At 32.8% G+C, this 128,664-nt stretch overlaps 1 protein-coding gene across 2 annotated transcripts; it reads right to left on the bottom strand.

The window, feature by feature from the left end:
• Positions 1-8,409: 8,409 nt before the first annotated feature.
• On the bottom strand, positions 8,410-123,394 carry LOC145277514 (uncharacterized). Of its 2 annotated transcripts, XM_080128938.1 has the most exons (4): positions 120,276-123,394; positions 67,356-67,427; positions 43,770-44,840; positions 8,410-15,705 (listed from the first exon to the last, which is right to left on the bottom strand). In XM_080128938.1, exons 1-4 carry the CDS (start codon positions 122,359-122,361, stop codon positions 14,183-14,185), a joined length of 4,752 nt encoding a protein of 1,583 aa, XP_079985064.1. In that variant the 5' UTR covers positions 122,362-123,394; the 3' UTR covers positions 8,410-14,182. The 2 variants fall into 2 exon arrangements, with proteins under 2 accessions (XP_079985064.1, XP_079985065.1); XM_080128939.1 differs by lacking the exon at positions 67,356-67,427.
• Positions 123,395-128,664: the final 5,270 nt, after the last annotated feature.

Below are 128,664 nucleotides of genomic sequence, written 5' to 3'. Positions count from 1 at the left end.
TCGGAAAATTCGTATTTTGTATTTATAGGCAGATATTAAGGTCACGCATAGAGCATAGCATCCACTCAGGAAGAATAGCTCTAGTATCACAGCTAAGATACCGCATATTTAGGTTACGAATAGTGAGAGTTAAAATTTTGCGGCACTTTTTTTTTTTTGCACCTTACCATGGCTGTTAATATTAAGTATTGTACTTAAATAAAGTTCTTCTGTCATCTAATTAATCTAAATAGGGATTCCCCCTCCCCATTACTACGTCGATGTGACATGGTAAAAAGAAAGATTTGTCAGGAAATTGTTTTAAAATAAGTGAATCAAGAATGGTCAAGATTTGCGAGAAATAAGATAAAATTACATAGAATGATATGAGCACAAACGAAAAAAAGAGGGTTAGATTTGTTTGGTTTTAAAAATAAAAATAAAATAAATAAGTAAAAATAGAATAAAATAAAATATTAAAACAAAATAAAGTGTGCAAAAAATAAATAAATAAATAAAATGTACTTAGCTAAAATTGAGCTGTGTGGCTCTCTTCGACCACCATGCAAATGACGCTAAGGAATTCTACCCCAGGTCATTGGAGTAGGGGGGGATACACTTTACATTTGGGGTCGTTTAGGATAGCTTTCTCTTTTTTTTTTAAGGAGAAGGAAAGGAAGAACCAATATTCTGCTTATATATTTTGAATAGATTCTGAACATCGTCACATTTAGATTTTACAGTTACTTGGCCAGGCAAGAATTAAATTAAGAAACTGGGTAATTAGACTGAAAAGAAATATAGAAGCGATACGCAATTTGAAATCAAGACAATTTCTTGCCGGAGATATTTACCAGTAAAGAAAGTCCATGCGTCTGTTCTTTTATCGCCCACGAAGCATTTTTAGACACTTGGTTTACGATTCGGGTGTTTATATGTCAAGCGGTCGACTTCATATTTAAATTAATCTATTTCAATGAGAGTAAATTATGCCTAAAAAAGTTCTGTCATCTAATTAATCTAAATAGGGATTCCCCCACCCAATTACTACGTCGATGTGACATGGTAAAAAGAAAGATTTGTCAGGAAATTGTTTTAAAATAAGTGAATCAAGAATGGTCAAGATTTGCGAGAAATAAGATAAAATTACATAGAATGATATGAGCACAAACGAAAAAAAAGAGGGTTAGATTTGTTTGGTTTTAAAAATAAAAATCTTGTGCTCATATCATTGTAAAATGTTCCTGTCATAAACTATTGCAAAACCAATCACTACACCTTAAACAGCCCATAAAATAACTAAATATATATTTTTTACTTTTGTATTGACGATCTGAATATTCTAAATTCAAATTCAGTTCATTCAACAAAAATCACTTTTGCCAACCTTCTTGTCCCTCCCATAAGTATTTGATGTCTTTCTAGAAATAAGTCTGATTACAAAAATATCAGAAAACCAATGTTAAATATAAAATCTTCGAATTCATACGATATGATGATGATGATGATGATGATCTGGTCCTATTGTTCCTCTTTACTGCCACATCGTGATTAAGAATACCATTTCAGTTCTCTTTTATGTACCTTGGTGAATGACTTCCTCTCTATTGTTCTGCTGATAAACCTATTTCCTCTTTTTTTATTTTTAATTACATCACAACTATCATCATTGTTGAAATGATTATGACATGATGTGATAGCTTAGGTGTTAGACTTTATTTAAAAACAAACCCCAATCGAATGTTTATTAGTTACTGAGATACACAGTTTACAAAGTCACAAAACTTTGAACCTGTTTTCTTATGATTTTTAAAAGTGGCGCTTAGTACTGTATTATTCTGGGTGCCTCGTATTTGAAGAAGTAGAAAGTTTACGATTAGCAGTGGTGTCCTACAAAAGCCAATCTAAGGATTCTTTCTCCATGGCTGAAAAAAGAATAAAGAAGATAATGAAAAGTTTGTATGAGTGTACAATACAACTATTGCCAAGGCTGCTGCAAAGAAGGTGGGATCCCTCTACCTACTAGAAAGCTACTCACACTCGAGTGCATCCAGTATTTCTATAAGACCAGCATTCGCCCATGGAATATAGTTACCACCTCTAGACTGGTGTATCTACCATTAGCCCTCATTCTTAGACAGGGTCAAAAAGAGAGTCTTCAACCTAATAGGTCTCACACTATCAACCAAACTCCAACCTCTGCCCCATCATCGTAATGTTGCATTCTCTGTACCTGTTTTTTTTTTTTTTTTTTTTTTTTTTTTACAAAGGCATCACCACATTATCAAGGCCCAGAGGCCACTCAAGGATAAGGGTTAAAGAGTGTACAGTAGAAATTGGTCAATATAGTAATCATTAGTAATGAAAATTTGGTAAATTTAATAACTTATATGGAACGGCTCATCAAGAACTTATTTACTTTAGACTTGAACACAACCATATTGTAGTCAGCCGGAAAGCAGGAAAACGGAAGACAATTCCACAGGCGTGCAGTTCTAAGAAAGAAGCTTTGTTCATGGAATCTACGTTTAGGTTTAGGCACAGATAAAGAGTGGGGGGAAATTATTGATAGTGTTTACAGCTAGACGAGTGTTTCTTGTGAAAGTTTGGCGAGGGGGGACCATAGATTGAAGCTCAGTTGAACACTTTCCATGAAAATAATGATACATCAGAGACAAACTCGCAACATCTCTTCTGTGAGATAGAGGTTGCAAGGAGGAGAAAAGGACATCTCCTACGAGGCTACGAAGTCTATTTTGAACTCTATCAAGGCAGGACAAGTCCTTTCTAGCAGCTCCTGCCCAGATGTGGCAACAGTATTCCATCCTTGGACGTACCTGGCTCTTATATAGGTAGAGAATAGCATCAGCAGTGAGATATCTACTGGATTGATAGAAAGATCCCACCATTTTTCCAGCGGCCTTGGCAACAGATTTGATATACATGTTCCATTTAAGATCAGGAGTAATGGTCAAGCCCAGAAGCTTGTCAAAACTTGAGGCCTCCTGAAGACGAGAGCCATTCATTTCAATTGATGACAGATGTGGATCAGAATGTTGATGATGTAAAGAGAGAAGCTTGGTTTTAGATGCATTAAAAGTAACCAGCCACTCCTTTCCCCATTGTACTACGTGCTCAAGATCAGAGGAGAGAGAATTGGAGAGAACTTGGTCGTTTACTGTCTTAGATGTGGTACCATAAATGGTAGTGTCGTCAGCATAAATGTCTACAAATGATGTAAGGATATGATTTGGAAGATCATTAATGTAGATCAGGAAAAGAGTTGGGCCCAGGATGGATCCCTGAGGGACACCGGCATTAATACTGTGAGCTTCTGATTTTTGCCCCTCAACTACTACTCTTATGAACCTATCAGAAAGAAATGATTTAATAATTGAGAAGACTTTTCCAGCTATACCATAGCTAGCGATCTTATGAAGTAAACCTTTATGCCATACCCTATCAAAGGCTTTAGATATGTCAAGAGCAATTGCCCTAGAAAGATTGCCACCGTCGAGAGATTTGCTAATCCTATGCGATATAACTGTAAGGACATCTGCTGTAGATCTAGCAGAACGGAAACCATATTGAGTGTCACTAAGAAGGTTATTTTTGTTGAGATGTTTGATTACTTCTGTATTTAACACAGATTCTAGCAACTTACTCATAACGCACAGGAGACTTATTGGCCTGTACTGAGAGGGGGATGAGCGATCACCTGAATTCTTAAATACAGGGCATACTGATGAGATTTTCCAGGGAGATGGGAAACTATTCTCCTTAAGACAACGTTTAAACAGTTTTGTAAGTATGGGCGCTAATTCAGGTTGAAGTTTTTTGAGTACTATAATTGGAATACCATCAGGGCCAGTTGCTTTACTCGAATCAAGGTTTTTGATTAGCTTCGCAACATCATGTACAGATATACGTATATCACATAGCGTGTTTTCTGATACAAATATTTTAATGGAATGTTCTCTGACAAACTCATACCACTTGTGCCCTCTCGACATAAATATATAAATAAATATACCACTTGCACCCTCTCGACATAAATATATAAATAAATATACCACTTGTGCCCTCTCGACATATATATATAAATAAATATACCACTTGTGCTCTCTCGACATATATATATAAATAAATATACCACTTGCACCCTCTCGACATAAATAAATAAATATACCACTTGTGCCCTCTCGACATAAATATATAAATAAATATACCACTTGCACCCTCTCGACATAAATAAATAAATATACCACTTGCACCCTCTCGACATAAATAAATAAATATACCACTTGTGCCCTCTCGACATAAATATATAAATAAATATACCACTTGCACCCTCTCGACATAAATATATAAATAAATATACCACTTGTGCCCTCTCGACATATATATATAAATAAATATACCACTTGTGCTCTCTCGACATATATATATAAATAAATATACCACTTGCACCCTCTCGACATAAATAAATAAATATACCACTTGTGCCCTCTCGACATAAATATATAAATAAATATACCACTTGCACCCTCTCGACATAAATAAATAAATATACCACTTGCACCCTCTCGACATAAATAAATAAATATACCGCTTGCACCCTCTCGACATAAATATATAAATAAATATACCACTTGTGCCCTCTCGACATATATATATAAATAAATATACCACTTGTGCTCTCTCGACATATATATATAAATAAATATACCACTTGCGCCCTCTCGACATAAATAAATAAATATACCACTTGTGCCCTCTGGACATAAATATATAAATAAATATACCACTTGCACCCTCTCGACATAAATAAATAAATATACCACTTGCGCCCTCTCGACATAAATATATAAATAAATATACCACTTGTGCCCTCTCGACATATATATATAAATAAATATACCACTTGTGCTCTCTCGACATATATATATAAATAAATATACCACTTGCGCCCTCTCGACATAAATAAATAAATATACCACTTGTGCCCTCTCGACATAAATATATAAATATACCACTTGCACCCTCTCGACATAAATAAATAAATATACCACTTGCACCCTCTCGACATAAATAAATAAATATACCACTTGCGCCCTCTCGACATAAATAAATAAATATACCACTTGTGCCCTCTCGACATAAATACCCTTCAAATAAACCAACAAGCAGCAAAATCCCACCTTTTCGCTGTAAAGATTCCTAGATGTTGGAAAACTTTCTACTCCAATAGTACTGTACTGAGATGCAGAAGTTCAAGTGTAATGTGAACAGACATCTTGCTGCTCAACTCCCTATGTAATGTCCTTGTAGATATGTCCAGTAACTTTAAGAATAAATGTCTTTGTACTGTGGTAGAATGATGTTCTGCTTCCTGTTTTGTTTTTAGTTTATTGGTGCTGAGTTGGCTGGTATAAAATGTTTTCTGTGAATCCACTTTTGTGGAGAACTTCGTTATAATATGGTGTTGCTTGTTCAAAAAATTCAGCATTTGAAAAGAAGCCTGAGATTTTTTTTATTAATGTTGGCGAATAGGAATGGGAATTCATAGGCATTACAACATACATCTAGCAAGTTTTAAATTATCCTGTTTTTTTTTTAGATCTCTTTTCAAAATGTCAGGTGAGACAGTCATTTATTTAAAAATAAAACGACTTGATCCATTTATGTGATTTTTGGAATATGATATTTTCGTTTCGTCACCGGTATATAATACAGATTTTTCTTTATTTTGTTTTTTAATATGGGGGGAATTCTGGATAAGAACCCAATATGCATATAAGATGTATTGAATTTCGTATCTTCTATTTATTGCTGATTTTACAATTATTATAAATTATAGATCCATGAGAAATCCATCCTTGTTAAAACTGATTACCTTCGTGGCTGAGTAGTAAAAACATTCTTGAAGTGATCCGTTTGGCAGTGTTGAATTGTTTACACAGAAAATAAAAATGCATATATAAATACTAAAAACTTGTTTTACAAACAATACAATGTACCTATCGTCAAAATGCATCATTAAAAAATGTGTGTGTTTATGGGAAAAATATGCTTATCCAATTATATTTCATCTTTTATTTATACGAATCCTTTAATTTATGAAGCTCGATATAACTACAGATCATATAAAAATAAATGACAAAAAATCTATATTCCAAATTCCAAGATGTTGTCCATCTTACCGTTTATTTCTTTCAGCATGTTAAAATGTTCAATTCTTGACAACATCTGTTTCGTAACGCAAAACTATTCATGTAATTAACAAGCAGCATTTGCTAACTGGCGTTGCCCGGTGGAAGTTTGCCCCCCCCCCTCTGAAAAAAATTACAGTACAGCTGTTGTTCTCATATTACAAACAGCTTTGAATTTGGAATATGAACTTTTTGTTATTTATTTATATATATGTGTGTGCTTGTATTGGATTTGTGATATATATATATATATATATATATATATATACACACAGAGTGTCCACAAAATCTGGCTGAATTATATAGCCAGACTTTGTGGACACCCTGTAGATTATACAGCCAGATTTTGTGGACACCTGTAGATTATACAGCCAGATTTTGTGGACACCTGTAGATTATACAGCCAGATTTTGTGGACACCTGTAGATTATGTAGCCAGACTTTGTGGACACCCTGTAGATTATACAGCCAGATTTTGTGGACACCTGCAGATTATACAGCCAGATTTTGTGGACACCTGTAGATTATGTAGCCAGACTTTGTGGACACCCTGTAGATTATACAGCCAGATTTTGTGGACACCTGTAGATTATACAGCCAGATTTTGTGGACACCTGTAGATTATGTAGCCAGACTTTGTGGACACCCTGTAGATTATACAGCCAGATTTTGTGGACACCCTGTAGATTATACAGCCAGATTTTGTGAACACCTGTAGATTATGTAGCCAGACTCTTTGGATACCCTGTAGATTATGTATCCAGACTTTGTGGGTACCCTGTATATAAATAATGGTTATATAGATTGGTTTCCTAGAAGTAAATCCAATGAAATCCATGTAATTATTAAAGAGTGCTCAATGGAGGACAGAGCTAGTATATAGTCTGTTTATGATACAAACATTATTAGTTGCATATGTGCTTACATGTTTCAGTGAAATCCTAATTTAAATAGAACACTTTATCAGACCAAAAAAAACTCTTTCTATATATATGTATCTGTGTGTGTGTGTGTGCGTTTTGGAAAATTATTTTCCAATTTTGCATTCAAATATAGATATCAATAACACACAGTTCATTTAAATAGCTCACTAGTGCAATACTAGAACTATAAACACTTTCATAAAATATCACTTCACTGTGAACAGGCACTCATTTTTATGTTCATCTTGAAATTTACTATACAAGCATACAAACTGATATTTTTATATAAAGTTTTCAGCATATAGGTATGTTTTTTTTATTAATCTTATACCAGTAGTCCAAAGAATATACACAAAAAAAAGCAAATAACAAAAAGTATCTCTAGGTTGATGTGACTTTTTGTTGTTTGGTTTTTATGTTTATTCTTAGCGCTGATGAGGGCCCCACCGATATAAGAATAAAAAAAACATACATGCAGAAAACTATATCTATAAATATCAGCATCAGTAAATAAACTGAACCTTTTTTTTAGATGAGCATATAAACGAGTGTCTATTCTCAGTGAAGTAGTACAATATAAAAGTTTATATATATATATATATATATATATATATATATATATATAAAATTTTATATATATATATATATATATATATATATATATATATATATAAAATTTTATATATATATATATATATATATATATATATATATATATATAAAATTTTATATATATATATATATATATATATATATATATATATATAAAATTTTATATATATATATATATATTAGTAGTAAATTAGAAAAATATATATAGCAACAAGTGGCTTACTACCTAGCTCTACCTATGTATTGAGCACTGTTGAAGTAAATACTTAGTTTACACATAAAATTATACTTTCGTATATTAATTTATGTGATTAAATGAAGTAGTCATATATATATATATATATATTAGTTAGCCAAAGAGGACCCATGCAAAGTGCTCGATTATTAAAAAATAAAAAAACAAGAGCATAATATTCGTGTTACAAAAGATTATCACAACATCAGTACCATCAGTTTCAAATCTAAACAAAAGGAACCAATATTTGATCGCCTTTATTGAACTCTCTTAAGCCTTTATTTAAATCTGTCTCCTTGGAAAATGGTGATGTCATTAGAAACCGATGATACCAATGTTATTCTGATCTTCTGTAAATAAATATATGTGCGTGTGTCTATGTATGTATCAAGAATGTATGTGTAGATATGAACATATTTACAACAATGAACAAATCTAAAACAATAAAATGGATACGAAACTGTTTTTTTTTTAAATTCAGGTGCCAAAAAAATTTACTTTTATAACATTATATAAATATTAGCATGAATTGGATGAACAATATTGATAAGAAAAGAAATTTCAGATCAAATTTTTTTTTTTCTTCAAGTTTGTTTTTACATTTTTTATCATAGGAAATAAATTCTAGAAGTTACCATTGATGACAATAAAATGATGTAAATGTTATAAGAGTCAGTCTGCTACAAGGCAATATAGGGATAAATGGAGCTTAGAAAGAAAGAGAGAGAAAATAGAAAATGATAGAGGGAAAGAAAAAGAGAGGGCAAAAGATGGAAAATATCAGAGGTTGATGAGAAACAGAGTTATTTCCCTTTGTAGTATTTTTTTTTCTTTGCCATTCACTTTTGCTTAGTCATTGTATTTGTTTTTTTGTTTAAATTTTTTTTATTTCTTTTTTCTTTTATTTTCTGCTTTTGTAGCAACACACTCGGAGGTAGCTTTGAAATGTTTTTTTTTTTTTTGCACTGGCTGGATCAAAAGTCAAGTAAAATTAATGGATAAAAAAAAATTCAGCTATATTTCTTTTGATTCATTTTTTAAAATTTTATTTTTTTTTAATTTTAATTACAGAAATTGATAATGATATTTTTGTACATGAGAATTCTTTGAATTCAAATGTGTATCGTATTGTCACACATATGCACACACATAAACATACACTCACACATGCAAGTTCGTTTTAGGTGTTGTTTTACAAAAGAACTGAATAGTTTTACATTTTATTTAATTTCTACAATGGAGTAATGTGTGTGTGTGTGTGTGTGTGTGTGTGTGTGTGTGTGTTTATTTATATACAATACATTTGTCCATTGAATAGTACCTCAATTTTTTGTTTCTGAATTCACTGGCAGTTTTTTTTGTTTTTTTAAAAGCATTAGTTAACGAATCAGACAACTACATCCGTTGAGTGGCTGATAATGACTTTGGTTTGTTAGCTGTTATATTTTTTTAAAACTGTCATCGATTTCAGAGATGAAAAACTCGAATATCATTAAACATAGTATCTAAATAAAAGCATATATTTTGCCCATTTTTATGATCGAGCACTTTGGTTGATTTTTTTCTGCTGTTTCAAAATAAGTAATATATTGCATGACATATTCAATAGTTTATAATTATTATTACAAATGACAAACCAAATATTTCAAATATTAAAACTTCTGGATCATGTTGCTTCTATGATATAATTGAGAAGTTTTAGAATCCATTTATTTATTTTGTTTTTTTGGCTTTATTGAATTTGGCAAACATTTTTGAGTAGGGCAGATTGTAAAACTTAAAAAAAAAAAAAAAAAACTAAAATAATAATTGGAGAATCCATTGGAAAGTCATATTTTTGTTTATTAAAGCTATTATTGAAAGTGACAAAAATATTTGATTGTGATAAGACAAAAAGACAGTTGAAATAAAAACAAAGATTTTTGTGTTTCTTGGTTCAATGGTTCCAGGATCCTCATCTGACAAAATAGGATTACCAACTTCTGAATTTGGACATCTGAAATGAAAGGTACGGAGCAGGAAGGACATATTAAAATCTCTGAAAATTTTAATATGTCATTGAAAGTTTCTACTTCTATATATGCACATGAAACATAGACTATAACTAACAGAGCATGAGAAGAATTTCAATATCTTTGGAACAGAATGTTAAATCATGATCCTTGGAATAACTTTGTGAGACAAAAATATGCAGATATCAGAAAAAGGCTTAATATTAACAGATCCATGAACGGTATTCAAAAAATGAGATAAATATAATTTGGATATGTTTACCAGTTATCAGCCTCCAGCTATGTAAAGAAATTATATAAAGAAGATGAGCCAGCCAGATAAAAGTTGAGACTGGCGTGGTGGAATTTTGTTTTTAAGCATGTGGTGAAGCTCTCTAAAGTATGTATGTAAGTCAAGATAAGACATGAATAGCATTTGTTTGTGGTTTGCACATGAGGCATTTTCATCATTATTTACAATTTGTAAATTAGTTTTTCCTCATTAATGTTACGTCCGTCTTGAATTAAAGTCGTCTTGAATTAAATTTCAAAACCATCATGCAATTTTTAACTTTAGCCTTCATTGAAGCCACAGAGAGTAGAAAATGAACTTTGGATTACACTTGACAGATTCGTAACTCTAATTTCTGCCCTTTAGTCTTTATATTCCAAAAGTGATGTTTCTGACAAAAAGGCTGACTGTTGAGCGGATGATATGTGGAGAGTTGTCAATCTTCTCATAGTATTCATCACCATAGAAACTGTCAATCTTCCATCTCATACATCCAACAAAACTGGTGACACGTAAGAACAAAAAGATTAGAAACCTGAAAACTGTAAATGGTAAGTCGTGGATAGAATCTAAGAATTTTTTTTTTGTTTTAATAATAACTGTTCTAAACCAAAAATGATACCTTCCAATGGATGCCCTAATCTTAGCTTGACACTTTACTGAAGTTTAAAATCAACCCTATTCCAATATATATATATATATATATATATATATATATATATACATACTGCTGATCAAAAATTTAAGACCACTTCAAAATCTTTAAAAAAAAACCTTTTTTAAGGATAGATTTTAAACTCTTCTGACCTACAATCTAAAAGGTTATGGAAACAAAAAGGTACATTCCAAAATTTTTATTTAAAAATTTGCATTTTTATTAAATTAGGCTTTTTACACATGATCAAAATTATAAGACCAAGTGTATAAATTGTAAGATTTATGGTAATTCTAATGTTTTTAGTTCAGTTAGAGATGAGCAATCACTGTGTAAAGGTATTACGATGCATAAGGCAAGAAAACTAACCGAAGTTGAGCGCTCTCAAATTCTAGGATTCTATAAGCAAGGTTTGTCACAGCGAGCGATAGCAGCTAAGGTAAATCGCAGTAAAACTTATTTGCAACTGAGAATTATGGAAAAGCAAAATCCTTTGGTAGCCCCCCACCTCCTTCAATTTCTTCTGCATGCCCCAAAGAACTTTTGAAGTCATCCAAAGCAGTGGAGGTAGAACTCATTATCAAGTTTGATTGTTTTCATACACTTTTCATACACTTTTTGTACAATTTAATAGAATTTATACCCTTGGTCTTATAATTTTGATCATGTGTAAAAAGCCTAATTTAATAAAAATGTAAATTTTCAAAATAAATCTTTAGAATGTAGCTTTTTGTTTCCATTACCTTTTAGATTGTAGTATTGGAAACCTTAAGTCGGAAGAGTTTAAAATCTATCCTTAAAAAAAAAGTTTTTTTAAAAAAGATTTTTAAGTGGTCTTAAATTTTTGATCAGAAGTATATATATATATATATATATATATATATATTTGTGTGTGAATATGTAAGCAGGATGTTTTGATTAAGATTGTATATCACAGAATGTTTTGCTTAGTCTTTTTTATCTTCTCAACTTTTCAGATAATCCATCTGTCAAATTGTCATACATACGATCCATAGGTATTTTTTGTTCTATTATTTTTATTTGCAAATACGTTTGCCTAATTCCGCATCATCACAAGGTGAGATATTGGTTTTGGCTTATTAATGTCTGCCGTGTTCAAACTGTTAGGTAATTTATAGCTTTTTAAAAGTATGTATGAGTGATGAATATAAATTGTTTCACAGTTTGAACACAGCGGACATGGATAAGCATAAAACCCATATCCCACCTAATGATGATGGGGAATTTATTTTTTTGATTGTGGAACGAAGAAAAATACAATCTATACATGACAATTTAACAAAAACACGAGATGGATGATCTGAAAGGTCAAAAAAAAAATAGAAAGACTAATTAACCAAAGCATTTTCTGGTATACAATGCTTGTATAAATATGTATGTACAAATGTGTGTGTGTGCATGCGTGTGTGTGTGTGTGTGTGTGTGTGTGTGTGTGTGTGTGTGTGTGTGTGTGTGTGTGTGATAATACTTGTATGTTTCTATTCGTGTATGTAATAATATTTACACACATGAGTCTATTCATCATTGGTTGCATGCACGCATACATAAACAAAGTTTTGCAGATTCCAACTTTCATATATGAAATATAATTTTGAAACGATTGTTTTTTGAACACATGAAACTTGGACTATTTGTAAATCATTCTCAGTCTTGATTGCCTTTTTCATAACAGTTTCCTGTTTTGCGCTGCTCTCTTTGGAAATCAAGCACTTTCTACTGGATATGTATAACTGGTTCTGTTTGAAAGTGCTTGCACTATAATTTATTTGAATTATTGATTGTATTTTCATCAGTTTTTTATTTTAAACATTTTTTGTACTTCTCAGGCAGCTGTTTCGTCCATATTAAATCACTTACATATGGTTAGTGGTTAGTAATTCGGAAGCTTAATTTATTGTTAAGGGAGGTAATTCTATTTTACTAAAGTAGAGGAAAAAATCATTTTTTTCTCACAATTACTTGAATGTTTTGTTTAAGAAAAATTACAGTCGCATTTTACTTTTTTTTTATTTTAATTATTGATGCTATAAAACTTTGTTACATTAAATGAAATCGTTGAAAAAAAAAAATCATTTTTTCTTACAATTCTTAGTGAAATAATGTTACTTCCCTTAGAACAATGAGTTAAGATTCCAAATTGCCAAGTCATTTAACATGAGAAGTACAGTAAAATGTTTTAAACAAATTGACTACATATGTGCATACATGTTTCTGAAGTATCTCTTTTCATATAACATACCATATGTAGGCAATAATGTTTGTATAAATAAACATACAATAAACAGCTTCCGTTTATTCATGAAGCACTTTTTGAAAAACAAAAACGTTTCAGTGGATGTACATCTAGTAAACAAAAAATATACAACCATTATATATATATATATATTGTGTGTGTGATGGGGTTTAATGTGTACGCTTTGATTTTTGTATGTATTAGCATTTACATATACGTGAGTCTCGAAAATAATTTTATTTATTATTAGTGATATATGTGTATATGTGTGTGTGTGTGTGTCTGTGTGTGTGCGTGCGTGCATGCATTAATGCATACATGTAAGTTTCTCATATGTATATAACATCTACACATGTCTAAGTGCAGAAAACATTTGTGAGTGCTTTATTGGCTAAACACATGCATACCCAATATATATAAATGTGTCTGTGTGTACATATGTATTTTTTTTATGTTAATGAGTCACCACTTATCAAGGCCAAAAGCCATTCAAGTATAACGATTAATGAGATTGTCATTGGATGATGAACAACGTATTATGTCAGTGTTTGTTGGGTTTTATTTGGGTCATTTGAACATTTGAATATGTCAGAGTCTCAAATGTATTTTTTTGTGATTTTGTTCATTTTTATTTTATATGCATGCATATACATTGTTTTATGTACATATATATGAGCAGGTGTGCATGTAACACATCCAAATGTGTCAAAACACATATTCAAATCTTGATGTATGTGAATGCATGAACAAATGTAGATATGGGATGATTCAGCGTGATAAAGTTGTTCATTTTATGAAACTGGATCAAAAGACTAAAAAATGGTGTTGCGTTCTTAACCAAAGATGAAACGGTGATAATTATTTATTTTCTTCTTGTTTTGTTTAGTTCATGCTTTTTTTTATTTTACAATATCAGTTTTGTTCAGACGTAAAAGTTACGATGGGTTCGTGAAGCATGATAACAATGACCAGCAGTGACCACTTTGCAAACTGGGATCATTTTAAAAAAACATTTTTTTGTTTCGCTGTTCAACTGACGGGATTCGGAAAGAGATGATAATTTCTTTTTAACTTTTCACAAGTCTTGCAGATCCACTGTTTATCGTCGCACATTTTGTCAGCCCCTGATCCACCCATCATCGATATTGGGAACGGGGTAAACCTGCTCAACTGATCCTTCGGCAAGGGTCGTTCACATGAAGCGCACATATAGCTATGCTCAGATTTTGTATATCCTGCCATCGTGTTATTTGTAGACCCGTCTGACTTATGGATCGAAGCGAATGCAGATCCCATCACCATCTCAGAACCTTTTTTCCGGTGTGCAGACTCTGCATATTTTTTCCGCATATCTGCTGTTTGTTTTATATAAGAGTAGCTGCTGTCTCGTTCTGTGATACCCAGACCGTGGCCCACGTTGGGATATGAAAAGCTTCCTACTCTGCTATTTTGATTGGATGTCAAGCTGCAAGAGAATCCACTCATCTCTCGATCTGGAACATTCCGATTATGCGAAGTACTTAAGAATGGAAACATCATCCCACTACTACTACCTGAATGAGTGGGGCCGCTGTGATTGCCGTTGTTGGCGGCAGTCGAGGGTGTGTTGCTTTGATTGTTGTTGCTATTATTGTTGTTGTTGTTGATGCTGTTGTTGTTGCTTCTGCCGATCACATCTTTGTTATGCGACTGCTGCATCATATACTGCTGAAACGTACTTCTGTGGGAAAGTGTTGAGTCCTTCGTTTGATTTGGATTCGAAGTGGGTGTTAGACTTTGATTTCGGTTCATGCTAGATACGGATCCAGGCCGATCCAATGTTCTCTGTTTCTGCTCTTGGTTCATACAAGAAAAGACCCCAGTTCCCTTATTGGAGATTTCTTTGTTTAAAGCTGGCGTCATGCAAGGGAAAACGGGTCCACCCGTCCTCCCTTTATCAATAATGTCCTTACTATTTACTTCCTCCATACAAGGGAAAACTCCGCCCCGCTCTGGAGAATTCTTGTTGTGCACATGATCCATGCAGGGAAACACGCTTCCTCTTTCTGGATTGTCCTTTGATTGGCTTTGAGAGATATCCGTTTTCATGAACGGATAATCCCCATCTCGATCCGAGATACTCTTATTATTGGTGTTCAGGTAAGGATAGTCATCCTGCTTGTCTTTATCCGCCTGGGTCATATACGGAAAACCTTCAGACTTTTCTTTATGATTCTGTTCCATGCATGACCAATTCGCTTCTCGTTCACGGTCGCTGAGGGGTGGATACCTCATCATACTATCTGCGTCCATCGGTGAAATTTTCTTTTGAGGAGGTTGATTCGGCCGCATCATCTGACGTTTTTTCTCCGAACGCAAACGTGCATTCTCCCGCATTCGTATCAGTCGATTCTGCCGTTCCTCTGGAGTCTCCGTTTCTAACCGGCGTCGTTGGTACTGCCGCATTTGCTCCAACCGTTTTTGGCGCTGGCTCTCCCGGCTAAGTGCAGAATTTGGGATGTAGTCTTTCGGGTCGCACAGCATTCCTTCCTTGCCAACTTGCTCACAGCAATCTAAGAGGCAAGAATGGTTTTGCATCAAGTTAGAACATTTTTGGGGTCAACATTTTATGGAATAACAAGTTATTACTAAATACATTGCTTTATCTTTAGCCTATTGTTCTCAGTAATTTAGATGTTTTCTGCTGATGAGCTCAGTATCTTTTTTGGGGTGAGGGTTCGGTATTTTTCAGGTGTATTACTCATTAATGCTGATTTTTTTTCATATTTAAATATGACTAAACGTATCGACTGTATCACAATATTTTTTCTATTTATTATTTGAAAATTCATAAACTGTGTCGTATCTGTTAACATATTCTTTTTTGCATAACTAAAATAATGACTCTTTTCTTTCTATATTATCATTATCATCATAAATAATTATTATATTATCCTTGTACATAAGCATTATATTAGTATTATCATTAGATATATTATATTCCTTAGTATATAAGTATTGCATCATTTTTATAAGTCGTGTATTTTTACACTATTATTATTATTATAAAAAGTATTTTATTATTATTATAAAATTATTTTATTATTATTATAGAAGTATTTTATTATTCTTTATTATTCTTAGAAGTAAACAGATTTATTATCTTGCCATCTATTTTGCATATGTGTTTGTGGCTTTTACAGACAAATACATATGTATATTAGTTTGCAATGCTGAAAAGAGAGCCACTCTTTCTCTAAAATGTTCAAAATAGATCAAGAAATATTAGAGAGTAGTTGAATCAACATATGGTGAAAAAAGGCGAGAGAAATACATTCATAGCTAAAAGAGAGATGAGGGACTTTTTCAGTTAATTATAAATTACACCTAATTTGAACAATTTAAACTTTTCAAACAAAAATCTCTTTCCAGAACTAAGGTGTATTTTAGCACATATTTTGTGTGACCAAAGTATATAGGAAAAAGCTTTAATGAAACAAACATTGATTAATTCACATTTAGTATTAATGATTGTTGATAATTTTGTACGTCAATGTTTATGTGCTTTAATTCAATGAACTAAGTTTTTACATTTATTTTTTTATTTAACATTCGTATATAGCACCACTTCATTAATAAAATATCACAGACAACTACTTAAAAATATATTAAATCATTACTATGTTAACACTGATCCAAGATGGCTGACCGCATCCTGAGTCAAAGGGGACATAATTCAGTATTACTAAACTACTAATCAATCTGGATATAAGGAACTTTCTAGAACTTGACATGAACGTTTTTATAAACGTATTTAGATATTGTTTAAAAAAATTTTTAATCAGCACTTTCCTTATTGAATTCATTTTCGGTGCTTGTTTACATTGGTGATCTTTTTAACCAACGCATTTCAGGTGAAAACATTATTATGTACTTATATATGGTGAAATTAGTATGAATTCCCAAAACTATGAAAAATGATACATTAGAAAAATAATTATAAGTAAAATTAGAATTTATCGAATTATCGAGTTTTTATTGTATATGGAAGAGTCGTGCTACCAATTCAGTATGACAAAAAAGGGAAATGACTTTTGATTGACTAAAATTGACTTAAATTAGTTCACCATCTTTAAATATGATATCTGGAAACATAATTGTGGCTGATGTATAGTCAAAATACTTCTAGTACATCTACTGGATCATTTTTCGTAACTTTTGTATACTAATTTCGTCATGACACATAAGTACATAATCTTATTTAGACCTGACATCAGTTGGCTCAAAAGATCATCAATGTAAACAAGTACCTCATTATCACTATTAGATTGACTAATAATGTTTGAACAACATTGCATATAGGCTGATTCTTTCAAATATCAAAATCTGAATTGAAAAAATACATAAGATCATAGTACTGATCCAAAACCGGCCTATAGTCGCATAGGTATCTTCTAGAAGTTTATGGTAAGCTGCCGGAAAAACAGCCGAAAAAATCAGTTGTAAGTTGATGACAAGTTCCAATTAAATCGATCGATTGCAACAAAAGAAAATTTTGTTTCAACTCCCCCCCCAAAAAAAAAAATTTTTTTTATCTGAAACTTTTTAGAAAAAAATCACTTTTCTTAAAAAAAGTCATCTCCATGAAAAAAGAATATTTTTTTTTTGTTACAAAAAAAACTATCTTATTGAAATTTTTTTTCCAAAAAGAAAAAACAAACTTTTTTAATACTTTCAATAAAAAATTTGATTTTCATTCAGTCATCCATGTTTTTGTCTTAAAAAAAATATTTCTTTGAAACATTTGTTGGAGACATAAATGAATAAAAAAATAATGTACTTTTTTTGAAAAAAATAATTTTTTTATATAATCAAACATACAGTAAGTGTTATTCTTTGTTAAAGTTTCGTTTTTCAGCATTTTCATTTTATCATCTGACAGTGCTTGTGTCAACTTTTTACAGCAACTTTTACAGCTGCTTACTGTAAACTACCAGAAGATGCAGAAGCGACCTTGGGTAAGGTTCTGGATCAGTAGCAAGATAGTAATTAGGTTTGATATAAAGAAATCAGGTGTGGTAACTCATGTGGCCATGTCACATCTTTCACTTGGTGTGGATTGCAAACCTACGTGACTTATTTTTTGCCATTCCTTCCAATACAGGGCAAGTTGGTTGATGGACACCCAACTGTTGAGAGATGTCCAATCAAAAACATTTTCTCTTCACCTTCTCCTTGGCTTTTCTCTGCCTCTTTTGCTTTCTAACATACCCTCAAAACTTAACTTTGACAGGGCAGTGGATGATCGTTTGACATGGCCAAAACGTTCAAGGGGCTTACTTTTGATTTTATCAAATAGAGGGTGTAAGGAAGTAGTTTGACGGAGAGTGTATAATTTGTTTTTTGTGATCAGGCGAAATCCCATGATGAAACACATTACGTGATTTTGAAACACCTCAATGCGATTGGCTAGTTGTTTAGTCCATGTGATACAATCAAGGCCATATAAAACTACTGGGAGGAAATAAATAAACTTTTACTTTAACAGTTATCGGCACCGTTTTGGATTTTAGAATGTGGAGTAAAATATGGATAATAAATAGAGAGTGATGGTGGAGAATAAAATATTTGAAAGAGTCTGTTGTCCATATGTTAAATTATTCAAACATTAGTCAATCTAGCACAGATATAATTCAATATGGCAACTGTTGATTAAAAACTAATATAAAAGGATTACAAGTGAAAATCTAAATGCAACGTGAATGTTCGTGTCGTGATATGCAAAAAATATTCATTGATTAAAAAATAATAATAACTGACAAATTTAATAGTTCATTGAATTTAAGTATGCCAGAAACATTGACGTGGGTAAAATAATCAAAAGTAATCAAATTTAAATACAAAGAACAATACACCTGAAGGCCACATGTACTTAAGGCTACATCGACTGAAACATTGTAAAAATAGAAATATCAATAAAGATGAGAACAATAGTCCAAAAACAAAACTAAAAACAATATAAATAATCAAATTTAGAACATGTAAAACTTCATTTTATTATAATTTTATTTTTTGTTATGAACCCTATAACTGTTATTCTGATTACTAAACAAAAGGTTAAAAAAACAAAGGTTAAAAAAAACAATTGTTGAAAAAACATAGGTAAAAAAAACAAAGATTAAAAAAACAAAGGTTTAAAAAAACAAAGAGTTATAAAAACAAAGGTTTAAAAAAACAGAGTTATAAAAACAAAGGGTTATAAAAACAAAGGGTTATAAAAACAAAGGGTAAACATGTAAAAATTCATTTTATTATAATTTTATTTTTTGTTATGAACCCTATGACTGTTATTCTAATTACTAAACAAAGGGTTAAAAAACAAAGGTAAAAAAAACAAAGGGTAAAAAACAAAGGTTAAAACCCATAGGTTAAAAAAAACAAAGGTCAAAAACCAAAGGTTAAAAAAACAAAAGGTTAAAAAAACAAAGGGTAAAAAAAAAGAAGCAAATGGTAAAAACATAGGGTAAAAATATAATGGCTTAAAAAACAAAGGATTAAAAACAGAAGGTAAAAAACAAAAGAAAGGATTAAAACACAAAGGGGTAAAAAAATAACAAACTAAAAAAACATTTTTCTCTTCAGGAGTAATATTCTTTATTTAGTATAAGACATTTTGGCGAATCAGAACAGGTGACTCGAAGTTGCAATAAACAAGGTCAGATGAAAAATTATTCTATTTGAAAAAAAAAAAAACAATTTAGTAAAGTAATATATTATTTATAAAACTAAAAACAAATTGCAAACAGTGTAACAATAACATTTAATTTATTTTTATGCCAAAAATAATTAAGTATAATGCAATTTTTTTACCTAATACTGTTTGCTGCCAACTTGGAGTCCCATGTTCTGATTCACTGAATTTTTGCCTAAATAATTTATGAAATTTTGTCCAAATTTATTTTTGTTACAATATAAATACTCAAATGGATCATGGATTTTCTGCTGTGCATGTCAACACAATTTCAAATTTGAAATGGATTTAGGAGTGCGACATTGGTCTAATAGATATTACCACAGACTATGGAATTGCCTATACCAAGTTCAAATCCTACTAGATCTATTTTAATCAGATTATGGTCTGACACCCTTACGAAAGGCATGAACACACACTTTCCTTCAAGTTATGCATAATGATTACAAGGCCTTATTTCTATTATTTCGTTGAAAAGGCCTTATTTCTATTATTTCGTTGAAAAATCCTTGAAAATAAGGAAAATGTTTTGAAAATTGTATTATTTATGTCCAGTAAAAATTTGTTTTGAAATATTAAAAGTAAAATTGAAATAAATCTCCTATTTTTACCTTCATTTATAATTTAATCTTTTTTGTGTGTGTGTGTGGGGGGGGGGGTATTGCAGCCACCATAAATAAAAATGACCCCCCCCCCCGTCTAAAAAAAAACAAACTTTTCTTCTGTGAACGGGACTGAGTTAGACACCAGGGTCATCGTTTAACGTGGAGAAAAGGAACAAAAATAAAAATTGTCTCAGTCATGAAGGATTTTTCCTCTACTGAGAGAGAACAAGAAATTGAAGTGCAGCATCTGAAGAACAGATACTACAATTTGATCTTGACCCAATGAAATGAAAAGCATTTAAAACTTCTTTACAAAACACCCCAAAATGATGCAAGGTAGATTGCAAATTAACTTTTATTGGCTACAATAACATTTACTTGTATATTTGATTTTTGATTACTTTTTCGAATCACTGTGGATTGTAAAACAAACCCAAAATTTTGTTTTCAAAACTCGAATTTTGTCTCTAGGCCTTGAAAAACTTTGAAAAGTCCTTGAAAATGGACATTGAAAAGCTGTACGAACCTTGGATAAGTTACAGGAGATATTGTGTTTCAGTATTCAGTAACTTGAAAAGAAATGGCTTTGTTTGGTTTATCTGTTTATGGCATATAAACTCTTCAAGAATTATCTAATGATGAGATATAGAGCTCAATGCAAACAATCCATTAAACACAAGTTGCTATTTAACCTAAGTCTTAAAGGAATTAGTAACATCATACCATTTTCAAGAATCTTAGTATGTGAGTGGAGTATATTTATTTGGATTTAAACAAATTTTATAATTTGTGAAATCAATTTTAAACTAAAAAAAACTTAATTAAAAGGTAATTAATGTTATGGTTGAATCGCAGCTTTGTCTGAGTTGGATGAAATAATCATTCAAATTTGCTGTTGCATAAAAACTGATACCTTTTTAACTGTTGGTCTATAGCAGAACATCCTATCTGCTTTGTAAGCTAAAAAAAAGATTGATTCTAATTTTTCTTCTCTTATTTTTCCATGCATGCTTGCTGATTGTGGTCATGTGACATTTAAATCTATTCATTATTTCGCATGTGTATTCTGTGACTCTATGTTCTTATTCTATTTTTAAAGATAGTCTCATATTGTTTTAGTTTTTGTTTACACTTGCACCAACAAGGTCACCAGTTTTGACGATCAATGCATTATATGTATTACATATTAGTCAGAAAGTTAGTGACCATTTCTGCATTGTACTTATATTGTAAACAGGATCCACATATGGGTTTCATGAAAAGCAAGAAGAAAATGTATGTGATTATTTTTTCAGTACTTATGCAGTATAAGGACCATATTATTATCGGGATCATCCAGGTGGTTTATAAAAAACAGCAAAAGACTGAGTTCCTTAACCTAATACAAAAAAAATCATAAAGAAATCATGTTTTCTGTCATTGATTTATTACAAAATAAAAATCTAAATATTTATCTTGATTTGAACAAAAAAAAAAAATTATAAAAAGAAAAAAACATAAATTTTTTTTTTTTTACAAACTTTTTTTGCTATCATTTGTTTGTTATTCAAAAAAAAAATATTTATTTGTGAAACTTACCTTACAATGAATGTTTTTTATCTTCATTTTAAATTTTAATTTCTAAAAGTTTCATAAAAATCGTCCAACAATTATTCAAGAATATTATTTTTATTTTTCAATTAATTTTTCATTAAATTAGCTTCATACTTTTTTTTTTTTACTTGGGAGTCACCACTTATCAAGGCGCAAAGACCATTCGAGGATAAGTGTTAATGAATGTAAGATGGTAGTGTAGTAATCATCAATGATGTAAATTGGGTAAAATTTGATTATTTATGGGGCCGCCTCAACAAGAACTTGTTTACATTGGATTTGAAGCTACCATGTTGTATTCAACTGGGAAGCAGGTCCACAGAACAGCGTTCCACAAGCAGGCAGTTCTGGGAAAGAAGCTTTGTTCATGGAGTCTGTGTTTAGATTTAGACACAGATAGTGGGGGAAATCGTTTATAGTGGTTGTAGCTAGTCGAGTGTTTTTTGTGAAAGTTTGGCAAGGGAGAAAACAGATTGGAGTTCAGCCGAGCACTTGCTATGAAAATAATGACAGAGCAGAGACAGGCTTGCAATATCTCTGCTGTGGGAAAGAGGTTGCAGAGAAAAAAAGAGGGCATTATCTACTAGGTTTTGAACTCTGTCAAGGCTGGATAGGACACACTAATATATATATTTTTCATTGAAAAAAATTGGACAGTGTATGCACAAAAATAAAATACTGAAACTATTGTTCAGCACTTTTCAGTGTTTTTTGTAAACCACCGTGGCGGTCCCAACGATAGCACGGTCCTTATATTGCATAAGTACCAATTTCTGTCAATCAGTATTCATATTATATTCGTCTACACATGCAATTTGTTAGAATGTAGATTTTTTTATTATGGTTTTAGACAAGGACAAGATTGAGAAGGTTTTAAAAACTTGTAAATTTGCTAGCATATTTCAATTTAACTCCTTTAAAAATACCAACAAGTTTTTACAAAAATTTCAGTTCTTTTTAATCACATGGGTACATCTGAATATTACTGCTCTTTTGTTTAGGAGCTTATATTTTTGGTCCCCCCAACAAAAGGAAGGACTGTGGTGTAAATGAAGAAAAAAGAAACAAGAACGACCGACCGCGTTTTTGTGTGGCTTACCTCGTGTTCATAATGAAGAAGAAAGAAACAAAAATGGCTGCCCTGTTTCTTTATATGCCTACAGGGTGACCACGAGGTATGCAAATGAGATGCTCCTGATTGGAGATAAAAGAGGAGTGATTTGGGGAAGGAAGGCATTCTGAAATTAGATTGCGAGCAGAGAAGTTGTATTTGTAGAAGAGAAAAGTCGGATTCGGGGAGAGAAAAGCTAAAGTTGCAGAAGTTCGTTTTGGAGTGGAGAGAAGACGCGTCAAGTGGTAACCAGAAAGTGAAAGTTCGGACAGCAGTGTCACGCAAACGACAAGCTATTTCGGCCCATTAAGCAAATTAACATGGCTGAGTGGAGACTGAGCACTCAGATGTTGAGACCCTTTACTGGGGAGGGTGACCTGAGTAAGTGGCTGGAGAAATTAAAAATGGTGGCGAAGCTGCAAAAGATAGAAGATGTGGTCACCCTGCTACCGCTATACTTAGAGGGGGAAGCCCTCACGATTTACCAGCAGATGCGAGATGAAGACAAGGAAGACCTTGCCTTAGTGGAGCAAAGGCTGAAATTGGCCTTCGCTGAGGGCCCATTTGAAGCACTTGGCAAGCTGTCAAGTTTGAGGTGGACCAGCGAGTCCGTTGACGTCTTTGCGGCAGAGATCAGGAGACTGGCAGGGTTGGCTGGTTACGTGGGGAGGAGCCTGGAGATGACGGTAAAGCTGTACCTAGTGAACGGCTTCCCAGAGGAAATCTCTGCGAACATGCAGAGAATCACGGGGATCCATTCTATGGAAGTGGACGATCTCTTGGTCCACGCCAGAGTCCTAGTGAAAAATGTTAAAAGCCCAATCATGGCTGCAGCTGTGAGTGGAAATATGTGCATGAGGCCTCACTTGAATGAGAGGCAGCCGGTGAGGCGACAGGAGGGGAGACCTGCCATCAAGTGTTTCCGGTGCCAGGGTCCTCATCTGATCAAGGACTGCAAAGAGCCGAGACCGGGGATCACGTGCTACCGATGTGGACAAGTGGGGCATATTAGCCGCTATTGTGTTGCTGCACGGGACCAGGGAACGAGTGAAGGGGAGCTATTGCGCCAGTGGTTACCCCTTCTGTGTGGAAATGGCGCATGATGGAACATTGCCTCGGTTACCGGTGGTAGTCAATGGGAAGAGAGCCATAGCCCTTGTCGACACAGGCTGCACTACGTTGTTAGCGAGGAATGTTGCGAGGTCATGGAGCGGAACCAGGATTATTAGGACCGTGGATGGCAGGGATGTGAAATGCCTAGGAGAGACGACAGCGGAAGTAATGGTGCAAGGGGTGCCCATTGGACTGCAAGCCCTAGTGTTGAATCATCTGGTCGGTGGTGTCGACGTGATTATAGGTATGAGTGCAATTAACCGACTGGGGGGGCGCTACGTTAAGAGGGGGCCAAGTGACGTTTGGACGTCTCGGCGCAGTGGGGATGGCAGGAGTGGAAGGTGATAGAACCGTCAGAACCCCAAAACCGGAGGTTTGCTGCATTGAGGACAAAGATTTCCTGGCGAAGTTTGATGGCGTGAGGTGGACGGTGGAATGGAAATGGATCTCCGGGCCCCCAGAACTACAGAATAAGGTGGGCTGCTACGAAAACACCCTGCGAGGAGAAATAAGAAAAGGATTCGAGGAAGAAGTGGAGAGGTGGATAAAAGAAGGAATTCTGAAACCGTGTACAGGGGAAGAAAAAGGAGTGTTGCCACTACTGGCGGTTGTTCAGCCTACCAAAAACAAGATTAGGCCCGTGCTGGATTTTAGGGAATTGAACAGACACGTAGCCTGCCACACTGGAACGAGGATCGACGTATGTGAGGAGGTCATGAGGAAATGGAGAAGAATAGGGCGGGCCACTAAGATTGTTGATCTGAAATCGGCATATCTGCAGATCCATATAGATGAAAAACTCTGGCAGTACCAACTGGTCCGGTACAAGGGGCGGGTGTATTGTCTGACGAGGTTAGGCTTTGGGCTGAGTTCAGCCCCCAAAATTATGACTGCCGTGCTGAAGACGGTGCTGAGCAAAGACTGTACAGTGGAGGAGGCCACTAGTTCGTACATTGACGACATCCTGGTGGAGGAGGCAGAGGTGACAGCAGAGAAAGTAAGAAGCCATGTCGAGAAGTATGGGTTAACTGCAAAACCGGCGGAGGCCCTAGATGGAGGAGCGGTGCTGGGGTTGAAACTAAGGCGAGATGGAAAAGAAAGCCTTGTCTTCGAACGAGGGAATGCAATACCCGAAGTCGGATCTGAGCTGACGAGGCAAGAACTCTTCTCAGTCTGCGGGAGGCTGGTCGGGCACTATCCTATCGCTAGCTGGCTCAGGATAGCATGCAGCTTTATTAAATGACAAACAGGCACTGATGGCTGGGAAGGCCGTGTGACGAAGGAGGTCATGAACATGCTGCAAGAAGTCATTGCGAGAGTGAGGAATGAGGACCCAGTGAAAGGGAAATGGTATGTCAGCGGCGAAGTCGCGGGTGTGGTTTGGTGCGATGCCAGTAACCTGGCGTTGGGCGTCATACTAGAGATAGGAGGTGTAACTGTGGAGGATGCAGCGTGGCTAAGAAAAAACGACTTCTCCCATATCAACGTAGCAGAACTAGATGCCGCTATAAAAGGAATCAATCTGGCCCTGAAATGGGGATTGAAAATAATTGAAGTCAAAACCGATTCGGCAACGGTAGCGTCGTGGATTCGGTCGGCAGTAACTGGCGATAAGAGAGTTAAGACCAGGGGTGCTGCGGAAATGCTGATCAAGCGCAGACTCGGAGCGCTCACCAACCTGATAGCGGAATTCCAGTTGAGAGTATCTGTTGTGTTGGTCCCGTCAGAAAAAAACAAGGCGGATTCGATGACACGCGTGAAGAAGGCCTGGCTGCAGGAGGGAAAGGAGGTCTCCTCGGTATGCTGTGCAGGGGAAGAAGTCAAAGAATCACACGAAATGCACCACTTTGGTTGAGAACGAACGTTATTCCTAGCCAGAGAGGTTTACCCGGAGACCACCGAGGAGGAGGTTAGGGAGGTGGTGGAGAACTGTCGAGAGTGCCAATCAATTGACCCTGGACCGTCCAGACACGAAGCAGGAGAGCCACACATTGCGGAGGACTGGAAGCGATTAACCATTGATGTGACACACTATCGCCACAAATTGTATCTGTCGATGGTTGACTGTGGACCGGGAAGGTTTGCCATCTGGAGAGAGATCAGGGCAGAAGCTGCATGAGCGATCGGAGGGGTCATCGAGGAGATATTTTTGGAGAGAGGGCCGGTTGAGGAACTCTCAATGGACAATGGCCCTGCTTTCCGATCAGAAGCCTTTAAAGGGGTGTGCGATAAGTGGGGAGTAAGGCAATATTTCAGAGCAGCGTATCGGCCGAGTGGCAACGGAATAGTGGAGAGGAATCATCGCACCATTAAAGCCGCTGCGGAAAAAAGCAACGTATCACCCATAGAGGCGGTGTTTTGGTATAACATCTCGCCGAAGACCAAACAAGATGAGACAACTGTGCCTCATAAGGCCATTTTCACATATAAGTGGCGGCATCCGTGCAACAAAACAGCAGGAATTAATAGTGAAGAAGCCACTATCAAAGTAGGTGAAGAGGTGTGGGTGAAACCCCCTAATGCACAGTGTACCACTCGTTGGAAAAGAGGGGTCGTAACAGGATTGCAGTCGAAGAACAATGTGATGGTGAATGGCGTTCCCCGGCATATCTTAGACCTGCGTCGTGTGACATTGCCGGTATGCAGTGAGGGCAGTGAAGAAGAGGAAATCGAGGGCCACCGAGAAGCAAATGATGCTGCTCAACCTGACTTAGGCCCGCGTTGTAGTGAACCTGAAAACGTTAACCCCCGAGAAGTTGTCCCCCAGAGGCCTCGATGTGAGAGGAGGCGGCCTGCTTGGATGGAGGATTACGAAGTATCCTATTGATCTCGAAGATCAGGGGGGGCGTGTGGTGTAAATGAAGAAAAAAGAAACAAGAACGACCGACCGCGTTTTTGTGTGGCTTACCTCGTGTTCATAATGAAGAAGAAAGAAACAAAAATGGCTGCCCTGTTTCTTTATATGCCTACAGGGTGACCACGAGGTATGCAAATGAGATGCTTCTGATTGGAGATAAAAGAGGAGTGATTTGGGGAAGGAAGGCATTCTGAAATTAGATTGCGAGCAGAGAAGTTGTATTTGTAGAAGAGAAAAGTCGGATTCGGGGAGAGAAAAGCTAAAGTTGCAGAAGTTCGTTTTGGAGTGGAGAGAAGACGCGTCAAGTGGTAACCAGAAAGTGAAAGTTCGGACAGCAGTGTCACGCAAACAACAAGGACCTGTAAATTTACCCTTATCCGTTCGTCTATCCGCACTTTTCTCAATAACTATGCCTTGGAATTTTTTTAAATTTTGTACAAACATTAAACATGATACGAGTAAAAAAGTAACAGAACGGATTTTTTGGGAAAATTCTGGTTGCCCCCATAGGGATGCCTTTCGGGTTAAAATAGCTAAAATTGACACCTTTGTGCTTATTAAAAAAAATTGATGCCTTGGATTTTTATAAAACTTTCTGAGAAGTTGTAACTAACTGATTTTTATATAATTTGGATTGTCTATACTTCATGATAACTCTTGGGTGTGCCTCAGGGGCTCTTTTAGGGCTAATAAAACATTCCATTTTTGGGACTATTTTACCATATTTGTCCAAAATTTTCTGTGTATGTCTATTTAGTAGTTTTGCATGAAGCTGAACTCAAATTTAAATATGTTAAGGCCTTGGAAACTTTTGGGGCTAAATTGGGTGGGGGGGGGCAATGATGGTCTTAGCCATTTCTTTTTTTATATGGTGCAGAACTCAAATTTACATATGTTAAAGCCTAAAACTGCACTGTTTGTTCATTTTCACCAGTCCCCAGGGGACTTTGGGGGCTAAAAGGGGGGGTGGCAATGCTGAACTTAGTTATTTTTTTATGCCTCGTTTACTGTGCACTCACGGGGGACCATGCATGCTTCACTTGTTAAAGTTTAATTCTAATCAGAAAGTATTTTCTAATTGGCAGTTTAGTTAGAAATAAATTGATTTTGGATAGTAATAGTCACAAAAGAAAAAAAACAGATCAGCCATCTTGAAGAAATTTCAGCATTTCATTTCTACAAGCCTCTGAAAGGCACGTTTAGCATTGCACTGCATCTGCCATCATCCAATCCTTCCATGCCCTCTCAACACATATTTTCTCAGAATAACATATTTTCTATGAAAAAGTCAACCCAAACAATTTTTACTTCTTACAAACTTTTACAGACTTTATATATCTTTATTTTCTTTTTATTCTCCAAATTGTTTTCATTCCATGTATTAAACTTTTTAGCAGTGTTTTAGATATATCTCTGAAGAGTTGTTTAGTGATCTTTTGCTACTCAAATGAAACACATATAATGAAACACATATAAGGCATAATATAATGAAAATCCAGGAGTTTGCCTCAGAAAAAAACTAATAAAAATTTATGAGCGTGAACTGATTCCATCATTTAGCTTTTAGAATGATAATATATATATATATATATATATATATATATATATGGCTTCCTTCAGTCTTGACAGACTATAAATACTCACTATAATGGTGTCTGCGTGTGAAATTTATGTGGCAAGAGTTGTGCAATCTCCAACCACACCTCTCCTGAGTCGACATTGTTGAATACTAGTAGCAAGTGGAGGTTCAGAACAACTGGAAACAAATGCCAAGATAAGCGGAAAGCACATATACCACCTACAATTCCTAAATAGTCACCCATCTGGTACTAGCTAGGCTTAATGTTGCTTAACTTTGGTGATCTGATGAAAACCGGTGTGTCAACGTGATTATGCCATATATATATATATATATATATATATATATATATATATATATATATATACACACACACACACACACACACAATTATTCCAGATAAGTATTTTCCAGGTGTGAAGAAACCAACGAAATTTTAACAGTGTTAATTCAAGAATGCTCAATACTGAAGTAGGGTAAGTTTTGTATTGCCTGAAAAGGTCTCTAGTTACTTGTAACTCGCTGACCGAAACATGCTCATGAATGTGTAGCGACATATTACTGCTTATGTCAAACAAATAAAAAGTATATATATAATTATTAAATAACAAAACTTTATACCTACAGACACTAGTGTAGATTGTTTTGCAATCGTCAGTGTAGAGGTAACAATTCATGTATATATATATATATATATATATATATATATATATATATATATACATATATATATATACATATATATATACATGTATATATATATATATATACATGTAATGCCAGATAGGTATGTATGTATAAGCTCATATATATATATATGCAGGATGCAGTGAAGTCATTTTTTAATTTTTATTTATTTGAACATTTTTAAACTTAAAGTAGAAAACTCATATTATATTTTTATTTTAAATGAATTATCTCCTTGCTGATTTTATTTTTAGCTAATTATTTAAAAAATATTTCATATTAGCAGTCATCCATAGGCTAAAAACGAGTTGTCTCCCTTAAAACTAAAATTTAATTTCTTTTTTCTGTAATTTGTTTTTTTTTAAAGAGCAAACAAATAAAATAATAATAAAATAACTTTGCTGTGATCAACAATGAGTTGGTACTAGTTTTATATAAAAATAATCATATTTTGAGTAAATTAAAATCAGCAAATAAATAAAAGTATAAAAATTGTTTGGAATTTCTTTCATTGAAACGTCTCTTCTATGGAAGAGAGGTTGCAGGGAACAGAAAAGGGCATCCCCCACCAAACCCCGAAGTCTATTTTGTACTCTGTCAAGGCAGGATAGCCTGTTTTTAGCAGCTCCTGCCCAGATGTGGCAGCAGTACTCCATCCTTGGACGTACTTGGCTTTTATACAGATAGAAAATTGCATCAGTAGTGAGATATCTTCTGGAGCGGTAGAAGGATCCCACCATTTTCCAAGAATCCTTGGCAACAGATTTGATGTACGTGTTCCATTTCAGATCAGGAGTAAAGATCAAACCCAGAAGCTTGTCAAAACATGGAGCCTCCCCAAGACGAGAGCCATCCATTTCAATTGATGACAGATGGGGATCAGAGCGTTGATGATGTAAAGATAGAAGCTTGGTTTTGGATGCATTAAAAGTGATCAGCCACCTCTTCCCCCATTGTACCATGCGCTCAAGATCAGAGGAGAGAGAATTAGAGAGAACTTTGTCATTTACGGCCTTTGATGTGTTGCCATAGATGGTCGTGTCATCAGCATAGATGTCAACGAATGATTTAAGTATGTGTTTAGGGAGATCATTGATGTAGATCACGAAGAGAGTTGGGCCCAGGAAGGACCCCTGGGGGACTCCAGCATTAATACTGTGCGCCTCTGATTTCTGCCCATCAACCACTACTCTTATGAACCTATTAGAGAGTAATGATTTAATGATTGAGAAAACATTTCCAGTAATACCTTAGCTGGAAATCTTGTGAAGTAGGCCCTTATGCCATACTTTATTGAAGGCCTTCGATATGTCAAGAGCAATTGCCCTGGAAAGGAAACCTTTGTCAAGAGATTCACTAATCCTATATGATATAACCGTTAGCACATCTGCTGTAGATCTTGCAGAGCGGAAACCATATTGCATGTCACTAAGAAGGTTGTTTCTGATGAGGTGGTTGACTACTTCTTTATTCAATATGGATTCCAACAACTTACTCATGACACACAGGAGACTTATTGGTCTGTACTGAGAGGGAGATGACTTTTCACCTGAATTCTTAAATATAGGGCATACTGATGAGGTTTTCCAGGGTGTTGGAAAGCACTTCTCCTTAAGGCAACGCTTAAACAGTTTTGTAAGTATGGGAGCAAGTTCTGGTTGAAGCTTTTTCAGCACTATAATGCCGTCAGGGAATGCCATAACATAAAAATATGTGTTTAGGTTTTCTTTATATTTGATTTGGTTTGAAAGACATAACAATTGAGTGGCATCAGATACAATGTCAGGTTAAATCCATTCCTTTCCAGATTAAGAAAATGGGTGTATGGAATTTATAGTTGGTCCAATGTTTCACCAAAATATAAAATGCATCACCTACTTAGCATAATGGTTAGAGTGTTTGCTAATGGGTCAGGAGACTAGGGTTCAATCCACAATCGAGTCATACCAAAAAAGAAAAGGTATTTGATGCCCCCTTATCGAACACTCAACATTATAAGGTGAAGATCAAGGGTAAGTGGAGCAATCAACCATAAGGAGTGGCACCCACTGTTACATCTTGGTATAGTGGCTAATGAACGCACAGTTGACTACAGTCGATCCATATATCATTTACTTATACATAATTACTAATAAACATTTGGTTCTTATCCCGAATTCCAAAAAAAATAAAGAAAAAACTATATGATGTACATAACCATAATAAAACAGAAATATCATATTCCAAAAATCATATAAATTGATAAAGTAGTTTTATTTTTAAATAAGAAAATCAAATTTTATGAATAATGGAAATGCAGCTGTCTTATCCGCCATTTTTAAAACAATAAAAAAATAATTTAATTCAAACTTGTGAGATTTATGTTGTAATGCCTATGAATTCCCATTAATCGCTTAAAAATGATTTTTTGTGTAAAAATAAAACTATTTGATCAATTTACGCCCATACAAGTCAAAGGCAGCATGCGTTCCTCAGATTTAACCGACATAAGTCCAGCTCAAATAAACAGAAGTATATAGAAGCTAGAAATAATTGTAAGAGAGTGATAGAGATAGCTAAGACAGATTACTCTGAAACCACCAGAAAACGCATCAAAGCAGAGAAATTAGGAACCCGGGATTTTTGGAAAATCTACAACAGCGTAGTAAATAATGGACAGTCAACTATTCCTCCACTATCAAACAATCATGAGGTTGCTTGCATGGCAACTGACAAGGCTAATCTGCTTGCTAGTCGGTTTGCCTCAAACTCCACACTGAACTCGGTACACCACTCACTCCCTGATTTTCCTCTGCGAACAGACGCCACACTAGACGATTTGAAAATCACCCCTTCTCAGGTACATGCTATTATAAAAAACCTAGACACCTCAAAAGCATGTAGACCAGATCTCATCCCAGCTGTGCTATTAAAAAAATGCTCTGCCGAGGTTGCTCCAGTTATGTCCAAACTTTACAATAAATACCTTAACGAATCTTGTTTTCCCGACTGCTGGAAAACCGCCTCTGTGGTACCAGTCTTCAAGAATTCTGGTGAAAGAACTGACCCACTAAATTATCTCCCCATTAGCCTCCTCCCGCTTTTCGTCAAAATATTTGAGTCCTTAGTTAATCAAGCCCTAGTCCAGCCCCTAACAGCTGCTAAACTTCTGACTGACAAACAATATGGATTCAGGCAAGCCCGTTCAACAGCAGATATCTTAACTGTAGTTTCTGAACGTATATACCGTTCATTGGATAAAACAGGGGAGGGTAGAGCGGTGACCCTTGATATATCTAAGGCTTTTGACAGGGTATGGCATAATGGTCTTCTAAGGAAAATTAGATCATATGGAATCACTGGAAGAATTCATAATGTAATTAAATCCTTCTTAAGTAATAGAAAAATCAAAGTTGTCCTCGATGGTCGTACATCCAAACAATATGACATAAATGCGGGAGTACCTCAGGGGTCTATCTTGGACCTCTATTATTCCTGATATTCATAAACGACCTCCCTGATAAAATTGTTTCGGAGATGGGTATATTTGCCGACGACACCACTCTCTATAACAGATATGAGGGGAAAACAAATGAACACATATCCAAGGAAATGGCAGAAACTCTAGAGGATGACCTCCAATCCATAGTGGAATGGGGACAAAAATGGTTGGTCACATTCAATGCTGCTAAGACTAAGCTTGTTTCCTTCAATAACTACAAGAAACCTTCTCTACCACCAATAGCAATGGCCAAGAACACATTGCCTGAAAGTACTTCTTTTAAACTCCTCGGCCTAACGTTTACAGGGAATATGAACTGGAATAGATACATTGAGAGCATTGCCAAGGCTGCTGCAAGAAAGGTTGGCTCTCTCTACTGTGCTAGAAAACTACTTACGCCTGACGGTATCCTATACCTCTATAAGGAAACCATTCGCCCATGTATGGAGTACTGTTGTCACATCTGGGCTGGTGCATCTACTGCTTGTCTCTCGCTCCTGGACAGGGTTCAAAAGAGAGTCGCCATCCTGATAGGTCCTGAACTGTCATCTAGGCTTCAGCCTCTGTCCCATCGACGAGATGTTGCATCCCTCTGCCTGTTCTACAAATACTTTAATGGTGAATGCTCTGATGAACTGCAAACACTTGTACCTCCCTGACGTAACTACCCCCGACAAACCCGACAAGCTACTAAGTCTCATCCCTTTACAGTAGAGGTCCCTAGGTGCAAGAAAGCCTTTTACTCCAATAGTTTCTTCCCCAGAACTGCGGGTCTTTGGAACTCCCTTCCGGGATTCTGCTTTCCCAACTGCAATGATATGCAGAAGTTCAAGTGTAATGTTAACAAACATCTTTCTACTCATCTCCCTTCATAATACCCCGCTAATTAAGTCTCTAATAGTAGCCCCCTGCTTCAAAGTGGCACTGTGCCTTGCTTGGGGTGAAAATTGAATAAAAAAAATAAATAAAAATAAAAAAAAACATCATACAGACTTTTCTTTATTTTTTTTCATAAGGGAGAATTCCAGACACAAACCGAACATTTTAGTAATAATCAAAGCACTAATAAAATGTGAATCTAATTAGAAAGTTGGATGAAAAATTTGATTTAATTAATTTTTATGAAAATCGTAAATAAGCCAGATATTTTGTACTGGTATTTATCTTTGAGAAAATTTATTTTATTCATTAAAACAACAAAGCAGATATGTCTGCACTAATTTTATTAAAAAAGCAGTTCAACCAATTTGCTCAACTTTCAAGGTCATACATACAGGGCAAAGTGAGATGAGGACTAGCCAATGAACATTTAAAAACAAAAATGAAATTTTTGTAAACTAATTGTTAGAGAACCAAAACCAGGGCTTTTTTCACGACAAATTATAGGATAAATTTTAGATATTAATATTTTTTTAAATAATATTTCACCTTAAATTTAAGAATTTCAGTATTGTTAGGGTTCATACAGCAACATTAAAATATACATAATAAAACAAAGAAATAAGCACAACAAAAGCAATTGATAAACAAACTTAAAAAATGCAAGAAAAATTGTTTTTTGAAATAATGCATGTATTAAAAATATCAAGAGAATAAAACAAAACATTAGTAAATTAATAAAGACTATGTGCATTTTTTTGTGAGTATTTTTAAATCAAGTCATTTTTTGAAAATATATGTATCAAGAATATTTATTTTCGCTTTTCATTTGTTATTCAATATAAACAAATATTTGCATCATTTTAAGCTTAATTTGCAGAAAGTTGAATTCATACATATATATTTACTAAAATATATATGTATGAATTCAACTTTCTTTCTGTAAAACTATCTGTCACCTTAGCTTTAAAAAATTTGAATTTATTTAAAAATACAATCATGGCTAACATTTTCTACAAATACAACTTTAAAAGGTAGAAATATTTGTATGGTCCATCCAATCTTCATTTTTTCTGTCTTCATCAGTGAAAGAGAAATCCTTTTAGACCGAGGCAAATTTAACATCCTGTCTTACACATGAGTGTCTCTTTTTGGGGAGCTGGATGTTCACTATATAAAAAACCAACTAAGTTCCAATCCTGTCCTCATGGGGAGGCAATTAAATAGATATTTATTTATTTATTTTTATTCAATTTTCACTTTAAACAAAGCACAGTGCCACTTTGAAGTAGGGGGCTACTTGCAGGGACATTATGAAGGGAGTTGAGCAGCAAGATATCTGTTCACATTACACTTGAACTTCTGCATGTCAGTACAGTTGAGAAAGCAGAATCCCGGAAGTCTAGCAGTTCTGGGGAAGAAATTATTGGAGTAGAAGGGTTTTGTACACCTAGGGATCTCTACTGTGAAAAGGTGGGATTTAGCTGCTTGTCAATTTTGTTGGAGGTATTTACGTCGAGGGGGTACAAGTGCTTGTAGTTCATCAGAGCATTCACCATTAAAATACTTGTAGAACAGGCAGAGGGATGCAACGTTTCGTTGATGGGATAGAGGCTGAAGCTTAAATGATAGTTCAGAACCTATCAGGTTGGTGACTCTCTTTTGAACTCTACCCAGGAGGGAGAGATTAGTGGTAGATGCACTGGCCCAAATGTGACAACAATGCGCCATACATGGGCAAATGGTGGCCTTGTAGAGGTACAGGATACGTTCAGGCGTAAGTAGATTTCTAGCACGGTAGAGAGAGCCCACCTTCTTCGCAGCGGCCTTAGCAATGCTCTCAATGTATCTGTTCCAGTTCATATTCCCTGTAAACGTTAGGCCGAGGAGTTTAAAAGAAGTACTTTCAGGCAATGTGTTGTTGTTTGCCTAATTTTTTTATTTTACTTTTATTCTATTTTTTTTGGTGGCTAATTATCAAAATAAACTAAAAAAAAAAAAAAACTAGTTTACAGCTAGTATATTATAAAACTGAACAAAAATTGATTATAAAACACAAGTCAAATCTTAAAACAAAAAAAAATTGATAAAACAACGAAGAGTAATAATACGAAACAATGCAAGATATAAGAAACAAAAAAGCTAGCAATATGCACACACACTCATAAACATTTAAAAATACAAATACAGGATAACAAAATATTAAAAAGAAATTCTAAAAACATTTTCACAAATATTCTGCTAATTTTCATCCATTCAATCATTTCGACATGGTTAGTGTAATTTTAGTCGTGTTTCTGTCATCGTCTTATTTACCTTAATAAAGAAAATTTTTTTAACAATTATTGTATTTTTTTTATCTATGAAGCAATGCTTTTGTTTTTTGTTTTTTGAAACCAAACATTAAGGTACATCTTATGACTTGAAATATAAAAAATTTATATAGGAATTCCCACAGTATTGTGAATTTTTATGGGAATTTAAAAATTATATTCCTATTACCAATTTTTATAGGAATGTATATATTATATTCCTATTACAAATTTTTATGGAAATCTGTACAATTTTATTCCTATAACCAATTTTTATAGGAATCTATATATTATATTCCTATTACAAATTTTTATGAAAATCTATACAATCATATTCCTATAATAAATTTTTATAGGAATGTATACATTATATTCTTATTATAATTTTTTATGGAAATCTCTACATTATATTACTACTACTAATTTCTATAGGAATCTATACATGATATTCCTATTACCAATTATTATGGGAATCTATACAATCACATTTTTATTAGCAATTTTTATAAGAATCTGTATATTTTATTCTTATTATCAATTTTTATCTATACAAATAATATAGAACAGTGAGTTTTTTAATATATTTATTTGTGTCCCATGCATCAACACTTTAACAAATTTCCCCCCTTTCTTTCCTTTGATAATCACATCTCGCATTTAAAAAAAATGTTTTAGTAAAAATGTGCATGATATTGACTGCAAAGTACAGTCATTTAAAATATAAGTATTATTCTCATATTTTGTAGAATGATTATTGATTAGACAATTGTTTTTTGTAATTTTTTTATAAACAATATATTTGCAAAGTTCTCACTCAAATCTCCCATGGGTGTGAGTGAATATGCCAAAAAGTTAACCTGTTCAAACATGAAAAGTGTTAATGATGATTACATTCTGGTTAGTAAATATTTTTTAAACAAGGACATCTTTTTGTGGCTCCCTATATCCGTGACTGGCATTGCATTTTTTTGTTTTTAAATCAAATTTTTTTTATATTTTAAACGTCCAAATAATTTTTGTCTATAACCTTCCCCCAAAAAAAGCTTTATCTTAATTGAATAAGTCAAAAGAAATCTCAGCTTTTTATTTGCTAATAAAGAGTGACGATTTTTACACTAAAAAACTTGATTGAAGTGGTATCCGCCTCTGTAATGTTTTTTTATTTTCGTCATTTTTTCATTTTTTTCAGTGAATTATTATCAAATGGTCACTAATCTGCTAGATTACTAAAAAAACTGAAAATTCCAATATTTTACATTTTTTTAAGGGGTGCTCTGTGTCTAATACAATGTTCTAATAAATCGATCCCGCATTTTGAAAGCATCAACTTTTTTTGGCCAAATTTTGTGAATCTAGCCTTTTGGGGCATGTTTTGAAGGCCAAATGGCTTTAAAAAAGCTAAATTCATGAAATTTAGCCAAAAAAAAGTTGATGCTTCTAAAATGGGGGGAGGGGTCGATTTATGAGAACGCTGTATTAGAAATAGAGCACTCCTTAAAAATGTTAAATATTGAATTTTTTTTGTAATTTTTTTGATAATCTGGTAGATTAGTGACCATTCAATAATCTGCTGAAAAAATGATGAAAATAAAAAAAATTATAGAGGGGGGTGTACAGCTTTCATATGTGTGCCAAAGACTTTTTTATAATTTTAAGGAAAATTTACATTTTAAATTTGTAATTAAGATTTAATAATTTGAGTTTTCATTCCAAGAAACTTATTGATACTGTTATCAAAGTCAATCATCTATACATAAATATAGGCCTGTATGTGCGTTCACCTACAAATCCAATACTAGATTAAGAAAATGAATATACATTAATTTATAGCTAGGTATTGATTAAAACAACTGTATTTGAAATTCTATATAAGCTAACGTCTTCATAAATTAACAAAAATGTTTCAAAATTTTTAAACGAGGATTGATAAATTGGATTATTTGGATTATTTAGACTAGTGTTATTATTATCTCAGCTGTTATTTTCCAAACATTTCAGTTGATGTAACTTCTGACCTTCTTCATGTACATGCGACTGGGGACCGCTTGTAAATTTAATATTCTCTTGAAATTTCCTCCTTTAGAAGAACCCTGTTCAACCTGCTTAGGATTAATACCACTGGTAGACTTCTTTAGGTTCATATTTTCAAATTCAGGAATCTTTATATCAAACTCAAGTATTTATAAATAATTTCAGACCACACTTATTTAATCTTTGAAGGTAGGTTCTTTTCGTTTTGTCAGTCATGACAAGGTAGAAGTCTTAAGTAATTTTTATTTTATTAATACTTCTATCTGATTATGGCTGATGGAACAAGAACAATCCCCACCTGTGGATTAACTTGGGGTTTGATTCAAAATTCCATATAGATTCTCAACTTTGACATATAGATTTGATCATGAGTTTGGCAAGATGCACTTGAAAAGGGTCAGTGTTTACATCAGCGGAAACATTATGAAAATATCAACCAAGATGAGTATAGTGGCCTGAATTATTCAAATAATATGTAAAAACATATTTAATAATAACATACAAATATCATTTTGGAATTTAAAAAGTTACAATAAAAAATTAATATTTTAGATTTCTTAATCCGAATTGTATAAATTGCCGATTTCATTTTTAATATAGGTACAATGTGAATTTTCTGGCAACTGATGGTCCAACATGGTTCTCTCTTTTATTCTGGACAAAATCACAAGAGGAAACTTGATAATAATGCCCCTACTAGTTTCCTGTTTAGCTCTACGTGTAGTGCATCATCAATTTGTTTACTCTCCTTTTTTTTTTATTATGGTTAAATGTAACACTAGTTTTGGCTTCACAAGCAAAGCCAAGTGGCAGCCATGGTTTTGAAAATAAACATTGGTTTATTTCCACCAAAGAAAAAGTTGAATGGCTGTTTAAATTTATTGCAATCTTTAGTGGTTAAGAGTTGTGATATGTGTATAATTAGGATGTTGGGGAGTGGGGGTTAATCTAGAATCAAGAGTACTAGAAAATCAGTGATGCACCTGCATGATCCATGTGACATATGTTTATTTAAATAACAAAGTAATTAAATTGTGGTTTGGATTGTTCGGATTACTGTTCTCATCTTAGTTATTATTCTCACATTTCGGACGATGTAACCTCTGACCTTCTTCAGGTGAATATTTTGAGAATAGGATTGATGATTTGGATTATTTGGATCATCTGAACTACTATTCTCATCTCGGATGTTATTCTCACATTTTTTTCTGCCAATGTAACCTCCATCCTTCTTCAGCCGCATCTTTTTGAAGTTATGAACATTGTAGTCAAACTTGAACATCTGTACAGATGCTACTAAGAATATAATAGAAAAAAGAAATACTCAACATTTCTACTCAGTCGTGCTGATGGAACAAGAACAACCTACCCCTATGGGTTAAATAAAGGATCAATTTCGAAATGTCATAAATATTCTCAAATTCGGCAAGATGCATCTGAAGAAGGTTGAAAGTAACATCAGCTGAAACATTGTGGGAATAACATCTAAGATGAGAATCAAAGTTTGGATAAATAAAACAAAAAATTAAATTGCACAAATTCATCGAAATTGTTTATATTTGTTTCTGTTATGCTTTCTAATGTTTATGAGTAAATTATTTTATATTCATAACTTATTACTTGTACATACTACATGGCCAATGATAGGTACTCCTGCTAGTGGATATACAAAGTATGGTTAGAAGAATATGGGAAAGCCATAATACGTGGGTATATATATATATATATATATATATATATATATATATGAGAGAGAGAGAGAAATAATAGTGATCTATAGGGATACATCATAAAATTGTCCATCTAAAAACAAGAATAAGTTTAAAGATCCCAAAATCCATATTAGAATTGTTATGCAGATTCCCAAGTTCAACAAAAAGATGCCCAAGTCTAACAGAAAGATTCCAAAGTTCAACAAAAAGATTCCCAAGTCTAACAAAAAGATTCTCAAGTTTAACAGAAAGATTCTCAAATTTAACAGAAAGATTCTCAAATTTAACAGAAAGATTCTCAAATTTAACAGAAAGATTCTCAAATTTAATAGAAAGATTCCAAAGTTTAATAGAAAGATTCTCAAGTTTAATAGAAAGATTCCAAAGTTCAACAAAAAGATTCCCAAGTCTAACAAAAAGATTCTCAAATTTAACAGAAAGATTCTCAAGTTTAACAGAAAGATTCTCAAATTTAACAGAAAGATTCTCAAATTTAACAGAAAGATTCTCAAATTTAACAGAAAGATTCTCAAATTTAACAGAAAGATTCTCAAATTTAATAGAAAGATTCCAAAGTTTAATAGAAAGATTCTCAAGTTTAATAGAAAGATTCTCAAGTTCAACAGAAAGATTCTCAAGTTCAACAGAAAGATTCCAAAGTTCAACAGAAAGATTCCAAAGTTCAACAGAAAGATTCCAAAGTTCAATTTTGAGAATAATCTAAACAATACAACACTTTGAAACATTCTTAAATAAAACTCATATGGCGTAATGTACTCAGGCCTCAGCTTCAATTTTTAAATATGAAAATTGGAACGTGATATTAAGATAATTCATATAAAGAAGAATAACAAAACTATTAGAGTAAAAGATGAATGAGAGTTGATTTAATGGAAACCTTTTAACTAATTAATGAAAATACTAACGACGGAAGAAATTTTTTAATATTTTTTTCAATCTGGAAATTTATAGTCAAGGTAGATTAAAAAAACAATGGTTCTTATCCAAAATTTCCCTTACATAAAAAAAAAAAACAAAAAGAAAAAAATTGTATGATATATGTGTTCATGATTCAGCAGTTTTATTTTTATAAAGGAAATCATTTTTAACCAATTAATGGGAATTCGTAGGCATTACAACATAAATCTAATATGTATGAATTATTGTTGAGTTATCTCTATTGTTTTTAAGATTTTTTGCAAAAATGGCGGGTGAGACAGTCACTTCTAGAATACTCATAAAAGAAGATTCCCTAATTTAAAAATAAAACCACTTGATCAATTTACATGATTTTTTGAATATGATATTTCATTTCACCACGTGTACATGCATCATACAGATTTTTCTTTACTTTCGTTTTTTAATATTCAGATTAAGAAAAGCAATAGTGTAGAATTTTCTAAGACAAAATTAGAGATAACAGTAAAAAAAACAAAAAAAAACAGAATTAGATCATTCTTTAGGAACTATCAGATCATATATTTAGTTTGTCTTATTTGAATTATTTGGACTACTGTTCTCATCGGGAGTGTCCACAAGGAGCTGTGGCATAATGGATAAAGTATGAAGTAAAATTCAGGTCTAAATGACATTCTTCTAGAAGTTGAAGAGCAGTATTAAGAATTGTAAATTAATATAAATTTCTACCCAATCATGGCTGACAAAACAAGATTGTGCTACCTCTGTAGATTAAATAAAGAATTCTGTTCAAAATTCCGTGCAGATTACAAAGTACAATAGAAAGATTCCATCAAACGAAAGAATCAAATCAAAACGTGGATTTCATGAACAAAGCTTCTTTCTAAGAACTGCACGCCTGTGGAACTCTTTTCCGTCTGCCTGCTTCCCACCGGACTACAACTTGGATGTCTTCAAGTCCAACGTTAACAAATTCCTAATGAACCGTCCCCTTAAGTAAACACTTCATCAAATCTCCACACTAACGTAATGTACTTGCAATAACCCTTATCCCTGAGTGGCTTCCGGGCCTTGATAAGTGGTGATCACTGTGTAAAAAAAAAAAAAAAAAAAAAAAAAAAAAAATTCCAGGGTTTGACAAGATTCACCTAAAGAAGATCGGAGGTTACATCAGCCAAAACGTTGTAAGAATAACAATCAAGATGAGAACAGTAATCCGAAGAATCCAAATAATACAAATTATCAATGCTCATCTCAAAATTTCAGAAACAAGATATTCAACATAATTTGATCTGCATATGAACATATATTGTGTAAATGTGCTTTGCAATAATCGAGTTGAGAAGATGTTAAAACAAGATGTGCATTGAAACATGATATGAAACGAATAATAATAATAATAATAATAATAATAATAATAATAAACAATTTATGCAGTTGAAAATATAGTTAAGTTCAAAAGATCTCATAGAACATATAAAATTATCTTGTCGGATTTTAGAATCTATACCCAAATAGCATCACATCTGAAATGTTGATATTTGATTCAGCCTATCCACTGAGTTTTTGTTTTCATTCTAGCTTAGTTTTTACAATACCAAAATGTTTGTTTAAAAAAGAAAATTCTCCCATTTAGGAAGATTGTTACAATGGAAATAATTTTAAATAATGACTCAAATAATGTAAAAGAGATAAATCTTTACTACTTAAAATATGACTTATCTTTTTCATATTATTTGATTTATTATGGATTTTTTTAAAATCTCTTCTTCTCCATCTCTTCTGTGACAACTTTGCGTGTTTCCATGTATGTATAAGTTTCTTGCCTATATGTGACTTACATATTATCATTTTATTTAACTTTGTTTCTCGCCTATTTTTTTTTTTAATTTACTTTTAATCAAAATTTTAATTGTGCAACCAATGAATCCAAGGTAAACCGGATCAGTACATTCTGACCTGGAGTGATAGTACATTTTTATGAGTCAAGGAGAGTAGAAAGTGGATCTTTGGATTACTTTCGACAGCCTCTTAACTCTTACTTCTCTTATTTTATCCTTTAGTCCTCACATTCCAGAAGCGATTTTCTGACAAAGGGGGAAGAATTGCTGTTTTTTAATTGGAATCTATCCATCTAACACTTATTGTTGGCTAGTTTCTGGCTTTGAAAAAGTATTTTATTTTTTTAACACCTTGCATCAAGTGGCTTCATGCCTTGTCTGAAGTGATTTTCATTAAAAAAATAAATTTTTTTAAATAAATAGAATTTTCTAAGTATGACATAAAATTGCATCCTATGGTGAGACCTCAATTTGGGAGCTTTTGGGAACAGAGAGTCACCGTTTAGTTACCATTATTCCCAGATTCATTCTGATTAAGAAAGGTAGTATCTTAAGGTCCCATATATGGGTTAAATAGGCTATATCGCTTACGTATTTAAGAAAACATATCACCAAAACAAATTAAAAAGGTTTCTGCATAAAATAAACTAACAAGAATAGACATGTTATAAAACTTAACACGCAATTTAAAATCTAACACCACTTTAATAAAATGAACTCCATTTTGTTATATTTCTATATTTTCAAGACTTTTTGGAGAAGGGTTTTTAAGAAAAGGAGAGGTTTTTGCTGGTTTTTTTTTTTTTTTTTTGTAAATAACAGTTTTCAGATTAAACTTTCAATTTTGATTCTGGAATTCCTTTTTCTGAAAGTCATTTTCATAAAGAAAAGATGTATCTTCAATTCTAACTTGAAAATAAATTTTTTCCGATATTTACACCAATTCATCACCTTAACTCATTGAATAAGGAAACGAGCAAGAATTGGGTCTTAACTTTGCACAAGTCTTACATATCCAGTATCTGACATCGGTTTTTATTTTCATCCGATCACAACTGGGTAGCCGCAATATTTTCATTACATGGTCCCTGGGCAGGGGCCTCTCACACGACACACACATAAAGCATTGTTCTTGCTGGGAGTTGGTCACCCGACCATCAGACTTACCTTGATTAATAATAAATCCTGAGCAGGAATCGGGACCCTTTTTTTTCATGATAGACTCAAATTTTCCCCTCTGGTCTCGCTGTGTCGGCTTTCCGTAAGGAAAATCTTCACTTTTTTCACAAATGTCCATACTGTTGTTTATATTTAGATAATGGAAACCTTCGGAGCCGCGATTAGCATGTTCTTTATCTGGATCGTGGGTGAGACTTTGATAGCCAGCATCTCTTTCCTCTTGAGAATGATTCAGGCCGGGAAAACTGGCACCATCGGCTGTTGAACCTCCTCTGTGAATACTATCTGGGTTTGATGACTGATCCATGCCTGGAAACATACCTACCCTCTCTGGAATGTCTTTTTTGTAGCCCTGATCCATGCAGGGGAAAACGCTACCCTTCCCAGGGTTGTCTTTGGTTGGTGCTTGAGATGAATTAGATTTTATACATGGAAATCCAGACTCTCTTTCGTTAGCATTCTTTTGGCCTGTGTCTACATACGGAAAATCGTCTTGACGTCCAGCTTTTTCACCACCTCCAAGATTTAAATAGGAAAATCCGTCATCCTGGTCACCACTGCAAACATTCTTTTCACTCATGTTTAAATACTGAAACATTTCTTGCCGCTCAGATAAGGTTTTAGTGCCGGAATCGGTGTATGATCCCCCTCCTCCTAACCCTCCTTCTCTATCAGAAACATTCGGTGAAAATCCACATTCATCGTTCGGAATATATTGGTACCGTCTCTGACCAAAGTTCTCCTTACTATGCTTCATGCAGGTCGGTTCTGGTGAATTGTCTCGTTTATGGTTCATCTGATTGGACTTTAAAAGCTGAGCAATCGCTTGTTTATTCTGTGCACGGCGTTTAGAATTCTCACGCATTCGAATCAGTCGAGCCTGTCGCTGTTCGGGCGTCTCGTTCTTCATGCGCTGGCGCTGGTACCTCTTCATGCGCAGTAAACGCTTGGCCCTCTGTGCATCGGTTTCATTGTGCATACGCCATCTTTGCTTCAGCCGCATCTTCAGCAGTTTGCGATCTCTGGCAGACATCATCTCGGCACCATAGTCATTTAGATCTAAGGACCGAAAAGTTGCATGAGTATTAGGGAAAAAAGAAGTATAAAAGACACAAGTCATTTGGATGAATAACACTTGTTTAAACTTAACAAATGCACACACAAAGATTGTATAAATATATTAAATTAAGCTAATAAAGAATATATCTTTAAAAAAGTAAACCTATCAACATAGAAAAGGTTCTATATGATTAAGACGAGCAATTAATATGATTCTGATGAGAAGTATTTAGCTTTGAAATGCTGTGATTTAAAGGTTTTTCTCTCCATTTTATCCTTTGTAACTTTCATGCCTCATTTTTTTTATTTGATATGTGTATGTGTGTGTGTGTCCAAAAAGTCACTGAAGGGTTTTGAACTGAAATAGATGTTTTTATCTTGATGAAATCTTTCTGTAATTTTAACACAATCTGACTAAGACATTAGGAAATCTTTTTTAAAATATGAAAATTCAAACAATCTTTATTTATAAAAATAATGTCTTTAAATGTTGCCCATTTTCAACTTCGCATATTATCTCTTGCTATGGCAATGTCAAATGGCCATCACGTTCCCCAAACTTGACAAGCCCCGATTTTTTCTTGTGAGAATATTTAAAGAAAGAATCTATGTTAACAAACTCCAAACCCTACAAGAATTGAAGGAAAACATTAGAAGCGACATAAGGGAGTTAAATCGCAATCCAGAGATTCTGCAATCTGTCATGAATAAAGTTTTGGAAAGAACACAAATATGCAAAACTGAAAATGGGCAACATTTAAAAGATATTATTTTTCATAAATAATGATTGTTTGAATTTTGCGTTTTCTTTTTTAAATTGCCCAATGTTTTTTTTTTAACTGCCCAATAGTCAGATTGTGTTAAAATTACAGAAAGATATCATCAAAAATAAAGAATCTAAGTTCAAAACCCTTAAATGACTTTTTGGACACCATATATAGTTTTTTTTCCCTAATAATAGAGCACTGTATGGGATTTTTTTTTCTACAAAAAAGTACAAGTATATATATATATATATATATATATATATATATATATATATATAAATGTATGCTAATTTGGGCATATTTTATCGGTTTGAAAATATAGTTCTTTTTAGCCAATTGTTATGAAATTTTAACCATAAAATAGTATTATAATCTTTCAAATTTTCATGTAGTTTCGGCCCATAGAACCAAAGACATGAGCATTTCAATATTTATATGTATTTAGCGACAAGTATCCATATATAGATATATCTCACTTTTTGGGGCAATTTTATAAGTTCGAAATCTCAGCAACTTCTGATCAGAATTTAACAAATGAAGGCTCGTTGGAAAGCTAATTACCTGAATTGTGTAGTGGGCTATGAGACATTTGCTCTTAAGGTCGCACATTACTCTTTAAAGAAGTGGGGGGGGATCATGCTCATTTTACGTTAAATTAATATAGAAAAGTGATCCCCCACTTCTTGAAAGAGTAATGTGCAACCTTAAGAGCAGATGTCTCATAGCTCATTCATAATTTCTTCATATCTTGGAAACTACTCATTTCCTGGGATTTTTAGTGTTATTTCCATTTTCAGCACACTCGTGATAACTTTAAAGGATTTTTCTTGGGTGGAAAGATACTGCACCTTTACCAATGTTTTAATAATAGTCATTTGTTTTTCTAGTTTTGCATATGAATTACAAAATATCTGATATTTCGCCAAAATCTCTGGTCTTGATGGAGGGGCAACAAAAACTTGCTGCTATGCTTATGATCTGAAATAACAGCAAGGGAGACTTGATTCCAAATATGTATCATGTTATATTGCTCCTCTTTGGTTTTCATACATAAAGTAAATTTCTCGGTGTATAAGGATTATTTGATACTGGAGATATTTATAATTGTACTCTATTTCCAAAAGAGGGGAGATATAACATATGAGAAATATTTGGAATCAAGTCTCCCCTTTCTGTTATTTAAAATCATTTGAAACCATAGGAGTAAGTTTTAGTCTCCCCTACATCAAGGCCAGAGTTTTTTGGGGGATAAATATATATATATTTGTAGTCATCGATATACAGTCCTGTTTCATTGACTAATATATATATATATATATATATATATATATATATATATATATATATATATATATATATATATATATATATATGCAGATTTTTTAAAGCAACATTGACCAATTGACCAATACTCAATTAATGGTTTATGCATGAAACCATTGGTTGATGCTATCCAGTCTGTAATTATTTTCATATTATATATTGATATATAATTCTGATCAGGTTTTGTTCATAAACGTTAACCCAGTGAATCATTACTATATTTATATAATAGTGCTGAATAACAAGAGCTGTATATTTATTTAGTATAAATTTTTTCTTTGTACAAACATTTTAGCTACACAATTGCAGATATGTTTCCACTCCAACTGGAAATCAGCTGATCTTCTTCAAGTAAAGCTCATAGTATGAAAACAGAGAAGAGAATGGCACTTAAAATTTGTTTTTTCATTCCCCTTTTTGCCTTTATATGAAGGATTTGACCTGAAGAGACTCAGCTGTAATATATATATATATATATATATATATATATATATATGTATAGTGTTGGGACAATTAATCGGAATCAGAAAAATCAAAACTTTTAAGGGTATTGGAATCGGAAAAATTAGTGTCTATTTTCTGATGCCAAAAACGATTCCTTTAATTGTTAATATTTGGGTTTTATTTTGTTTAGCACTTAATTATCCATCTTTAAGATAAAATGATAAATATTTGCAGATTTTACATTGTCAGTAAAATTAAAATCTATTAATCATTCAAAACGTTTTACATTTGGGAAAATATGCCCATGAGTTTTACCACTAATCTGAAAAGAAAACAATAATAAAAAAAAAATGTACAACTGTTTATTAAGAGATTTTAAAAGAATCGTAATCGATAATTGTATTGGAATCAGAATTTAAAACAGAATCAGTAATTGTTTCAGAATTGGGAAAAATATTGGAATCGTCCCATCATTAATATATATATAAAGAATTATGAATAATTGAAGATGAAAAAAATTAGATTAAATAAATTACAATATTATTGATTAAAAAAAATGACTAGTAACTTTATTTGTTTATAAATTGATTCCCTATGAACACAATATATTCTGGATATTTTCAGATTTCATTGATCTTTTTTATTTTAAGCTTTTTGGATTTCATTAATATCCCAATCACTCATCAAATTACATTGGTGATAATTTTTGGACCTTGTGAAATACAATTTATTCAGATTTATTAACACTTTTTAATTTTATCCGTTCATTTGTTGAGGATATAATTGAACACAACTTCATTACAGGGCTCTACATTGCAAGTGAACCAGTTGCATTTGCGAGTGATTTTTCAAAGTGTCGACTAGAAATAATGAAACGCTTATCTTTTGGCGATTGCATTTCTTTCACTAACAATCTTCCAAAGCTCACTACTGAGTGAAAAATATCTTTTCAACTTTTTTTTATAAAACGAACAAAGTTAAATTATTTAAACAATAAACGTTTAATAGAACAATATACTTTTTTTTTTTTTTTTTTACAAAGGCTGTTTTAAAAAATTTGAAGAAATTAAAATGTTTATACCTTCAAGAATCAACATAAAATTTGTTGTATATTTAGAATTACACTTATTAAAAAACACAGAAAAATCTTTATGATGTATATACTCGTCACAGAATGAAGGTGTCATATTCCAAAAATCATATGGGTTTGGCTAGTAACTTTTCTATTTGGCTAGTAAACGAAAATATTTAGTTGTCAAAGGTCAACTAAAGATAAATTTGTCCGTAAATCCCTGCATTAATTGATTTTTTTAAATTTCGACCAAGTTTTTTTTACTACACTATAATCAATTCATTCTTGCATTTCGGATTCTTCTTTTGTCTTCACAGATTACCATTTCATTAATTAATTGGCCAGTTAATTAGTTAATTGAATTTATTCTATTGAAAATGGCATTTATCTTTTGCAAACGTTTTCTTTTTTTAATGCATTTTAAAATTTATGCTAACCAGTAATGCATGTTTATTTTTTGGTGAAAAGTGTTCATCTTTGAAAATCCATGTACTAAGGATTTTTTTATTATTATAATTCCTTCTTTAAATTTTTGATGGGTCAATAAATTTTGTAATTTATACAAATCTATTTTTCTTCATCTATTTTTTTCTATTTCTTTAATTGCTCTATTTACTATATTGAGCTTTTTATTATCTTGATAGGCTTCAGTTTTAAAGATAATAATTATATTTATCTTTTTCATTATATACATATATATAACACAAATTTCCATTTCCAATATGATAAGAAAATAAACACAAAACTCCATCATTAGCTTAATAGTGCAGGACTATATTTGTGTATATACAGTGCAAGATATATGTGTTATTATTATAATTATTAATATTATTATTAATATTATTTCAGTGCAAGAATATATATGGAGGAAACAATCTGAAATAAATCCAACAAAATGTTGGGTAAATAAGTCTAAAAAGTGAATACTCAATTTTTATACTTATTTTCTCAACAAACACACACACACACATATATATATATATAAGTGTTGGGACAATTAATTGAAATTGGGAATTGGAAAAATCTTCTTGGGGTATCAAAATTGGAAAAATTTGTGCCTATTTTTCAATTACAAAATGATTTCTTTCATTATCTTTTTTATTTGATTTTGTTTAAAGCAAAATCTCCCACCACTGGTAGTAATGATGAAATAATAAATATTTATTGATTTTAAACCACTAATAAATTTTAAATCTATAGATCATTCCTCACAAGTGTATTTTTACATTTGATAAAATATCTGCACATTTAACATGTGTTTTTACGGTAATCAGGAATAAATAATTCTATAGTTAAATATTTAGAGATTTATAAAGAATCAGAATCAGTAATTGTATTGAAATCAGGAAAAAAAGTGGAATCGTCCCATCACTAATATATATATATATTTGCATACATGTGTGTGTGTGTGTATCTGTGAGCATCAAATATTCATTTAAACAAATGTTATTGAACAAAAATACTTAAAAATGGTTGCATTTGTTCAACTTTTTTAGTGATTTAACTGTCTCAATACTAATGATTTCTGATGCCATGTGATTATCAAATGAAAGTAAATTGTAAAAATTTTGAAATTTTTAGTTGAATATATTATGTACTACGATTTGAATGGCAATAAAATTTCAGAAAATCACAGTAAATTTCACTGGTAAGGTAGAATCAAATATCGATTTGCCACATATAATGCTATGTAGGTTCAGGAATCTAACTCTTCTTCGTATACTATATTTATTTGTCATGCCATTTGGGGCATCTCCTTTTTGAGTTATCTTCTTGAGTCAACCTTTTAAAAAAGTACATTGCATATAACATTTATGTCATTGATACAGCATGAAATTCTGTTAAATATTTTATTTTCATTTTGTTTTTAATTCATGTAATTTTAACCTTTTTATGTTTTTTATGTTATTACTGTTAATATAATCTAGCAACTTTTTCCCCAAAATATTTGCTTCTATTTGCAAAAAAAAATTTTTTTTCTATTAACAACAAAAAAGATTCTTCTATTATTAGCAAAAAAAAAAAAGATTCTTCTATTATTAGCAAACAAAAAACAAACATTCTTCTATTAGCAAAAAAAAAGTCAATTGGTTAGTAGATTTAATTTTTGAAATTTGACATGACAACAATTAAGAACTAAAAAAAATGTCCACTATAAATAGGAATGTCATTGATTATTTGGAAAGTTTTCATTAAATTTATCAACACTTTTAACTTACATTAATCATCATCAGGATATTAAAAATATTTTGCAGATGTTTCCAGAATTGTCTCAAAAATTAATAAAAATATTGTTAGATCCACGGAAAAATTAATGAAAAAATGTAAATCTTTATAACAAGTCAGTTTTTTCAACAGCGTTTATTAAATTTGCATTAGTTAGATTATTCAGACAACTATTCTCATCTTAGATGTTATTCTCACAATGTTTCAACTGATGTAACCTCCGAATGTCGCAACAGATAAAGTGCTTTGTTAATAAGTTCTAAGTGAACCTCTTTTGGAGATTGATGGTTCAAGTTTCACTACAGGCGATACTAACCAGGAATAAAATGTTAAAAAATTATTTAAGAATTCTACCCAGTCAAGCCAGATGGACAATCCATATCTTTGGATGGAAATTCGAATTTCCATACAAATATCCCTCAGTTTGATATAAAAAATTTCCATGTTCAACATCTTATAGAGTGTGCGCGGTTACATCATCGGAAACATTGTGAGAATAACACTCAAGATGAGTAGTCCGAAAAATCCAAATAATACGAATTATCAAAACTCATTGAAAAAATTCCAAAACAATGTTTGTCACAATATATTAAAGTTGTTTTTTAGTGCAATGTATTGAAACAGATTCCATTTATTTGCATTAATTCTTTCTTCGCAGAGAAATTCCAACTACAAACAGAATTCAGGAATTGAGTTTTACAGGCAAAAATGTATATGAAACATTAAAATATAATATTTATACCTGCTGTGACATCACACAAAGCAGAAAATATATATCACAATGCTAATAAATAACATAAAAAAACTATTTGTCAATATATATACATATATATGTGCGTTTTATTTTTTTATTACCGTTTTATCTGTCTGGTTACATATGTTTCGGATGTTGGACCATGTTTACGATCCAACAGCCTCGTCAGACCTTACAGAAATGGTTGTTAGTATTTGGAAGAAGTGCTTTAGAAGAAATATGAGAAAAAAAAAGGAGTGGGGTAGGAGATAATATAATAATATAATAATATATAGATATAGTCCACAGGATATACCATGTGGAAACCACATACAAAGATAAATGTATGTGTATATATATATATATATATATATATATATATATATAATTATTCATAGATATGTGTGCGTTTTGTCATCCTTCCAGCTTATCAAGTTGGTTTTATGGCTAGATTCAAACCCGGGATCACAGCTATAAGCCATATCGGAGTGAAACGGATGTGCATGTTTGCAAATAATTATTTTCATAATAAGAAAATATTTACATTTTAAATGTATAAGGTATAACTATTAAAGAAGCAATTCAATTCATAGATAGATAGATAGATAGATATACACTTCTTTTTATTTGTTTGGCATAAGCATTTATATGTCGCTAGACATTCATGAGCATGTTTCACGCCCATGAATGTCTAGCAACATATAAATGCTCATGTCAAACAAATAAGAAGTGTATCTTGCTCTACTTTGGTATTGAGCACTCTTGTATGAACCCTATTAAAATTCATTAGTTGTTTCCCTTCTGAAAAATATTAACCTGAAATACTTATATAAATATATACATTATATAAAAGCTGATAAAAAAAATTTATGTCTCAAAGGTTTATTTAGACCAGGGGTTCTCAACCGGGGTCCACATGGACCCTAGGGGTTCATGGAATATTTCTGGGGGTCCACAGGTAAAGAATTATTATCACTCTAATTTAGATTATTATTATTATTATTATTATTACTTATTATCATTATCATCATAATTATTATAGTTGTTGTAGAATACTTTATTTGCATTAAATTAGTTTTCATTTAAAAATAAAGCTATATTATACAATATTTCTTTGACTATTAAAACCTAAAAATTCATATGAGTGAAAAATAGAATATTGTCTTATGACCAATAGTTATGAAGGGGTCCACCAAGATAAAAAGAAGGGAAAAGGGGTCCATGAGTAAAAAAGGTTGAGAACCACTGATTTAGACCATATATTTTGGTATATCATACTACCTTCAGATCTACAAAATCAAAAAAGCTTTTTCTTTCTATTAAATGTTACATATTTGAAGAATCTCCAGAATATAATGAAAAATTGTACTGTAATTTTGTGTCTGTTTAACAAATTGTTATTGTTTTTATGTGCTTTAAATGGTATTTTGAAAATTAAATTTAATTATTAACAATATCGCTTGATCATCAAATCGTTAATTAAATTGTTTTACATTGTTACTGTTATTAATCTGATCTGACAAGGTTTTCAAAAATACATTATACTCTATTAGCAAAAAAAATAAATTCAATTGATTAATAGATTTTTTTTTAAATGTGTCATGATAATAATCGAGCAGATTGAGAAGAAATAAAAAAAATGTCCACTATAGATAGAAATGTCATTATTTTAAAAGTTTGATTTAATTGTTATTTTTTTTTATTACATTTTCATCCCAAACAAGGCACATTGCCACTTTGGTGTAGGGGGCTACTATCAGGGGCAACAACTACTACGGTACTATGTTGGGATTTGGACAGCAAGATGTCGTTTCACGTTACACTTGAACTTCTGCATGCCAGTACAGTTGGAGAAGCAGGGAGCTGGAATGGAATCCTAGAGTCTAGCGGTTCTGGAGAAGAAACTACTGGGGTAGAAAGATCTTTTACATCTAGGGATGTCTACTGTGTGGGGGTGGGATTTAGCTGCCTGTCGGGTTTGTCAGGGGTGTTTACATCATGGAGGCACAAGTGCTGGCAGTTCATCAGAACATTCACCATTAAAGTACTTTTAATAAACAGGCAGAGGGATGCAACATTCTGTTGATGGGACAGAAGCTGAAGCCTAGATGACAGTTCAGGACCTATCAGATTAGCGACTCTCTTTTGGCCATTGTCTAGGAGTGAGAGACTAGTAGCAGATGTACCAGCCCAAATGTGACAGCAATACTCCATACATGGGCGAATGGTGGCCTTATAGAGGTAAGGATACTTTCGGGTGTTAGTAGTTTTCTAGCACGGTAGAGAGAGCCTACCTTCTTCGCAGGAACGGGCTTCTCTAAATCCATATTGTTTGTCAGTCAGAAGTTTAGCATCTGTAAGGTGATGGACTAGAGCATGGTTAATTATGGTCTCTAATATTTTGGCGAAAAGTGGGAGGAGGCTAATGGGGTGATAATTTGATGGGTCAGTTCTTTTGCCAGAATTCTTGAATACTGGTACTACAGAAGTAGTTTTCCAACAGCCCAGAAAGCAAGATTCATTAAGGCATTTGTTGTAGATTTTGGAGAGAACTGGAGCTACTTCGGCTGAGCACTTTTTTAATAGCACAGCTGGGATGAGATCGGGTCCACATGCTTTTGAAGTGTTAAGGTTTTTATTATAGCCTGCACCTGAGCAGGGGTGATTTTTAGATCGTCTAGTGTGGCGTCTGTCTGCAAAGGAAAGTCAGGTAGGGGGTGGTTGGAAGGGTCCAGTGTGGAGTTTGAGGCAAACCGGCTGGCAAGCATATTAGCCTTGTCGGTTGTTGAGCAAACAACCTCGTGATTGTTGGTTAGTGGGGGAATTGTTGATTGCCCATTATTTACTACTGTAGATTTTCCAGAAATCACGAGTTTCTAATTTTTGTGCTTTGATGCATTTTTTAGTAAATTCTCTTTTAGCTGTCGCTATTTCTTTCTTAATGTTACTTCTAGCTTCTATATACTTCTGTCTGTTTGAACTGGACTTATGTCGGTTAAATCTGCGGTATGCATGCTGCCTTTGAGCAATGGCAGTTGCGCAAGTAGAAGTAAACCATTGGGGAGAGTTGGGCTTGCTATAAAATTTCCGCATGGGAACATGTGCTTCAATCGCCGTTTTGAACCATTCAGTGGTCTCATTTGCGCACTGTTCAGCAGGAAGAGAAAAAATATTTCCCCATGAGGCATCTCTGATAAGATCTCTGATGGCTTCCCAGTCAGCCTTTTTATAATATCTCGTTGTTTTGAGCACTGGCTCTTCAGTTTTGGGTCTAGAGTTTAGGGCGATTTCGACCATTATCACTGCATGATCAGCGTTCCCGAGTGGGCTGTCAGCATTTGTTATACAATCATCGGGAACTGTGGTTAGAAACAGATCTAGAAGTGATGCGTGTTGTTCTTGCTGGTCAGGGAAATGGGTTGAAACGTAACCATTTGTGATAGGGAGTGAGATCTAGCGAAGCTATGTGTTGTGCTGCCCGCTGCATTTGTGTAAGTAGAGAATCCAAGCCAGTTCTTGTGGTGGACATTAAAGTCACCAAATACATGTACTTGTGCGCTAGTGTCGAGGGAGAGTGCTATGTCTATGCTGTCAGAGACTTTGTTTATTATGGTGCAATCCTGGGTCGAGGGAGAGCAGTAGAGAAAATAAAAGTAGCTAATGTTATGTTGTATATTTAGTCTAAAGCACATAAAGGCTTGATCGTCCAATTCTAGGTTTGTTTCTCTAGTCAAGGGCAGGGTGTTATGAATGTAGACTCCAAGTCCGTGCATATGTCTGTCAGATCCTTACGGCAGAGTGGGAGATAGCCAGGCATGTTAAAGTAGTTAGAGGGGATGGAGGAGTGTAGGTTAATCTCACTTAGTGCTAAGATATCCGGGGTATTTGTTAGGAGAAATGCTTCAACATCAGCTAAATTAGTTCTAAGCCCACGAATGTTCGTGAATGCAAGCCTCAAGGGAGGAGGCAAGTTGGATTTGTTTGTCCGTAAACCTGGTTTAAGCTTATTTTTTTTATTGTACTGTCATCATGTTTTTAAAAAGTTTCAGTTAGGTAAGGGGGAGCTGAACAAGAGGTTATGCAGGATATCAGACATGCAACACAAGTAGACCATCAGCTGACCTTTCTTCAACTAGGACTGTGGCCTCAGGAAAGCCCATCGGGGATGAGTGCAGGGTCCTTTCCATGCGCGACATGGCACTACAAACATCCCGATATTATACAACTGTTGATGGAGCAGCCGCTCTAAGCGCTACCAAAGAGTTAGGGCACCCATACTACCAGTCGAAAACAGCAGCCAGGAACTGTCAATCCGGTACCCTCAACCCATCAGAAGAAGGTCAACCCAATCTAATTGCACAAGCATATGTGATACTCAAGCACTCCCAAGTGCCCAGTTTTGAGGGGTAGGATGTGTCGGGAGTGGGGAACACGGCGTTCATTGCCCTAGACAAGAAACAAGATCTACCACTGAGTGTTTTGTCAAATCACTGTGATAGTGTCTCTGCACCTGACTAAAAGGCAAAGAAGGAGTATGGAAGCCGAGCGATAGACAGTTTAGTTTGCACTTTTGATTTCAATTAGTAATAGATTAATAGTAAATAAAAAATAATCTGTAAGTCACATAGAGTGGGAAAAACAGACACGCAAACACACGAGAAGTGGTCATACCATTTTATTAACATAGATCACATGCGAGTGCAATAAACAAGGAGGAATAACTCTTGTTATTTTATATTGTGATTTGAAAACGTTTAATTCTCCTACATTTGAACATGAGACAAAACTATGATTAATTTGACTGATTGACTACGGTTTCATGGATTTTGTTCATGAATATAACAGAGATTGTTAGCAACCTGAAATCTAACTGTAAGGTTCTACTGGAAGACAGTTACTGTGTAATGCGACACAATGGAGTGTGTAAATATCTACACTGCACCATCTTTAAAACATTGAATATCAAATGCAGCGACAAGTCCTGCAAACATATACCAGAAAGAACAGTTGGAAATAATTCATAAACCATCCACTATGACCAATTCCTATAGCTAATGGAACTTATTAAACCTGACAGAGTGATATAGAACAAAAAGGGGAAAGAAGCAACCTTAGTAGAAGTTAGTGTTCTCAATGATGCTGGGTTAAACACAGCTGAGAGAAAGATAATGAAATACCAAGGTTTTATGCACAACATGAAAAGAAATTGGAATCTTAGGAAGATTTCTTTCATTCTAGTAATTATAGGAGCAACCAAACTTATGAAAGAATTTCAAAAACTACCTGGCAAATATACCCAGTGAACCAAGTGCAAGAAAGATACAAACAATTGCACCTAAAGGAACAGTTAAAATCTTTAAACGATCTCTCAGTTGGAACATATGAGATAATAGGTAAATGTCTGGAATCTGGTAGGATGCCCCATACCCAGCTAGAACAAAACGACCAGAAAATTGAAAAAAAAGAGAGAAGATGAGTTATAGTGCATCAAACCAATTGGAAAAAAAAATGTTTTGCCCTAAACTTTAAATATTTAAAATCTACTAAATCTAAAAGATGATAGCTTCTATAGGCATAAAAAGAGCAATAACTCTTCCTGACAATTTGACTTCAATAACAGAAGAAAAGAAAAGGTACTTGTACAGTTTAATCAAGACATTAAAAAATGAAAATATCGAAAAAAGATAATATTGTATGTATCCCTTTTTTGACTGAAGATCTCAAAAAAAAAATTTCATTTAATTTGATCGAGTAGTTTTTTTTTATTACAGCGAAAAAACACGTTTTTATGAGAGCGCATTGAAGTCAGCCATTATGGAAATTTTTAACAAGCCACAGGGATATAACTCCATGTAAAGCGCCGACACTCCCTCTCCATCTTTATTACAAGCTTTTCTTCCTAAAAATCGAACCTTTTGCTCGGTATCATAACAAATTGTTTTTTCGCTGTAAAAAAAAAAAAAAAAAAAAAAAAAACTTTATGAAATTCAGTGCATTTTTTTTTTTTTCGGAGAACTCCATAACGGATACATACAATATAACCTTTTTTTCAATATTTTCATTTTTCAATGTCTTGATTAAACTGTACAAATACTGAAGAAAATACTAAAATCTTACATAAAATAAAATGACTACGACATAACGATGAAGGGTTTCAGAACACCACCACCACCACCACCACCACCACCACCACCACCACCACCACCACATGTGAGTCAAATTTTTGACTAAATCTATTAACGTTTATAATTTGTCATCTGTAATAATGCAATTGCATTTATTTCCTTCCCACTGTAGGTAGATTAGACAAAAGGGTTCAGGAGGTGGGATTGAAAAGCCAGTGTCCCCGAGGAGAAGAACTTTAGTCTGCAAAAAAAATGGCTGGACAACGCCCCCCCCCCCATCAGTATTTCCTGGTAGGCAATAACTAACCGCTATATGTAAATAATAAACTAACCCCCTTCTCAAAAAGAAGGCAAAGCCTGGGAGGATGGACCTCCTAGAACTGCACAGGACCAGCATGATACCACAATTAACTGGGGGGAAAAAGTTATTACAAGAATGATTTAGACTGTTGAATTTGGTTCTGAGGAAAAAAAATCCCCTGACAAAGTAATGTTGCAATGAAATTGACATTATCTCCCTTCAGCAGCCATCATGGTTGATGATTCAAAACTATCATCTTGCCAAAGCTTGAATGTCTTTACATGGACTGTACTTGTAACATGGTGACTAAATAATTCAAAGTTAATGAATCTTAAATTTTTAAAAATATTAACAAATATAATACATTAATAAACAAAGAATCAAATGATAAAAAATAAATAAAAATAAATCTTATCTTCTGGTTGGATAACTATGACACACCTCTGATGGTCAATAAAAACTGTGAAATTGCACAAACTGTTAAATCTCTATGCATTTTGTTGTTTATTAATATATATATATATATATATATATATATATATATATATATATATATGAGATGATGATCCCTGTTTTCTATGTACAAAATTTCAGTTAAGGTTTTCTCTTTTCATCTTATGTAGTTAAATTCTGTTTTAAAATTGAAGACTTTTGCGAAATCGACTTATGCAAGTGCTATGTCTATTTCTATTTAACAATTTTAGTTAATGCCTTTTTTTTTTCATCCTTATATAAATGAATTCTATTTTGTCATTATAAACTTTTTAGAAGTCGGATTATGTAGGTGCTAAGTCTGCGATAGGTTAAAGTTAAATTTTTTTTTTCCTTCCAGGAATTTAAACTGCATTCTTTATTTTTGCATTTTTTCATGCAAAGCTTCTTTAGACTATATATATATATATATATATATATATATATATATATATATATATATATATAGGTAGTTTGTCTCTGTATGGGTGTATGTGTGAGAGAGAGAGTTTTCTATAGACTTCAAAATAGCTGGACCTATTTTTTGGGATTTCACACAAATGTTCTTTATATATCTGAGAGCGTTCTTAGATTTTGTATTGGAATGCCTTGATAATCGAAAAAAAATCCGATTAAAGAACTGTCTAATTTTGACCAAAACATCACAGGTGCATTTGAGAAGTATTATTACTTCACATGCAGAATTGCCCAGTATATAAAATCAACAGCAGGTTCTTTGATAAGATAGGGATGTGTCCGAAATTAATGTTTCTGTTTTGAGCATAATTTAACCATGATACTTGACTTTTGCATTTTAAACTTTAATTAAAGCCATTATATAAAAGTAATTTTATAAAATCAACACTAGGTTCTCTACAGTGCAATATAGATGACAATGTATTATGAACTAAGTTACTGTGAGGGGACATCTAAAGCTTCCTTCCAGTAGATCTCAATGGGTCCCTAACTAAAGCAGGCAATTAATCAATTTGAATAAGAAAATGGCGATTTCACAGATTTCGATGACAATAAAAACATTTGAAATGTAGAACATTTTAGCTCCTCATTCAATCCTAGGCAATGTTAGGTCTCCCTACTAGAACATTATATATATATATATATATATATACATATATAGGTAGCAAATCGTTATCAAAGCATGTCTGATTAAACACAATAGAGTTTTCTTATTTTTCTGATCCGAGAAACAATTCTTTTGCTATCTGCTAGTAAATTGTGTATTATGGAACCGAGTGATCTTGTATCAATCATTTCTTTCTTGAGGGCTTTCGATCACGTGATCACTATCAGGAGTAGTATTTTAAGAATAAGAAAATAGTATTTGTCTTTGGGATCTGTGGGGAATGTGGAGTGACCCCTTAGTTACTATTACTCGCAGGTCCACTTTGGCCCGGTGTGCTATTACCTGTTAGGGTATCTGGCGTTACCAGATAAGGCTGTCTGAAGATACTAGCCTCCTGACCAAAAATACACCAAATATTACAGGAGACCGGGGAATTCCCTTGACACTTCCTCCTTTGGAGGAAGCCGGTTTGACCTGACTAGGGCGAATGACATACAACAATAAAAGAGATGTAGTTGAGACTATTATTTATTTATTGTTTTATTTAATTATTTTCATTTTTTTTTTAATCATGTTTAAATATGTTAATACCTGTATTAAATGCTATTTTATTAATATTAGTTTGTAGTTGTAATAGCATTACTTTGAGTAATTTTAATCTGCGTTGAATTATTTTGAATATAATTTTGGTATTAGTAGTTAGCATGTTTCTTATTTTGGCTGTTTTTTTGTGAGAGATGATATGATGTTAAATATCAGTTTTCTGATAAATGATTTGTGAGACATCTGGAGATATATATATATATATAGTAAGTTATGAAAATATATGACAAGCAAGCAAAACAAATCAGTGAAATAGCCTACCTTCCCAGCGTTAATTTTATCATGAAATTTAATTCCACCATAATACATTTTGGTTTATTCATAAATAAGTCCTTTTCTATTTAGTTTACGTCTAGGGTTTGCTATCATTGGTTAATTATATTTCAAACATCATTTTTTATTATTATACATTAAGTTTATTCAAATAAATAGCTAACTAATAACTAATGTATCATCTTTTTTATTATTATATATAAATTAAAATAAACAGCTAGTTACTAATTAAAATATCATCGTTTTATTATATATTAATTATTAAAATAAACAGTTAATTGATACAATATTTTGTCTATTTCTGCATGACATTGCTAATCTTGACTGACAAATTGATTAAACAAATTTTCAATTAAAAAAATAAATAATATTAAAAAATAATAAAATATGAAGCATGCTATAAATAAAACTCGGAAAATTAACTTTTAGAATTTGACTTTCATCTCCTCCTCCTCCTCTTCCTCTTCTACCCTGCAATATTTGCATAATATTATATTCACTCTGTATATGCCTATAAACAAAAATATTACCATAATTTTCTCTCTCTCTCTCTCTCTCTCTCTCTCTCTCTCTCTCTCTCTCTGTTTCGGTTGATGTAACCTTTGACCTTCTTCAGGTATATTTTGTTGAACTCAGAAATCTTTCTGTTAAACTTATGAATCTGCACAAAATTTTGAACAGAACTCTTTATTTAATCCATGGGGGTAGTATGCACTTGTTCCGTCAGCCATGACCGAGTAAAAGTCTTAAACAATTCACAATTGTATTTCTTGAATATTCAACCTTCAGAAGAGTGCCACTTACAACTGAATTTTACCTAGTACTTTATCCATTACACCATGAGTCCTAGCAGATAATTCTAGTATGAATTTTGGGAGTCTTAAATCTACTCTTGTTTTTAAATATACAAATTCTGTGCAGATTCCAGTGTTTGACAAAATAGATAATGGCAGAAATGTTGTGCAAATGACACTCAAGATGAGAACAGTAGTCTGAATAATTCGATTAATCTAAATAATCAATTCTCATCTCAAAAATTCAGAAACATAATATCAGAAGCTGCAATTAAGATGATTTTGGCTGAATTGTCAGAAGATTTCTTTTTCAGTTTCAGTTGTTGGACCATGGAACAAGCTGCTGAAACCTTGGTCAATTTGCAGACGTCCAAACAGTTCAAGTCGGTGCTCGATGTATCATGGTCACTGATATTTGGAAGATCATTCTTGTACATAACCCTTTTTTTGTAACTTGTTTTTAAATGAGTCTGTGCCAATCTTTTGCCAAGATACTGCATGCAGTGTTTTGAATAAATCTCATATAGTGCTGGTATATGTGGATAAATGAATCCAAATTACAGCTTCTGAGTTTCCACAAAGCCGTCTCTGCAGATCTGGTATGAAGAAATGGTCACATGGTATAATATTAAAAGAGAGGATGAGGTCGGCAGCTAGTAGTCTATACTTCAGCACACATAGGTTGATAGCCTCCAGTTGTTGTTTGTGGGACTGTGTGTGGAGCCCATAGAGCATTCATATCGCCAGCCTATGAACTTGCTAGATGCTGGGTATCCTGAAATCTAGATGCCATATTCCAAACTGAGTGGCAAAGAAGCAGTAGATGAGAAAGAGCACACTGCAAATTTTATTTGCTATATGAAGGCAATGGACAGTAGGAGTAAATAAACCAGAACTAATGTTATTGTTAAATAGGCAAATTAAACTGCCTACGTCTGGTCATAAATTATTTTGTAATTAAAATTTTGCTCTGGATGTGACTTAAAATTTTTGAATAACCATCATATACAGAGTGTTTGGAAAACTGATGGTATAATTTCAGGATTATGTTCTATATGTGTAAAAGAGTTTCTTTGTTTGAGAGGTGTGTGAGAGGGGATGCTTTTATAATAGCACTCCATTACTAATTTAATTTATTTGTGGTTTATTTCTTACTCTGTTTTGTCTTTGCTTTGTACTAATCATATTTATTCACTTAACATTGTATTTGATCTATAATATTCTGTGATCTGAAATAACAAGGATCAATAGTCATACGATGCTGACCAGGTCACCATTTTAACTATCAAAGAAGCCCCTGCCAATCATGATATTCAGACGTTTCTTCTGGGCCACACAGCTTTTGTTTGGTGCCATTTTTTTATGGTTTTGTTTATGTTTGTGGAACACCAGACCCAGGCTTATTTTACCTGTGATCCTATTATACGGATAGTGTTTATCCCATATGTAGAAATAACACTATCAAATAGGGAATGTGTTACATTGTTACATGTTTACAATAAAGAAAGTTCATTTGTTTCAATGACTTATAACTCAGAAATCAAGCACTTCTTAGCCTATGTTTATGAGAAATTTTGTCAGTATTTACACATATAGAATATAATCCCCAAGTCATGCGACTGACTTTACAAACATGCTGTTTAAAAATATATATATATATATATATATATATATATATATATATATATGAGAAAGAGAGAGAGATGTAAAATTTATATAAAAATGTATAGAATTTATAATTAAAAAACTAGTTTAGAAAATCTCACTTGGAGTTATCTAATTTATCTAAACTTGCAAAGAAGGAGAAAAGCTCAATATTTCTCCATATGACAAAATAGAGCTTAAAATAAAAACGCTTTATAGTTTTAAAATGGCATTCAAATCTAGTTTCAGAAGTAAAAATTATGTGAAAAACTAGTTTTTACGTGCATTTTGAAACATTGTTCATTAAACAGATTGGCACAAGGCATAAGCACCGAATGAAAACATTCAAAATTGTTGATGATATGTAAAAATGTGAAATATAAAGAATGCATCTCTTTAGAAAATTGCATAGCAAACAACCGATATCAAAACAATGAAACACAAATATGAAGCAAAAGAAGCAAAAAAATATCAGCATTTTCAAAAAATGTTTTTCCGTAAAAGGAAATACAGTAAAAAAAAAAAAAAAAGGCCAATCATGTTGCCATCCATATTTGATGATTTTAATAGTGGCTAGTTCCAATTAAAGGGAGGTTACTAGATTGTTTTCTTCAGTTTGAATGCCATTTTAATATATATATATATATATATATATATATATATATATATTCGTTTGTGTATTTAGGCAGCATTCTTTTATTCAAGCAAATATTATTAAAAATGACAGAATATTTCAGCTTGATTATACCTTTATTTTTTTCAATTTTTTAATGATCTCTTTTGTGTGAAAAAAAAAAAAAAAAGAACTAATGTATGTTCCATGTGTATCATAGAAGTTTTTGATTCTTTGTCGAATCATCTTCAGGTGATAAAAATAGAAGAGAATTACAAAAAGCGGTGAAGAATAAGCATGTAATATCAATTATACATTGTAAAAAACGGACGAGCTTTTGTGATCAACTCAATTTACCAACATCTAAAAGTAACAACTGCCCCCTGTACTTCTGATTTAAAACATATTTTATCTAATAATGTAAAAATAATATTTCAGAAACCAATTTTAGAAAATTAAAAGCACTCAAAAATATTTTTATTAAATTTCAACAATCTACAATTAATAACATTACACCTGAAACCAGTCTGTATGTGGATACTGAAAATTTATTATAGATAATTAGAAAGTGATACTGTATATATATTTATTTCTAACATAATTAGCATATTTATGCATATATATATATATTTAGCAACACAGTTAATATCATTAAGCATAAAACCTGTATTATGCATATGAATATTGAAAATATATATATATTTACAAATGTCCCACTACAAGAAACTATTAATATTTGTGCTGACTCCCTTTACAATAGTAATTTAACCCCTCCACCTTTCCCCAGAGACATATTTGTTGAACTCAAGTTGATCTGTACTAAAGCAGTAGAATTTAGCTTGGACAATCGATCAGATCGACGAGGTTTAGATGGGAGGTCCCCTTAGTCCTGCATTAGCCAACAATTCTGTGGGATTTCATGAGTCGGTATTGTTTAATGATGTATCAAAATCATCAATATATTTCAGGTACGTCGACGACACCATTGCAGCTTTTACCTCTGAAAATGAGGCAAAAATATTTTTTAACAAGCTTAATTATTCCATCCAACATTATTATTTACTATGGAGAATAAGAATGACAGTTGTTTGCCCTGGGCGTTTTAGTTGAACGCAGTAAGAGTTCTTTTCTTACTACTGCAAGCCAACATTTACCAACCTATATATGAACTAGTGTTCATTTGTGTCTATTTCCAGTAATTTTAGACGTTAGAGTATAGAGCCCTTAGAATTTGTTCTTCCACTAAACAAGAATGCGAATTGAAAACTGTCAAAGACATTTTCATTTGTAACGGTTATCCGGAGAATTTAATTAATTATATTATTAAAAATAGTTAAAAAATACAATTCTTCTACAGTCTTTGGTTCTTCCATGTGTCCTGTCTATTTAAAAATTCTTTGGATTAGAGATACCAGCCAGTGTTTGAGTAGACAAAGCATTAAATCTGAATCAAATTGCTACCTGTCTGTTGCTCCACGTTTGGTCTTTGGTGTAAAGTCTGTGTTTCACCTAGTTGTTAAGGATGATTTATCATCACAAAAAGTAATGTAGTTTACGAATTCAGTTGTTAGTGTGCTGCTGACTATGTGAGTCGAATCTCCTTAAATTTGCAGACTTGAATTATCCAACATATTCCAGCAAAAATAAGATTGAACAAGCCTTGTCGTTCTCACTCCTCCTCTTCCACCTTGGTCAACACCTTCATGAAATTCCACCATTAGCTTCATGAAATTCCAGCGTGTATCAATGTGTATAAAATAGAGTGCTTTAGAATTTTACACCGGGTTAACTCTCAAAATCACTTGTGGATTGTGGAGTCAGTCTCCATTCTCTCACGTAGGCCTTCTCTCTATTGACAGAAAAAATTCAAGTCATTAGACTTATTTGGGGATATATTTTAATTTTCCCTTTGTCCTCACTTGTACATATATTTTACATAATTGTAAATATTTTATTTTATTCCTATTCCCACCTGTCTCTTTTTTTTATCCCACGATAAAATTCACACGCACACCCCATTAAGTCTCTGCTCTTACATGATATATTTATTTAATTTTGGCACAGGTCAACAATTAACTCCTGATGACTTTGTTAGCAAAAGGGTCCCCTTGGCTTTTTCTTTAAAGCAATATATATATATATATATATATATATATATATATATATGAACAAATGATTAATAAAACATGTTAAAAGATATCTTGAAAAAGAGTTATTATTTTTTTGATTCATCCAGCCTTGACAGATGTGTTTTTTAAATATTCTCTCCAGTACTTTTCTTTTAATGATTTGGAATTCATTCCATTTGCGCTTCTTTCCAAGGAACTCTGCCTTTTGGATTATTTTGGACCATTTGGAATTTACCCATTGAATTGAAATTTTAAATTCGACTGTTTTGGATTTTACCATTTTTTGGATTTTTACCCTTCACCAGACTCTCCATTCATGTGAAATCTTTTTATCATTTTTCTTTTGCCTCCTGTTCCCCTTACCTCACCTTTTTTTTTTTAAACCAAGTAAGATCTGTGACTTACTTGTAGTTTCATTAAATACTTTTATATGCAAAATCGATCCTGCATTTTGCTAATTCCTGCCCTCTGATGAGAAGGAGAGTATTTCTTCGAAACTCCGCGGATTAAGGACTATCCACTTATCTTGTGTTTCCTTTTTTAAAATTAAATATGTTTTTAACTCTTTTTCAAGATGTCTTTTAACATGTTTTATTAATCATTTGTTCATATTATAAGCTCTATTTCCTTTTCGGTTTAATTGAGCTTTTACATCTGGCTAAGTTTATTTTACTTGTAAATATTAACTCTTTAATATTTATAATATATTTTAAGTTTACCATTTTGATTACCTTGGTAAACTTATTGTAATTTTTATTTTTATTATATATATATATATAAGCCTGAAGAGTCTTAGAGTGGATGAAACACGGAATATTCAGTGTAGCTTAATCGCCATATATATTTTATAACTTACTAACTAGCTATACCTACATATTGAGCACTTTTGAAGTAAATACTTAAAGTTTACGCATAAATTTATACTTTTGTATATTAATTTTATGTGAGTAAATGAAGTAGTTATATATATATATATATATATATATATATATATATATATAGCCATCCACATACAGTACTGTTTCACTGTTTCACAGTTCATCAGTGCGGCTGGACAGACAACTACTTCAAGCCAGGATTGAAACCTGAAGTCTGTTTATCATACAAACATTATAAATTACATATATGCATGCATGTTTCAATGGAATCCTAATTCAAGGAGACCACCTCATCAGGCCAAAAAACAGGAGTAATAATGAAAAGAGAGTCAAGATTACATTCGTTATTATAGAATATTTGGGTGTGGTTTTCCCAAGAAAATGGAGTGTATACTTTGTGAATGTGAGCAGTAGCTATTTTGGAGGGAGGTGTGGTGACCAGCACTTTTTAATAATTAAATAGGTTTCATTAGATTTCCATATAGAAAATCAACCTATGCAACCATTATACACACACACACACACACACACACACACACACACATATATATATATACAGAGAGAGAGAGAGAGAAATATTGTATATATATTTATTTTTAACATAATCAGCATGTGTGTGTGTGTGTGTGTATATATATATGTTTATATTTATTTAGCAACCTACAATTAATAACATCCTTTTGGTGACTTACCGTCTTCATAAACGCATTCTCAACCGTTCTTTTGTAATTTTTTTCTCCAGCTTCTTTTGTTTGTTTTTGTCAAAGAATCAAAAATGTTCAGGATAAATATAGAACGTACATTAAATGTTTTACTTTAACAAAAAAAAACGATCATAGGAAAATTGAAAAAATAAAAAAAAGGTTTTCATCAAGCAAAGAAATTCTGTTTAGTTTTAACAATGTTTGCTTACATATATATATATATATATATATATATATATATATATATATATATATATATATATATTGATTACAAGCTGAAAACTGTAACTACGGAGGACAACAAATAAATTGAAAATGGTTTCTTAAATACCAGGAATGCAACAATTCAAATTCGGTGGAGGCATGTTTCTCGTGGATCCCGGTTTGAAATGTGCACAACATCCTTGAAGAGAGAAGAAAAAGAAGTTTCCGTAGAGAATTGAAAGAATTGCTAAACGAGACAAGACATACAGTTCATGAGAGCTAACAGTAGCATCATAAACCACGGCTCCATTTAGGTGTACAAAGTTATGAATCACAGATAATTGGTGAAGATGATCTTTTACCGTCTCCAAGATTTCTTACGAGAAAAGATTTGGTCCTTAAACTACAGGTATCGATATAAAGTTTGTATTATTTTTATTAGTGGTACAGTTTTGGATACTATCCTTTCAATGTAACCTCTGACCTTCTAATTCAATCCATGAGAGTAGATTGTTCTTGTTCTCTCAGCTTTCACCACAAACTAAGTTTAAGTAATTTTAATAATATTCTTAGCATCATCTGTATTGAGGATTGTGCCTTCACTCCAGAAAACTGTCACTTATAACTGACTATGTTCAGCACTTTATCTGCTGCACCACAGGTCCATCGAGACAATTCTAGTATGAACTTTAGAAACGTTAAACCTAGTCTTAAGTGTTACAATTTATTACTTTATATATTTACTAGCAGGCCATACGGCGTTGCCCGGTCATAAAATACACACAAATATTATATTTTAATTCATACAGAAACTGAGACATGTGCATGCAAGTATTATGTTTTTTCTGAACAATTCACTTTTTGTAAGTAAAAAAAATATATTCAAGCTGAGATTGAAACCGAAACCAGACAGTGAATCAAGTACGATAACCATTAGGCCAGCTTAACATGATCTTTAAAAAGTATTTTCAAACCTACTTATTCTTATTATAATGTGAATGATTCATGCATGCGCAGCTGTGAAACAGTTGACAAACAGATAAAAATCCAATGTCCCCCTCAAGTACCAATTTTTCAATTTTTACCACTTAGCTGCATTTTTTTCAGTTGCAAATGGATTAAAATTTTTCCACGTGTCTGAATACTCTATATACCAAATTTCAAATCCGTAGATCAAAGATTCGTTGAGTATATAGGCTGAGAAGTGTCCTCACACACACATTTTCACTTTTATAGATATATAGATTAAATTTTTAATAATGATCTAATCTAAAATTTTTAATGAATTGTCATATTGGATTTAACTCTAGATTAGATTTATTTAGGGGGCTATTGCCACTTGACATATGTGTTGATTACTTGAGATGTCTTACGTCCCAGCATTTTTTTTTGTCTATAATGTTTAAATAAAGAGTTCCATAGAGCTTGACAAGACACAACTAAAGATTATTAGAGATCACAGCAGCTAAAACGTTGTGAGAATAACACCCAAGATGAGAACAGTAATCTGATTAATCCAAATTATCAATCCTCATCTCAAAAATTCCAAAACATGAAGTCTTTAAATTAACATAAAAGAGGCTGAATCACACATATGCACATTAATTACATACTTGTAGATTTTGATGTTTGTTTGTGTGTTTATTAAAGACTGCCCTAATTACTTCCCCTTGTGTTATAATTCATTAATACACATCAAAGCATGTGTCATCTTTGAATTTTAACTTAATTTGATAAAACAAAAGTATTTAGTATTTTGTGATTTTCCAGTGGTGAAATCTGTGGGTTTTAGTTTTTTGGAGGTTGCATCTGTATTATAAGCAATAACAGTTATTTTTTTGCCTTTATAAATTGGAGTGTTTAGCTTAATACTGAATATGAATATTTAATTTTCTTATATTAATGCTCTATATAGAATATTAAGCATCTTCTCATCATGATAGGATCAAATATATTTATTTTTATATCATTCAATCACACACACACAAACACACACACACACATCAGGTTGTTGCATAAGTTCCCACTGTTTCATAAAAAAATTGTTCTAAAACATGTTTGGATATTTGACAAAGTGCTATATATCATTAGAAAACACATATTCTGTTCTACAAGATAATGGTCATCGTTTTTTTGCTCATATAATTTTTTTCTGTTTTTGCAGAACCGTCAAATGGGTTGTCAAGTAGATAAAAAAATCACATTTTCAACACCTTCTTTTCACCTATAATCGAGGTAAAAAAATGAGTGAAGTGACCAAGGATATTTATGCCGTATATGGAGAAAACACTATAGCTAAGAGAACTGTTGAAAATTGGTTTATCAGATTCAAACACGATAATTTTGACCTCAATGATGTTCCTTGTTCCAGAAGACCAATCAAGATAGACGAAGACCAACTCGGGATTCTTTTGAAGGAAAATGGCCATCAGTCATGTAGAGAATTGGGTGAGAAGATGAAGTGTGATTTTACGACAATTTTATGCCACCTTCAGTCGATGGGATTTACACAAAAACTTGGAGCTTGGGTCCCACACGAACTTACTTTTACTGTTAAAATTCTTTGGTTTCTTAAAAAAAAAAAAACGGCGGGAACTAATGCAACAACCTTTATATATATATATATATATATATATATATATATATATATATATATATATATATTAAGTAATGTGATTGATAATTTAAAATTTAAAAATCAAATTATAATTAAATTAAAAATCCGTTTCATAAGAAGGAACAACAACAAAATCAATTATCTGTACGATCGTTTCGGAAAACAGTACTTTCAATAAGGTGAAAAGCTATAGCAAACATATATATGAGTATTTTAACCATAGTTCCTGATTTCAAAAGGCGAAAAATTAAAAGATACATCTGCCTTACTTTTAATGCTAGGTTTATTTATGGTGTCTTTTAAATTTAATAAAAACCCTTCAAAATTTGCTGACGAAGAGACCTTGCTTATCAAAAAACTATATGTAATAATTATTGTCCGTAACTTGATGTCTACCACAATAAAAAGCACTGTTTTCCGAAACGATCGTAAAGATAATTGATTTTGTTGTTGTTCCTTCTTATGAAACGAATTTTTATTTAATTATAATTTGATTTTTAAATTTTAAATTATCAATCACATTACTTAATATTGAATTAGCTCTAGGATATTTACCTATCGAGCTTATTATATATCTAAATTACAACGAGCACTTTCTCCTTCCTGTATTTTAATTAAACTAGTAATTTCACTGTTACATTAAAATACACTCAGCTCTTTAGACTATTGTTCTAATCTCCTTTAAATATATATATATATATATATATATATATATATATATATACACACATATATATATATATAATAAATGACAAAAAGTTATATCCCAAAATTCATGATGTTAATCATCTTATAATTTATTCCTTTAATTCAGTTGACTTATACAATTCTTGACAGTATCTGTTTCATAGCACAAAATTAATTACTTAATTATTATATCAAATATATATATATATATATATATATATATATATATATAAGTTTGGGATTTATACATGAGCAAAGTTTAGATGTAATTAATCAAAGGTTGTTAACGTATAAAAATCCGATAATTAGTTTTGTAGAAAAATATACATAAATACATACATTATGGATTTGACCATTATCAATATCATTTAAGTAAATGAATATAGAATAATTATGAATAATGAATTAATAAAATATTAAATAAAATATTTTTATAGTAATGAATATCAATATGAATACAATTTATTAATACATGAATTTAATGTTGGTGACTCTACATTAAAATTCAATTTTTTTTTTTTTTAATTACATTTTCACACCAAGCAAGGCATATTGCCACTTTGATGTAGGGGGCTACTATCAGGGACCTAAGTTGCAGGGGTACTATGTAGGGAGTTTAGTAGCAAGATGTCTGTTCATATTACACTTGAACTTCTGCATATCAGTACAGTTGGGGAAGCAGGAAACCGGAAGAGAATTCCAAAGTCCTGCCAGTCTGGGGAAGAAGCTATTAGAGTAAAAGGCTTTCTTATATCTAGGGATCTCAACGGTATAGGGGTGGGACTTCGCTGCTTGTCAGGTTTGTCGGGGGGTATTTTCGTTGAGGGGGTACAAGTGCTTGTAGTTCGTCAGAGCATCCACCATTAAAATACTTGTAAAACAGGCAGAGGGATGCAACATTTCGTTGGTGGGATAGAGGCTGAAGTTTAGATGACAATTCAAATATAGCCTAACAAATTGAAAAACACTTGCAATTTCTCTTCCAATTTCAGATTTTGTAATCATGCCCATATTCCTTTATTTTCTTTTAAAGTTGATAAGTTCTTTTTCTTCTGATGAGTTAAGGTCGGAATTAATTTAAAAATTGATATAATAACTACATGAATGATTCTGCGCTACGAAATAGGTGCTGTCCAGAATTGTGCCTTTAAAGGTACTTAAAGAAATAAAGAGTAAGATGGTCAACATCTCGAAATTTGGAATATAGACATTTGTCATTTATTTATATATGCTCTGCAGTTACATTGAGCTTCATAAATTAAAGGATTGGTATAAATAAAAGGTGAAATATAATGACAAACATATTTCCCCATAAGCATATATAGAGGAAGGAAAAAATTTTATTTAGGAATGTAGATTATGCCTAAATGAAAAATAATTCCTATCCTATTCTATAAAGAACCTAGGAGAGAAATAGCAAACCACAGGATAAACTTTACTCTGGGATAGCAATACAAAATAAATTTTGAAATTGACAATAACAATAGGAAATAAATAAATAAATAAAATAAAATAAAGAATAAAATAAAATAAACATATATATTAATAAGTATATATATATATATATATATATATATATATATACATACATACATTTTCGTTTTTATATATGTATGTATGTTTGTGTGTTTGCTAAAACCTTTTGACCAACGGAACAAAAATTCACAAACTTGGTATCATATTAAAGTCCCACCCTCTGGACGACAAATATCGAAAAATTAGCCCAAAAGGATCATCAGAAGTGCGTCAACTGATCGATTTTCTGCAGGGGGGGGGGCAAAAAAGTGACATTTTAATGTTAAACATTACATATTTTTAAATCGATTTATAACTGCCCCAAAAAATACGGGCGCCAACTCTTCTACATAAAGTATACACGGGCCGTTTATTTTGGGTCAACTTGTATTTAAAACTCGCTGAGTTATGTCACATGATCTTGACGTCAGCAAGCTCTAATGGCAGTCTGAATTGAAAATTTTAAAATGTTGTTATCGGTAAAAAAAAAATTTAACCCTCACACAAGCTAAACTATGAACTTCTACGCTATGACAACATTACCAAAGTTATTAGCACATTAAAAATAGTTAGATACGATAGTTAAACGAAAAATAACAAGCAAAAAATGTGAAGTAAAAAAAAAAAATACGCTTACAAAAAATATTAACAATCAAAGTTTTTACAAAAAAAAACAGCCAGACACCATTTTCTTTTTTAGTAACAGTCTTTAGAGTAAGGAAGACGAAGTGTGAGAGAGAGAGAGAGAGAGAGAGAGAGAGAGAGAGAGAGAGAGAGAGAGATACACAAACGCAAACAGAGAGAGAGAGAAAAAGTGAGAGAGAAAAAGACAGACAGATAGAGAGAGATGTCTAGACAGGAAACGAAATACGTAATTTAATAAATGCTAATGTGAAGTAAAACAAAAAAAAATAAAATACTGCTACGTCATCTCGTAACGCTCCCACGATGACCTCATTTAGTGGCTATCTGTCAATCAAACCTCTTTCACTCGCTTTATAAGCCTTATTTTAACACTATAATCAATTCCTCTTACTCTTGGCCTAGACGGTTAAGTGGTTGGAGTTTGTTTCACCTCTGCATCAAGGCTCCCGGGTTCAATCCAGCCTCACGACAAAAACTATTTTTTTTTCTTTTACATCTTTAGACACGTGGGCAACGTTTCTTTATTTTTTTTTACTTCACTTATTCTTTAGTTTACCCCCCCCCATACACACAACGTTTTTTTTTTTTCGCTGTTGTTTTCTTTTGGTTTTGGCTTTTCAGATTTTTTTAACATCGTTTCAGGGTTATTACTTATCCCCCCCCCATACACACACCTACAAACACCCGGGCAACGCCGGGTACCCCCCCTAGTCTATAAATATAAAAGCGAAAAAGTATGTATGTATGTTCGCTTTTCCTCGATGTCCACGAAAGGCTTCCTTCAAAGAAGCGTTTGCTCGCTTCACAACTTTTTAAAACTTTTTATATCATCTATAAATTGTAATATCTACGAATTATCCACGGAGCTCGCCTCTCTATTTAATTTTATTGACTTTCAAACGTTAATTATTCCACATTTCCCATATCGGCATGCGTTACATTCAGTTTTCAGTATAAAAAAAGCGAACCTCGACTCTAATCACAGGCCCAGAGCCAGTTTGGTCAATGTCGACTTCGTCATATCAGACTGTAGCTTTCATTTCGAGACGAGGAAGCGGGTTTTTAAAAACAAACAAACCCATTTATTCAAAACTATCCTGCACAAAATAACTGCTGAATACCTATCGCCGTCACGTCAATCAAAAACGCGCACCTGTTTTTTTTAAAACACTTTACTATTTTCCAACTGCGCGTCGTCAACGCTTCGGGTTTTTTTCACATACCCCGAAAAACACCCGGGCAATGCTGGGTACCCCTCGCTAGTATATATATAAAAGCGAGGTGGGGGGGGGGGATTAAAACAAAAATAAATAAATAAATAAAAAATAAAAATACGAAACTACAGGTTAAAATGGAAAACTATCTTCACATAACACAAAAAGATGGCGGAAGTGAGGAAGCATGGCTTTGGAAGTCTTTTTACCCAAATACGATGTTCAGCATGTTAAAAATATACCTTTTGTTGTAAAAATCTAATGAAAAAACATCTGAAGAAGTTGGTGGGGACAGGATATTTTTATGGACACATAAATCGTAAAATTGCCTTCCCACTAATGAAACAGCTGTAATGGAAAAAAATCCAGGAAGTAAATGAAGGTTATAAAAAAGAAAACATGAGTCTTTGAATTTTCAACAAAATTTTGCACTATCTATCTATCTATATATATATATATATATATATATATATATATATATATATATATATATATATATATAGATAGATAGATAGATAGATAAATAAATTGGTGCTATGGTATGAGTGAGAATATAAAATTCTGAGGTAACAGGATAGTTTTATGATGCGAAGTGTTGTAGGGATAGTAGAGTGGTGGTGGGTATTAGTTTTTAAATAGATGGTTTATTGAAATTTTTGTAGTGATTTTTAGGATGTGGAGTAGAGAGTGAGCAGTAAAATGGACCAGGGATCAAGGTTTGCAACTTGTGCAGTCAAAACACGTAACTCATTATTGGTCGTTTTTATCGATTTATTCTCATAGTAATCAGAATAGATTTATATCTACAATAGTTTATATTATTAATTATGAGGTGCCTTCAATAAGTTTCAGACTTTTTTGGTACAAGCATTTAAAATTGTCGTGAACTCTTGAAAAGTAAGTATGTTATTGCTATACATCTTATGAGATGAATGACCAAACTTTATGATTTCAGGTTCAAATGAACAGCTACAGCAGAAATTGGAATACATCTTACTAAAGCCTGATTGTCACAGCTGGTGAACGTAAAAATGCAATCTGGATGTGAGGATACTTTAGAAGAACGATATGCAATACAATTCCGTTTTAAACTTAGGAAAAAATGCCACAGAAACGTATGGAATGCTTCAGACTGCTTTTGGATCATCTTGCATGAATCGATCATCAGTTTTTGAGTGGCATAAGAGATTCAAGGAAGGCAGGGAGTCTGCGAGGGATGATGAGAGGTGTGGGGGGGAATAAAAAGCCAGACCATCAGAGTTGATTGGCCAAATAAAGAATTTCATGGATAAGGACCGTCATGTGTCTATAGAGATAATAAGTGCACAGTTTGATGTGATTCTGGGAACTGTACACACAATTATTTGCGAGGAACTGAGGATGTGGAAGATTCACGCAGAGTTTGTTCTTCTCAGAGAAGATCACAGACTATTTGACCAAAATGAGTATCAAGACAGTTCCTCACTCTCCCTATAGTCTAGACCTTGCTTCCTGTGACTTTTGATTATTCCTTAAGCTGCAGGAAAACCTTAGAGGCTTTCATTATGAGACAATTGAGGAGATGAAAGAGGCAGTGTTGAAGGTCATTGACATGCTCACACAAGAGGACTTTCATGGGATCTTCCAGAAGTTGTTGGAACGGTACACGTGCATTCCAGCTGGAGAGGATTACTCTGAAGGGGACAAGAGTTTTATGTGTGTACTATCAATATATGTACTATACATATATGTGCTATCAATATATGTACTATACATATATGTGCTATCAATATATGTACTATCAATATATGTGCTATCAATATATGTGCCCATACGTACCATCAATATATGTGCCCATACGTCTAGAAATTTATTGAAGACACCTCATAAGAACGCTTTAAAATAAAGTGATAAAAGTTAATTATGTTCATATTTTTTGTTACACAACCATTCAATAGTATTGGAAAAGTCTTTTCAAAGGTTGCTGTTTGCAGACTTTGGATATGATTGACAGTATTTCATATTATTTTGTTAGAGATTGCTTTAGAGTCTGAAGTTGATTAATCTGGTTTGTTTAGTATTATGCATAAAGTCTTTTTTGTGATCCTTACTTATGCATTTTAAACTGACATTGATATTTGTTTTTAGTGTTGAAAGAGTTCTATAAGTGATTAAGAGGAGACAATCCAGAACGTTAATAATTTTCAGTGAAACTGTGTAGATAAATCAAAACAAGTACGTTAAATTAACACACTATCAACAGAAAACATTAATTACCGGAATATTTATTGAAAAGAAAATTCATGCATTGCAAAATATGCTAAATTGACTATTATATTTCATGTTAAAATAATCTTACTTTTTCAAAAACAGTTATCGATTTCAAAAAAAGAAAAGAATGGAATCAAACATTTAAATTTTGTTTTAAGTTCTAAATTGACTGTCATATTTTATTTAAAAAATTAACAAATATGTTTTAAATTAACTATTTAACTTTAACATTTTATTTCAAAATATTTTAAAATATGTTTTAAATTGACTGTCATATTTTATTTCAAAATTTAAAAAATATGTTCTAAATACACTGTAATATTTTATTTCAAAATTTAAAAACTGCTGTTTAAATTTATTTGGAAATATTAATTGATAAAATAAAGTGTATGTTTTACATATGTAACTGTTCATGTTTAAAAAAAATATTTAATTCAATAAATGTTCCAATAATTAATGTTTTCATTGTGTCAGTTTGTTAATTTAATGTAAAAGTTTCCCTGAAAATCATTAAAATTTTGAATTGCCTCCCTTTTTTTCCCAAATGGCAATATAAAGTGCACAAGTGCTGCATTTTTGTTTCATATCTCTTTTACCTATCCCATCCTAAATTTCTAGTTTAATGGCAACTGTTGCTGCCTTATTAATTATTTTTTCTGTTGTACATATTTTTTTATATGTGTTAGAGACTGTCTTTGAATATTTTTTGCATTCTGAAGGGCAGTATTTTCTAGATTTATCACCCCCCCTCCCGAACACTATTAGATTTGATAATGTTTTGTATATACTTTTTTAGTTTGTATTAGAAAATTGTTATTTTTAAAATTCAATCCTTTTAATCAAGTTCAGAGAGATCTATTTTGAATGCTTCCATGAAATTAAAAACCTTGATTCCAGTAAAACAACTGGTCCTGATAGCATTTCTATTATAGTGCTCAAAAAGCTTCAACCAGAACTAGCTTCCATACTTACAAAGCTGTTTAAGGAGAATAGTCTCCTGTGCCTCATGAGTAAGTTGTTGGAATCTGTTAAATAGAGAAATAGTCAACCACCTCAGCAAAAATAACCTCTTCAGTGATATGTAATATGATTTCCATTCTGCTAGATATACAGCAAATGATATATCTCAGTGGATTAGCAAATCTCTCAACGGAAGCTTCCTTTCTATGGCAATTGCTTTTGACATATGAAAGGCCTTTGATAGAAAATGGCATAAAATCTCCAGCTACAGTATAACTGGAAATGTTTTTTCAGTTATTAAATCATTTCTCTGATAGGTTTATTAAGAGTAGTCATTGATGGAAATCAGCTCACAGTATTAATGGTCCATCCTAGGTTCAACTCTATTCCTGATCTACATCAATGATCTCCCAAATCACATCCTAAGATCATTTGTAAACATTTATGCTGATGACACTACCATCTATGGTAACACTTCAAAAGCAGTAAACGGCTTAGTACTCTTTGATTCTCTCTCCTCTGATCTTGAACATGTGGTGCAATGAAGAAAAAGATGGCTGGTTACTTTTAATGCATCTAAAACCAAGCTTCTATCTTTACATCATCAATGCTCTGATCTCCATCTGGCATCAACTGAAATGAATGGCTCTCATCTTGGGGAGGCTCTATGTTTTGACAAGCTTCTGGGTCTGACCTTTATTCCTGATTTGAGATAGAACATATACATCAAATCTGTTGCCAAAGCTGCTGGGAAAATGGTGGGATCTCACTGTTGATGCAATGTGACGTAATCAATCATTGGGGAGCTTTAGATTCCCCCAGGGGCCTGGGATGGGCCGAATAACTATGCTAAATAGCTAATCATTCCCGGGTGACGGTAGATAACTCGAGGATTTAAAATAGAGAATATAAATATATATATTTTATTTCATATCAAAATAGATATTGTTTGAAACCAGAGAAATATATTTTGCAGTTAAAATTGATGACAGGAAACTTGGAGCATAATATTGTCTGGCCTTGGTGAACTCAAAGTCGGATGTCAGTGCTGACATGATGATCTTAGAGGTCATGGGGATTAGTATGTCTGTAGATCTCAGATCCCAAATTCTGGAATTGTACACACGCAAAAATCTGGGGTTTTCAGATTTCGTAACAAAATCTGATTGGCTAGGGAAACTTCCACCCCATCCACATACCTCACTATATATACTACTGTCGCAAAAATTAGTCAGTTTTCGAGTTGAGTTTCAAAAAGTTTCCGGAAGAGTTGTGCGCGAAACTCAAGGTAATCCACCGTTCCCTGGAGACGTGACTCTTCTCCTTATCCACCCGTCTGACGCTGTTTGTGAAGAGATTTGAGACTTTGAAAAAAACTTACTAAGAACTGACGATATTTGTAAAAAACATTGTACATAAGTTTGTGAAATAATTCTGTAGAATAGAATTCACGAGTCTGTTTTTCTTTCTGCCTGCGACTTCAATATTCGCTTTCAGCATACAGGATTCAGAGAAGGACCAGACGATACGAGCTGAGAGTTTCCAGACAAAAAGGGGTTCTAGCCGAACTTCATCAGTGTGGGGTTACACAATTCTCCACCTGTATAAGAGCCAAGTACATCCAAGGATGGAGTACTGTGACCACATCTGGGTAGGAACTGCTAAAAATACCTTAGCCTACCTTGACAGAGTTCAAAATAGACTTTGTAGCCTAGTGGAGGATGCCCTTTTCTCTTCTCTGCAACCTCTTTCCCAAAGAAGAGACTTTGTGAGTCTGTCTCTGCTTTATCGTTATTGTCATGGAAAGTGTTTGTGTGAGCTCCAATCTACAGTCCCCCCGGCTTGACTTTCATGAAAAACACTCGTCTATCTGAAACCACTATTAATAATTCACCCACTCTTTATCTATGCCTAAACCTAAACGTAGACTCTATGAACAAAGCTTCTTTCTTAGAACTGCACGTCTGTGGAACTCTGTTCCGTTTTCCTGTTTTCCAACTGACTACAATATGATCATCTTCAAGTCCAACATAAACAAATTCTTGATGAGCCGTCCCCTTAAGTAATCCAATTTACCAAATTTCCACTACTAACAATTACTACGATATTGTCCTATTGCCTACTGTACACTCCATAACCCTTATCCTCGAGTGGCCTCCAGGGTCTTGATAAGTGGTGACTCCTTTAAAAAAAAAATTGTTTTCGGTCGAGCTTTTATGTGTCTTCAAATTATGTACTTCCTGTCATCTACCATAGTAGATGTGATATCCAGATAAACTTTTTACTTTCAGCAGCCTCGTAACTCTCTCTTTCCTTAATTTTATCCGTTAGTCCTCACATTTCATGAGCAATGCTTCTGACAAAGGAGGAACAATTGCCGTTTTCCGAGTCAGAATCTATCCATCTAATACATTCCATGAGCAATGTTTCTGACAAAGAGGGAAGAATTGCTGTTTTCTGGATCAGAATTTATTCCATCTAACATTTATTGTTGGTAAGTTTCTGACTTTGAAGTAATAATTTTTCACTCCTTACATCAAGTGGCTATATGCCTTGTCTGGAGTGATTTCCATAAAAAAAAAATCTTTTGACTTTTTGATTCACGATCTTATCTGTTAGTGAAAGTGCAAAGTTGTATAGACGGAGGTCAATATGTTTTTAGTGAGTAGGTCAGCATTAAACTGGTCCATTGTTTTGGTATAATCTGTAGTTTACGTGTGTATGTGTAAGGATATGTGTATGGATGAATGTGCATATGCGTTAAAGTATGTGTGTAGGTGGTGAGAAAGTGTGGGTGCAAAGCTGGTTCAATATGGATGGATTTCAGCAAATTCACACCTACTTGCAAAGTCTTTAGTCTGTAGCTGAACTGGTTACCATAACCTAGACAAGATCAAAGATTAAAAGAAAGAATATATCTAACAATTATAAAAAAAAAAATAAACTCCTCCTCAAAAGAATAAACTTCTCTCCTCTGACCATATAGCTTCTCAGTTGTGCCTGATCCATGAAACTCGGGTATGGAACAACATTGAATCATTCAATAATGTATAATTTTGAAATAAACACATTACATGTTCTTATTTAATTAAAGGTACATTCTCTCTTAATTCCTTATGTATGCAACATATGTATACAATATATTTCTAGAGTCACTAAAACAAATTGACCAGAGTGTTCAATCTAGAGGAATTTTCCAGAATAGCCAAAAACAAAAAAAAAAAAGGGTGAAAAAATATTCAACAAATAAATGTAACCAAACATAAGTTACTGTTCTCTCTACATGGATAAATGTTTTGTGTTTTAATTTATTTAAAAACATTTTTTTTTTACTTAAATTTTAAAAAGAATAGTTGTGTAAAATCTGCTTAGAATGATAAAGAAAATGGTGGTCTCGTTTGAGCTTTAGTCAAGTCTTGAATATTCATTAAAAAATCAAAAATTAACAAAATACTGGCAGAGTATTACATTTTCGCACTATTGGTGACATCTTTTAGATAATTGTTATTTTATCAATCTGCATGAAAAGAGCTGTGTAAAAGATTAAAACCGTTTGAATTCTGCAAATACCATCAGTAGTTAAAAAATTATGAGAATTTTAAGTGCCAAAGTTTAGGCTTTTTGTAGATTTTTTTCTTTAGAAAAAGTAGTCTAAATTACGGACCTCAATATTTCAAGAAATTTGGTAATTTCGCCACAATTTATTTATTTTTCAAGTTATTCTCATGAAACTTGGAAGTCTTATGTAAAATTGTGTGTTCTTTCTGATTATGCAGTCAAATCTGATGTATCTCTTTACCATAAGCCATGAATTATTAATTAAGATGTACAAATTCCAATTTTTTTTAAACTGCCGCATGGTATCATACAGTGGGTGTCTATTCATGAACAAAACTAAGTATTATAGTGGTATTTAAATATAGCTTTATTGAGAATAGGTATTTACCTGCCTCCCCACCAAAGGAGAGCCAAATCTAGAGTGTAGCCATTGAATACCTAAAGAGCATTCAAGGTCAGTATTTACTACTCCCCTCAAAGAAAAGAACAAAATTGAGTAGATATGAATTAAACTCAGAAATAAATTAAAGAAAATTTTGCATATAGATTTTGAATTTCTGTAAAAGATGGAAATTCCCATAGTCGATCAGAACTTATGCATTTTAGGACCAGTCCAATATTCAATTTTGTAAATCCTCTCTATCTGGCCCAAAATATACCCCTATTTTCTGAGATGCAGCCATAAATCGTACTCTACATGAACCCTCGAATGTAGCTTCCACAATACCAGATATCCTGATAAGCAACACCTATATAATCACCAATTTATGGCAATTTTCGTCATTTCTATTCTGTTGTTTTACTGAAAATTCAACAAAGAAATAAAACGGTAAATTTTTACCTTGTTTCCACCTTCACATTTTTCTTTTAAATGACTACTTTTTCAGGTTTTAGAGTATGCTGAAAACGAATATTGCATTTAAATTTTCTGCAAATAAGTAGTTTTCCGGATATTAAGCAATGTCATTCCTTATGCTAGCATTGGTGGCCATCTTGGTACGCGCGAGCGCACTCCATGAGAAACTATCTGCAAATGCGCGTACCAAGATGGCAACCAGCAATAACATAAGAAATGACATTGCTTAATATCTGGAAAGCTACTTATTTGTGGAAAATTTAAATGCGATATTCGTTTTCAACATACCCGAAAACCTTAAGAGGTAGTCATTTTAAAGAAAAATGTTAAAGTGGAAACAAGATAAAAATTTACAAAATGCATCACGATTAAATTCTTTATCGAACCGCCTAATTTTTAAATTTGGAAACCAAATATTTTATTAAAAGTGAATTTTAAAAACAGTGAGAATCGACACGTGTCAAGGACCGACATTATTTTAAAACCCTAACCCTTGAAACGTGCTTTTTATGCATTTATTTCCGTGATACCTAAAAATTAGTTAGTTCGATAGAGAATTTTATTGTAATGAGTTTTAATCCCCCCCACACACACACTTTTTTGTGATTTCTCTCCTGTTATTTTACTGCACTGAGATACTGTTTGTGAAAATTTAAATAAATAAATGTTAACAAAAAAAATGAAATTATTAATCAAAAGTACAATTACATATTTTATTTTTATTTTATAAATGAAACAGATAAGATATTTAAACAAAAAAAGATGTTATCTAGATTTTTTCATATCGTAAAGTTTTCCGATATATAAAAAAATATAAAAAGGTGAAGAAACAGTTGTTATTATTATTTTTTTTTTTTTTTTTTTATAGATATCCTCAGTTAAAAAAAAATGAGTTTGTTTTACAGATTCGAAAAAATGGTCTCAACAATGAGTTAAAAATAAAAAGATTATACAAAATACTATTAGAAACCGACCTGATAAATGTCACAAGGACATTTATTGGTTGGGTTTCTAACAGTATTTTGTATATTTTTAAGTCACTGTCAGGATTTCAAAGACATGAGATACCGCGTGGCTATTTTTCTTATGCTTATGTAATGCTTGACACTATTTACTTTTCGAAATAAACAAATATTTTACATTAACTAAATACACTAAAAACTTATCCAACTAGGTAGAAGAGTAACTTATCTTGCCTCTGGTAATATTTATTTGGGTGCTTATGCACTTATGTTACCGTGCTACTTTTTTCAAATTGTATTTTCAAGTTAAATTCAAGTTTCACAATATCTTTTTTTTATTAAATTGTTAGGTGAAAGTACAGAATAGTTTACAAAGCACCCCTCCCTCCCCATGTTAAGAAGGGGTGTCTAAATAATAATATAATTACTTCAGCATGGTAGCATAAGTTCACAAGTACTTTTTATTTGTTATATATTTGTTTTTTTCAACACTAAAAAACAATTCTACCTTAAGTATAAGAAGTTATAAATATCATGATAACAGAAACGCACATACCAAAAGCGTTAAAAAAACAACAAAATAGTTTTGGTTTGGTATTCTTTTGAAATAAAATTTGAAAAACTTGAAAATAACTTTTTTAAATTGACAAACTCAGAATAAAAAATGAATTGTCTAGTAAAATGAAAGCAGAAAAACAGTTTTCTATTTTTAAGAGAATACAAAAGAAACTCGTTAATGTACTGACTGTAGGCGGTTCAGCACTGGTCAGCGCATAAGTGCGTAGCAAGACGTTTTCTCATTAAGCGGATTTGAATTTTCCAAGCATCATGTTTTCTGTTAGAGGGACGTCACTTTTTTAAATAACATTTATTTTTGTCTGTTTGTCATAATTCTTGTAAAGTTTCACAATGGGTATCAAACACCCCCTTAAAAAAAAACTCTCTTAATTCTATGTCTAATCCTAGGTACGAGTGGCAAGCCTCCTCCTAAAACCTTTAGCCTTAACAATAACGCTAAGTACAAGTGGCAGAGCTCCCCACTAAACAAACTTCCTCTGTGAGCTCATATAAATGTTAAAAAAAAAAAGCAAAAAACGTTTAAAGAAAAGTGCACATGATTAATCCCCCCCAAAATAAATTGGTCAACTGTCCTAAAACGCTAGGATCGTCTTGAAATGGTGAATTATTTTACATTTATGTGAAACCAACCCCCACTCTAAATTCTAAAATTGTTTTTGTTTTGTTTCTATCAAGTCTTCAGGATGTTCACACATAATTTTCTTTAGCCCTATCATTAACCCAAAGTCAGAGTAGCAACTTCTCCACCTTCTCATAATTGCACAAAGACCCTCTTAAAACAATGCATAATCACCTTTTAGAAAAAAAAAAAAACACACACACACACACGGGATTTATCTATCATAGGAAAAAGGGGGGGGGGATAACTGCCCTAAAATGCTCGAATGATTCAAAATGAGAAATCATTTTATATTAAATTCTAAAATAATTTTTATTTATCTTTTATTAAAATTTTTCAAATTGTTCACATGCAATTGTCTATAAAGGTAGAATCACATATTTTGGAGAGGTGGTCAGATGGGGAGGGGTAAAGAAGGTATTAATCTACAATAATACCAAAGAAATATTGCAATATATTCATTTTTAACCAATCCTAGATTTCGATTTCAGTCTTTGGCACATAAAATGCATTACAACTAAACTTTGAGTTCTCTAACTTCTTTTCTTTTAATGAATACATGGCATTTTTAAGCAATCGCAGCATATTTATGTGCATTTACTGCAGATTATTTGGAAACCATTCATTTCTGGAGATTTTCAATAGCATATTCAGATTCCTTGCACAAAAATACATTTATATGGCAAATTTCATTGCTTAGTCTTGTGTTTTAACAAAGATATGACATTTTTACTGAAAAAGTAGTGCAAAAAATGTAACAAAACGCATTTGGTCTTAAACACGCAGGGCATAAAAATAGTCATAACTTCCTTGATTTTAATTGGATTTAAAAAATTTTAAAAGATTCTTTCTTAGCTTATCAAGCTCTTTCTATATATACCAATATTGAAATATTTTAAGGCATTTAAATTTTTTCATGTGTATTGTTAGTTATAGGAGGAAATACGGGGAGTTGATGGCCTTCGTCGCATAGGGTAGAATTAGCTGCAAAGTTCTTGGCAAATAGTTTGGCCTTGTCTGATGCTGAGGAGATGACTTCTGATCCATTGATAATGGTTGGGATAGAACGCACGCTTCTGTTCAGGATCTTATTTATTTGCCAAAACTGGTGGGAACCAAGCCGCTGATCAGCTACTTTGGATTTAACGGACTGAGCAAATAGCTCTCTTGCATTTTTTATTACTCTTTTACAGTGGTTGCTGGCAGTCCTAAAAGCAGCTTTAGTCTCAGTGCATCTATACGTTGGTAGCTACGGAAAAAGTGATTTCTGTGCGCCATGGCAGTAGCACATTCTGGGGAGAACCATGGCTGGCTGTTAGGTTTTTGTTGGAATTTTTTGGATGGTATGAATCGACCTATGACTACAATTAACCATTCGGTCAGGTCTGATACTATAGACGACACATCCTTTTTAAACATGGAATGCAGAGGTAGATCAGATATGAATGTATGGAAGCTATCCCAGTCAGCAATAGTGTGTCGGAGGAGATTATTTTGAAGAGGACTAGAGTTTCATGTATATAGTAGTAATAAAAGTGCCCAAATGAAAAAGTATGGAAACTTATCGAAGGCACCTCGTATACACTCATGGAACTCTTCAAAAAGAGAGAAACAAAAATGGTCTTCATTTGTATTGTCTTGTTTTTGTTTTTTTAATAATATTAAATTAAAGGAATAAATTATAAGATAGCCAACATCATGAATTTATATAGTCTTTTGTCATTTATTCACTATATTGCTCTGTAATTACACTGAGCTTACTAAATAAAGATTGGTATATATTATAAGGAAATAAAATATATTTCCACAGAAATATATATATATTATATATATATATATATATATATATAAAATAAAATTACTTTTTGTCTCGGCAGTCAAATGCATATCTTATTTTTCTTTTATTATTATTATTGAAATTTTCCCCCTTTTCCTTGTACATATTTGTGAATTATTCCATGGATTTCGGCCTTTTGGATTATTTTGAACCATCTTCAAATTACGTGATTTCCTTGGATTTTACTTGTGCGAATGGAAATTTAATTAACTTTCTTGGATTTACATTTTTGGATTTTACCGTCATTGGATAATTTACCTTTCACCAGACTATCCATTCACATGAAATCACCCTTTTCTTCACCATATTCCCTCTGCTTCACTTTTTGTTATCAAGTAAGATCTTTGACTTACTTGCAGTTTCATCAAATATTTTTGTATGCAAAATCCGATCCCGCATTTTGCTAATTCCTACCCTCTGATGAGAAGGAAAGTATTTCTTCGAAACTCCAAGGATTAAGGACTATCCACTTATTAAGTGTTTCCTTTTCAGATTAAATATGTTTTTAACTCTTTTTCAAAGTGTTTTTAACATGTTTTAGTAACTATTTGCTCTCTCTCTCTCTATATATATATATATGTGTGTGTGTGTGTGTGTGTGTGTGTGTGTGTGTCTACACACACACTTGTAATAAGTTTATTTATACAAATATAATTTGATTAGATTTTCTTAACACATTTCAGTTACAGCATTAATAAGCTTGAAATTCTCAGACCAACAAAAATCCATTCTTTATACTTCTATATTGTGAAATGAAACAAACTACTATCTGTAAAGGTCACTTGACTAAATTCTAAATATCATCTTAACATACCTAACATTAAAATTTCGTACATTTGAATTTCAAATATTGCCAAATCATAATTAAGCTGTGTAACATATATATATATATGCATATATATATTTTTTTTACATAGAGGTCACCACTTATCAAGGCCCTTAAGCCACTTGGGGATAAGGTTTATTTTCTGTACAATAATCACTGGGATAATATCGTAGTAATAGTTGGTATTGGAGATTTGATAAAGCGTCTTACTTAAGGGGGCGATTAATCAGGAATTTGTTTATGTTGGACTTGAAGACGTCCAAGTTGTAGTCAGATGGGAAACAGGAAAACGGAAGAGAGTTCCACAGTCGTGCACTTCTAAGAAAGAAGCTCTGCTCATGGAATCTACGTTTGGATTTAGGCATAGATAAAGAGTGGGGAAAATTAATGACAGTGGTTTCAGCTACACGGGTGTTTTTCGTGCGAGGGGGGACGAGAGATTGGAGCTCAGATGAGCACTTGCCATGGAAATAATGATAAAACAAAGACAGGCTCGCAACGGCTCTTCTGTAGGAGAGAGGCTGCAGGGAAAAAAAAGGGCATCTCCTACTAAGCCACAAAGTCTATTTTGTACTCTGTCAAGGCAGGATAGGCTGCTTTTAGCAGCTCCTGCCCAGATGTGGCAGCAGTACTCCATCCTTGGACGTACTTGGCTTTTATACAGATAGAGAATTGCATCAGTAGTGAGATATTTTCTGGAGCGGTAGAAGGATCCCACCATTTTCCCAGCGTCCTTGGCAACAACCTGATGTACATGTTCCATTTCAGATCAGGAGTAAAAGTCAAACCCAGAAGCTTGTCAAAACATGGAGCCTCCCCCAAGACGAGAGCCATCCATTTCAATTGATGCTAAATGGGGATCAGAGCGTTGATGATGTAAAGATAGAAGATTGGTGTTGGATGCATTAAAAGTAATCAACCACCTCTTCCCCCACTGTACCACGCGCTCAAGATCAGAGGAGAGAGAATCAGAGAGAACTTTGTCATTTACTGCCTTTGATGTGTTGCCGTAGATGGTCGTGTCATCATAGATGTCAACGAATGATTTAAGTATATGTTTTGGGAGATCATTGATGTAGATCAGGAAGAGAGTTGGGCCCAGGGTGGACCCCCGAGGGACTCCAGCATTAAAACTGTGGCCCTCTGATTTCTGCCCATCAACCACTACTCTTATGAACCTATCAGAGAGAAATGATTTAATGATTGAGAAAACATTTCCAGTTATACCGTAGCTGGAAATCTTATGAAGTAGGCCCTTATGCCATACCTTACCGAAGGCCTTAGATATGTCAAGAGCAATTGCCCTGGAAAGGAAGTCTTTGTCAAGAGATTCACTAATCCTATGAGATATAACCGTTAGCACATTTGCTGTAGATCTTGCGGAGCGGAAACCATATTGCACGTCACTAAGAAGGTTGTTTCTGCTGAGATGGTTGACTATTTCTTTATTTTAAATGGATTCCAACAACTTACTCATGACACACAGGAGACTTATTGATCTGTACTGAGAGGGAAATGATTTTTCACCTGAATTCTTAAATACACAGGGCATACTGATGAGGTTTTCCAGGGTGTTGGAAAGCACTTCTCCTTAAGGCAACGCTTAAACAGTTTTGTAAGTATGGAGGCAAGTTCTGGTTGGAGCTTTTTCAGCACTATAACTGGAATGCCGTCAGGGCCAGTTGCTTTACTGGAATCAAGAACCTTGATTAGCTTGGCGACCTCACGCACAGATATTTATGTTGCATAGTGTGTTGTCTGTTATAGGAGGAAATACGGGGAGTTGATGACCTTCGTCGCTTAGGGAAGAATTAGCTGCAAAGTTCTTGGCAAATAGTCTAGCCTTATCTGATGCTGACGAGATGACCTCAGGTCCATTGATGATGGTTGGGATAGAACGCACGCTTCTGTTCAAGATCCTGTTTGCTATTTGCCAGAACTGGTGGGAACCAAGTCACTGCTCAGCTACTTTGGATTTAACGGACTGAGCATATAGCTCTCTTGCGTTTTTTATTACTCTTTTACAGTGGTTGCTGGCAGTCCTGAAAGCAGTTTTAGTCTCAGTTCATCTATTATGTTGGTAGTGATGGAAAAAGTGATTTCTGTGCGCGATGGCAGCAGCACATTCTGGGGAGAACCATGGCTGGCTGTTAGGTTTTTGTTGGAATTTTTTGGATGGTATGAATCGGTCTATGCCTACAATTAATCATTCGGTCAGGTTTGATACTATAGAGGACACATCTTTTTTAAACATGGAATGCAGAGGTAGATCAGATATAAATGTATGGAAGCTATCCCTGTCAGCCATAGAGTATCGATATACAGTACGATGGAGAGGTACGTCTGAAGGTTTATTACATTTCATTTTATTCATTATATTCCAAAATTCATGATGTTAACCATCTTATAATTTATTCCTTTAATTCAGATGACATATATAATATATATAAATCCCCGAAACAGTGTTTCATGGTAAACAACTGATGATCCCTTGAAAAATAAAAAAATTGGTATTATAGTAAATTCGAGAGAGTTGATGCAGTGATTGCAGGTGATTAAATGACTTACTGACTAAGTGTTTTTTTTTGTTTTTTCTGGGTTTTTTTAACGAATGATAAAAAGTAATTTTTTGTGTAGTTTCAAATGTTAAAAAACTTCAAAGACTATATATATATATATATATATATATATATATATATATTATTGTAGGAAACAAATTGAAATTAAGTCAGTTAACATAAGATTATATACAAAACAACTTGGCAACTGAAACGCACTGTTTTGTTTATTAAATCTATTTGACATTTTTTTTACTTTTTTAAGAAACTTGACTAATCAAATACGGAATGCAAAAATACAGCAGAGATGTGAATGTTATTTAGAAATATGAACAAGTGTAAACATACACTAGGTTGCATGTTTAGTGGGTAGCACAGTTGCAATTTATGCATTTAACAGACTTGCTGCAAGTGAGTAATATATTTAATAAAAAGAAAAGAAACCACTCAGAAAATTTCAAATAGTTCTGATCTTGAATTTGTGACACCCAGAATTCCATTTGTCCACTGGAGAAAATAATGTTTCTTCAGGTACGAGATTCCCTACTGTGATTATAACTCATCCGAGGTCTTCTAAATTTAATGACTGTCAAGTTGAGCCCCTAGACAGAAAATTATTTATGTTCACCGATTGGCAGCAAATTGGCCTTTTGGTGTGGATGCTGGTTAGGCATTTCTTAAGTAGTCTGAGATGGTCCCTGGAGAGATCTATATATGTTCCAGCAGGTGGATATGGGGGGGGGGGGGTCAGTCAGAGTTGGTTCTAGCGTCTGACAGTTTGGTTTTGGGATTTGATAGTTAAGTTTGTGTGCCTCTCCATGCAATATGAGCCCTTGGGCTCTAAGCAACTGGACTTGTGTTTAGCTTTCTCATTTGAACATTCAAGAAAAGAAAATGAGCATCATTCTAAGCTCAAAAAGAATAAAAACTTTGTTTAAATTTTGTAATTTTATTTGGAGGGAGAATTATTCTGTTACAGCACTGACTGAGATCAAATTGACAGACAAATGTCAAAATCAAATGGCCACTTTGGATAATGAGTGAACATGACTTGTGCAGTGGATGCACACAGCACACATTCATGCAAGAGTCGCATTCGTTTAAAAATTAATCTCAATAGTATTTTTTTTTTTTTGGAAATCTATGTAATTTAATTTTAGGTACAGATAAAGAATAAGGGAAATTGCTGATAGTGGTTGTGGTGAGTGTTTGCCGTAAATGTTTTGCATGTGAGGAGGTGGGACATAGATTGAAGCTCAGTCGAGCACCTAACAATAAAGCAGAGATAGGTCTGTAATGTCTGTTCTGTAAGAAAGAGACAGCAGGGAGAAGAAAAGGACATCGGCCACTAGATTTCGAAGTTGGTTTTGTACCAAAAGAGTGTTCTGAGCAGCTCCTCCCCAGTTGTGGCAACAGTGTTCGATCTTAGGATGTATTTTATAATGTACGTTTTATGTAATTTATGTTTTATGTATTTTATAATGTATGTTTTATGTATTTAATAATGTATGTTTTATGTATTTTTCATGTATTTTATAATGTTTTATGTATTTAATAATGTATGTTTTATGTGTTTTATAATGTATGTTTTATGTATTTAATAATGTATGTTTTATGTATTTTATAATGTATTTTTCATGTATTTTATAATGTTTTATGTATTTAATAATGTATGTTTTATGTATTTAATAATGTTTTATGTATTTTATAATGTATGTTTTATGTATTTAATAATGTATGTTTTATGTATTTAATAATGTTTTATGTATTTTATAATGTATGTTTTATGTATTTAATAATGTATGTTTTATGTATTTTATAATGTATGTTTTATGCATTTAATAATGTATGTTTTATGCATTTAATAATGTTTTATGCATTTTATAATGTATGTTTTATGTATTTAATAATGTATGTTTTATGCATTTAATAATGTTTTATGTATTTTATAATGTATGTTTTATGCATTTAATAATGTTTTATGTATTTTATAATGTATGTTTTATGTCTTATAATGTATGTTTTATGTATTTTATAATGTTTTATGTATTTTATAATGTATGTTTTATGTATTTAATAATGTATGTTTTATATATTTTATAATGTACATTTTATGTATTTTATAATGTATGTTTTATGTATTTTATAATGTATGTTTTATGTATTTTATAATGTATGTTTTATGTATTTAATAATGTATGCTTTATGCATTTTATGTATGCTTTATGTATTTTATAATGTACGTTTTATGTATTTTATAATGTGCGTTTTATGTATTTTATAATGTACATTTTATGTATTTTATAATGTATGTTTTATGTAATTTATAATGTATGTTTTATGTATTTAATAATGTATGTTTTATGTATTTTATAATGTATGTTTTATGTAATTTATAATGTATGTTTTATGTATTTAATAATGTATGTTCACGTTTGTTTTTGTTGTTAGGTATTATTGCAGGCAATAAATAACAAAAATAATTAAAGATAACTTTTATTCAAGGTTTTTTAAATTAAATTTGATTTGGTATTTTTATGGCATTTTATTATATTGTTAAATATACAGTTATTTTGCGGGGGGTTTCCCCATTTCAGAGTGAAAATTTTGGTGAAATGTGAAAATATTTTCACATTTCATCTTTAGTTGATGAAGAGAGGAATAAAAAGAGAGGAGAAGAAATTAAACCGATTTGTTTTATTGTTTAAAGAGGGGATGAAAGGGGAAGCAACGTATCATGATCACTGCTGTAATGAATACATTCTTTTTTTTTTTTTTTTCACTATAAAGCTTAAATAGTTTTATTTTTAAACACACTTTTCTGTCTGCAAACTTTTTACGGTTCAATTCATAATAACAAACACAAATACAAAACAAATCTTCCTTAATTATTTATCTTTTTCAACATTTTAAATAAACATAATATAATATGAATTATATATATTCATGTGGGAAAATCCCATTTAAAGATACTAGTACAAATTAATTCAAAATGGTTGTGTAAAAGCTCAATGTTCAATATATACTAAATAGAGCTTAGTAACATGTATTCAGTCATTTATAATAGTACAGGGTGTTTTTTTTTTTAGGTGGTGAACTTTATTGACAGCTCTATTTTCTTTAATTGCAGCTTTGGCAACTATTGGTTATTTTGAGTTCAGCTTGGTTTGGCAATTGATTATGAAGACACTGATACCCATGCTGAGTTTGAAAATTTCAAATGATACAATCAATTTACTTAAAGAAACATTTGATGAACAAATAATTTCACAAAGTAAACATATCAACTGGTCACCTCATTCATGTGATTTAAGCCCATTAGATTTTCTTTGGAAATATGTAAAGTCACGTGTCTATGTTGATAAACCAGACACAATAGACTAGTTGGAAGATAACATTTCACAATTTAAACCCAATTTAATATTGAGAGTTTGCGAAAATTTAATCTCTAAATTATGCCATATACACATGAGCCGCTGGATCATATGCCCAAAATTGTATTTAAATTATAAATGCCAAAAATTAATGTTTGAAATTAACCACATATTTGTATGAGAAAAAATATTTTTCTGTGATTTATTTTAATTTAAAATTTGCAGCTTCTAAAAATAAAAAAAAAACACTATATTTAAATCACATTTTTAAATTAAATTCTTCCGAGAATTTTCATTTAAATGCCATTTCAAATTTCTGACACACCAACATAGCATAGAAAAAGTTAATAAGGAAAGGCTATTTACTAATAGAGATGCTTATAATTTGTTTTGTTTTTTGTTTTTTTGAAGTAAGCAAAAATATTCAAGAGAAGCTCCAGCAAAAGCTGATGACATCAGTTGAAACATACATTTCTTATACGATATTTTGACGAAAAAAAATCTTTTCACTAAACCGCCAGAAACGAGAATATAGAAGCCAAACTGTTTAGCTGTGTAGGTAGATAAATCAATCAATTGCTGAATCAATCAATCGATAGAAGATAAAATAGATAGATTGGCACATGGATGGATCAATAGCTGGGTAAATAACGTGATTGACAGCAAAGGGAGAGAACTACAAAAAAATCAATACTTGCACAAAAAAGAGAAAAGATGAGAAAGGAGGAACGAGAGATGTGGCTTTCATAAATAGAATGAGTAAGTGAAGGCGGAGGGGGGGGGTGAACAAGGTGAGAAGAATTTTTGATGAATCAGGCAGCCTAAGACATTAAATACCACGAGTGTGTATGTATATATATATATATATATATATTAAGGGGGATAAAATTTTGCAAATTATGATTTATAAGATTTATTGTTCTCATACCAGGAATCGTAAGGTAAAGTTAGTTATTTTTTTTATTTCATGGAGTTTCAAAAACTTAACTATTTTTCTTAGAGGAAAATAGTTAGCAAAAGAAATTTTATATAGACTAGTTATAATTTTGCTCGTTAGCACAAAAAATTGGCCATGATACATATGGAAAAGAAGACAAACGCATGTTTGGTTTGGTTGTTTTATTTTACGGCATATCAACCCTTTTCATGTTATTTAATGCTGAATCTGGTGATTTTGAAGAACGATTTTTTAATATAGTATATTTGTTTTTTAAGTCGTATTCTATTTAACCCATAGTTGGGATCCTAACAGGTACTACCACTCCGGGTCAGAGTGGACCTGGGAGCAATGGCAAATAAAGGGTGGCTCCACACTCCCTAAGGCCGGCAAGCTGGGGCCTCACCATTGGATATAGTTTAAGGTCATATCTACGACCACAAACGCATGTAAATCATTATCTAAAAATAGAAAGAAATTAAAAATAATTGTTTAAATTGATTGATGATAGTTTATCAAAATCTGCCATCTTTTTCTGCAATTTCTGTTACAAAGTATTTTGAAATTATCATCTGTTGCAATCATTGGAAATCAACGACCAATGGGCATTCTGATTTCATTGATTGGCCAACCTAATTTATTTAGGAAAATAACATTTATTAACATTTGTTTTATTTCATTTTTTTTTCACCAAATTTATTTTGTTTTTATAAAATGTCAGAATAAAGAAATTAGAAACTGATCTTGCTACATTTATATAACTCTTTATTATATCTATATATAAGTAAAACAATAGATGTGTGTGTATGTGTGTGTGCCTGTGTGAAAATATTTAACAAATAAACTCTTAAACCACTGATCACATAATAACACTGAAATTAACAGTAAATAGTAATCATATACCAAGGATGGTTTATAACAAGTAAAATCTTTGTTTGGATGGATGAATAATGTGTAGAGACATATGTTGACAAGTTAAAAAGCAAAATGTTCAGTTCAACTTGTCAACATATTACTATTACTTTTGCGCATGTGCAAATTCATTCATACCTTGAAGCTAGCTGATATAAAAAAGACTGCTCAACAAATGGAAAAGATATCCAGAAAAATCAGAAAAAAGAATAACTCCGTTGTGTTCAATCAGACATGTTTGAATGATAATTTGCTGCCAAAATATACAAATTATATGTATATATATATATATATATATATATATATATATATATATATATATATATATATATATATATATACTTGTAGCCAAATTGAATATGAACTTTGGTTCTCTGCAACGAAACTACATGAAAATCTGCAGATTATAATACTATTCTATGGTTAAAATTATTATGATAATTCGTAAAAAAGAACCTATATTTTCAAAACAATAAAATATGCCCAAATTTGCCTACATTTGTATATATAGTGTTTTAGCAAGCCAGCTTTAGTCTTGCTGAATGAAATTTGATGAATTTTACTTAGGGTTTATTTGCTGAGTTGTCTCCTTTGTGACCTTGCCAGTCCACTAATGCAGGGTGACCCAAATAAAACGGGCCCCAAATCTAATTAGGGCCCCGTTTCTAAGTGTTTTGTCCGAATGAAATGAAACTTTGGTCATAACTAGTTTATTATATTCAAAACATCACATCAAAACACAAGGGTCTTTGGCCTTTTTTTCTCCGTTCTACAGCATATGTTCTAGATGGCCTCCATTTAGCTTTTGTTTTTTTTTGGGTCACCCTGTATATATATAATACTTTATGGCTCATTAAAAACTGGCAAAAGTTGACTTAGAATGAATGCTTTATGCAAAATTGATGGTTACATTTGTATTGATTTTTGCATTAAACACTAATCCCTAAATACCTAAATGTGTATCAAATGAATACCATGATACTTAGTTCACTGCACCTTATCACAACAAAGATCCATACAAAATTTCAGCCAGATCGGTCCAGTAGTTTCAGAGAAAAACTGTAACAGCCAAAAGACAGACTAAGAGAAACATAATATAGATATGTTGTAATAGTAGTCATATTAATAAATGGAGTGCTCAATATTGTTGATAGAGCATGTTTGAAGTGTATAGGCAAATAAAAATTGTTGACCAAATTTCTCAACTATGTTTTTGGCTTAAATAATCAAACATAAATTAGAACTCCAGTCAATGATCCTCCCTTTTCAAACTTTCACAAAAAACACCCGACTAGCTACAACCACTATAAATGATTTTTTCCACTCTCTATTTGTACTTAAATCTAAATGCAGATTCCATGAACAAAGCTTCTTTCCCAGAACTACCCACCTTTTGAATACTATTCCACTAGCATGCTTCCCGGTTGAATACAACATGGTAGACTTCAAATCCAATGTAAACAAATTCTTGTTGAGCCGTTCCTATGAATGATTCAAATTCTACCCAATTTACACCATTAAGGATTACTACATTACCATCTTACATTAATTAACCCTTATCCTCGAGTGGTCTTCGGGCCTTGATAAGTGGTTACTCCCAAGTAAAAAAAAATTTCAATAAATAATAACAGAAAAACCTTTTTATGCGAAATAGTATTTATTCAGTTCATACAATGTTTCGATACAAGTTACGCCTTCTTCAGAAGCCAAGTAAAAAACGTTTATTACATTACAGGCAACATTACAAACACATCAGGAAAATACTTGGGCTAGAAAGAGAAAAAAGAAAGAAAAAGAAGAAAAGAAAAAGAGAGAAATTGATTCAGTGTTCAGTGAGGTTTTTTTTTTTCACGTAGGTGTTTTGAAGATTTTGTGTCAAAATTTGAAACTTTTGTTTGTCTTGGCTTTTATATGTCTGAAGAAGGTATAAAATTGTACCGAAACATTATAAAGTGAATAAAATTAATTTCATATAAAAGATTGGATCAAGTATGAAGTAAGGACCCCCGGAAGCCGAGAGACTCAACTGAGATGCATTCCAACATACGTGTCATTTGTCAACCTTGAGTTGTTTGTTTTATTTGTAGATTTTTGTTAAAGGAAAAATTTAGTTAAACAAAAATGGAAAGAATATATTTTAAATACATATTTTAGATTTAAAGAAAAGTGAAGGGAGGGGGGATATATTTTTTATGTTGGTGCATTTTTTTTTTTTCAAAACATTTTAATAAACTAATGTAGAGATTGTGAATTTTTCAATGAGAATTTTGGATGCTCCCCTTAATTGTCTTCAGTGAGTGAAAGAGAAATCCTTCTAGACCTAGGCAATTTTTATGCATCAAATATTCAATCTTTAGTTTAATTTACAAAACTTAATAAAAAAAACATTGTAGAGATTGGTTTACAAACATTTTCATGTTTTTATAGAATTCACAAAATAACATAAAATATATAAAATAAAATAAAAATCCCAAATTTTTCTCTATCAGGCTATGAGAGATCAAAAGTTTTTGCATTTTTTTTTAAATTTTAATGCATTATTTTATAATTTAAATGTATTATTTTATAAATTTAAATGTATTACTTTATAAATTTAAATGTATTATTTTATAAATTTAAATGTATTATTTTTTTAAATTTAAATGTATTATTTTATAAATTTTAATGTATTATTTTATAATTTTAATGTATTATTTTATAAATTTTAATGTATTACGTTTTAAATTTTAATGTATTATTTTATAAATTTTAATGTATTATTTTTTAAATTTTAATGTATTATTTTTTAAATTTTAATGTATTACTTTTTAAGTTTATATTAAATATAAATTGCATAATCGTAAAGAATTAACTCATTAAAAAAGAATTCAACAGGACAGACACACAATGTCTGTGGCTGTTTAATAAGTTTCGTAAAAAAAAAACATGTTAAAAAATAAACATTTAATATGTTTTTCTTAAATACCTAGAAGAAAAAAAAATAAATTGAATAATCATAGAGAATAAACTCATTTTAAAATGAGAAATTACTCGATAGACAGTGTCACAGTGTATGTGTGCGTTTATTAAAAAAATTTGTTAAAAAAAAAAAAAAGGAAACGCTCCCCCACGAAAAAACACACCCTACATAAAAAAATATATTCCCCCTCACCTTTTATTTAAATATTTCCTTAAAATCAACAAATAAAACAAATAACTCAGGTTGTGTATGTTTGTTTACAAATGACACGTGTGTTATCAGGGACGACAAGAGAATATTCTTTTCATTTTTTTGACTCTCGAATGTATATCAGTTAATATCTTATATGTTTATATAGAGTGATGTGGTTCTCGGTTGATTAACTGAGTCGTATATATACTCGAGAGTCAAAACAATGAAAAGAATATTCTGTTGTGATAACCCTAGTTATCAGTCAACCAGTGTCAATTGAAATGTGTCCATGTTGAGTCTCTTGGCTTCCAGGGTTCTTATTCCATATTTCATCCAAAAGATTTTCCAGTCCGTATTTATGCCAGATTGTTTTCTCCTTTTTCTTCTAAGTTCAGTGAAGGTGCAAAGTCACCGTTTAAAGCACAACTTTTTAACCTTTTATAATATTAAAGATTTATGATAGTAAAGATTTATGATATTAAAGATTACAATTTGGGGTTCTTCTGTAAATTTCCCTATATCAAAAAAACAAAAAAAACAAAAAGAAAGAAAAATCTGTATGATGTATCTATCCGTGACAAAATGAAAATATCATATTCCAAAAATCACAGTTTTCTTTTTAAATAAGAAAATCAAATTTTATGAGACACCAATGAGTGTCTGTCTTGTTAGCCATTTTGAGAAAAATATCTTAAAACAAATAAAGGGAGGTAACTCAATAATAATTCAAACTTGTGAGATTTTATGTTGTAACTAGCCTGGGTGCCTGGTGTTGCCTGGGTGTTTGGAGGTGTGTGTTGAGGAAAAAAAAAAAACAAGTGGTAGTACTCGGACATTATTATTTTCGGAAAATATCAGCAGCAGCAAAGGATGGCTGACTTGCAAAGAGATTAGCAGCAGCAATAGCCGAAAAACGTGCATATGCAAATTAGGAAGTGGGCGCAAGAAGAAAAAGGAAAAAAGGAGAAAAAATGCACCATGTGGTGGGAAAAAAGAACGTTGACGTCAAAGAAAATGGACGTGTAAAATCGAGGACAAGAATGGGCCGGTTATGACCGGCATGCAGTCAGAGGAAAGAGAAATGCTCACCAAGCTAGATGGACCTGTGGCAGTGAGAGACATTTTAAGTAATGTCGAGACGGGAAAGTAATGGTAATAAAAACTTGTGTAAAAAAAAAAAAAAAATGCGGATTTTTATTTGTTTCTTTCCTCTTGTTTGTATGTAACGTTAACGTTACAGAAGTATGTTTTATGTAATAATGTAGTAATATGTTATTAATTACGGCATCACAATTAAATAGATAACATTGCTTTTTAATGGAAATTCAATTTTATGGCTTTTGATTTTCCTTCTTATTCTGAACAAACACCACATTGTTTCTAGACGAAAATCAGTTGACATAATAAAAACAAAGAACTTTTTAAAGTTAAAATGTAAAGCAAAAATGTGAAAGAGTTTAAGAAGGCTATAGCAATGCAGGGAACCGGGTGTTTAAATGAATGGACAAAAATGGAAAAATGAAAGAGGATCTTAAAAAATTTCCATCACATAACTTCTACATATAACTATCTCAATCCAGTCATGTGTGGACCACCTCCAATGTTTGGAGCATGCCATTACTAAGAAGCAGAGCATTACCACTGTTGAGCAAATAAAAAGTCCATCAGGCATGTGTATGCAGTGTGATGAGGAATGGAAGTGAAACCTGGATTGTGAGGATTGAAGATATGTGTGGCATGGAGAGAAATGATACTAGAACAATACAATGGATGCATGATGCGAGTCTTAAAGACAGGCTTAAATGTGATGACCTCAGAGAAAAATTAAATCTGCTCAGTATAGTGAGATGTGTGCAGAACAGGAGACATTTTTGGTTTGGTCACATTGGAAGGATGATTGAGAATTCTTAGGTTAGTAGACGTGGAACAGTTGAGGTAGCAGAGACAGTTGGCAAGAGAGGGCCATGGAAAACGGAGTAAATGATAACAATTGAAAGAAAGAGGGATAAATAAAGACTTGGTCAGAGATAGGTTAATTTGGAAATCAATTCCTAAGAGTTGTCTAACACATGCCAGCACGTAAAATAGACATTACACTGAATATAATGATGATCATCATCAAACCAGGCTGGTGGAACTCCCTTCCTGCTGACTGTTTTTCTCTTATCAATAACCTGGTCTTTCAAGACTAAGGTTAATAGGCATCTGCTGTCTTTTTGATAATCAGCTTTCATTCTTATTAGATCCTTATATCAAGTGGCTTCACAGTGGAGTAATTTCCATAAAAAGGATTAATTGGTGATACAAAGAATATATGAATGGCCACTGACATTCTTCCATGCTGATGCCTTCCATCATTATGCCAATCTGGAATTCGTTTTACACTTTCTGTTAAATATCGAGGCCGTGTCTATCAAGAAATAATTTTGACAAAAGCATATAATGCAAAACCATAAAATATCAAATGTACTAAAATTTCATTTGAATAAAAATTATGAACCTGAAACAAGCACCTGCATGGCAAGAAACAACAAACTTGATCAATTGTCAAAAAGAAGATAAGTTAAAAGCATGATGTTTGAAAAGTCATTTCCAGCAAAAGGTTATACAGGTGTAATCAAAGTCAGGTCAATTTAGTGAAATGACAATGGCCGAATAAAATATCCTTGGGATGTTTCTACAATGACTATGTTCCAGGGAGGGCATTTCAGGTGGTCACAAACGGTTATATAATAATAACCAAAAACAATATCGTTGGTGGTTAACCATTTTCGGTTTTTATATAAAACTCAAACTCAGTGACCATTTTCTTTCTAAGCCGCTGTGCCTAAACATTAAAGTTATTTTTGTTTCTTAATTAGATAAATAGTGTTCTTTATTTTCAGCACATTATCTGCTTTTGTTTAAAAAATTTGTTTAGGAAAAAAGAAAAAACACCAATTCTATTTTTTTTTCTTTTTACTAATGAGTCACTACTTATCAAAGGTAAAATCCACTCAAGAATGAGGGTTAACAAGGTGGATAGATTGACAGTTGAATGATGAAGAATATTATAAGAGGATTGAAAATGATTAATGGAATGAACAAACTTTGATTAATTATGAAGACGGTTTATCACAACTATTTGTTGTCATTAGATTTAAAGACGATTATGTTATAGTTAGCAGAGAATCAATCTCATAGTAATGTGCACCATAGATGAGAAGTTTTTGAAAGAAACTTTATTCATAGAAATGTTGCTCGATTCTAGGCACACAGAGAAAGAAAGGAAAGTTTGGTGCTTGTACGGTATAATTCAATTTCCAAAAATACATTTCAAGTAAAAAAAAACACTACTACGTACTTACATGTCATGTTGAAATTAGTAAAAATTTGAAAAATTATGAAAAAATGATAATATAAGATGTGCTAGAATTATTTTTTACAAAAAAAATGGATATTAGCTATCTGCCATTTTATATTTTGAAATGGCAGATTTTATTTGTCAAAATTATAGACTGCAGTTATTTCCCTTGAATTTTAAGAACTCTTTATTAACAATTACAATAAAACTATAATTCAATAAATTTTATTATTACTTGTAATTATTTTTCAAATGCGATTGTTTTTTTGTATCTTTCTGGAATTTTTACTAATTTCGATATGCAAGTATGTATTAGTGTGTTTACTTAAAATGCATTTTTGGAAATTGAATTATACTGCACAAGCACTGAAAGTTCTCCGCAGTCCTTGCTGTGAAGATCAAACAAACCAAAAACATAACCGCCTTGTTAGGGGAAATGAAATGGATAGATTGCCAGTTAAATAAAGAATATTATGAGAGGATTGAAAATAATGAATAGAATTAATAAATTTTGCTTACTTATGAAGATGGTTTCTGACAAGTATTTGTTGACATTAGACTTGGAGGCGACTATGTTATAGACTGTTTGTGGAAAATCCAGTTCAGCAAGCAGAGGAAAAAAAAGTTCTCTTTAGTTATGGTAGCTAGACAAGTCCTTGCTGTGAATTAGGAGAAACCAGGGATTGAAACTCAATTGAGTAGATTTCATGGAAATAATAGATTAGAGAAAGATTAGTAATGTGTCGTCTGTGAGAAAAAGGTTTGTAGAGAAGAGAAGATGTCTTCTCTCTCCTTCACAGGGGCAGTGTTAGGACGATTAATCGGAATCGGTAATGAGAGCACTGCAGCACTGAAAATGTCCCTTGGGATATCTAAAGATTGGATTTCATGATTAGAAAATCAGTTAAAAGTTTATCTTGTGTTTGTTTCTTATTGTATGCTAATCTCTATATATAATAAAATGCTAATCTCTATATATAATAAAATGCTAATCTCTATATATAATAAAATGCTAATCTCTATATATTATAAAATGCTGATCTCTATATATAATAAAATGCTGATCTCTATATATAATAAAATGCTGATCTCTATATATAATAAAATGCTAATCTCTATATATAATAAAATGCTAATCTCTATATATAATAAAATGCTAATCTCTATATATAATAAAATGCTAATCTCTATATATAATAAAATGCTAATCTCTATATATAATAAAATGCTTATCTCTATATATAATAAAATGCTTATCTCTATATATAATAAAATGCTGATCTCTATATATAATAAAATGCTTATCTCTATATATAATAAAATGCTTATCTCTATATATAATAAAATGCTTATCTCTATATATAATAAAATGCTAATCTCTATATATAATAAAATGCTGATCTCTATATATAATAAAATGCTGATCTCTATATATAATAAAATGCTTCTATATATAATAAAATGCTTATCTCTATATATAATAAAATGCTAATCTCTATATATAATAAAATGCTAATCTCTATATATAAAAAAATGCTAATCTCTATATATAATAAAATGCTAATCTCTATATATAATAAAATGCTTATCTCTATATATAATAAAATGCTGATCTCTATATATAATAAAATGCTGATCTCTATATATAATAAAATGCTCATCTCTATATATAATAAAATGCTAATCTCTATATATAATAAAATGCTAATCTCTATATATAATAAAATGCTTATCTCTATATATAATAAAATGCTAATCTCTATATATAATAAAATGCTGATCTCTATATATAATAAAATGCTTATCTCTATATATAATAAAATGCTAATCTCTATATATAATAAAATGCTAATCTCTATATATAATAAAATGCTAATCTCTATATATAATAAAATGCTTATCTCTATATATAATAAAATGCTTATCTCTATATATAATAAAATGCTGATCTCTATATATAATAAAATGCTGATCTCTATATATAATAAAATGCTGATCTCTATATATAATAAAATGCTGATCTCTATATATAATAAAATGCTAATCTCTATATATAATAAAATGCTTATCTCTATATATAATAAAATGGTAACGTTTTCCTCCTTTACTATTACTTTACACTTAAGGAAAGCAAAGATGCCATTCCTATGCAAATCTTTCATCACTATTTCAAAAATATTTAAAAATATCATAATTTGCCCTCTTTGCCATTTTCTCTCAGCTACATAGTCCCACAGAGGTAGTAGCAAATCTGCTGGGACAGTGTTGGGACAATTAATCGGAATCAAGAAGGAGGACAGTACATCACTAAAAATGTCCCTTGGGATATCTAAAAATTGTATTTCACAATTAGAAAATGAATCACTGAATATTGCAATCAGTTAAAAAATTTTCTTTTTTTCCTTTTTTTTTCATTCACATTCACCCCTAACAAGGCATATCGCCACTTGGACGTAAAGGGGTACCATTTGGGACCTAGGAAAGATTAACAAGATGTTGGTTTACATTACATTTAAACTTCTACATATCAGTACAGTCAGGGAAGCAGGCAGCAGGAAGGGAATTCTAAAGAGACTATTAAAGAAAGCTTTCTACATTTAAGGACCTTAACAGTGAAGGGGGGAGATTTTGTTGCTGGGCAGGTGTGTCAGGAATATGTACATGAAGTGAGCACAAGTGCAACATGTATCACAGAGCATATTCCATTAAAATATTTGTAAAACAGGCACACAGATACAACATTACGATGGTATTACCGATTTATGACAACCATTTTTTCGCATTGGATTTGAAGATGATCATGACAGTCCCGTAGTAATATGTTCCACAGATTGGAAGTTCTTGGAAAAAAACTCTGTTCATGGAAATCCTGTCTGATCTAACATCAGACAGAATTTCCATAAACAGAGAGGTAAAAAAGAAACTACTTTTCAGTTATGGTAAAAAAAAGACAAGTTCTTGATGTTAATGTTTTACAATGAGAAATCAGATATTGGAACTCTATCAAACAGCTTCCAGAGAAAGATTAGCAATATCCCTTCTGTGAGAAAGAAGTCTTCTCTCCATTCCACTTCATAGCCATAAATTGTTTGCCATATTGGTACATACAAGAAAGATACATAAGATAATTCTTCAATGTTGGTTGCATAATCTGTCAAGGTATGAATGAGTGGCACCTCTGGTAATTAATAAATAATGGAAATTCAGTTTCAATTATGTTTTAAATGAATTAAGTTTCCATATAAACAATTATTAAAGAAACAAATGATGGAAAGATGGTGGGATCCTTCTACCGCTCCAGAAGATATCTCACTACTGAAGCAATTCTCTATCTGTATAAAAGCCAAGTACGTCCAAGGATGGAATACTGTTGCCATATCTGAGCAGGAGCGGCCAAAAACAGCCTATTATGCCTTGACAGAGTATAAAATAGACTTCGTGGCTTAATGGGGGATGCCCTTTTCTCTACCCTGCAACCTCTCTCCCACAGAAGAGACGTTGCGAGCCTATCCTTGTTTTATCGTTATTTTCATGACAGGTGCTCGTCTGAACTCCAATCTCTGGTCCCCCCTCGCCAATCTTTCACGAAAAACACCCGTCTAGCTGAATCCACTGTGAAAAATTTCCCCCACTCTATATCTGTGCCTAAATCAAAACGCGGATTCCATGAACAAAGCTTCTTTCTTAGAACTGCACGCCTGTGGAACTCTGTTCCGTCTGCTTGCTTCCCTCTGGACTACAACTTGGATGTCTTCAAGTCCAATGTTAACAAATTCCTAATGAACCGCCCCCTTAATTAAACACTTCATCAAATCTCCACACTAACGTAATGTACTTGCAATAACCCTTATCCCTGAGTGGCTTCCGGGCCTTGATAAGTGGTGATCACTGTGTAAAAAAAAAAAAAAAAAAATGAGAAAAAATTTCTTATCACACATCATTTTGCAGTCAGCAATGGAAGGGGGGGGTTATTGTACACAGTTACCCTATTTCATGTGTCAACTATTTTAAATGTTACAGACAACATTATTTTTAAATGGATAGATGAGTATATATATATATATATATATATATATATATATATATATATCTGTATGGCCAATTAGACAGAGGCCGTCGAAACGTGGGATGAGCATGGTTGCGTTACAAAGACAAAATAAAGTCTAATTTGCAGGTTCTAAATATTGAATATAACAACATTGAGCTAACTGCAAAAGACAGAAGGAAGTGGATAGAAATGTGTGACAGAAAAATCAAGGAGTTCTCGGCGTTTTGCATCGAAAAACTAAAAGAAGCGAGAGTCAAATCAAAAAATAATACTGAGCAGTGTAGAGCTAAATTCTCGCATTTATATGTCTGTCACCACTGCGGTCGCCATTGCAAGTCTCTAGCAGGACTAAAGTGCCACATATGTCTATTGTCTAAGTGAATGTCGACACGCTGAGTTCTAGACCTTCAGATCAATTGTTGGAGTCTCATACGTCGAAAATCGACGGAGAGTCCATCATATATATATATATATATATATATATATACTAGCATTTCAGCCCGGCGTTGCCCAGGTGTTTAGAGGTGTATGTTGAGCAAAAAAAAAAAAAAGCTGTCAATTTTTTTAACTTTGACCCCTATTATGACCCCCTTAACATTTATTGTTTTGGGCACAAATTAAGTTATTAAGTTAGATCTATGTCCAAGGAACCTATATCTAAAATTTCAAGTGTTGAGACTCAAAATTGTCGGAGGAGTTTGGTAGAGTTCTCAAAGATCAAATCGTTGGACTTTGACTCCTTAACAGCCAAATTTCTGTCCGAAAACCGATCACATAGATTTTCCCAAATTTCATTACCCTGTATATCAAATTTCGAGCCTGTAGACTTAAAATTGACAGAGTTATTGTGTAGGGAAATGTAGACACACAGATAAGTTCACTTTTATATATATATATATATATATATATATTTTGAGAGAGAGAGAGAGAGAGAGAGAGAGAGAGAGAGATGATATAGAGTGGAATTTGAGGTTTTTCTTTTTTTTTTTTCTAAATTTTTTACAAGCTTCCTCAACCTCCCTTCACAGTGAAAAGAAGTAAAGAAAAATTATAGAAATTTTGATAAATATTAAAGGTCAGAGAAGAATGCGAGAAAAATAGGCATTAAAATTGGTTTTATGTTGTTTTTGTTGAATATAATTAATTTATATTATTAATAAATATCATTGAATGAAGAATCATTTCAAGTTAAAATTAGTTTTATTTTTAGATAAAAACAACATCGGGTCAAATTTGGCAGCCATTTTGTTTTGATTTAGCTTATCAACATAATGTTCACACATTTAAAGTGTAATTTCAATTTTACATGCTGAATGAATTTGAAATTTTAGAATATAAACTATATATATATATATATATATATATATATATATATATATATATAAAAAATACACTTAGTTGAGACACATTACTGTAGTGTCACAGTATTATCGAATTATTACAAATGAAGCAGGAATTGTTTTTTTGTTGTTTTTTTTATAACAAGATCTACAGAGCTAAAGGAAACAGGAGTTATCTACTTATGTTTATTTATATTTGCAATTCATATTTGAATTTTTATGCTTTATTGAGTCAAAACAGCAAAGTGATTATTTGTTTATGTGTCTGCATTTTACTATGAGTCCATGTATTTTATTTAATAAATTTGTTGTCTTTAATTTATGATTTGATATTTTTCTCTAAGCATAATTTACAATTTCTACTAATTAAATGGCCAGCAGGAGGGGCTAATTTTAAGAGTTCTCAATTCATATTAGAACTAATATATTTATACTGCTTTGTTTCTTTATATAGTTAGGCAATGTGGTGCTATTTCTATATTTTTTACCCCTGAATAACATGATGTAATGACTAGACTTTTTATCTGTTAAAAAAGTGCAAAAGTTATAGTTTGTTAATTAGAATGAGTGCTTTATGCGAAATTGTTGGTTGAATATGATTAAATTTGTGTTCATTTTTGCATTAAATGCAAATCCATGTTAATCCCCACCTAAGCATCAAAAGGATATCATAATAGTTAGTTCATTGTACCTTATAATAATAACTGTCCATACAAACTCTCAGTCAGATCGATTCAGTAGTTTTTGAGAAAAAGTGGAACGGACAGACAAACTAAGAGAAATATATATATATAAATTACACTTACACTTGAAATTATTTTCTATGTACATATTTTGCTTATTGTTGATTTTATTCTTCACTGACGTTTTATATAAGATATTATATTGTGACCATATATTCACTAGTTGCTAATTATTTTTATTTTTCAAAAACATGAGTTGCTGATATGAATAGCATTGCTGTAACTATTTACTGTTATTATTGTCAATTATTTTATTGTGTTTATTTATTATTGATTCGATATTATTGATTCCGCAATACTCAAGTTTAATGTTATTCCTATAAATTTTAATAATTTATTGTTTTAGGGAAATGTTTTTCTATTATCCTAAAGAATAGTTTTCCAAATTGTATCTTTTATCTCTTAGTCATAAGGTTGATTAAAGGAATATTTACGTGGATAAGACACCAATGCTACGCGTTTGTTGGGACAAATTTCATTGAAATCTTTGTAAAACAAGTATAAGGATGCAACTTTGCAGCAGCCTTGGCAATGTCTTCTTTTTTTATCCTGTCCAGTAGAAAAGGAATAATGGCAGATGCACCAGCTTATATATGGCAACAATATTCTATGCATGGGCAAATGATACTGTATGTATGTATGTATGTGTGTATGTGTGGCAAATGAACCTGTATGTATGTATGTATGTGTGGCGAATGAACTTGTATGTATTCATGTATGTGTGGCGAATGAACCTGTATGTATGTATGTATGTGTGGCGAATGAACCCTTTTTCGGGGTCAACGGCCAACTAGCACCATGTGTGTTTGTGTGTTGGGGTGGAGAGGGCTCCCATAAGCCGTGGTGAAGGCAACCTTTCTAGGAGAAGCAAATCTCTGATTTAAAAAACCATAAAGCGGGAGACCAGTACCCGCATTAAGCTGGTCTGCAGTTTAACTTGTTGCTGGCTATCTTGCTCTTACTTGTTGCTGGATCTCAACATTTTGAACCGAGAGAGAGACTTAGCTGTCGTACAAAGCTAAGACTCTGTAACATCACCTGTGTATAGATACTCCCTCAGGCATTTGTCTATAAAAATGGTCCTGTGGCGATGGAAAAGTTATGACGCATGGAGGCTTGAAATGCTGGAAACATGTAACAATTGATCTCAATGACCGTCTTCAGTATCATGCCTGCGTGAGCGTGTGAATTCACCAGTAGAACTAAGAAAAAGAAAAGTCATTTCTGGGCTCATGGACATTAAGTGTCTGAGGGAGTGGCACTCGTCTGACAAGACGTTTTGCAATCATCATCATCATCATCATGTATGTGTGTATGTGTGTATGTGTAAGTATTTTTCTAGTGCAGTAGAGTAAATTCATCTTCTTTGCACCAGTCTTGCCAATGTCTTCTATGTATTTGTTCCAATTCATGTTATCATGTTTCATGGAGTTTGAATGATGAACTCTCAGGTCAAGTGTTATTATCAATGACAATTAATGGTTGGAAAGGATCTTTGTAATTGTTGAAGGAAAGGAGCTTTGTCTTAGTAGCATGAAATGTTAGCATGCATTTACAGCCAAATTTCACTACAGACTGAAGGATATTTTCTAACATTTTCTGCCATTGCCTTGGATATGTGTGTATTCATTTTTCCCACATGTCTGTTATAGAGCATGGTGTCATCAGCAAATATAATCACCTCAGACATAATTTCATCAGGTGGGTCATTTACCAATATCAGGAATAATAAAAGTCCAAGAATCGACCCCTGAGGCACACCTACATTAATGCTATATTGTTTGAATGTACAACCATCAAGGATAAGAAAAATTTGATCATGTTAAGTATTCGTCCAGTAATACTGTATAATTTTCATGAGAAGATCTTCATGCCAGACCTTCTTAAACGTTTTGAATATATGAATTGTCCAGTGCATGGTGTATGCATTCAGAGATGATCATTAGGATATCCGCAGTAGAATGGGCTTATCTTTTTTTTTTTTTTTTTTTTTTTTTTTTTACAAAGGCATCACCACATTATCAAGGCCCAGAGGCCACTCAAGGATAAGGGTTAAAGAGTGTACAGTAGAAATTGGTCAATATAGTAATCATTAGTAATGAAAATTTGGTAAATTTAATAACTTATATGGAACGGCTCATCAAGAACTTATTTACTTTAGACTTGAACACAACCATATTGTAGTCAGCCGGAAAGCAGGAAAACGGAAGACAATTCCACAGGCGTGCAGTTCTAAGAAAGAAGCTTTGTTCATGGAATCTACGTTTAGGTTTAGGCACAGATAAAGAGTGGGGGAAATTATTGATAGTGTTTACAGCTAGACGAGTGTTTCTTGTGAAAGTTTGGCGAGGGGGGACCATAGATTGAAGCTCAGTTGAACACTTTCCATGAAAATAATGATACATCAGAGACAAACTCGCAACATCTCTTCTGTGAGATAGAGGTTGCAAGGAGGAGAAAAGGACATCTCCTACGAGGCTACGAAGTCTATTTTGAACTCTATCAAGGCAGGACAAGTCCTTTCTAGCAGCTCCTGCCCAGATGTGGCAACAGTATTCCATCCTTGGATGTACCTGGCTCTTATATAGGTAGAGAATAGCATCAGCAGTGAGATATCTACTGGATCGATAGAAAGATCCCACCATTTTTCCAGCGGCCTTGGCAACAGATTTGATATACGTGTTCCATTTAAGATCAGGAGTAATGGTCAAGCCCAGAAGCTTGTCAAAACTTGAGGCCTCCTGAAGACGAGAGCCATTCATTTCAATTGATGACAAATGTGAATTAGAATGTTGATGATGTAAAGAGAGAAGCTTGGTTTTAGATGCATTAAAAGTAACCAGCCACTCCTTTCCCCATTGTACTACGTGCTCAAGATCAGAGGAGAGAGAATTGGAGAGAACTTGGTCGTTTACTGTCTTAGATGTGGTACCATAAATGGTAGTGTCGTCAGCATAAATGTCTACAAATGATGTAAGGATATGATTTGGAAGATCATTAATGTAGATCAGGAAAAGAGTTGGGCCCAGGATGGATCCCTGAGGGACACCGGCATTAATACTGTGAGCTTCTGATTTTTGCCCCTCAACTACTACTCTTATGAACCTATCAGAAAGAAATGATTTAATAATTGAGAAGACTTTTCCAGCTATACCATAGCTAGAGATCTTATGAAGTAAACCTTTATGCCATACCCTATCAAAGGCATTAGATATGTCAAGAGCAATTGCCCTAGAAAGATTGCCACCGTCGAGAGATTTGCTAATCCTATGCGATATAACTGTAAGGACATCTGCTGTAGATCTAGCAGAACGGAAACCATATTGAGTGTCACTAAGAAGGTTATTTTTGTTGAGATGTTTGATTACTTCTGTATTTAACACAGATTCTAGCAACTTACTCATGACGCACAGGAGACTTATTGGCCTGTACTGAGAGGGGGATGAGCGATCACCTGAATTATTAAATACAGGGCATACTGATGAGATTTTCCAGGGAGATGGGAAACTATTCTCCTTAAGACAACGTTTAAACAGTTTTGTAAGTATGGGCGCTAATTCAGGTTGAAGTTTTTTGAGTACTATAATTGGAATACCATCAGGGCCAGTTGCTTTACTCGAATCAAGGTTTTTGATTAGCTTGGCAACATCACGTACAGATATACGTATATCACATAGCGTGTTTTCTGATACAGGAGGAAATATTGGGGGTTGGCGGTCTTGGTCGCAAAGGGTAGAATTAGCTGCAAAGTTCTTGACAAAGAGTTTGGCTTTGTCTGATGCTGACGAGATTACCTCAGGTCCATTGATAATAGTTGGGATGGAGCACACGCTTCTGTTCAGGATTCTGTTTGCTAAAACTGGTGGGAACCAAGCCGCTGCTCAGCTACTTTGGACTTAACAGATTGAGCATACAACTCTCTTGCGTTCCTTATTACTTTCTTACAATGGTTGCTGGCAGTCCTGAAAACGGCTTTAGTTTCCATACATCTATTACGTTTGAAGCAGTGGAAAAAGTGATTTCTGTGCGCAATGGCAGCAGCACATTCTGGAGAGAACCATGGCTGGCTGTTAGGTTTTTGCTGAAACTTTTTAGAGGGTATGAAATGGTCAATACCTACAATTAACCATTCAGTTAGGTCTAATACTATAGAGGACACATCCTTTTTAAACATGGAATGCAGAGGTAGATCAGATATAAATGTACGGAAGCTATCCCAGTCAGCCTTAGTGTATCGATATACTGTACGATGAAGAGGTACGTCTGGGGACTTATTACATTTCATTTTTATCTTAATTGATACAACAGAGTGGTCGGAAGATCCAAGAGGCGACAGAACAGAAACTGAACATAGTTCAGGGCAAGTTGTGAGAAAAAGGTCTAGTAGGCTCGCATACTGGCCGTCATTATCGGGCACACGGGTAGGTTCCTGAACAATCTGAGTGAGGTCATAGGCAATGGAGAAATCATGACAGAACCTCCCCTCATCATCGGTCTTGTTTGAGTGGGTCAACCATTCGACGTTGTGAACATTGAAGTCTCCACATACGTGAATGTTAGCTGAAGGATAAGTAGAAAGGACTTGGTCAATTTTCTCAGATATGCTTTGAAAGATAGTAACTCCGCTGTTGTGGGGGCGATAGAGAGTAAATATAAATGCAGTAGTGTGAGCTAAAGCAACCCGGAAGCACATATAGGGTAAGTTAGGATCTTCCCTGGAGATATCCCTCCCACATGGAAAGCTATCTTTAATATAGGCACATATTCCATGCCCATGGCGATCTTGGGGGTCAGATTTAGAAGTTAAGTTAGAGTATCCTGAAATTGCAAACTCATCTAGGGAAATAGCCTGTCCAATGCCAGTTTCACTTAAAAATAAAAGGTCTGGTTTAGTCTCCTGTAATTGGGTTTCAACCTCTGGAAGGTTAGAACGAAGACCCCTGATGTTGGAGAAGGAGACATAAATCCATATTGTCAGTTAGAAAGAAGTTTAGCATTTACGAGACAGTGAACCAGTACTTGGTTATGTAATAACTCAAAAATTTCGGCAAAGAGAGAGAGGAGTTTAATGGGGTAATAATTGAGTGGGTCAGTTCTTTCACTATAATTCTTGAATAGTGGCATTACAGACACAATTTTCCAGCTATCAGGGAAATAAGATTCAGCAAGGCATTTGTTGTAGAGTTTGGAGAGAATACGGGTTAGCTTAGAGGTTTTATTATATCATGGACATGGAAAGAAGTGATTATTTGATCATTTAGTGTGGCTTCTGTTCACAAAGGAAAGTTTGAGAGGGAGTAATTTATGGTGTCTAAGGTGGAGTTTCCCCGCAACATCATGGGGAAATTGTTGATTACCCATCATTTATTACTCTTTTATAAAATTTTCAGAAAATGCAAACTTCTATTTTTCATCTGCAACTCAATGTGTTTTCTGGTCATTTTGGTAAATCTTGTTGCTTCACGAGGAAACAAAAAAATATATCACACATGGCAGCAGTCTCAAACAATTTCATCCATGCGACCCGATACGGTCCTGAAAAACTCCATCATATTGAACCTGAACAGCTCTGTTGATTCGACATAAAACGATCCCGAACAACTCCTTCGATTTGAACCCTAATACCTATGATGATTCTACACAACACAATTCTGAACAACTCCGTTGATTCGAATCCGAACACCACCAACAATTTGACACAATCCCAAATGCAATGACTCAACATGATATGTGGGAGTTACTTGTCAAATGACGGTTATCGGCTTTTTATATAGCCTTTGGATGAACTCATTTTCGTTGACGGTAGGCCCGACTTAGACATTGGTAGACTATTCTTGAGCACTTCCACACATCTTCTCTTGATTATAGCTACTTCATTCTTATGATAATTTCTTGTTTCTATAAATTTTATTTATTCATATCTGATTTATGGCAGTTGTATCAGTAGAATGCATTCTGCGTTTTCACAATGGCTGCTGCGTAAGTTGGAGCGAACCATTGAGGAGAGTGGAACTTGCTATAGAATGTCTGTGTTGGAACACGTGTTTCAATATCGGCTTTGAGGCATTCAGTTGTCTCATTTATGCACTGTTCAGCAGGGAAGAGAAAATATATTCCTACATGGGGTGTCTCTGATGGATTCACAATCAACCTTTTTAAAGTATTTAGTTGTTTTGAGCAATGACTCATCAGTTTAGAGTCTAAAATTAAAGATGATATCTACCAATCAGTATTCCCAAGGAATATAGTCAAGAATAGATCAAGAAGTGAAGTTTGCTCATTCTCAAATTTAAAGATACAGCAGCAGAAAGAAAAAAAGAGATTTACAATTTAAAAAACTTATGTGCGAGATTTGAAACCTACATGGCGACAGGACAAGCAAACATGTCGACGCGAGAGAAGAAAAAGCATGTGTTCAACACAGCAGGGTTCTGTTAACTACATGATGAATGAAGGGATATGTAAAACCAAGATGCAGGTGTAATTTTGGAAAGTACCATGAATAAATGCCTTTTATTTCGACTTAAAAAAAAAGCTGAATCGAATTTCTTTCTTTCCTTTGTTTTTTTTTTGCGAAACTTTTGTGCACAATGTCGGGTCTGTGTTAGCATGTAACTATCATGTTACATTAGCAATTGTACCCCCTCAATATGAATACCCTCCAACTAACCCAACAAGCAGCAAAATCTTACTCCTTCACTGTAGAGATTTCTAGATGCTAGAAAGCCTACAACCCTAATAGTTTCTTCCCACAAACTGCTATACTTTGCAATTCCCTCCCTGTCTCCTTTTTCCCTGACTAATTTGTAGAAATCTAAATTTACTGTGAACAGACATCTTGCTGCTCAACTCCATATATAGTTCCACTGTAAACATGTTCATAAATAGTAGCCCCTTACATTCAAGTAGCAACATGCAATGTTTGAGGTAAATATATTAATTTAAAAAAAAAAAAACAATAATCAAGGGAAATAATCACGTTATTCAAGTTTCATTAAATGTGTGGTAATAATAAGAAATTGTTCAGTTTATTATTTTATTTATTTTTGTTTTATTTTCTAATATTTTACATACACATTATTTTATTTAAATACTATGCATTAATGTGCCCGTTGGAGGTACCAAGATTTGAATTGTACAGTCATCCAGAAATAAAGATTTTATTTTAATGGTAGGTGCTCTGACTAACTAAAAGCCCTTGTACCCCCGCGATGTAAATACTTCCGAAAAACCTGACAAGCAGCAAAGTCCCACCCCTACACAGTAGAGATTCCTAAATGTCAGAAAGCCTTCTACTCTAATAGTTTCTTCCCTAGGACTTCTAAACTTTGGAATTCACTTCCGGGTTCCTTCTTCTATGACTGTACTGACATGCAGAAGTTCAAGTGTAATGTAAACAGATATCTTGTTGCTCAACTCCCTACATAGTATCTCTGCAATTATGTCCCAGATAGTAGTCCCTTACATCAAAGTGGCACTGTGCCTTGTCTGAGGTGAAAATGCAAAAAAACAGAAAGAGGTTAAATTCCAGGGATACAATGACCGCTTCAGAGTCATTGTATTCCTTAGCATATTTGAACTCTGACTTTTTTTTCAGTCTGAGCTATTGTTGTATTCTGGTATTTTTTCTAATTTGTGGATGATCAGAATAAACCTGGGTACCTCGATTGAACGTATTAATGTATAGTATTTCAATGAAACATTAAACATTTAACTCTTGTATGATTAACGATTGAGCACTTTGGTAAGTTCTTCTGCTAACATGAGTTACATATTATATTTATTTATATCAATAATAAATGATAACAAAATGTACTTAACTTTAACAATTTACTGCAATTTCATGGAACTAATCTTCCAAAGGGGTTTCTACTAAATATATACATATATATTATATAAAAGTCACTTTGTATGTGTGTGAGATCCTTCCTCATAAGTTCCGAAACGACTTGCAAATTTCACACAAAGCTAGTTTATATGTCTGGTAGTGTTCTTAGATATGTTTTGTGCAGAAATTCATCCAGTAAGTATCGAATCTTAAAAAATAGTTTTTCTCTCTTATAGATAAAAAAAAAATAATTTTTACAGGGGAATATTTTACCTTACACCAGCAAGGGGAATAATAAAATTTCAACAAATCATTTCCTCTTAAAAAAAATAGATTTATTATAATCTGGAGATACAGCTAGGTAGTAGAGCATTCGATTACAGATTGAATGATCCCCTGTACCTCACAATTTTAACTTTTTATTGATGAGTTCAGTTTATGGCAAAAGAAGAGATACTATTTAAAATCGAGGCAAATCATTTCTTCGTTTGCATATTTTAAAACTAAACATTAATCAGAAGTGACTTTTCCAGGGCATTCATCGTCAAGTCAAATATCACAAACGGAATTTGATGAATGACATCATTATTATTATTTTTTTTTTTTTTTTTGCAAATTAGTTCACCGGGCAAAATTATTCCTCGTATTATATAATAATCAATAGAGGATTATTCTATAATAATACATAAGCATTTTGCATAAATTAAAATATCATGTTTAAATGTATTGTACGACGGGGCAACGCCAGACTGCCATCTATAGAATAGTATACAATTATATATTGATTGGCCATCTATACCAGTGCTTTTAAAGGTTATTGGAAAATCAATCGTATGGGTTTGAATATTGTGTTTACCAGTCCTCAGTAGTTGGATTTCCCAAACGGTCACAATGTTATCCATATATAATCATTTAGTATTATAAATAAAAAAATATATTATGCTCTTACTAGTGTAGTTTATGTCTTTTATTTCAACGTGTATGTGTGTGTGTGTGATGCAGATAGAGGAGCTGTAGTGATGAACAGGAAAAATTTATTGTAAAAGTTGTTCAGAAAGAAACACGGGGTATTGTTTTAGCAATATAGTTTTAAATACACAAATATATATATATATATATATATATATATATATATATATATATATATACAGATCCAAGTCATGTACATCAATATATGGTTGGTTTGGTTGTTTTTGTTTTACGGCATATCAACCCTTTTCAGGTTATTTAATGCCGAATCCAAAGATTTTGAAGAAAAATTTTTTAATAGAATATATTTGTTGTTTTCAAGTCAGTTTCTATTTAACCCATAGTTGGGACCCTAACAGGTACTACCACTCCAGGTCAGAGTGGACCTGGGAGCAATGGCAATTAAAGAAAAATCAATATATGTCATGTATATACTGAGGATTGCGATAATTAGATTTTTCGGTCGGCTCAGATTTTTCTATTTGCACTTGTATACAGTGTTTAATGTCTTCTCAGACAGAGCTTAATAATATTATAAAAAATTGTTTGTTTAATAGTCGTTACCATGGTTTCACGTACAGACAATTTAATGCGCAAATTTGGAGTCAAATTCTGACGTCATTACCATTATTTCACATGCTGATGCAGTCATCAGAATTTGATTCCAAATTCATGCATTACCTCGTCTGATGATCACAAGGGTACGTGAAACCATGGTAACGACATTAAACAAACAATTTAAGCAACTCGTTTCTTATCGTTGAGCACTTGAGTTCACATGCACAGATCATGATGTTATAATCATTAGATCACTTTGACAGACGTTAAGACATTTAAAAACAAATGTTTAAACTTCAACGATATTTCTTGTGGTTGACGGTGGCCGTGTGGATTTGCTTCTCGCTAATGGAGTCAAAGATGGCTTAGTTGTCGGGTTCGAATCTCCTGACTGACAGGAATCGTGACACCCTACACTGATGATTCCCGAAAGGATGAAACACCAGTGTCTAATGTAGGTATTTAATAATTATTATAGTAAATAATTATATATATATATATATATTTAGTAGAAATGGTAATTAATAAAAACTGAAGAAAGTGCTCACTACTATTGTAGAGCAAAGATATCAAGAAATCATCTCACCAACGAAACGCCAAAAACTTTAACATTAAGACTCGAATTTTAAAGTAACCCCCTCCTCCTACCCCCCACATATTCCCCTTCGCCCTCCATGTATCCCTATGCCCTCAGCCACACCAGAAATTAATTTCCCAGACCCTCCCCCACAAGGTCCTTAAACTCCAAAACTAAAACATTACCGACATACTAAGCACCCCCCTCCCACCTTTTCCCCCTTGTTCCCTTCCTCTTCCCCCCCCCCCGCTCTTCTCGCACCCCTCCCCTGACATCATTAACTCTTTCATCCCATCATAACAAACATTTCTGTAAAAGTCTGAGGAAGCTACAGACGGCCAAAAAAACGTCCGGGTAGCTGAAACAATAATAAAACGCATATATATATATATATATATATTGTATGGCATGAAACAGCAGGCTACACAGGGATGTTTGTGTTCCATTGGTAGCCTAAAAACATTTTTCATACGACTATTATGTTCTATTTGATTATTGAACACTGTTGAAATAAATGTGGAAACAATATATACACACATTTTATTATGTAAATAAAGCTATAATGTGTGCATTTTTGGTACTGTGCTGAAATAATAACATTATTTTAAAAGCCATTCTTAACATGGAAAGGGGAGGGTGTTTTGTAACTATTCTGTGCTTCCACCTAACAGTTTAATAAAAAAAAAAAAGAAAAGACATTGTGAAACTTGAATTTAACCTAAAAAAAACTATTTAAAAATAGTACGGTACCAAAACTGCATAAGCACCATGCTTTTTATTTGTTTTACATAAGCATTAATATGTCGCTACCAAAATTTAGTCCAAACTAAACTTTGGTATAAGCAATATCGCCTCAAGTGGTCGCTAGTTACTTGTAACTAGCTGACCGAAACATGCTCATGAATGTGTAGCGACATATTAATGCTTATGTAAAACAAATAAAAATATATCTTGCTCTACTTCAGTATTGAGCACTTGTGTTAACTTTGTTAAACCTTCATTGGTTGCTTTACCTCTGAAAAATATTAACCTGGAATTCTCATCCTCATACTTACGTTCAGGTTTGAAAGACAAAGGATACCCCCCACATGTAATTGTGAGGCAAGGGTGGCGCAATCTTCCAACTACACCTCTCCTGAATCGGCACTGTTGGAGTCCAGTGGCAAGGAGAAGACCAGGACGACTGGAAACAATGCCGAGATAAGCGGAGAGCACATACAGCACCTGAAAGTCCCAAATGGTCACCCATTTAGTACTGACCAGGTTCAACATTGCTTAACTTCGGTGATCCAGCGGGAACCGGTGCGTCAACATGATTATACTGTATCAGGACTTCTAATGTATATTTAATAGATTTTTGGAATGTGGAATTTTCATTATTATTAAGCATTTTCTGACCGATTCTTTATAAATATATATTTACATATTCATGCCATGTCTATATATACACACACACACACACACATATATATATATACACTCTCATTTGTTCTATATTTATGTTCATATATATTTATAACAAACAAATAATGACGTTACCTTTATTATGACTATTATTATTATTATTAAGCTCTATATGGAAATATATTGAGCATCTCCTATACACAAAGGTTGCTACCATGATTCGGCATAGTTTTGGAATTTATATTGGGACAACATTTTTGAGAATTATATAATTTTTATATACAATGTATATTATATACGAATATATATTTACATATACACACACTTGTCATGTATGTTATATATTCACATGTATACACACTAATGTCATGCATATTATATGAATACATATATACACACATTTGTATATATTCACATGTGTGTGTGTGTGTATATATATATATATATGCACATGTAACATATAGTATATACATATCTACTTAATTATAAAACTCTGTCAACTTTGCTTGCTTGCATCTTGTCTTCGACAATTGGGCGATATGCACATATAGGCGTGCTTCAGGGGCTAAGGAATGAGGGTGGAGAGTTGTATGTTTTGGTTTTAATTCTAGCTAATGGCACCCAAGTTATTTTTTTAGTTTTGATCTCACTTCTATATATTAGGTACAATATAATAATCAATAGAAAATTGTCTATAATAATAAATATGTAATCTGCATGAATTAAAATATCATATTTAGGTGTATTTTACGACCGGGCAACGCCAGGCAACCTGCTAGTATAAAATAAATGTGTCATGAATATAATATACACAGAAATTATATATATTATATACATACACATCAAATGATATAAATTAAGATTAATTAATCATGGCAAAATATTTTTTTCTGTAAAATTAAAAAAAAGTTTTTCAACTTTTTTAAAAAATTTTCATAATTCTTTTCTTTCCTAATGAGATCAATAATGATCGAAACCGTCTGCATATCATAGCAAGATATGACTATATTTACTTAAAGGAAATAAAAATCACAAAATTATATATATATATATATATATATATATATATATATACACACACAGATTTGTGTGAAGAATACATGTGCATATACATATAATGTATACCATGCATTATGTATATTTATAAGGTTTACATATATACACACATTTGTATATATTCACATGTATCGTAAATTATCTACATGTGTGCATATAAATATTTTTTGTTGTTTGTATTGAAAGTATGAAATATTCGATTGACTGATAAGCAAATATTAATCCAAATAAACTGTATTTAAAATTCAAAAAACCAGATGAAGAATTGATAATTTTTATTATTCAGATCATTGTTGTCACCATGTGATTATTCGCACGTTTCAGCCAATGTAACCTCCAACCTGTCAAACTCAGGAATCTGCAAAGAATAAAAAGTTCTGTTCGAAATTCTGCACAGATACCACAAGTTTGACGAGACACACCCGAAGAAGGTCAGAGGTTATATCTGCCGGAATATTGTGAGAATAGTATGGTAGTCAGGATAAGCCAAATTAAGGGTTTGTTTTTTGATTGTTGTGATACTACGCGCAAAAAATTTCTACGGATTTGAAATTAAATTCTCATGTAAGGCTTTACATTTTTAAAAAAATGTGAAGTAATATTGTTTCGATAAAATGTACGGACTTCTTCCTTCTTTAAACCAATCCCCATACATTTGTTCAGTGTTAAATACAAATCATACAAAATTTACAAAAACAAAACAAATATCAAAGAACGTAAAGACATTAGGTAAACGTGTTAGAGTTAGAAAAAACAATTGTCAAGCAATTAATTCAGAAATTCTTGATATCAAACACTAATGTTAGTATTTTTAATTTAAAAAAAAAAAAAAAGAATTGTAATTTAAAAAATGAAAACAAAATATGAAACAGATAGTCATACATTTTTGAGTGATTAGATCAGAATTGAGATGATCCCACCCCCCGAAAAAAAAAAATAAAACATGATAGCTCTATATAATTTTTTTTTTTACAAATCCAATTCTTGAAGACATTGTCCCATTCGTCAGTTGACAGGTAAGCGAAGATCTTACTTACATGGTCTTTCGGCAGAAGCTGCTCTCACGACACGCGTGTATTACTGTTCCAACTTGGAAAAGGACCTAAAACCTTTTTCAGACTTACCTTGTTGAATCATGGCCTCAATCGATAGACTCCTGCTTGAATCTGAACCCTTTTTGGTCTGCCCTGTTTCACCCGTTTTGTCATCGATCATGTCTGTTTTGGTCACAAGCCCAACATGTTCGTCCGGTTCATCACCCATATTGTACATCGGTTTCTTCCGTTTCTTCTTTGCCCCCTTCTCAGAGTCAAGGCCGGAAAAAGGGTATGAAGAGTTTGCGTCCTTCTGTTGGCCATCAACATTATGCAAAGGCATGCTAGCGTTTTCGTTATTCATGCTGCTCGACCCTTTTGCCATTTTTTTGTCACTACCCATCATCGAACATTGGATTGCATCGAGATTGAGGAGATCCTCGCTACGAGGAGTCATCGTCTCATTGCGTATGCAGTCCACTTGAGTTGGTTTATAGTTCGGCTTCAGGTAGGGAAATCCGCCATCTCTCTCCGCAAGACCGAGGCCATAAGAAAACGCTCCATCCCTCTCACCTGGGACGTTTTTGCCAGATTCCTGGCCAAGACAAGGAAACTCAACAGCCCTGTCCCCAACGTCCTTATTCTGATCTTGGGTCAAGCAGCTGAAGTTCAATTCCCGGTTGTTCTTATCCTGATTCAACCCGGAGAAAGGACCGTTTCCGGATGTCTCTCCAGAGGTTGACATGCAGGAAAAACTGGTTCCACCCGATCTAGCCCTATGTGTCCCATCTTTGCTCGAAATCTGACCCATGCAAGAGAACCCACTTCTTCTTTCAGAACTATCTTTATTCTCACCTTGGGACTTCATGTAGTAGCTTCCGTCCCGGTTTATACCATCCTTTTGACCGGGTTCAAGATAGAAATCCTCTTGCCTGACCCCTTTGTCATTTTGACTCTGGTAAGAGAATCCATCTTCCCGATCACTGGCGCCTTTATGACCCTGGCTCAAAAATGAATAACCATCTTGTCTGTTCACAATGTTCTTGTTACCTGATTCCATGTATGGGAATCCATCATCCCTTTGAGAGGAATTTTTTTGAGAGGTCTTCATGGAAGAGAATCCTTCCTCGCAATCACCTGCCGAATTACTTTGTTTCATGAACAGCTCAGCAGTGGTAGACTTATGCCCTCCACGCCGGCTTATTCCCAAAATTTGGGCAATTGCTTTTTTCCTTTCGATGCGCAGCCTAGCATTTTCTCGCAGACGAATCAGCCGTTTATGTCTTTCCTCCGGCGTTTCAATTTCAAGCCGAAGACGCTGGTTCTTCTGGAGACGCTGAAGCCGTCTCAGGCGATCCGCTTCCGACTCATTGTCCAACCTTCGCTTCTGGTTAATTCGTAGTCGCATTAACCTGGCCTCTCTCTCGGCCAAAGTTTCAGAGGCTCTTCTTGAGCGTTCATAAGCCCTCATCTGCTCCAACCGAAGTTGACGCGCCGTCTCAGACATGTTGGCATATCGTTTCCTCTGGTATTCTCTTTTATATAATCGCTTTTGATAGAGAGGGTCACTGGGGTCGTCATATATTATCCTCTTGTTTACCCGTGGGGTCATCTGGGAACCAGCAAAGCAGCCATAGGTCGCACAGGCTGAGAGATCTTCGCTCTGGCAATCAAGACAGCCGTTAGGGGGTTCAGAATACATGCTAGAGTTGCTGTCACACAGGCCCTCGAAGCCGACCATGTCTGAGCATGAATTGTCATAATACTTTCGACCATCGGGGCTCCGGGCATGGATTTTGCACTCAATGAGGTCGCCTGCTTCCGGACGTACACCTTGTTCGGACAGCGGGAAATACCACATAAGTTCCTTGCCATTGTAGGTAATCCAGAAATTCTTGCTATCATAGATAGTTCGGCTAAGGATGTCGCAGAGAGTTTGAGAAGGCTGAAAGCCAACAGTGAAATCACGACCGGAGCTGACTCTAAAGCAGATTTGTGTAGGTTTGTTGCTGGTGTTGTTGTTGTTGTTGTTGTTATTGTTATTGTTATCATTATTGTTGTTGTTGTTGTTGTTACTGATTGCAAGAGGTGTAGTGATAGTATTGCTATCACTACTGTTGCTACTGTTATTAGAATTCGGCCCCTCCGTTAATTCATCGTAGTTGCACCCAGCCATGGTTAGTATTTTCTCTTTCTCTCTCTCTGCGAGTAAACAATACAAATTATAAGCAGGCCGATAATTCTTTATTCCTCCTAAATTCTTCAACCATTTTTTAATGTTTTCAAAAGGTATCAAAAAGCGGTTAACTTACGGTGGAGGTATAAAATTGTTTTCATTTTTCTCTCCTCGCCGATATGTAATTATACATATTCATACATAACGATTATAAATATATAGATATATATTAATAATAGCAGCCGTGTAAGGGTCAAATTTGTGTTCGTATAAAACTAGAACAGGAAATCGGCAGTGTAATGCGGCCGACGAAACAAGCCTTTTGTCGCAAAAATAAAAATAAATAAAACCAAATTCTTTTTAAAGAATAAAAATACGGCCGTTGTTTAAAGATTGAAAAATGGATTTTTCAGGATATATTTTGAGATTGCAGAGTTAAAAAGAAATCTCCATCGGAATTCATTTTTCAGTTCGTAATCCAGCGACCTGTTCCACATTTTTAAATGTCCATTCAAGCCACTATCCAATATGGCTGTATATATCTATATATACCCATCAAAAAAAAAAAAAAAACTTATCGTAAACACCAAGGAATGAAATATCTTTTTTCGCCAGAGAACAATAATAAGAATAAATGCTCCATGGCCTTTTTTGCTATGCCAGGCCTTTCTTCGTCCCTTTTTGCGGTGGTAAAATAATCCAGAAAGGTTCTTTTTTCTCTTTTTTTCCCTAAACCAAGGCTGCAATATATATATAAAAATCCCCCTGAAAAAGATGCAATGTGTAGATAAGCCGTGGGTAGCGGTAATAGTAGTAAGTATAATAGATAAAATGTGGGAGGTAGTGGCAGCAATGGAGAAACTACTTTACTTACTTTGTAACGAGAGAGGGGGAGGTAGATATATATAGATACATATAGAGAGAGAGGGAGAATGGAGAGGGAGAGAGAACATTACAAAGCGCACACACACACACACACACACACTCTCCTACACACACGTGTATCTATATATATGTATGTACACACATATACACACACACACGCACTTACATATATATATATATATATATATATATATATATATATATATATATATATGTCTGTGTCTGTGTGTACGTATAGAGTCCTTTTTCCCCTTTGCATGTGTCTATCTCCCTTTTCTTTCTATATTTATCAATACCATTTGTCGGTCTCAACCAGCAAGTTCGAGTAGTAGTAGATCGCCTTCTTTTCATATAATTTCGTTTCGGCTTGCTTTCTTTACTTATGTTTTGCTCCGCCCTCTTAGATTTTTCAAGGAATGGAGTTAGATGGAGATAGGTGAAAAAAATGTGGGAGATACGGAAATAAATTAGATAGAGAGAGAGGGAGGGACAGACAGACAGAATCAAAATCACAGACAATAGGTTTCATTTATTTCTTAATTTTATCATATATCTCCGTCACACTGTAACGGGTAACGCTCGCAAGCAGACCCTTTTGTATCAGTGGAATCCGGTTCAATTTGTTCCTAGGAGGTCATTCCCCCAGGTATTATCTCCTCCTTCAGGAAAGAGAATTGTTTTATCATTGTCGGGTTCCTGAGCCCCCTCCCCTTTTGTGGAATGCCGACTGGTCTGATCACAGCAAATTTTTTGCACCCATCCATCCAGAGTGTCCCCGTTGTTAAGGGGTAAGGGTGGGGTGAATGCTTCCCTACCCACCCTTAAACTGACCTCATATCAAAGCTGCAATCGACGTAAGGTAAAATAAACTCACAAGAGTAATTGGTTTTAAAATAAATTTAAAAAAAAAAAAAAAAAAAAAAAGCAACCCTTTTAAATTAAATTGTATATAAAAGCAAGTTTGTTATTGTCCCTTGGGGTTTCGTAAATGAAGGAATAACAAGTTTTATGATAGAAAATAGTTTTAAAATGTACGAATAATTTCTTAATGTCCGTAAAAAAAACGAGTGTTTCAGGCTTTCGTTTATTTATTTTGTTGTTTAAAATTTCAATAACAAAAAAATAAGACTTAAATAAAATTGTTTGCGAAACTTTTTACCCCAGAAGTTTAAAACCAACTTAATTTTGTATGCAACTGTGAACATTGAACAACAACAACAACAACAATAATAAAAACAATGAGATAACAGCAATAATAAAAAAAACAAGATCTCGTGTGTTGTTCTTCTAAGTTTTCAATCCACATTGAATTATTTGGTATTAATTGAATATTGAAATCAAAAATAAAATGTGCAAAAATTTGAAGGAATTTGTTTAAATCCTTATTTAAAAAAAAAAACAACAAAAAAAAACGAAGATGTAAACATGACAGGACTATATTTTAAATTATTTTCCCCTAATACCTCCACCTGGTAATGTCTTCCCACCCAGACAACATCGGATAAAAAACATTTTCATTTATAAAATAACTAATTTAAACATAATTATACGTATATTATATATATTCAAACAAGTATTAGAGTACACACACACACACACACACACACACACACACACACATGATTTGTAATTGAAATAATTTTTTATTTAATTGTATTAAATTCTAATAATTTTAATAAAGTGCCAAATAATAATGAAAATACTGATGAGTAATGTTTTTAGGGCTTTAAAAAAAAAAAAAGGCGCTTTAAATAATGTTGAGTAAAAATGATTATTGTTCAGTGTGCTTGAGTTTCAATGAAAGATAATGTTCCTTTCAATGGAATTGTAATTCATCTAACAAAATAACAAAAACTATATCAAGTTTGCTTTTCTTCACTTCATAATAAACTCCCGCCCAGTCATAAAATACACTTAAAGATAAAATTTTAATTTATGCACATTTCATATTTATTATTAAAAAGTCAATTCTCTATAGATTATGATATAGTATATATAGTAGATTATATATATATATATATATATATATATATATATATATATATATATATATATATATATATATATATATATACAAGGTGTCCCAGAAGAATCTGACGGATTTTAAATTTTATTAACTTCCTCAATATTTAAGTTATGCTTACCAATTTTCATATGTAGGTAGGTGAGCCTCTCCGTGATTTTTTGAGATATAGTAAGATATCATAGTTTACTTATTCTAAAAACATACCCTAGATTAAGTTGTGTGAATAAAACACAACTTAATCTAGAGTATGTTTTTCACAAGGTTTAATTTTAGTTATGAAAAATGATGTTACTCAAATGTCCACCATTTTCATTTTCACACTCTTGTGCTCTCTGCGGGGCATTGTCCAGCACATCACATGTTTCAGGACTTCTGACATTAATTTCCTCCTCTATATTGTTTTTTAAGGGCATTTATTGTGGCTGGTTTGTTTGCGTATACCCGCTCTTTGAGGTAACCCCAAGGGAAGAAATCGGCACATGTGAGATCTGCCGAGCGGAGTGGCCAATTTATCTCACAGCCACGAGAAATTATTCAGTTGCCGAATATGTCCTGGAGCAGATTTAATGTTTCTCATGCCGTATGTACTGTTGCACCATCCTGCTCGAACCGCATTGATCGAGAGACCCCAATTTGACTTGATCTCCTTCTTACTGATGTGGATGGATCCTTGGCCACACTCTCTGCTAATCTCTGACGATTCTCATCACTTCTTGCCATACGGGGTCTACCAGATTTAGGGAGGTCACATACAGACCCTTGCTCATGAAATCGAGCCACCATAGCTTTTATTACATTGGGAGTAGGGGAATTTCTTGTGTTGAAGTTTCGTCCAAATTCTCTTTGAGTTTCTGATAATGACTCATTCAACCGAAAATACGACTCTACGATAAATATCCGCTCCTCGGTAGCGTAACGACTCATGATGATCTTGGAAGGGTTACTCTAGATGATCTGAAAAAAATAAAAGAAAAATATAAAAAATTAAGAAAGTTATGATTTTTTTTTTTTTTAACCATCAGCTTCTTTTGGGACACCCTGTGTATATATATAGTAGTGGTTCAAAAGTTAAATAACCAAAAAAATACGACTTGGGTGCCATCAGCTAAAATTAAAACTAAAACATAGTGTCATCTGAGCTAAGTCCATATGCATATCAACACTTTAAAAATTGATGTAGCTAAATCATATAAATGTATATTTGTGCATGCATAGACGATACAAGTTTAGTCAACTTACACCTACCGAGTTCCAAATTTTCAATGATCAGATATTATTACTGGCTAAAGACCAAATCCAAGTTGTTCTACAGGTCCAAATCCTCTGTATATAAAGTTTCAAGTCTGTAGGCAAAAAATTGCAGGAGTTTAGTAGAACCGTTCCTCACACAGGCAGAAAGGGTCATATATATATATATATATATATATATATATATATATATATAGGAAACAATAAGAATATTGAAATTTGTTGAGCTTTATCTTATCCCGATAAGTCTCTTCTTATAGAATTGAATTTACTCTATTCTCCTAACTCTCTAAGCTATATATATATATATATATATATATATATATATATAAAGCTGAATGTGTGTGTGTGGTCACGAATAGGCTCCTATATGATTGACTATTTAAAAAAACTGATTACATATAATGATAGAAGATGTATCGAGACACAGGAATGGGTATGTTTGATCTGGCAGAACGGTGGTTCATTAAAATTGTGGGGTCTGCGTTCTCGCGCCTGGTCCACAAAGTATGGAAATAAAAAATTTTTTTAAATTGTTTACAAGTGTTTTGGATATAGATGTACATAAGAATACTTTGATAAGTATGTTTTAACTTAAATAGGGATGGTATAATAAAATTGTGGGGGTCTACGTTCGCACCTGGCCTCCATAGAATGGAAATATGTCACAAAGTTTAACAAGGTTTTTTAATATAGATCCACAGAATATTGTGATAAGTGTTTCAGTGTGAACAGGTATGGTATAATAAATCATGGGGTTTATCTATTTTATTTTTACTTTCATCATATTTTGCTTTGGTTTTGATACCCCCAAATTCGAAGTTATCCCTTTACAACCCTTCCTTTTCATAAGCTATCATACTTTCATAAATCAGAGTCAATTTTCTGTAGGCTGTTATTGAACCAAGTCAACGACGAATACTTTTGCTAGAATATATATATATATATATATATATATATATATATATATATATATATATATATGAGCAAACAGTTAATAAAATATGTTAAAAAACACGTTGAAATGAGTTAAAAACATATTTAATCTGAAAAGGAAACACTAGATAAATGGATAATCCTTAATCCGCGGAGTTTCAAAGAAATACTCTCCTTCTCTCCTTTATATATATATATATATATATATATATATATATATATACTTATTGACTAAGAATTAGTGCTTCATGCCAAATTGATGGTTGAATATTGTTAAATTTGTGTTCATTTTTGCATGAAATACTAATCCTTATCAATCCATTACTGTGCATCGAACATACACCATAATACTTATTATAGCAAAAGGCCATACAAAATTTCAGCCAGATCGGTCCAGCAATTTCGAAGAAAAAGTAGAACGGGCAGACTGACGAATGGGTAAACTACGAGAAATGTAATATGGATTATTAATAAACATATTCATCTGTAAATTTTTGTTTTGCATTTTTATTTCATGCTTCTCGGTATGGAATTACGTAACCATATCGTTGGTCGAACGATTCCAAATCAGGATTCACATATTACGAGCTCTAATGTTGTTACCATTCGACCAACACGACAATCATACAAAAATGCCTACAAGAGCAAAATATATTTTATTTTAGTACTGCATCCATTATTATTATTGTGTCCATTAGAACTTGATGACTGCGTACCAACGTATGCAATAATGTAGATATTTACTTCCTTCCTGCCACAGGAAAATTTGACACAAGGTTGGAAGGTGGGGAAAGTCAAGCCAACGCCCCTAAAGAAGGAGCACTCTGTTTTTTATTTTTAAATTATCTGAATAGCCCTTAGGGCATTCCCCAGTAGGGTCACTTCAGGCAATAAGTAAATGACTAAGACTCTGTTAGATTGCATCGAGAACATGTTGTTGTCCATTGTGATTTTGTTTGAAATGTTATAGCAAAGAACATTCACCAACCATGTGGATGACCCATTTATTCTTTTATACAGCAGAGACACGCCATCAAATTAAGTGAGAATCCATTTACTCTTCTATATAATAGATAAATGCCGTCGAACCAAGTGAGAGGTCATTTACTCTTTTGTATACCAGAGGTGTGAGGGGAGACACTAGACACTGACAAGATTTCACTCAGAACTGCCCAAGTGGTGAACTTTGAGCTCAGCGATTCATGAGG

This window comes from Euprymna scolopes, chromosome 6, assembly GCF_053919585.1.
Source record: "Euprymna scolopes isolate OS-2025 chromosome 6, ASM5391958v1, whole genome shotgun sequence".
In the NCBI taxonomy this organism is placed as follows: Eukaryota; Metazoa; Mollusca; class Cephalopoda; order Sepiida; family Sepiolidae; genus Euprymna; species Euprymna scolopes.
Note: the sequence above shows the minus strand (reverse complement) of the source record. Positions and strands in the feature narration are given on the sequence as shown.

Coding starts and splice junctions, on each gene's coding strand:
- LOC145277514 (XM_080128938.1), bottom strand. CDS start 122,361: ATGGCTGGGTGCAACTACGATGAATTAACGGAGGGGCCGAATTCTAAT. Junction 67,428..120,275: donor TGAGGCCATGATTCAACAAG/GTAAGTCTGAAA, acceptor TCTCTCTTCAAG/GATGTTGTGCACATTTCAAA. Junction 15,706..43,769: donor AGGATTTATTATTAATCAAG/GTAAGTCTGATG, acceptor CTTGCCTCTTAG/ATTGCTGTGAGCAAGTTGGC.